Source organism: Penicillium bovifimosum (genome assembly GCF_028826915.1).
Source record: "Penicillium bovifimosum strain IBT 22155 chromosome Unknown utg000001l_segment0_segment0, whole genome shotgun sequence".
In the NCBI taxonomy this organism is placed as follows: Eukaryota; Fungi; Ascomycota; class Eurotiomycetes; order Eurotiales; family Aspergillaceae; genus Penicillium; species Penicillium bovifimosum.
Window position 1 is genome coordinate 984,424 of NW_026622710.1, and position 115,840 is coordinate 1,100,263.

A 115,840-nucleotide genomic window follows, 5' to 3' on the forward strand; every position below is an offset into this window, starting at 1 on the left:
CGACAACTTTCAAAAAGTCATCCCTCTTGAAGTTGTACTTCTGCTTTTTCTGGTCCACGACAATGCCCTCTGCTGTCAATGTATTTTTTATCCACTGCATTTCATGGAAGAGTAGAGTTAGTGATGTGTTGTTGACAGAGAAATAAAGAACCCACATCATATACTTCTTTTCTATCCTTCTGGGGTACCTCCGTTTTGGTGCTCTCTTTGAATCCCCCAAAGAATCGTTCCGCCCACGCTTTGACAGTTCTAACAGTTGGCTGTTTGCCTTCGCTGAGTCTGCCTGTAGCAGAACTCACACACCAGCGAATGAATTGCTTAACCACATCATGGCTCGGAGGGGAACATCCGGGAACAGTTTTGTAATGTTTGAACTTATTGCTTGGATCTGCTGTGAAGCTAGGAGAGAAGTCAGCTTCCTCCAAGAACTCGCGGGTCCGTCAACGTACTCGAGCCAGAGGTCCAGCTTCTCTTGGTGTATTTTCTTGGTCTTGTCGAGCTTCTTGTCTTTATTTCGGATGCTGTCTTCCTCCCTATGGGCCCCGGGGACGTATCCATTCTTTTCTCGTAGTAGACGGCGCCTTTCCTTGGTTATCTCATCGCGTCTGGCGAAGAAGTCCATTCGCTCCATAATTATGAACCTTGCTGGGATGCTAGCTGTAGAAGCAGTTAGGTAGTGAAATGAAATGATTTGGATGAGATGATGAGAGAGCTGGTTCATGGGGACATGTTGTCCTTATATAGCTGAGGCTTCGAGCTCAAGTCGGCCGCCGTACTGAAAAAAGACAGGGAAGTTTGATTAGACTATCCCTAATCGGATGGCCTTCGCCATCTTATTTCTGCCTGATAGACATGACGCGTTAATTTGGGGGCAAGGGATCCTCCAGAAAACGAGGGCAGCCCAAATATCGTCAACGCACTAACCATCACAGAATAAATGGCTCTGTGGGGCCTGTCTCTATTGGGTAAGGTCTAGACTGAGTTACACAAATCAGGGGTGCTCACTGAGCGTTTCTAAGGTATCACTGAGCACTCACTGAGCACTCACTGAGCGATCTCGGAGCACGCACTGAGCATACCCAAGTGGTCACTGAGCACTCACTGAGCACTCACTGAGCACGTCGCGGATTAGTCATCGTACACGTGACCGAACTTGAGCATGCTCACTGAATCTGAGCCCGTGCTGACATCTACTCACTGATCCTGAGCCTGAGCGCCCTCATAAAGCGGCGGCAGCCCAGGTAGGAAAGGCCCCACCCGGCAGACTTTATCCTGTCTATATAGGCGCATAAATCATGGTCTTTTCGGGAAAATCGTGGTCCTTGCAAATTAAGGCCTCCATTCCTGAGCACATTTAAGAGCACATTCATACCACCCGTCTGCAGTTATTATCTAACGGACCTGATTGAAATACATCCACTCTAATTTAAATATCCACCAAGCCAAAACAATGGCAAAAACTTCTCCAAAACAGCAACACAAGCCCAGCGCGGAGAAGAAGTCACTGCGACAGAAAAGAGACCGACGCAGATCATGCCTGGAAAAGAAGTCATTGGAGTATAGCGAGATATGCGGGGCAGATGTTTGCTTGGGTATATGCATACGACAGTCCGGGAAAGTCTTCATTTTCTCCGCAGATGCTTCGGGATTCTGGTCCTTTCTAAGCTCTCAACTGGTCAGTGCAAAGTTGAGGTGAAAAAACGTGGCTACATTTTCTGACCTTCATAGGGTTCTTATTATCCGCGACCTGTCGAAAGGAATGGAAAAAGCCCCTGAAATCGGGATGTGTTTGGTACAATCTATCTCTTATTCGTGAGTGTGGCTTAGTGGAGTGCAGGGAACGTCCTACTATGTTTCTTAAATTCGGGGTGGAAAATGCAAAAAATCTTCTCAGTGTACTGCATCTGAGATTGCTGGCGTTTAGCAAGTTACAGTCGTGATCCAAAAGTCCGGGACACATCTTTGCTGCTTCATTCTGCTGGGCCGCCGTCAAAAATTGTCAATCAAGTACGAGTTTACCATTCCTCGATTTTACGTACCTGTTCCGCCTTATAGACTGTATGAGCTGTAGAATCGGCTAAATCCCAGTGATCATTGCGTGCATATCTCAGACTGTATTTCATGTTGGAGGCTCGAAGAGGGACTCCAAGAGACGACATTTTCATTATGAATAGCTTCAAATGTATCTGAGTCACCTGATGAGGTGAGAAACTGAGGATACAAAGCAGTGCTGCGGGGCGGCGAGAAATACGCCCTAGACTTTGGAACGCTACAATTCCTGACATTTTCTCTGATTTCATTTGTCTTCGATAGACCATTGACAATTACAAGCTGGAAATTCTGGGTGTTTCTATCCAAGCTAACCAAATCAGACTCTTCATTTAACGGAAATATGCCCTTTCTATAACACAAAAAATGGTGAGTACAGAATGATGGACACAGATCCGGTCCCAATTCAGAGCCCTTGTCACTGCCATTTCCCTATTCAATACCAAACTCAAGTGCACAGCTAAGCCACAGTGGTGAAAGATGACAATCTCGGCAAAACAAAATCACCCGAAAAAGGGTATGCGAGTAATTCTTGTTACGAAAGAATATTTCGTGATGTACAATCTTCCCCCGCTGTGTTTGGATCATAAATCGGCCGATCGTTCATCAAAGCCCCTCTTGTTTGCTTGCGACAAGAGCCTTCTGCCTCTTATACGTTGCGTCTTTTCCGTCGATGAGTCTTCGGGTCTCCAAGTCATCCAAAAGCTCAAGAACATAGTCCTGGCAGTTATAGCCCGGGTACTGGTTGTGGATTGGTGCTTCTTCTGCTGCTTGATCGATAGCAGTGATGCTGGAGACAGGCACGTTGATAAGATGAATCAACTCTGTCAGCCTTTCTGAAGATCGCGCGTTGGAGAACTTTCTGTCAAGCGAAATCTGGTGGAGGAGCCTTCGACATGGAGGAGCATTCGTTGATCTTGCGTGGGTCCGTCGACGAAGAGACCCCAGTGCTTGTATACACCTTCGTCTTTGTAGATTGCGACATAAAGTCCAACAGTAGAGGCCATATTGAGCGTCCTTGAGATCAGACTGTGGTGATAGAATAATTGGGTCAAGATGAACATTTGAACTCAAGAAACAGCCAGGGTATTTATAGACTTGGATGCCTACTGTAGGTATTGATATTCAAAGTGCTCATTGGTTGACTTATGCCGCTTTTGGGGTAGTTTCATCCAAAGATACTTCTCTTAAGCGCTCATATTCTATTTCGATGCAACAAAACGCCTCAAAGCCATGCAAAGCGATAGGAGCCACGTCAATGCAATACTAGCTTCTATCTGACGGCGATACGCCGCTTCATATTGGTGGGGCATATCCTTTCGCCGGGCGGCTCGGTAAATGAGCGCCCTATCTTAGTGCTAAATACCATGCACGTACGTCCGTACCATCCCATGAAGTAAATCAGCATGTTCTTGAGAATTCAGTTACAATAATCACTTTTCTATAGCTCCTTACTGGCTTTACTAAGACCATTTTAACGTTGGCCCGCACCTAATCCGTTTCATAACCCCCATCTATATTTGATCTGACGACAAGTCGCAAATCATACGTGCTGCGCCAGCAAAATTTTACAAACATCATGTTAACGAACCAACACATGACAAAGCTAATGTTTAATATTTGATGGCAGGGATATAATTTACAAATGGAAGAGTGAAATTGACAGCGAGGCGCCTTGTCACAAGCATTACGCAAACTGTCTTCTCGTTGTTGAAGTGATCTGTTCGGAAAGCTTATCTGGGCTAATCCTAAGTGATCCGGAGATGAATACTCCACAGCCGATCCACAAGCCAACGTATGGGAAACGCTGATGGTGAGATACTCCTGGGCAGATACAAATACCAGTCGTCTTCATCTATCGGGCTTAAAGACCGTGTCAACGCAGTGGATTCATAATATGCAGGGTAAAAGCCGCTATCTTCCCAATCGATGATACCAGTTATTGTATGGCGATCGAAATGAGGATCATGTTTGACCATAATATTAGCAGCCCTGAGATCGCCATGGGTGAAAACCGATCTCAGCATTGAAGGATCCTCATTTTGTAAGAAGGAACGGAGAAATTCCACGTATGTATTGCTGCCGTGGTGACGGATTGAAAATTGCAAGTCGCTAAATTGCTGGGGAGTCTTGATATCTTTGAATTGGGCAGTTTCATTGATCCGGAACTCCTTGGCTCCTTCTCCGTGCACTCCACCGATATGTTGGCTATCAGGCCGTAGAGATCGCAGGTGGTAGAAAATATCTCCCAGCTGCTGTTGAATTGATAATTTTTCCTTTTGAGACAGAGTGGGCCATGCCTGGGCTAGCGTCATCCCTGGAACATAGGACATGAAAATAACGCTGAAAGGCCCAAGAGCGACCATGCCATGAGCCCTTGGAACAGGAATATCGGGCGCTCGTTGAGCAAGAAACCGCAGACTTGTGTATTCCGTGGAATCACCATTCCCAATAATAACCTTGGCGACAATGTTTTCACTGCACTGGACTACCATGCCACGCACTGGAGACTCCCAGAGCTTTGGCGAGTCCAAGAGGAGTTGTTTGAGAGATGTGGCAAGTGTTTTTTTGTGACCGTTTGGAGAGTTCTTTGAGGATGTTGTAATCAATGTAATCACCGTATTAGATAATGGGAAGACGACCTTAGCCGACTTAGCAATATCCAGACGGGTGCTGAACTCTGGGCCTTGTGCCGGGATGTCTATCCCGTTAGAGGGTAAGACTTTTTGACCCGTTGCCATATTGATCTTGCGATTGTAATTCTTCGGAAACACAGATAGCATATTTATCTCTGGATCATCCCTTAGGGCCTCGCGGAGGTCATGCAGAGTTCGGAGGTTGATTTTGGCGGCATGAGATAGCTGGAGATACTGTGAATTTCGGTGTTCGTGACGGTATAGCTCAGGAAACATTGACAAGAGGTCAGCTTTAGGGTTCCTGTCCAGTTCAGCGTGGAATTGCCGCATGAGGTCTTTATTCCATTGTGCTGCCTCAGCGTTTTGCAGTGAAAGGACCGCCAGGGGAGTCGTGTGCGTAATTTCTGACATAGTTGATGAGACTCTTTGTCCAAATCTGAGCAAAGGTCTCGCGTTAAAAGATGGAGCAAAAATAAAAACAGATCGTGTCACGCGCGACAGACCCTCTCGCGCTTTGCGACGTTGGGAGGCCCAAATTCGGTTCGGGTAAAATTTGCTCCGCACAAAGCGCTATCCTATTGAAGGCAATGACGCATAGCGCTTCCATAATTGATATGATTGGCTGTAATGTCTCAATCAACCCTAGAGGTCCTCCTACCAGATGAAATGAGCTAGCCAATCAGATCTGGCTGATGAGCAGGGGCTTTGAACGCTCTCTTCAGATTCAGTCTACATAACCACTGATCCGTGCTCCGCTGCATTTCGATAGTGAAACACATCCGCGCCCCGTAGCATCTCGACAGTGCAATAACCCGCGCCGGACTTGGTGCATTTTTTGGCTATTAAAATTTGGAGGGATGAAGGCCGAATGGTCAAATTTGGAATTTGTTGGTGTTCGGATTGTGTAATGGCGATGCTGACTTTTACAAGCTAGATGGGTGCCTGAGGAACAAGTAACAACCATGTCTGATACCTGAAGAGGTAAGGGTAATTATGGCACAAAGATGAGTCATCCTCCTGGTGAGCATCCTTGATTTCTTTAAGAAGCTAGACGATATATTATATCAGCCTACTGGTCGTCCGTCACAGAGGAAGCTTACTATAAAGTAACATGGTTTTCTTGCAATAGTCGGAGATTTCTGATACTATAAACACGAGCTGAAAATGGAATTCACAGTGATCTATGCCCTTGCGGTGGGTTCCTTACTGATAACACTCTTTCCCATAGCCCCTTCGTTTCTGAGCCTACTCAGAATTCTTTCATTCCTTATAACGAAACATTTAACCTATCCATACCTATGTGTTGGAACTGGCATCTGTTGTTTGTGTTGTTTGTACTAGATGTATCTTAGTCAGCAGTCAGGGGGAAGGCTACTACCCAGCCTTCCGCCTGAACCCCTTTAGAACACCAGAACACAACGAACACTACACAAGATTACACCGAGCAGGAGCCTCCACGAGAGTAGGCCCTCTGCCCAGTAATCGCCGTAGTCTTCGACGTTTCGCATACTAGCAATATTGCAGTGTAAAACCAACATACCTATTCGCAAGATTTCTGGTTGCGAATAAAATATGCGAATACTTATTCGCGGCAAGTCGGGATTGCGAATATTCTATTCGCAAGTTGAATGTACCCTTGTTCCTGGCCCAACAACAGAAGTCGTATATCAGACCTCACCCCCTCCCAATACGATTGCCGTTATCGTCGATATATCCGCATCTGGTGGAGCCATGAAAGTCGGAGAAAAATCAGACAATGATCTCGGCGTTGCCGCCGTAGGTAAAGTCGGAACAGAGGACGCGGATGCCCTAGTGATAGTACCGTGGAATGTTGACTGGTGGTTCTATTCGATCGGGACTGTTGGGATACAGTATGTGGTGAGGACGTGATGAATCATTCATATTCGATCATTCACATGATCTGGCGTCGCCGCGTACTGAAATAAAGCGATATTTCATCTGTAATAGGCATTGATATGAATGAAAATGACGCATTATCGTACGGATCAGTCATCCAAACTTGACCCGATATCTGATTTGAAATAGCGACTGCACGAACATCTTCATGTGTCAGCGCAAATACGCGCCCACGGAGAGAGTCTGTAGTTGTTAGATTATGATGGCCATCTCATTAAAGGAATTCAGCTCACTCTGTGCTACCTCCGGAGGTTTATCTCCACCAGGCGAAAGGGGTTTGTTTTGCTGCTGTAGCTCTGATGACGGCGGCGAATCACTTAAAAGCTGAAAACGTGTGTTCGGTGCAAGCCACGCCACCAAATTGTCAAGCACTCGTGGGGGCTAGCTCGAGCAACCTTTGTTTTTCCTCACGAGAAACATTCCAGATATGTCTCAACTTCAGAGCTGACATATGGTCAACCTACAGGGCTGTAATGGACACTGCCCCAGTTGCACCATGGAACTTAACTCCAACGGAGAATGCAGCAGCTGCGTAAGCTTCCCATGGTGCCTGCAGAAAGATCCTATCTAAATAGTACAAACAGAGTTGAACCGGACGCTAGGAGAATGGGCGTTAGAATTTTGGGTTGGGTTGGGTTGGGGGAGGAGAGGTGCGGGATGGTTGTTGGTTGCAGATATGCCTTACTGTTTTGGGATTTCCCTCCTTCTGTGTGAGCGACGTTGGTTAACAGTGCACCTGACCAATGTCATCGACCTCTTCACCCTTCAGCAGGCTAGTCTACACGGATTGCTGTCCTTTTGCTAGGCAAGTAGCAACATGTTTGTATAGCTCTTGAATACAACAGGGTATCCTTCATTATGTGTGTAAAGTTGTGATTGAAATGCTGTCCATGAGCCAGTGTTTGACCAAGCATTTGCCCATTACGATGATCTCCTGCAATTTGCATGCCTTATGTTACTATACATTTGAAGGTTAAAGGCCCCAAGGTTAGACTGGAGGACGTCTTTCCTCCGTTGCCATCTGTGCGTCTGCATTCCGCGTCCGCCCAGGCAGATCAGAAGTGTGGCGGTTCAAGTCAAAACTTTAGGCAGCAGCGATCTCAGGGGTGCCTGGGAACTAGAAGTTAAGCTGGCTCCAGCTCTGACCAAATACCACCCGGGTCTCAGTAACATGTACGTTCAAATAGAGATCTTGGTAGCTGTAGAGTGGCTGAACCTCGATGACTATGGTTATAGCCAAAGTGAGAGTAGCTACTGTTCTTGGAGCGGCGAGCAGTGTGGATGGGCGGAAAGCCACAGGGATTATGTGTTACGACTCGCCCTTCCCCTTCAGGTTTAGGTCCCTAACGTAGTCAGCGATAGAGAAGAAGATAGACCAATAGGAATGCGGTAACTAGTTCCCGACTCTCACATAATGTGGTTAGGATTCTGTGTTCCCAGGATTCTGCCGTCTCCTTCCAGTTTCACGTCTTAGTCAAAAAGTGGCTTAGCTCAAAAATCTGTCCAGAGAGAGTGTGCGACCAGCATCTTCCTGGACTTTGACAACCATCAACAGATCAACAAACGCCAGCAGCCCGACTAGCAAAAATCCATCCACAGGTTCTGCAGTTCAGCATGAAGAGAAAACCCTCATCGCCAATGGCCCCCACATTCATGGTGTCCGCACCAGGAAAAGCCATTGTCTTCGGTGAACATGCCGCGGTGTATGGTAAGCCCGCTATTGCCGCAGCTATATCTCTCCGATCATACCTTCTCGTCACTACCCTCTCCAAATCTCGACGTACCGTCCGACTGAATTTCAGGGACATTGGCTTAAACCATACATGGGAAATCGACACTCTGCCGTGGAATGTCTTCCACCAACCTTCGAAGAAAAGGTTCTATCACTCTGTTGTCGACTCCCTCGACTCCCAATTTCTCGAGGCCATCATGCCACATGCAGAGGCTGTGTCGAAGCACCTTCCAGAGAAGCAGCGAAAAATCCACATAAAATCTGCAACCGCCTTCCTCTACCTCTTCCTCTCGCTAGGCTCCTCGACAAGCCCTGGATTCATCTATACTCTTCGATCTACCATTCCAATTGGCGCCGGTCTAGGCAGCAGTGCCAGTGTTTGCGTCTGCTTGAGCGCAGCGCTGCTCCTTCAGATACGCGCCCTTGCTGGACCCCATCCAGATCAGCCTGTTATAGGGCAGGTAGAAACAGAAGACTGTTGGCTAGGTGAGGAGACACTGAGATGTAGGTCTGAGATAAGAGTATGATTCATTCGGTAACGAGACTGAATCTTGGAGAGTTCTCATGGCTCTCTCCAAGTCGAAGTATTTAACAACAAAGCGAACAGTATGACTCAATGACAACATGATAACGAGAATGAGGAAATCCCTCATACAACATGATAATCTCTCATAGACTATCTGACGATCCTCCAAAGTGACATAATGGAATAGAGGTCCGTGAAAGATCAGCTGTAAGCAAACAAGATAATGCAGGGTCTGAGCCCCAAGATGAGCGGGATCAGACGGTTATCGAGGTCCCGATCTCAGGGATCCATATCCCGATCTCTGGGATCCATATCCCGATCTCTGGGATCCATATACCGAATGACATGTGGGGCGCACTGGCCCCGACGATCATACAAAGACGCATCGCCAAGTGCTGTGAGGTTCCCAAGGGGGGAACCCCGTAACACAGCCTCTTGAGGAAGCAGAGATGCAGATTGAACTCATTAATCGCTGGGCATTTGTGGGCGAGCTGTGCATACATGGGGACCCTAGCGGGGTAGATAATACTGTTTCGGCGGGTGGCACGGCTGTGATGTTCCAAAGAAACGTCTCTGGACCACCATCTGTCATTCGTCTCACCAATTTTCCGAGACTACCACTCCTTCTCGTCGACACTCAACAACCACGATCCACTGCTGTACAGGTGGAAAAGGTGAAGACACTAAAAACCAATTACCCTGAAATAACAGAGATGATCTTGGACGGAATTGGCAAACTTGCAACTTCTGCACTTGAGCTGATTTCATCGGCTGATTTCCCTGGTAGTGACACCTCGGATGCTCTCGGACGCTTGGGGATTTTATTGGCATCAACCACGGGTTCTTGGTTTCGTTATGGGTCTCTCATCCCCGTCTAGAACGTATTCGCGAGCTCGTGGATTATGCGCAGATTGGTTGGACAAAACTCACCGGAGCTGGAGGTGGCGGATGTGCTATCACGCTCTTCCGACCAGATATCGAAGCTCACATTATTGAAGAGCTGGAGCGGAAGTTCGCTGCGGAAGGATTTCAAAAATATGAGACTATCCTGGGTGCCGACGGAGTTGGGGTGCTGTGGCCTGCCGTATTGGGTCAGGCGAGTGTGCGGTAATTTCGCTATTGGCTCGCATCGCCGTTGCATGCTGTCGAGCTTCATCGATTGGGTGAGGATGGACCGGAGAGGCCAATAAATGAAAGGTCGAAACGTTTGGGAACATGCCGCCGTGAGGAGATCTGCGACGCTAAGGGCTGTGCAATGTAACCTCCGATGGGGCGTCAGACGGGGCGGATGAAGCGGAACATGGAGCACCGATGAGAGCAATCGGGGAGATTTCGCAACAAGGGAGGCTAGCAGAGTCACGGAGACACGTAATCTGAAGGCCAAACCAGCAGAAGGCGATCGAAATAGCCTTGTAGCAGGATTCCCGGCAATTTGTTCGGGAAAAAGAGCAATGGCATGCAGTCACACGATGCGGTGGAGGACTGGATCACGCCCTGTGTTTCTGCTCCTGGGCGATCCTGGGTGACTGGATGGCATTGCAGCTAACGCTGGCCAGAATGAGCACGGGGGCGGATGGAGCGGCATCTCCGGCGAAATGAAAGGGGCAGTGCATCGGGCTGAAATCCAATGCACAGACGACGGTGGGGCGAGAAAGAAAGGGGGTAGAGGGTGTGGAAGGGGGAAAGAGAAGAGAAAGTGCGTCGACGAAGAGGAGGAGAAGACGAGGAGTCTTTTATAGATGGATGGCAAATGGGGAGGGCGGTAAAAGCGGCCAGGGACAGCACTAAACCCAAACGGGAGCCAGGGCTAGGGCGCCATACCCGGACGGGAAGGGGGACGGCGGAGACGGGCAGGCGGTCGGCGGCGGCAGAGGGGCGGTGCAATGGGAGCGGTTTCCGGCCGTCGGATGCATGGCTTGGGAGCCATGTTTTTTGAATCATGAAGCAGGGATACCTGTTAGGGGGCTTTTCAAGTAGGGCAGGCACCTGGTCGGCCTTCGTCTGTCCGGTCTCGGTCATGCTATGTTGTTTCCGTGATGGTTGCCTTCTCTACGCACGGTAGGCAGCGAAATGCATTCAGAATCACCTTCATGCAGACGTGATACAATGTCCGGTGCTACCTTCGTTCAAATCAGCTTTTACCGGCCCTACCCGACTGAGAGCCAGGATGTTACCGTGCCCCAACATGAACTGATTCTTAAACAGGCGATCATAGCACTTGTAGGAGCGTTGGTGGCTTGTAGACTAATCTCGAATTGCACAGTCAAATGTCCAACCCCCATGGAAGTGGTCGAGTAGAATCGTGTAATTTCGACGGAGACGAACAACATCCTATCCAAGCTGATACCAACCGTCCCAAATCCCGTGTCCCCTCCCGTGTCCCCTCAGGAGGAGTTCGAACCGTTCAACAATCACATAAATCCCTGTCTTTCCTTTGTTGATCTCGTTTGATCCATCACGAATTTATCAGCACCCTTCCATCGCAGCCAGCTTGTCTCTCCTCTTCTCTCTCATCATGTCCAAAGCTAACTACATCCCGTGGTCACCTTCAGAAGAGCAAAGACTTCCGGACTGGCTATCCCGACACCAGCATTTATCGTGGGAGAAGAAATCGATAGAATACCGTTGCGATACTGGTATTGCACGCGGGCCTGAGTCGCTACGTGGAAAACACAATCAACTACTAAAAGGTATCTACCGGCGGCGTTCGATATCTGCAAGATGTCGCCGCAAGAACGCTCAGGCTGTAGGATGTCAACGACTGGCGCATATGCCTGGCATTCCCAACTCGCCACCCGCCCTAAATCTGAGAGCTCCGGATCTTCAGGCTCGCCAACTGCTCCGGCAGTTCAATCCTAGAGAATCACTAACCAGAGGCCAACGGCGATCATGTGAGTACAAGCATACGAAAAGAAGATCATATGGGTCAGAACTGATTGTGGTTGCGCTAGATGACGCAATACTCAGGATGTTTTCCCTCCAACGCCGACGACGACAGTCAGTCCCGGAAAACTTTGGAAGATATTGGACCAAGTGCTTGGGCAGTGGTGAAAGACAGTACAGCTGCTATCCAAACAGTACTGAAGGGCCAGGGCAGATGTCATTTTGGGGTACAGGGCTGTGGAGACACTCCCATGCGTTCGTCCGTAACTTCTATTTCTTACCGTTTCTCATTTTTTTAACGAGTAATTGTGTGTTCTCTTACTGTCCAATGTCTCAATCAAAGCCGGTGGTCACAATATGATTGGCTAGTGTTGCGGTACCAATGCGCGCACTAGAGCACAGGAGCTTCGTCAGTGCGCAAAACGCTGATAGAAGAAAGACGACCGCTTTTCTATCTACCTCAAGTAACGTCTGATCAAGAGAGCTCCTGCCGCCATGCTATCCGAATCGCAGATAAAATCCAAATACTAGAACTGGAAGGCCAGGAACGGGGGACGCTCTAAAAGGAAGATCGCCACGGCCTAAGAACTATGTTGGTCACGCGATTGGTACCAGTTTAGCTAAAAGTGGCGGCTGTACAATCCCGTGTTAGCCGTTTGCGCTGATCTGTATCGCCGGCGGCTTATTGTGACTCCGTAGCCAATGGGATTAAGTTGGATACCAACGAAACTGAGGTCCGCAAATGTGGGGCCGAATAACATACTACGTACCTTTTCGGTCCCTCTGATAAACGTCAATTTGTACCAATATTCCGCGCTCGTGCGTACCAATTTAAAACCCCTTCTCTACGACGTCACCTTTAGGTGAGCCTGAGCCAATCCGACCCCAGTCCCAGCGTGCCACTGTTGGTTTTGAACCCACGAAACACATCACCAACATCTCTTTGATTACCAGATGATAGGTTACTAAACCATGATGTTTCTCCGAGAAGCGCTCATCTTGCACAAATAATGACCTTCCGGTAAAATGAGGGGTTTAAGAGTCCATAGCTATTGCACAGGACATATCAAACAGCGCAGGATAATGTTTGTCGTTGAATTACTATCGCATGAGTCCCAAGTGTAGAATAATTTCGCCCACGCTCAATATGGCTTTTAGTGTAGAGGACTTATACAGAAATCCTGGGTGCCCAGATGATAGTGAGCTGCATCGGCCGCGTGGGCTACTGAGTGCCAGACAGGGGTTTAGGGCTGGATCGTTCGAGTATCGTCCGATTAGCGCTATTTTAATCGAATGCACAGGTGGTGGGCAATTCACAGTCAAGCCGCGCTCCCAACGCCGCCACCGGGACAGTTAGACCCCTGCAATTAACAGGCTCACAGATTGAAAAAAGAGAGGTGCTTCGATTCAAGCCATAAATGACAGGAGTGATGAGCCACAAACCGAAGTGGTTTTAAAAGTATAACTGACGGAGGTGGAGCTGACACTCTACAAAGCTCCAGTTATGCGATAGCCTCGGATCAATCACGTCTCTCAAACGCCTTAGAAGAACACCATTTTTCTGGTTCACGAAGTAGTGCAATTGGTGGCTGTCTGCCCCTATTCTGTGGGAATTTGATATCGCGTGCGTACCATGCCCTCCCAAATTTCATTGGGTACAGAACGCCTGGCAAACATTGACAAGATAGACGGTGGTTTCAGAGAGAACTGGCTGGGAAAAAGTCCTTGACCAAAGCACGGCAACTTCTCGGGATGGCCCGGTCCAACCCGCCCGCCCAGTACCAACAGAACTCATACTTTGGACTGGATGATACGGTCGAACCGATACCTCCACGGCCACATAGCATACAATTGATTGTTCTTATATGAGCAAGTGATGTGAACACGTCGTTAGCCGTAGAGCGACATCGGTCCGTGCCTGTCGGCGTGAGTTTAGTGTTGCATGACATGAATAATATGCATAGAAAGCGCCTCTGGAACCACTTTGAAGGGAAGGCTGTATGGTTGGAGAGTCTGCGTACTGAGCTATGAGCTACAGCACACCAGCTCCGTTATCAATACGATCATTCTATGCTTGCTACAACACGTGTAACTAAAGTATTCGGTCGGCGAACAGAACTGAGGTCATGACTAAACAAAAACAAAAGACCGTGGGATGTTAGACAAAAGCTAGCTCTAGGCCTGTCCAGGTCGCAGGTTTGGTTTCGGCCCTTGGCCTGAATACACGTAGCAAGATATATACCACCTGTAATGCTATTATATGTGTCATATCCAGATCGCTCTTGCTGTACCGTAATATACGGGCACGTGGGTTCTTGACTTGCTTGAAGGCAGAATCAAAGAAAAACCAGGCTCAATTAAATATCCCAGTGAGCGAGTGAAAGCTAATCATGGCCTTTGTGGTGACTTGGCCCAGCTCAACCCGCGGACAAATTAGATCTTTGGCACGCCGTCGTGGTCAGATACCGGGAACATGGTGGCCGGCATCTCAGCAAAAGCCCCAGAGTCATTGATCATATCGAACGCTTCCGTGTCGAGCCAGTCGTCCGTCACATCTATTCCCGGCAACTGACTGAAATTCTGCGCATTTCCGTTTTCATCCATCTTGGTTTCGTTTTCGTTCATTCGGGTTTCAAGATGGCTCATGAATGACTGGCCAGCAGTATGAATATCTTCCAGCGTCTGTTGCAGGTCACTCGCGAGAGAAAGTTACGAGCATTTGAGTTGGCCGTCTCAAGAAGTGTCTCCAGTCTAGTAACTTCTCCATTCAAGCGTTGTATTCCCAGGCGGTACTGCTGCATCTTGGTCCTCATCTCGGATATTTCCCTGCTAAACTGCCCCGCCTTGGCTGCGAACTCACGCCGTTCCTCAGTAAGCTGAGCTGCCAGCTTTCGATTGATTGCGTCGGCATTATCGATGGTCGTTCTACAATTAGCGTGGACGATCTCGAAGTTTTCGTCTCTGTCGTCTTGATTGGTTTTAGATGCGTGGGAAGTTCGTCCCTATCAAAGTATAATGTGAGTGAGACTGCACGCGCCGTAGCTATAGCAATAGAGAACGGACCGGTACTTTTCGAACATTCACTGGCCGTTGTGATGCCGGCTCAAGGCCACCGGCCTTGCTCCCAGGCAAAGTCCCTATGGGCTGCGCAAAGAGATCTTTCCGCCCCTGTCGACCCGCGAACCGCGCGTTGGGGCGGCACCAATGGGTTTCTCGACGTTGTCGCTGCCTTGGGCATGATAAAAGTGAATCCGATGAAAAATGAAAGATCAGGTTCTTTGCAAAAAGAAAAGAAAGGGAGAATTTCTTATCAGAAGGTTGTTCGAGGTGCGAAAGTGGGTAATTTATCTGCTAGCCTTTGAGAATCCGCCCGACGAACTACGAGACGTTTAAAATGTTAGTGAGCGATCTCAACCCCGTTTTGTACGGCCAAACAGAGATTAACTGTCCCAGTGATTATTACATTGGCAATTGCACACCATTTAAGTCCACACGTTGGCTACGATGGCTGGACTGTCCTCGGACTTGGCTTCTCTGGCAACGGTATGAATTGCCTTCGTTGAGCAGATAATAGTAGCTCTTGATAATTTGTATGAGAAGTGATTAGATCTGAAATTCCCAGTCGGTGTCGACATTTCTCATACATTATCTGAGAGCTTCTAAAGAGGATCATGAAACCCTTAGCGTAGATTCGGCATGATTTCAAATCCGCGCTGAACGATGATCTCCAGACACACCATTGGATACAGCAATAGATCTCTTGCTCAATGACTCAAGTAAAACGCTAAGGGCTATCACTTTGATGGCCTGGTAGCGGAGCCCTCTGCACTCTGCTTCCGCCATCCCGACTTGCACGTAAATCTCCTTGAGCTGTCGTAGAAGCCGTCTTCTCTCCCTTCGCGGGCCCCGCAATACCGCCGCTCGTGACTGGCTCAGTGCGGCCTTTGAGTAGCCCGGGGGTTGCATGAATTTTCTCGTGCCCTTCATGGTTTCGTGCCTTGCAATTTGCGATCGTGCAGTATCGTGGATCGTATGAACACTGAGAGCTGCCTCTCTGTCACTGGCACGATATCAAAGGGGATGACTTGAAAGACGAAAGCAGCAGGACTAAAACAGTACGGCTTCTGTATAGCCTGCTATAATGTTATCACTAGGAATATCGCACTCAACGTGGATAGACGTCAATAACCCGAAGTCGAACGCGGTCTTATGAGGGCCCACGACCCGACAAACTTCGCTACGCCACCAACATCTGAAACTAAATCTGCTTGGTTCCCGGCGTCCAGGATGAAAGCCAGGCTCTGTCGCCTGTTTATCTTGGGATGTTCTAATATGCTCTCGCGAACCGCGACCCACTTCCACAATTTGACGCCCCACTCTGGGCATGTCGATCCGAATAGGGAACCGGAGTTTGTTTCCTAAGACTCAGCCCCTCTTCCAGATAAACAGCACCCTTGTCGATTGAAACGGAATGGATTGTGTACGGCCTACTACGAGCCACCAATCAGGTTTATCACACCCAAATCTAAAATCTTACCAACGATATTTACCTTGTCTGCTGGTGTGGAGACTACGGGAGACGTCTAGGAGAAACTCGAAGTCAAATGCAGCTTTATGAGGTCCTGTTGGAGTCGACCGCTTTCGCGACGCCACCAACATCTGAAACGGAATCTGTTTGGCTCTGGGCGTTCAAACTGAAGTTATCCCCCCTCACCTGTTTATCTTGCGATTTTTTGAATATCCACATATGCTCACATGAATGGCGGTTCATGTTTGGTTAGCCTATTTGTCAGGATAATACAAATTCCGGATAAAACGGCGCTTTTAGTTAACTGCGCGTTCATGCGTAGTTCTAGGACCTGCCGATGTATTTGCGAGCTGGATTTCGGCGCTGAGGTTGAAGCTCCATTTTGCGTGATGGGCATATACAGGGACCCATAGGACCTAGCATAAAAGCAAGCCCTCCGCCGTTGTTTCCTCATCTCCTTTTAGCCACTCGTTTGAGTGTGGCTACTAGTGTCCTTCTGCTGTGAGCCCACCCGTTGAGGTCGAGGCTACGGCACACTGTAAACCCACTGTGGTACGAACACATATCCTGGACCAAGAGAAATCCTGAGCTATGTCCCTTTACGGCTCAGGTCGGATTCAGTTCCACACGCAGGCCACTGGCCATGCACAAATCCTGGATCAAGTACCAGGTAAAAAATCCTGAGCTATGCTCCTTTACGGCTCAGGTCGGATTCAGTTCCACACGCAGGCCGTTGGTCTTGCACAAATCCTGGATCAAGTACCAGGTCGGGTTGCGATGAGATTTCTCTTGCCCGCCCTCCAGTAAATGACAGATACCTCTTCGCGGTGCTGGAGACTATCACTCGGTTTACTCTGTCCTCATGTTTTACACGTATATGGGAGTAGGTTGTCGGGCCTTGTCCATATATCCACCGTAAGGATACAAGATGAAGTCCAACTGGTTTTCAATGAGCTCATTCATTCCTATAGATAGTACATAATTAAGCGGGTTGGGTCCTAATCTGCAAATGCCTCACTCAAATCACAACATTCTAAACCTGTCATATGGTAATCCAACCGTATCGACCTGGCAAACATGAACAATATAATAAGATAAATAAAAACTGTAATCCAGATCTGCAATATGGAACCTGGAACGCCGAGGGCATAATGTAGAATACGGCCTTTTGGTTATCAAGTCCGAATAGGTTGAAATTTCCACAGAATTTCTGTGTCACTTTTTGTCGGTCATTATCAAGTGCGCTTTGTGGCAGCGAAAGCGGAGACCCAATGGAGCGGATTGTCTTGAAGAAATTGACGATCATATTGTACGCATAAGCATTGAGTGTAGGAAGCTATACAGTTGATGTTGGCTTTGCTGGATGCGCGTCTCCGCTCCGATAGATTAGTTCTCTCAAAAATCATGACTCGACTGAAAGCTTTTAAGTCCTACTGCCGGAAGAAGCATGGTCGGACAAGTAAGGGCGTAAGGGCCAGAGTCAAGAAGATGCCTATAAGTCAGAGTGGAATGATACAGACTGAAGACTGGCAAGCGAGGCTGATTATCGTAGCATAGCCGATAGTCAGATCAGACACTTACTCATTAGAAACGGAAGAAGCGAGGGCTCATTTTTGTGCGTATTCGTGGCATCTTCAAACTTTCTCTTCCAGGTGTAGTACTCTACTTGGGACCTTCCCAGTTTCCGAAGTAGTAGTATTGTGACGTATGAATCTCATCTAAATAAGTATCAGTTTAGGCCAATTTTGTGAAAGGTTCAGTTGTCTCGCTGCCATTGGTCTATGTCGATGTCTAGCAAGATTGAGAAGGATGTGCATCACGTACATCTCCCCGTTTGGCTCTCAACCATATATAACGAACTCAGAGCTCGGGCATACGCAGGAAACGGCATTGCAACTCTCATCGGTTGTGAAATATTGGATATCGATCAGGTTGTCGGTTTTCTTTGCGGCATCAGACTATCTGCATAATAGTTAGGCTTTTACTCTGGCTGAGGGGTTGAAAAGAGACAGACCTGGATTACTGAAGTTGCTAAATTTATGAGCAGATTCTATGAGGCCTTGAGGAGGGATCGGTGTTTCTTTATATACTTTGACTCTCAGCATTAGCGGCACCAGTTCTCGCGAATGGGTACCAGCACTTGAGCTCCTAGGATCTATCCTGTCTCACCAATCACATTGTGGCGGCACAAAGGTTCTGGAAGCTCCTAGGAATACCTACCAGGCTTCTGAGGTGTTTTATTTGTAGTAGTTAGAATATATCGGGCAAATGAGGGGTCGCGAATGCCATTATGGGAGGCTAGACCATCCAGTAGACATGGCCTATACGTCTAGAATGGTTTTGCAAATGTTCAGGTCGCTATAGTTGAAGTCGTATTCCTAGGAGCAAGCGGCAAAAAGTGCATTGGATGAGGCTAGCGCGGTGCATTTTATTGAGGAGAGCTGCTGACTTAGTTCTTCCGCTTCGCTCAGGTCGCGCTCAGTGAGCAAGACAGAGCGGTCAGGTCACGCTCAGTGAGTGGGATCGGGGTGCTCAGTGAGCAAATCAGAGCGCTCAGATCACGCTCAGTGAGTGGGATCGGATTGCTCAGTGACGGATCATCTGGCTTATATAAGGGTCAGGTGATGCTCAGTGAGCGAAAACAATGCTTATATAATACTCAGGGGTGTGCTCAGTTTTACTCAGTGAGCAAAAAGCGGCTTGGGGTGAGCACTAAAACGGAAAGGGAAAGCCAAGACTTGTCAGACATTATCCTGTATATATGTGAAAGTCTCACCTGTAGTCTAAGCAAATAATGTCTCCGATCTCGGAAGTTCACTTCGTCGAAGAGATAATGGCCAAAAAGAAAAGATCAAATGGTTCGGCCTTTTTGGATACATCTTCAGCTAGAGAAGGTGAGAGTGCATGGTGAGAATAAAAGGCATGGGTTATTTTCACTCCATACTTATATGAGCCAGCCCATCAGGTACAGCTCGAGCCCAGCAGGCGAGGTAATCGTGTTGATTGGAAATTTGACAACGAGAATGATGACCAATCAGACCAGCCAGAGGATACATCACCTCCCGAAGAAGTCAATCAGAAATGCCCAACGGATGTATGCATCATTTGCTACGGCATATCCTGTCGCTCGGTGTCAAATCCACCTCCGCATAGATTTCCTTCCAGGCGTCCAGATTCTCTTCGTCGTCATCTCATCGACTTTCATCTGCGCTATGCCCATGATGGGATCAGCTGCACCTGGGAGGCTTGCCACAATCTTCCTAGATTTGCCAGTATCACCGAATTCCTGGCTCACGCCAGCCATGAGCACATGTACGATATCAAGATTAAACTGTGTCACCTACCAAGGATGCCTCGGTTTAACACTAGCGACGATTCCTCCAAAAACGTGTCTACGGAGCCGGAGACTCGGCAGGGCACCGAAACTCCCGCTTCTTCTCTCGAGTTTGACATGGCAAGATTGACCCCCGATTGATGGCGCCCGGTTCTACCACAGTCATGGAGCCATCAACCTGCCCGCTAAGCACTGAAATTTTCTCCTCCTCCACTGGCTATCCGCTGACTACCACCGATTCAAACTTGACGGAGGATTCTACACGGCGAGTGACGAGGGGAGTAGCAAAGGCGGTAAACCTAGAACCTGGTCCTCACCTTCAATCACAGCATGCGACGCGCTTATCTCTAAAACGCGGGCGCTCAGAAGAGCAGCCTGGTGGGGAGCAGAAGGGGAAAGGGCGTCCAGGCAAAATGAAAGCGTCCACTATCAGACGTATCCCCCGTCGGTCCGAGCGATTACGAGCCCTGTGATTCATGGAGTTGGGTTTTTGTTATCTCTTTTGTACTGTATTCTTGGATATAGCCTAGAATATCTCAATATATTGTAGAGTCCACCTTGAAAAGCTAGCTAGGCAATGAAATCATCTCTTGAACATAGATCCTCTATGTAAAACTTGAGGACAGATCCTGGCTTCTTCGGTTCAGATTAAACCGAGTGATAGTCTCCAGCACCGCGAAGAGGTGTCTGTCATTTGCTGGAGGGCGGACAGGAGGAATGTCATCGCAACCAGACCTGGTACTCGATCCAGGATTTGTGCAAAACCGTGTGGAACTTAATCCAACCTCGAGCCGTAAAGGAACATAGCTCAGGACTTCTTACCTGATACTTGGTCCAGGACTTTCGTTCGTACTACAGTGGGTCTACAGTGGGTCTACAGTGCGCCGTAGCTTCGACCCCGATGGGTGGGCTCACAGCAGAAGGCCCCTAGTAGCCACACTCAAACGAGGGACCAAAAGGAGAAGAGGAAACAACGGCGGAGGGCTTACTGTCGGAAATACTGGGTACTCAACTATCCCGCTATTGAGGATTTCCTGACGATGCTGCGCATGGAGAATATCAAAGACTTGATAGATCCATGAGGTAATTGGAGAACGTCCAGCCCTCCAACAGGGACTTGGAGGACTGAGTTAGAATAGGGGGTTCACCAGGTCACCAGGTCAGCGGGTAATGGTAATTACTGGTAAAGGTTTACCAGTAATTACTTGTAGATACTGGGTATTCCTTACCATTACCAGCACCTGGTGACCTGGTGAGAAAAATTGCCTGACCTGGTGAGTGAGTTCACCAGGTCACCAGGTCATTCATGAGTCTGTTGCCAGTGGTCATATCTAGTGATTACTGGTAACAACCATCATTTCAAGATTTACCAAGATTTACTAGTAAATCTTAACCAGACACACTGTATTTTTGACCTGGTGACCTGGTGAACCCTGAAAAAGGTACATTGGGGACTCCCCTGAGAAAGGCGGTGGACTTTTCTATCCACCGCGTGCTGCTTCCAGCGACGCTGACTTGGCATCTTGGCAATCATATTAGGTTTAGCGAGCCAAAATCCGGCAGAACTTTTGGATCAAAGTCGAGTCAAATTGCCTGGCAAAGCTTTCACTTTTAGCAATAATAACAACGGAATACCACACAGATTACACCAAGCAGTAGCCTCCACGAGAGTAGGCACCAGCTGTACGCGTCAGCCTGGCGCAGTACTACTTTCTACTCTGTGGTCGCCGAGAATCCTGGCAAGTCAAGGCTCGAGTGCCTAGACATTTTACTCGACAAGATCACCAAGATCCAACGGGCGCTCCCAACCGTTGACAAGTCCAAGGAGGCTCGGCGTATTCAACTACTTAACGCCTGCCATGGAGCTGAGGAGTGTACGCGTTGCCTGTACAGCCCTGCACCCACCTACGAAGGTGTAGTCAGCCAGCTCCGGTCTTCCATCAGCGTCCACACTGGGGCTCGGAGTTCCTCACAGCAGTTCACAACCTCCACAGGCCTTAATGAGCAGTACTGGACCGATCGCAAGTACAGGGGCAACGGCCGCAACAACCGGTTCGGCCGTGACAACCGAAATGGCCGTGCCGGCGACCGGCCCGCCTCTGATTCAAGTGCGTCAGATTATGAAGGTCAATATACTGTTCGTTCAAGACTGTTCGTTCAAGACTGTTCGTTCAAGATTGTTCGTTCAAGATTGTTCGTTCAAGTGTCCGTCAGAATATGAAGTCCGTGTCTCAATATCTAGTTTTTCTATGCACTCACTCTCTGCCAAAGTGAACATATTCGGCTGAATAAGTAAAGCAACCTCACTTTTCACCCACTATGCTAGTTTTGCTATTATCTGTTCGCAGACTTTGCCGGGGTTACTCAGCACTAATTGTACGTCACCGTCCTGTCCCCAATTTTATCACAAGATTCTTCGGTGACCAATAATTCTTCATCGCTCGCGTTTATTGTCGACTTACACAGCACAAAGGAGCTTTCAGCGGCCGTTTAAATTCCCCGCGGTCTGTTAAGCACTAGCTACTTCGACGTCTCGACACCTAAAAGACCGCCTCTACCTGAATACTAGGGTATTGCAGTTTACGATCTATCTTTGTCCGCTGGCGATAATTTAGCGTATGTGAAATATTTGCTCGGAGGTCGTAAACCCCCGCAGATTGATCTCTAAATACCCAGGAGAAGTCTACTGTTGACTGCTACCCGCCTGGCCTAAATAGCGGATCAGAATAGAATTAGCCGCGGGTAAACTTGGCCGAACGTCCCCCGTGTGCATTTAGACTCTAGTAGCATAAGAAGGAGTCATTGCAGTTCAGAGTGCACTAAGTATGGCACTCCGGTTGTATCTCAAAAGCAGCGAGAGAATTATCTGAATAAATCAGACTAAAAGTTCGTTCACAAAACTGACACTGCCTAGGGCAGTTTAACCTCGTTAATCAACCACAGCCCTTATTAAGGTTTAAGAAGGAGCTCCACATCAAGACTACCAATTTCAGCCAATCAGACCTACGCTAGCTAAGGGCACTCTGGCCGAAGACAGAGTGTTCTGAAGCAAGATCACAATTTCTCCGTCTACTATAGTGTAGGGGTTCTTCTCCGCTGACCTAATATTTCGTTGGGTTCTTCTTATTACCGTAGGCAGTCCGGCTTGATAAATCATATGCGATACAGGGGTATACGTTCCCTTGTCCTTTTCCAGTGCCCGAATCTCTCGCGCCGCTGAACTTCCGTCCATAACAGGCATTTCCTGATCCATGAGAATGCAGTCAAATGAATCGTGCTTCCACGCGTCAAGGGCTTCCTGCCCATTGTTGGCCGTGGTGACCTCAAATCCCGAGACTAACATGAATTGTGTAATTCCAGCCCTCCGCATTTTCCTACCAAAAATTATATTTTCCGGCTTCCTGGTCACATTCTTGACCAGAGAAGAAGCTAGCCATGCTTTTGTTCTGATTTTATCTCTGTGTATTTTGTCAACTGAGGCGTGTTACCCATGCACCTTGGGCAGCTTCTATTAAAACAACCGTCTTCTAAAATCATATGGACCAAAGTGACTTCTGGAAAACGGCGGGTGTCAAATTGAGGGTGGAAACTTGAATGAGATCAGTTGGCCCATTCACCCAACAATGTAGTGGCAATTTTGAGCCAGTTTGTCCTTTGATTTTCAGCGTTGCTCAATAGTTAGAAGAATCATGGCCAGTAAATAAAGCACCACTTTTGCAGAGACACAATAAGCAAATTAAGTCTTGTGCCTGCCTCATTAGTGATCTCTCCTATAGGTCCCGCGACCATACAGATCAAATCTGATCCACTATGAGAAGGCGGGCTTCAACATCAAAAGCCTTGGCAAAACGGACTATACTGACCCTGTAAGTTTCCGAACAGTCCTTTGCAGCAATCGCGCTTCCCAAACCTCGTAGCACACGTCAAAGTAGTGGTCACCGTGGGCCTTCTATCAGGTTGAAGCCGTCCTCTCGTAGAAAGCGTGTACCACCAGATGAATCTTTTGATCAGAACAGTGTTGGGGCGGCAGATTCCTTCTCCGGCTCATAGCTTTGTAGAGCCATCCCGCCTACATCAAGAAACCTTGTAAGTCAACAAACAGGGAAGCTGAAATAGCATTTCGCGGCCACTCACTCGATCCAGAGGTCGACGTACTTCTGGTGAAGGACTTTGACCTTACCAGCACATTATACCTGTTATGGAAGTCACACTCTCGGAAGAGTTCTTGGCAGGACTCAGTGGATTTGCGTTGCGACCCGTGTCTTTCGCCCGCTGAATCGAGAGCCTGGAGAAACATTTCGATGTCTCAATATTGAAAAAGAGTGTAGAATGAGCTTGAGGACTCAGCGAGAGCAAAAGGAAAGCCGACTTGTTGTGATGGTGGTTTTTCTCCGGTTCTGATAACCTGATATTTTATGGAAATTCAACCAGTACTTATAGCTCATCTTTGGAACTGGTGTCCGATGTGTCCGATGGAATAGTCCTAACAACAGCCAGTCTTGTAGAGAAGGGAGCATACAGCGCTCCCAGGATCACCAGGTTGATGCACATGCTCCAGAACGCATGCAATTCGTCCTAGGAGGAATACGCACGATGTGCAGCCAACATGGGCTATGATCATTCCTAGGAACAAACCAAGGGTGCTTCCAGGAGCTCATGAACAGGCTGTCAGAGATCGAGCATATTGGCTGTTTGGTCGCTGACCAAACATTGTGCCTTTTTGGCCAGATGGCGTAGTGGTAAAACCCAAGCATCCATGAACCGTCACACAGGCAAAATGGGTCATCGCTTGCTCCCAGGAACCGACCCTTGAATAGCCCCAATAGGAAATATTTAAAGCAGTTTTCATTGGGCACCTATAATTAACCTGCTCTCAATGTATGAAAGAATATTCGGGACAGGCTGGCACTGACCGATATGCAGTACCTACAGCATAGATTAAGATGGGAACTGATGCACCCCATATCTTCCAAGACACTACATACTACTAGACTTCAACAGACTGTTGTGGGCATTAGACCCGTACTGCCCAACGCCGCAAAGACGGTGGATAGTGGGTATGGCAGAGATGCGAGTCAATCCCAATTTGACTGGGTCCCTTCAATTGCACTGTTTCCCGTGGATCATCACTTAAATCCATCAAAAAACCCATATCTAGACAAACTCGGAGCATTCCACTGTCTATCTGTTTTCACCAACATCATCCTCTCAGTCTCGGGCTGCTTGTCATAACTTATAACGTAAAACCAGACAATACACCTCACTACGGGCAAGTCGTAACACTACCAGTCTCAACACAACAGCCAGCACCTCCACCACAAGAGCAACCAGTACCAATATTCAGATAATCAGAGAACTTCTTTCCGTTCTTATCCTCATAGTCTTGGCAACCGCAGATACTAGAAACATGAAATGTTTGATCAGTTTTTTGTCGCATGATTTAATGGAGTGAGGGCTGGGGAGTTGAATCGGCATTCTCTTACCTGGCAGTGGAGCCATATCCAGGATAGTCCATGTTCTCGTAGAGTTTGGAGATGGACCATTCATCTGATGGGTCGCAAATCCACAGGTTGAACATTCCCGGCTGAGTGTAGATCTTCCTCTCCATAATGTCCGAATAAGACCATTTCAAGGTTGTATCAACATTTGTATCCACCGGTGGAGTATAATTGAATCCTCCAGTCACAAAGCTATTGTAGCTGCCCTGGATAACGTGGTCAATCGTGAAGTTATAAGTTCCGGTGTCCAAGTCCTGACAGTTCACCACAGTTAGTAGATGTTCGAGGCCATTTTTGAGGTGCTCAACGTATTTGAATCTCACCTTGTAGCCAGGAGGGTCATCATATGTATAAATGACATTATAATCGCTTATTCTGAACAGAATCAAGTCAGTACCCGAGTAATGCGAAGGTGGCAAGGGCCTGGATATTTACCCTTGTAAGTAGCACCCGTAACCATCATCGTGATCCACCCAAGCCTGGAGCTTCTCGTTCCACTTGTCTGTATAGCCGTCGACTAGAAAATGATTCAGCAACTTTCTCCGGTTGTTAGAAGATTGAAGAATCAAAAGCCTTACAGGTGCTCTCATCCATTGGATAGCAGTATAGGAAGACCGTGTCCGCGTTCCATAACTTATTGACAATCGTAGCTTCAAAGATCTGTTGAATATGCTGTTGAACTTCAATCTCACTGATTTGATTCGAAGCCTTTGGACTGATGATAGGAATATTCCGTATGTCCAAAAAGACACCATGGTCGAATAAGTCAATCATCTTCTTGCTGCCGCGAACAATATTTTCTTTCCAAGCGACTACCCACTCTTTTTGAAGGGCAACCGACCATGAAGAGGCCGTGCTATAGAATCATTGTCAGTATAAGCTGCACATCCTGTACTTCTTTTCGCCACTCTCCGGAAAGATTACTTACAGACTCAGATTGTCGGCTGCGGTCTTATCAACTTCATTGATTGCGTTCAGACCTTCGGTGACCATGCCCCCGAGGAAAGCGCCCACTGCCGTCACCTCGACATTTCCTGTCAGAGTGGTGACAACCACAAGCATTGTACTGATTGCTGTTAAAAACTCTGACAAAAAGAGGCCCATGTCCGGAGGTGGTGGCCAAGTGAAGTCTTTGTACATGGTCTCTGCGAGGTTGCTGAAGTTCGAGGGCATATCACCGGTTGCTGTGTAGAGAGCTCGTATAACCTAAAGGGGAGAGAAAAGGCATGTCAGTATATGAGATACCTCGGTATGGAAAGATTCCACCATTATTAGATATGATTGAAATTTGGGTGGACTCACATATCGACAGAGCGGTGCAATACTTCCAACCTGTACCCTCTTCTGTCGTCGTGCCGTCCGGTGCCAGACATGTCTCGGAATCAATTCTAGAGCAAGCGGACATACTTTGTCCGCGGCCCAATGGGTTCATCATTTCCATGACAAAATCGTCGCCGTCATAATCGTCCAGGTATGAGGACAATGCAAGAGTGGTTCCTATTTTATCCCAAATCGAGGAGTCAATGATCCCAGCTAGAATTGTGGTACAATGTCAGCAATCAGTTCTTTCACAACATGAAAATGCAAGAGTACGGTCCACTAATATGATAATATGAAGGGAAAAGACTTACAGGCACCAACGTCCGCACAGCTTGCATCACTTGAGAAATTAGCACCAAGCTGCTCCAATATCATGGGGTTGTCGCAGGAGTAGAAAGTCGGGCTTGTCATCTTCTTGCAATAGTCTTCTGGACAGTAACCATATTCGCAGCTGAAGGCACAAAGGCCAGAGTAACTGGTATCCAAAGTGGAGACTGGACAGTAGCTGCCAGTGGCTGAAATCAAAGTAGAAACAATTGTACCGTTCTCAGTGCAGGTACACATGGGACTCGGGCAGAAGTTGTACTGGCAACTGAACTCGCACAAATCTTTGTAGTCATCATTGCCAGTGCCCGCAGTACAACCCGTAGTGGAAGTCTTGGGGGTACAACTTGGGAAGGAAGATCCAGTGGCTGCACTGATAGATTTGCACTGGGATTCGAGTGTACTCTCGTCTCCGTCGAGGTCCACAGCCCAATCCGTTGTGCCACCAAAGTTGAGACTCTCATACAGTGCTGTTCGGACCGCCTTATTGGCATCACTCATCCAGGCTACCCACTGCGTGTCTCCGAAAACCAGCGTGTCAGAGTAACTATCCGCATCAAAAAAGTAGTCTGGGTCGGACATGGTAGACTGCGCATAGGAAATCTCCGCATTGCCGAGATATCCAGCGGTATCGGTACAAGAACCCTTCCATGCCCCAGATTCGGGTCCAGTGTAGGTGCACATTGGGTCATAGCACCCTGGCGTTGTCATTTGGAAAGATCGGCCATAACTAGTGACACCAACCATGATCTTGCTTGAAGCCACACCAGCCTTAGTGATCATTGACAAGCTGTTGATGGTTTCTGTGAGATTCACAGCGGATCGCAGGCAGTTTCCGGCAGGGCAGCCAATCTGGGCGTTTTTGTTGTCGTAATCCCATTGTCCATGGAGATCGTAGGTCATGAAAATGATGTAGTGGACGATTTGGCCAATAGCTTGGATTGGGAAACCTTGCAAGTACCAGAACGAGGCAGGGGCAGCAATTGAGATGGACGTTCCAGGCTTAGAGGATTCCAGGAATTGAACCCGCAACTCATCCAAGAACATGAAATAGTTGATACCATCTTGCAAACTGCCAGCCGGAATGAACTCGATATCCGGCTCGCTGGGGTACTCCCAATCGAAGTCAACACCATCAAGGTTATACTTCTCCACAAAAGCGACAACGTTGGAGGCAAAAGTAGCACGGTTATCCTCAGTCACAGCCTGGCGGAATCTATCGTATGTGTCCAAGTTTGTAGAGAAGTCCCAGCCACCAAATGAAAGAATCTTCTTCCAGTTGGTGCCAAGATTGACGAAAGTATTGAACTGTCCTGTGATATCGGACACATTGACTTTGAAATCGGAGGTGATGGTAGCAAATCCCAGATGAACATGGGTATAGTCTTTGGCAGCGATGCTCTCCACGGACGCACTCAGGCAGGGGCGTGTCTGATCGTAGCCTTCAAAATATGCGACTTTCCTGAATTCTGAAGGGGCATCGGATTTGACAATTGAAGTTCCACAGTTCGGGATGCAGCCGTTTGTGTTATTCTTCGCAGTGCCAGGTGCCCCGGTAGTGGATTCAGTGATGGTACAAAATTCGTCCGTTGTGCCACATTGTCCCCAAACATCACAACAGGCATTTAGTGGACATTCGTTCAGTGTGGACAAATTTGTGCCAGAGGGCGGGGTGATTGTGCACAGACAGCATTGGCAACCGGAGCGGGCATAGGGGGGAACCATCGCTGAGGCAGATATAGCCCCCAATTTGAAGATCATTGCAACCGAACCAGCCCCACGTCTCTTTGTTCCATTTTTCAATATCGTCAGCATCTATGTCATAGGCTGCCGACAGACCCTTGCAGGTATCTTCAGGCTGAATGGCATAGGTATGACAGGTACCGTTGGAGTACTTTAAAGGCGTATAGTCAGGGAGTGTGCCTGAGGTACAACAGACATGCTGGCCTGGTACCAAGTTGTTGCACCATGTGGTGGAGCCTGAGTTATACTCATAGAACTGAGAGAGGGTGATACCACAAGTCGTTGCTAGATCACCACATAGCTGTCCGAATTGAACCTGAGTGGTGGAACAAGTCGATCGAGGGTGCAAAGCGTGCAAAGCGCGAGCAGCATGACTAGCAGAGGGTTGAATTGCGGGGGTGGCAACTTGGTGCGGGAGTTGCATAGAGAAGGTGATATTCTTCCGGTCTGAGGAGTCTCCAAAAGAAGTCACACAATCGCCATTGGTCCATGATTGGACCGCATGTTGAACCGCAGCGATGTCACCAGTAGCATCAGCAATTATTCCAAGCCCATAACGACTACTACGACTTTCATCGCAGAGCTGCAGGAGCAATGTATCGGGCGAGTTGCTTTCCTTCAATGCAGAGACAAATTCCTTCACGGCAGTATCTACCAAGCCCTGTCTTTGTATCTCAGAGCCAACGTAGATACCAACCACGGCCTTACCAGATGTGGCAAAGGCAGTGGTCTTATTACAAGAGGCCTGTTGCTTGACGTATTTCTCGAGGTCTTGAGTGACAGCAACAATATCTGACACCTCACTTGAGGAACGACTTGACTTCGTCTGGGCCACTTGTAAGCTTGCGGTGACGCTCTTGGTGGTACCAGTATGGGCCTCGCATGAGACACTGCGGGTAGAAAGCGCTGTATCGTCAGAATTGACAGTACAGGCCCGGATGCTCTTGTGACTGTTCCCACTGGAAAGTGAGTTGAAGAGTACAAAGTCAAGCATCATAGTTTCATTGCACCATGATAAACGGTCAACGCTGTGATAAACAGTCCAGTTGCTGTGGTTGGATCCACTTTCACTGCAGCTCAGTGGACAGCGGCTTCGAGCAGCCCGGACAAGTGCAGGGTTGGATTGAAACACGCCATGGATAGTAGCAGTTGGGCTGCTATGGGCGGTTGCGGGCCGGGACAAAGTTGAGATAGGGTGTAAACGAAAGTAGTCATCCAATTCCCCAGGCAACGCACCAACCAGCCAGGACTGGCTGGCCAGTGCGGCAAACAGTGGGTAGAATAGGTGCATAGGAAATGTAAAGCAGAAATAGAAAAGATTAAATTCACGAATGAATGGATAGAGTGTTTGGTTTCAATGTTCTATTGCAAAATTTACGAGAGGAAACACGCTTTTTCTTTATACATTGAACGTGATAATTCCATTTCATAACTATTGTGACTTCGGCACACCGGCACCTCAAAGATTTCTTTTCCCTAGCTAGAGTTGGAAGCAATCAGTCCAACTCAATACGAGACGGCGATGAAAACCGAGGCCGCTCGTCGTGTTCGCTCAATTTCCACATTTCATCCTATACAACCCAGGGACCAATTGGGAAGGACATAGTATCCATTTGACCCGAGTCAAGTGCTCCTATTCGTTACTTGCAAGTCCCAAGAATGCCTAAGCATCTATATTCCAAGACTCGACCCCAAAACGCTAGCGTCTGTTACATCGCTGCGGCATCAACTCCGCATAATCCGCTAAGGCAGGCCATTCCAAGACATCAGCACTATGGGACGCCTGATAATGGCATGGTACCCACGTTCCTTGAACGCCCCAATAGTATTGTCGCCTCCAGAGGCAACAGAAGTCATGACATATTCCAGCTCAAGTTTAGTTTTGCCGCTAACAGGAATATTTTAGCCAATACAAATGCGAGTGTGTCAGGGTTTTTAGCGTGAGGTATTCTATACTAGTCCGTACAGAGAACGCGTTCCGCCCCCGAGGACGACCTGTTGGCTTTGGTGAAAGTATGAGCTACAGCGGAGGTGAACACGTGATGGAATCTAGAGAAGCCAAGGTACGGCCAAGGGGAACCAATCCAAAATGAATGGATGAATTGATTGAAGAGAAGAAGAGACAAAGCGGAAGGCTGAAGCGAGGATACAATAATGTGTGAGTCACTTACGCAACCCGCTAACCTAGCGGTAAGTTATTGATAGAGGAGGTCCACTGTGGAACTGTAGAGTACTCTGAATAATATCGTATGCGTCTAGACTCTAGGCCTCTAGGGAGGAGAGATATCTACATGAGACTGAGAGGCTAGCTAATAAGGTGTGCGGGTCCGCGGGAGCAGGCGAGGTCACGTGACCTCTAACAATTATCTAGATTCTAGCCTAGCGTATTCCTACTAGTACTACCCATAACGTATTCCTCGACAGCTTTCTAAAACCACTACGTACTAAGTCGGACCGCTTTCCCGCGAAAAATCTCTTTTCTGTCCTACATACTCCGTAGTTAGGGCTAACTTCTTTCCAGTTCTAGCCACGGTAAACAGCCGGGATATAAGGCAGTCTAGTTCCTTGCCTTATCTTGGGGCTATAAGCGGGTAAAATCTTCGGCGTTTCGGGGATCTCCGTGCATTATGCATAAAGCTACCAAGAATGCTTGTCATTGCTTGTCATTGCTTGGAGGAAATAAGCAAAGACAGAAGTGCACGGACGTTATGAAGGATTCCACAGTGCCAAGATTCGCCAAGAAGAGCGAATGATAATGAAGTATGCACTGCCGTAAATGAGGCCCAGAGGGAATCAATCGAAATATTCAACTCCTAACTACCTACTATTTCTGACCTAGTATGTCTCAGTTACAATTCCGACTTCGGAGAGTAGAGTCATCAGGCGGACTTGATTTTCAAACTTGGGAATTAAATATTCCTAGTGATGATTTACGAGATATTTGAAGATTTTCAATGGAAAGGACAACAAAAAAGAGCGAGATTTGAAGGGCTACTCGTACATACTATGTCCGACCTGATACTCGCCAGGGATTAGGATGTTGTCATGTTGAACTTAACCTTCCACATAAAGTCACCAGGGCTGTATCCAAATTTCAACTCCAGAGCGTAGGAGGCCTCGGGCTTGAAGGCGACCCTACTGTAGATGCGAAGTCCGGGCTAGATCTCTAACATTGTAATTCTCCAATTTCACGGATGCGACAACGACCGGCCACTATCATTTATGGCTCCAAGCTAGAGCCAGCCCATGATCCCTCGGTAAAAGCGGCATAAACAATGTACCGTGTTCCTTGGGAAGTATAAAATCCTCTGTAAGTATCACTGTAAGGTCTTTGCTCTCAGGAAACCATCATCTCTCACAGATTCAAAGGATTTTTTGACCTTGGTTTGCAACCATGAGACTTCTTCGATATCCTTTGGCTGTCATTGTCGGCACCCCACTGGCTGCAAGCTATTTGGTGGCTCCTCCAGGAACTGCTTTCCCAGGCACTATATCGACTTGCAGTGGATTGGTTGCGTACGCCTCGGGCATGACCTGTGCCTCAATTGAAAGCACATATGGCATTACCGCAGCAGAGTTTGCTACTTGGGTGAGTGTCCATTATAGTCATATCTATGTTTGGGTCAATCAACTGACATTTCTAGAACCCGGACTGCGTTTTGGGTGGGTCATGCTCAGTGATTAGTGGCTTCGACTACTGCGTTGAGGTCAATTACGGCACTACTTCTGCGTCATCTGCTTCGTCCACGCCGAGCGCTTCTACTCAGACTACATTTGTCACCTCTACCACTACAACGGCTGGAAATGGAGTATCTACTCCAACTCCAGTTCAGGCTGGAATGGTTGACAACTGTAACAGCTTCCATATGGTAGTCAGCGATGATACTTGCGCTACCATTGCCTCCGCAGCTGGAGTTTCCCTGACTGATTTCGCCGACTACAACCCTGGTGTTGGCAGCGGATGTTCTTCCCTCTGGCTTGGCTACTATGTCTGCACTGGTATCATCGGCGTGACTGCTAGCAAAACTACCATAGCCTCTACTACCACCGCGGGGAATGGAATCACTACTCCAACCCCTACTCAAGCCGGCATGGTCGATAACTGCAACAGCTTCCACATGGTTGACAGTGGTGATTCGTGTCAAACTATTGCCACAGCCGCAGGAATTGCCCTGGCTGATTTCTACTCCTGGAACTCCGGTGTCGGCAGTGGTTGCTCTTCTCTCTGGCTTGGCTACTACGTCTGTACTGGTGTGGTCGGATCTACTCCCACGACTACTGCAGCAACTACAACAACAACCGCTGGCAATGGAATCAGCACTCCCACCCCCACCCAAGCTGGCATGGTCGGTAACTGCAATAGCTTCCATATGGTTGACAGTGATGATACATGTGCCACCATTGCATCGGAAGCGGGCATCTCTACCACAGACTTTTACTCATGGAACTCTGGTGTTGGTAGCGGCTGCTCTTCGCTTTGGCTTGGCTATTATGTCTGCACCGGAGTTGTTGGATCCACCCCCACAACTACCAAGAAGCCTACTACTACTTCAACCGGGAATGGGGTTACCACTCCGACCCCTATTCAGCCTGGAATGGTTAGTAATTGTAAGAAATTTCACGAGGTTGTTAGCGGGGACGACTGTCAGGACATTGTCGACCCGGCGGATATTACTATGGCCCAGTTTGAAGCATGGAACACTCAAGTGGGCAGCAACTGCTCAACATTGTGGTTGGGCTATTATGTTTGTATTGGAGTCCTTTAGTTAGATCCACATAGTTGACTAGTTAGTTAGTTGCCGAGAAGGGACTAGTTAGGTAGAATTGGGAAGCTCGTAGTTAGTGAAAATAAAAAACGAACATGGATTTAGTGTTGTTGACCCCTTTCGCTCGATACCTAGTTATGACCCTTGGATCCTCGTACTACTTCGTAAAGGGCATTAAATTCAGGGGGCCAGTCAAGGAACCCCAGCAAACAATGGACTTTCTTTCTGCTACTAAAAGTGCTCAAAGTCGAACTGACTAGGCCTCGATTTCCTCTAACTAGTAACCATGGCGTTCTGCATGGAGGCTCTAAGCCTCTAACTAACTAAGCCTTGTGGGGGGCCTAATTTCAGTGGGACGTCTACTCCGTAGCAATCACCAATCCCATTCGCCTCCCCTGCAAGCTAGCCTTTCGGCTAGATGTCACGCCGAGTTGGCTTAAGCCGGATTAGGCCATGCGCTAGCTGGAAAGACCTGCCCTGATCGTGAGCATTTGTGTTAGAGACTATGCCTGACGGTCTCTCACTGTCTCTCACTGTCTCTCACTCTCTCGGCTCCAGGATAAATCGGCTTTTCAGCCTCCAGGCAGCTGCGGCCCGCGGGGCGTCCGACTACATGTTAGACGATCTAAGACGAATACGAGGCAAGGCAGAGTCTTAGAATTACCTAGTTAAAACTGGACCCAATTGAAGTCGGGTCCTATCTACAGACTAGTTTGCGTTGCATCGTCCACAGCCCGGGCTAACGTACTGTGTATTTGGTCAGCCAACTGCGCATGCCCGGATGGTTGTTGAGATGATAATTATTATCATCTCAACTAGACCTCGCCACGACCCTGGGTCCGGGCTCAGACCTAGCGTGAACACGATCTATATTTTCCCCAAAAACCTCCAAAACACTTCGCTTAAATACATTGAAGAGTAGGTATTACACCTCTAGAAACTCATCTTATATTTGAATCAGGCGAAATATTGGATGCCTGCCCGTCAGATGCAAAAATATGCCCTCTTGAATCATTCAGGGTCAGGACAGGTCGACGGGATGGTCACCCTGACTTATCCTTTGGATAGTTAGGTCACAGGTGGAAGGAATAACTAACTTAGCCAATTGGCTTGAGGATTTGAATAAAAAAGCGGGCTTTAATCAGATAAGAAATAATTGCTCCTCCAAATGCTGTAATTGAGATACCCAAAAATACAGCCGAAATCTTGCACAATTTATGCTCCGCGTGACTTGCCAATATTAATGTTTGTCTTGTTTGACGACCCTGAGGGTAGGTAGGTTATGTAGGTTCGCGATTTCTATGTACCCGTCCAGGTTCCGGGTCACACCCTTAGGACTCTACAACCTTCATGGTCCAGGTTCCGGTCCAGGTCGTCAGGGTCTGAGGGTCACCCGCGAGTTGTAGCGAGGTCTAGATGATATCGCGTCTACTATGTGTTTTGCGCTGCCCAGCTCGCTTACCGAATACGTTACGGACTACGTTAAGTACTTAACTAGTTATGGAGAAACTAGTTAAGTCAACCACAGTTCAGGGTCGCATAGTTAGCCCCTATTCTTTCTCAGAGTCAGATCGTCCCTGCAGGCTGCAGCCACCATCCGGCCCTAGTCTGTCTGGGGCTGATTGGGGCCCGTTGGGCGCCTGCCGTGATTCCCGGTCACTTGAGCTACATTCACGTTTGCCCCCGTCTTTGCCGTCTCTTTCACCAGCTTTTTCTTTTATTCTCGTTCTCCGCCTTGCTCGATTTATTTTCGACGTAGCACGATGAGACGAATTTTGTCCACACTGGCTTGTTGCCTCCTTCCCCTAATCGCATCCGCGGAAGGAGACGCGAAATACAATGCTTCTCTCCCATTCCGACCGAGCAATATTACAGGACTAAGTGATATCTATCTTTGGGTTGGATCGTATGTCGTTTCTTATAATCTTATTTACCTATATCGTTGTTGCTAATTTTTCGTAGGTATTACAATGCCACAACGAAGATAGAGTTCACGCCCGAGATCGGATCGACAATCAACGAGTCTGTATGCGAAAATCTCCAAGGCCAAACATTCACTGCGGAATATGAGTCTTTCCTCGCTATCACTGAGAGGGGCCCTTACAATCTGGGATCAAACCCAGTCAATACCCTCTTGACCCTTTGGCACTCAGATGCAAACCTTACCTCACTCTCCGGGTTACCATGGTCCTCCTCGTCCCTAGAATGGTATCTCGAGTCAGCCCCGTAAGTTAGAACCCACCCTAGATTGAAAGTAAATCCTTTTTGACTAATTCCAATAAAGTTGGGTGTACCATGCGGACAATCGCTCAACTGACAGCGACGACAGAACCGTATCTTCCATCAACAAAGATATCTTCAATTTGACCATGTCGCCAGACACTAAAGGACCTCCATACAAACTAACAGGAGCCATCAAGGACGCAGACTTGATGGTGACTGGTTTTGACATGGATCTCAAGCCCTGCAACACTTCCACTGAGATCAGCCGGAATCAGATGACGCTCGTTGATCGTGATTGGTCTAATAATGCTGGTTGGAACTGGACATATCCCATGGTTGACGTTCAATTTGATAGCCGAACGGCCAATTTCACCTTGAATGGATATGCCGCTGGGTTTCCCTATCCGATCAATCCCAGAGGGTCAATGGGTCGGGATGAGGTACAGGGGAAGATCAAGGTGTCCTTCTTCGGGGTCATCGACTCTTACCACTCCGATACTTTGGTCAATAGCAGCTCAACGCCCACTTGGCTTCGAACCGTCGGGTTTGGAAACAACTCCGCGAATATAGGCTATGGTAATGGCTCTCTTGGCTCGCCCCGTCCATTGCACTGGGGAGCTGTTGCGGTTTGCTCTGTTGTTTCCTTGGCTTTTATGTACTTCTAATCACCCTCTGACGAATTTATACTGTGCATATGAATATAATTATCTAGGCATTCATCGAGACACTGTTCTAAATTTGTTTTTCTTCATCCCAAAATTATCTATCGCTCCGTATCTTGAAAGACACCGACTTAAGACTTTTGTTGAACGTGAACCTAGTTTTCCAGGTCACCCCATCTTTACACAGTATATGTTGGTATGATATGGAACTGGTGATTGAATTGCACATCTTGATATACTTTTGTCGGATCTTGGATAAGAAACTTTCCTCTAGCTCCTCTGATTCTATTAATATCGAAGTAATGATAACGACGACAATTCGATTTATTTCGTGGTCTCGGAAGAATATCAAGAATATGAAAAGCTCGATGGCAGTAAGTAGATCACGCCTGAGATTATTTTGTATCATACAAACGAAAACATAACAGTTACGTTACCTTACATTGGATAAAATACTTCATGAGCCAAGCCATGTCAAGTGTGGCGGTGCAACGATGTACTAGTAATGTAACGGTGTTTTGATTTGTGATATGCCCGCTGTAATCGGTTTTCGCCAGAACACGCTGTGTTCACACTCACACCATAACGATTTTACGCAGCGAACATCTTCAGCTTTTAAGTCTAGCACGAATGACGGCTTACTTTCTGACAGAAGGTATTCCCAGTAATTCTGACTCTGGAGGATGTAACAAAGATCTTTCATTTTTTTGGTTTTCGCTAGCGACAAATACCTTTCGCTGGAGTCTTGGGTACTGACATTGTGACCTTAGAAGACAGAGGTATGTTGAAGAGTTGAGTCTCTATTATTTATGAAAAGTAAGTTATGTACAAATAGACTACAATTGACACACAGCGTAGTGCTCGAGTTACATAAACCACTTAGCGAGCATATCTCCGACGGACCATCCGATTAGACCCTGATCTGGTGCATCGCTGAGGAAGTTCTAAATCCTTCCAAGCCTGTCGCAGAAAGGCCGTATCTATGTCTACAAAGTGGAGCCCAATCTGCCTCAAGGTCAGATTTTTGGCCTTGAGCTCTAGCAGCTTTCGTTTTTCTCTTGTATTAAGCTTCTGACGGAGCTTGCGAGTACTCAGATCACCCAGATTATTGAGTGGTGACTGTGATCTTGGCTTGACTCGAGTGAGCGAGACACAGGCTTGATTACCAGAAAGGGTTTTGTCGTCGGATTCTGCCTGCATATGATGGTACTCCTCACGCCTAAGCTTCGGCCTTTGATTGCTGGGGGAGATGAGAGAATCTGGTCGTAAAGCCTTGCCTGGCCTTTCATTTGCTTCTTTGCCAGCACAATCTTTGCTAGATCGTTTAGACAGCTTTTGGCAAGTATAGGGTTCGTTCTTTGCCGCCAGCTCGTCCATAGAGAGATCGGGCGGTCCAGCTGAACAGTTGCTTGATTGTAAGGCTCGCAATCATCTCCCATGCGAAGTTCAATTGGCTTGAGGATCCGAGGGTCAATGACTTCAAGACCGGGAGTTGTTGGCGGGGAGCTGAGTGAAGAATCTGCTGCGGGAAAGTATGATGCAGCTGCGCTACTTCTACTGCTTTCACTTGGAGTATCACTGAGTTCCGAACAGTAATATCGTTCGGGATGTTCCTCAACGTACGAAAGCGATGCAGAAATGGGCACAAATATCTGGTCTGGCTGCTGTTCGTGACGCGGAGGCGGATGAGGGTAAAAGCGCAACCTTTTGGGTCGCTCCTCCTCTAGCTCTGTCGAAGATCTTTGTGCTTCCAGCTCCGTCTTGAAGGCACGCTTTCTCTTCCTCGGAAGCTTTGGACTAGACCACATAGCTTTGTTAAGCCCGTGGATGTCGTGCAGATGATGTCGAAGGTCACGCTCATTGTCGAATTCTTGGGCACAACCGCATACTGGCTTTGTTGTAGGCCACTGGAGCCGACACATGTGATGTTCTTCGATGTGTTGCCTCAGGTTGCCACTTTTCAGCCAATAATCCAATCGTTCTTCCGCGGGAAGATACGCATTCCACAGGCACAAGGGACAGTAGCCGGGGCGGATTACTGTGTGACGATATATAATAACTTCACAGTGTTGGGTTTCCCACGACTGGAGATGAGCATTGCAGTGATCTCGCCATTCACTTAACAAGCACCACTCCATACATTCGTAACAAAAGCGCATTTGTGACTCCGAGACTTGGAAACCAGCTGCCTTCTCGCTTCGAACGCATGCATGGATGTGAGTGCTTCGTTCACTTTTTTTTAAGCTGATTGAATCTGTCAGAGGCTGCATAATCACGGCCGAAGATCCACTTACCTTGTAATGATGACCTGGCAGGCTTTCGCCGGACAGGCACTATGAATTGGACTTTCATTGGGAAGGTAGACCACATCAAAATCGCGGGAGCATTGAGTCTGTAAGTCTTTGACGAACATGATTTTCTCTTCAAAGGACAACTCAGTGGTTCGGGACATCGCTGTTGCGATTCGCGCAATTTCAGGCATGATCAAACTCTGAGCACGTATACAAACATCATTTGTCACTGAGACCGGCTGCTCTTTGCCACGATTGAGAATTTTTTGATCCCTTCTCGCCTGTACCCACGAAGTTTGATACCTTTTGAGTTCAAACCGGCGTTGCCGAATCAATGCGTTCCTGTAACGCAGCTTCGCGTCCCGAAGATCCGTCTGATTATTGCACTTTCTGAGATCTCCGATGCGGCTTCTCAGTTCCACCATTTCAGGTAGCATCAAAATGCTTTCCTCGTATCATTGAGCACTCACTGAGCACTCACTGAGCGATCTCGGAGCACGCACTGAGCATACCCAAGTGGTCACTGAGCAGTCACTGAGCACGTCGCGGATTAGTCATTGTACACGTGACCGAACTTGAGCATGCTCACTGAGTCTGAGCCCGTGCTGACATCTACTCACTGATCCTGAGCCTGAGCGCCCTCATAAAGCGGCGGCAGCCCAGGTAGGAAAGGCCCCACCCGGCAGACTTTATCCTGTCTATATAGTTGCATATGAGCGAATCAGTTTCTAGGCAATCAAAATAAATAGCCGCGTTGGCCACAAAACCGGACTGTAGGGGCTTGGCTGTTGCTGACATACGAAAGTTCTCCGCAGCGCGAGGCTCCGCCGATTGCCGCCTACCCAAAGTCTCTCTTCACACTCACCTTTCTATGGTGATCGTCTTTGCACGAGGCAGATTCTCCGAATCAGAATGCAGTCTTTCGCCCTTTGAGATCAAATGCTCACCGTCGAATCCGGGGCTCGTCTTAATCGGCCGTACCTGCGAGCTGGGGTACCCAGTGTGTTAGGGGCGCACGACAAATAGAGCTTTCCTCGAAGCGACTATAAGCAGCACTTGAGTACTGTGGTCGCCTTGCTCAGACGACAAGATGTCATCAATACAGTCATCCCTAATTGCGAATCTGCTCCCTTCTCTACTCTCCACCGTCTCTCAGTCCGGATCACCCGCACTCGCTGCTACCTCCATCCACCAACTATTCGCGGCGCCATCAAATTCGACTGCGGGAACGCCGGGTAATAACGATGGCAATGACGGAGGAAATATCCATGAATGGTCATCGCTGATCGGCATCATCACGGCTCTCTGCGGAAATGTTTTGATTTCATTAGCCCTCAACATCCAACGCTACGCGCATATTCGAATCGGAAGAGAATGGGAGCAGGATAAGAGCCGGAATGGTATAAGTGGCGGAAATGGTATGTCTGTTGAGCGGAGAGGAAGGTCTCGGGATCGATACCGCGACTTTGAGCAGGATGAGTTCCGCCCGTATCGCGATGAGGAGGGCGATGATACTGAAGGGCGAGGCGGCGGTTCGAGCTCGCGGGGCACCAGCACCGGAAGCAAGGATGCATATAACGGCAATCGTAAATCGTACCTGAAGTCTCCGTACTGGTGGGTTGGGATTGTGCTGATGGTTGTGGGCGAAATGGGCAATTTCATGGCCTATGGCTTTGCGCCGGCTTCGATCGTCTCACCTTTGGGGGTCGTGGCTTTGATTTCTAATTGCATTATTGCCCCGTGCTTGCTCAAGGAGAAGTTCCGGAAGCGCGACTTTTGGGGCGTGCTTGTCGCTATCGCTGGTGCCGTCGTCGTTGTTCTCAGTGCTCCGTCCTCTGAAGAACAACTTGGGCCTCACGAGATCTGGGTGAATATCACGCGCTGGGAATTCGAACTCTACCTCGGATTGACCACATCTCTGATTATTGGTCTCATCTGGGCAAGTCACCGATATGGCGCGCGATCAATCCTGATTGACGTTGGGCTTGTTGCATTATTTGGTGAGGATCCATCCAATGTCTCCCAAGCGTCGCTGCTATTCATTCTGAGGTCGTATCTGACTGCTGACTTGTATAATAGGCGGATATACAGCCCTGTCTACGAAGGGTGTATCCACACTCCTATCTGGCACATTATGGCACATTATCACATTCCCCATCACCTATCTTCTTGTCTTCGTCCTTGTGTTCAGCGCATTGATGCAAATTCGTTACATCAATCGTGCGCTGCAACGCTTTGATTCTACCCAGGTGATCCCGACACAGTTCGTTCTCTTTACTCTTGCTGTTATTGTTGGAAGTGCGATCCTATACCGTGATTTCGAATCGGTAACAGCCGTGCGCGCAACAAAGTTCGTTGGGGGTTGTCTGTTGACTTTCCTTGGTGTTTACTTTATTACGAGTGGCAGAATACGGGCCGATGACGAGTCCTCGTACTCATCTGAAGATGAGGAGGGTTCCATTGGTTTACTCAATGGCGAAAGATATCGTGACAGGATTGATCTGTCTCCCCCCGTCATCAGTTGCCGAAGACCTCGAACTACTATGTAGAAGCGCCAGAGGACATCCCACAGTCACCGAGTGACTCTTTATTGACCCAAAGTATCGAAGGGGCGGATGATGATGGGACGACTCCCCCGGGGAGTTCTTTCCGCTGCGCCCTCTTCACCTCATGGGTCTTTGACCGACGAGTCTCCTCTATCTCCTCCGTCGTTTGACTACACTTCGCCATTGCGACCCCCGTCTCGCATGTCTAACCCATGGGCAGACCTTCATGACCAAGACACCCAGACCACTAATCCAGACATCCGCCCTGTCACCCCACCCGGGCAGGAGGATGACTCCGCTCAAGCCTCCACAGTCCTCCTGCGATTCCCTCCTGCCCCAGGCCTGGAAGAAACGTCAGGGACCGATGGTAACGCCGGTACTTCGCGACGTGCCTCAACCCCGAATCTTCTCAATCAGGCCACCTACCCTGGTCGCAATGAAGCTCCTCTCGAGTCACCGTCACGACGAGCTTTGCGCAACTCTATCTCCCATCGCTTCTCTCCCGGGCCTCTTCTACCTAGTATCTCAGGTGGCTTTTCCGCAGTGGTCGCCGACTCCATCCGACGTGGTGATGGCAGCCCTCTCAAGGATCGTCCGAGACGAAAGTTAGGACGCCGGCGCCAACTTGATGGTGCTTTTGTAGAGCCATCTAACACAGATAGAAACGGGGACACCTCGCTTTCCCTTGCAGCTGCTCGCCTGCAGTCTGCTACCAACCCAGATGACAGACGTTTGGAGGCTGGCCGCTCGGCCAGGGCTCTTGCGACAGCAACCATCAATGATCCAACGCAGCCCACCGACGAGGAGGTCACCCGTATGCGCAGTCTGAGTGACTCGTGGAGTGGTGGGCTTGCGTGGCTGGGCGGTGCTCTACGCAGAGCCCAGAACATCAAGCCCGCTGACAGTGTTGCTGCCACAGCAACTCCAACACCAGACAATGAGAGGCAACCTGAAGCAAGCAGCACTTCAGGTGGAGATGCTGACGCCGAGACCGAAGCTCGGCGATAATTAACCCGGTATGCCTTGGCTTTGCCTTGGTGAAACCGGGCAGTACATTAGAGTGCTCTCACTCGAACTTCACATACAATTCTCTTTTTCTTGGTGTCCTTCCTCACGGGGCATTCTTTTCGGGTACATCTTATGGGCGGTTATATGTATATTCTTCTTGTAATAGGCATTTCACTGTGCGGGTATATCTTAGGCATTTAATGTCTTTCTTCCTAGTCTTATTCTTTACAGAACAGGTAGCGTTGACGCTATCAGCCACCCGATTCATCTGGCGGGCTGTGACTGGATCTGACTTTTATGTACGCAGTAGGTACAATTTGAGCCTTGACACATGACCGTGATTCCGGCGGGCACGAGGTTCGGTAGCCCTAAGAGGTGGAAAAAAGAAAACACGTTCCACCATCCAGGCACGGAATACGCCAGTTGGCTTGCCTATCCTCCGCTCTACATTACAATTTACCCGCCCCGCCGGACCTCTTCCCCTCAATCATCAATCAACCATGCCGTCATGGAAGACGGGGCATTCCTCCGTCTCATGGAAGTGCTAGCTCGACTTCGCAGATGCCGAGAAGAAGACTACTGCGGCTACTAGGACACATTGAATCTCTTCTAGTGCTACAAACGGCTTCATTTCCGGTTAGTCACTCCGCATGGCGTGAAGCAACCCCGTAGGATCCTCCGATCCCTGTCCTTCAATGCCTGGGATGAAAACTGTGGTTCTAGATGTACCCTCTAACTCAACCACCCCGATCCCCGCAGTGCAGGGATACTCGCAGATCTGCAAAAACATATATGCAAGATGCTTCCCCGCACATTTTGATCTCTTCCTTTAGTTCCAGGTCGATCCTAGGATACTGAATTGATACATTGGTTTTTCGTCTGTCTGGATTCGAAAAGAGCTGGTCTCATCAAAATGGTGGCCAAACTGTTTTCCAATGGGCTGCTGCTCATGCAGCTATTTTCTGCCCCAGTCTTGGGGAAACCGAGCCTGAAGCCGATTTACAAGGATGCCCATGAGCCTGTGGAAAAAAGAGTGAATGATTTGTTGAGTCGGATGACCATTGAGGATAAGATGTCGCAATTGATCCAGGGTATGTTTTGCGCTCCATCGGGGCATTCATTGAGGTGATTCAGTGACTGACAGTCTGCTGTATAGGCGACGTTACGAATTGGATGGATCAAAACACGGGCGAATTCAACTACACGGGTCTGGTCGCCAATATGGAGATGAAGACGGGGATGTTCTATGGTATGAGCTTGTCATTTTCGTGTGATCATACTATTATAGAGCTGATTTGGCTTGCAGTTGGGTATCCAGTTGCTTGGGATTGGATTGCCGATAATATCAAGAGGGCTCAGGACTATCTTATTCACAATACTACTTTGGGAATTCCGGCACTCGTTCAGACTGAGGGTATGTTCCTTGAGCATGCAATCCCAACGATCTTCTTTCCGAGGCTTATGATATTCTGCGCCAGGGATTCATGGCTTCTTGATTGGTAACGCTACGATCTTCAACTCGCCCATTGCGTATGGATGCTCGTGGAACACAGATGTAGGTCATATACAGTCAGGAACTGTACCTGTACTGTTTGAGACTAACGTGATATCCTGTAGCTTGTTCGAGAGATGGCAGAGATCGTCGCACAAGAAGCGAAAGCCCTTGGCGTCAACCAGCTCTTTGCTCCGGTTGTTGATCTCGCCCGGGAGCTTCGATTTGGTCGGGTACGTATGATTATACGGAAGACCTTACCGCGGCAATCAATCTAACAATACATACAACAGGTCGAAGAGACCTTCTCCGAGGACCCTTTCCTCGCGGGTGAAATTGGCCACAGTTTCGTCAAAGGCTTGCAGAGCAAGAAAGTGTCAGCCATGGTTAAGCACTTTGCAGGCTTCAGTGCACCCGAGCAGGGACTTAATACTGGACCAGTTCATGGCGGAGAAAGAGAATTGCGCACAACGTATGCCGCCCAACAGGACATGGAGAAATTGACCAGTTGGCTAACCGATAAGCAGGTGGTTGCCCCCTTTCAAGCGAGCTATCATTGACGCTGGTGCTTGGTCCATTATGGCTGCATATCACTCGTAAGTCCGTCCCACTTGATATTATCCAGCTACATTAACATTGAATTTAAGCTACGACGGCATCCCCGCCGTGTCGGACTACCACACTCTGACCGAAATTCTGAGAGAAGAATGGGGATACGAATACTTCGTAATGACAGACGCAGGTGGAAGTGACAGAGTATGCAACGCCTTCAAGCTTTGCGAGAGCAATCCCATCGACATGGAGTCGGTTACCACGCAGCTGCTGAATGCTGGAACCGATGTAGAGATGGGTGGCGGATCATTGTAAGCCTGTTATATCGCAACCCGAAAGTCCTGACAGATATACTGATCGTGGGATAGCAACTTCCAAAAGATTCCCGAGCTTGTTAAGTCTGGCAACCTCGACATCTCGGTCGTGGACACTGCTGTCTCGAGGTTGCTTCGGGTGAAGTTTGAGATGGGTCTCTTTGAGAATCCATACCCTGCTGCGCCTGAGAAACAACGAAATAAGCTTATTCATAGCCCTGAGGCGGTAAAGCTTGCACGACAATTAGATAAGGAGTCTATTGTGCTGTTGGAGAACCATGATGATATCCTGCCTCTGAAGAAGTCCGGTGATATCGCAGTTATCGGGCCGATGGCTGATGGGTTCATGAACGTGAGTCACAGATTCGATCCTTCCTTAACTGTAGCCGTGTAGGTATTGATATAACAGTATAGTACGGAGACTACGTCGTCTACAAGAGTCAATATCGAGGCATCACACCCCTCGCGGGCATCAAAGCCGCAGTCGGCGACAAAGCCCAAATCCACTATGCGCAAGGCTGCGAGCGCTGGAGCAACGACCAATCCGGTTTCCAAGCAGCAATCGAAGCAGCCAAGAAATCCGACGTAGCAATCGTCGTCGTCGGAACCTGGTCTCGCGATCAAGGCGAGCTCTGGCAAGGACTAAACGCAACGTAAGTTGAATCCCACCTACTTTCCAACCTTCCAACCCAGAAAAAAACCTAACAAACTCCCAAAAGAACCGGCGAACACGTCGACACAGACACCCTCTCCCTCGTCGGCGCCCAAGGCCCGCTAATAAAAGCCATAGCCGAAACCGGCGTGCCCACAGTCGTCGTCCTCTCAAGCGGCAAACCCATAACCGACACCTGGATCTCAGACACAACATCCGCCCTCGTACAACAGTTCTACCCCTCCGAACAAGGCGGCAACGCCCTCGCCGACATCCTCTTCGGTGACTACAACCCTTCCGGTAAACTATCCGTCAGTTTCCCCCGCTACGTCGGAGACCTCCCAATTTTCTACGACTACCTGAACTCCGGCCGTTCCATCGGTGATTCAGGCACGGAATATGAAAACGGGACCCTCGTGTTCGGACACCAGTATGCCCTCGGAAACCCGACGCCGTGGTATCCGTTCGGCTACGGGAAGAGCTATTCTACTTTTGAGTATGGCGCTGTGAAGGTGGATAAGAGTGTGATTTCTGCGTCTGATAAGACGGTTACCGTAACTGTTGAGATTAGGAATACGGCGACGAGGGATGGGACGGAGGTTGTGCAGGTTTATGTTCAGGATGAGATTGCTTCGGTTGTGGTGCCGAATCGGCAGTTGAAGGGGTTCAAGAAGGTATTGATACCGGCGGGGGAGACGTGGGTTGTAAGGATTGAGGTCAAAGTTGAGGAGCTGGGCGTTTGGAATTCGAGGATGAGGTATGTTGTTGAGCCGGGGAGGTTTAGGGTGCTTGTTGGGAGTAGTTCGGAGGATATTCGGGGGAATGTTACTTTTACTTTTAGGTAGCCTTCCTTACCCAACGCGCCTTTGGCCTACACCGCAATCTGCGCCTAGGTCGCTGTATCAGCTCGATCCACCGCTAAAGTTCGCTGTGCTGATTGGCGTGGTACTTAGTCCGACAGAGTTCTTGATGGTCGTGATGTCCTCCTGGATGTTCTCTGTGCATTTGGCCGCGACTTAGACGTGCTAGAGGATCTCGCCAATCGCGGGCTGCCTTAGGACCTTGCCAATAAGCGCAATGGTCTAGGTCACGTACTGCTATACTCTGTTCCATTATACCTAGTTCTGCCATCTTCTATCCACGGTCTGCAGTTGATTGCATGCTTCTTTGTGGTATATAGCGTGCTCGTTGATGTTTTCGGGGCCGTTGTTTACCTGTGGCCACTTAGGCGCTATCACGACAACTTAGACGCGTAATTACGCGTTAATCGGAGTAAGTGCCTACGACGATACAGGTAGACCGTGGAAATCGCAAAATATGACGCGTTTTCAAAAATGTGTTCTGAGCTGTGGGTGGTGTTTTCGGGACTTTCCAATCCTCCCGGTCCTAAGAGTAAAACTCGCCCATCCCGAGATTTTTCCAATACACATTCATTTGCCTCGCTATGAACTTCTTTTGATAATTCCTGCTATATTCTCGGTGCTGAGCACTGCAAAAGTGTGCGATTCCTCCGCTATTTCGACCCGTCTGCTTGTCAGACTGCCATCGAGCGCTTCCCTATTCAACAGTTATCCTTCGAGTCCGCCTCGATATCTTGCCGGTCCAGCAGTAGCCTGACCACCGCTTCATGTCTACCTTCAGCCGCACAGGATAACGGTGTCCGATCCCAGTTAGCCTTCGAGTCCGCCTCGACATCTTGTCGGTCCAGCAGTAGCCTGACCACCGCTTCATGTCCGCGCCAGGCCGCATATAACAACGGTGACCGACCCACGTTATCCCTCGAGTCCGCCTCGACATCTTGTCGGTCCAGCAGTAGCCTGACCACCGCTTCATGTCCGCCTCCAGCGGCAAAGGACAACGGTGTCTGACCCCAATTAGCCTTCGAGTCCGCCTCGACATCTTGTCGGTCCAGCAGTAGCCTGACCACCGCTTCATGTCCGCCTCCAGCCGCAAAGGACAACGGTGTCCGACCCACGCTATCCTTCGAGTCCGCCTCAACATCTTGTCGGTCCAGCAGTAGCCTGACCACCGCTTCATGTCCACCTCGAGCCGCATAGGATAACGGAGTCAACCCATCGTTGTCCTTCGAGTCCGCCTCGACATCTTGTCGGTTCAGCAGTAGCCTGACCACCACTTCATATCCTTCAGCCGCATGGGACAACGGCGTCCGACCCCAGTTATCCTTCGAGTCTGCCTCGATATCTTGTCGGTCCAGCAATAGCCTGACCACCGCTTCATGTCCACCTTGAGCCGCATAGGATAACGGAGTCAACCCATCGTTGTCCTTGGAGTCCGCCTCGACATCTTGTCGGTTCAGCAGTACCCTGACCACCACTTCATATCCTTCAGCCGCATGGGACAACGGCGTCCGACCCCAGTTATCCTTCGGGTCTGGCCTGATACCGTCGTTTGCGAGCAGTAGCTTCATCAATTCGCCCTCCCCTTCCCTCGCGAGTAGATGTAGGATCGTCCGCCCCCCTCTGTCCTGAAGCGTGGTGTGCTGAAAAGTCAGGGCCCATGCGAGCCCAGGAGACGCACGTAAAAGAGACAGCAGGTCAACAGGCATAAGATATTCGGCGAAAAGCAGGATGAGTTCGAGAGGAAGCTGAGCTCCTACCCTAGTGGACACTCTCATTATGTCGCTTTCGCGGAGATACGGCAACAGTAGATATATTTCACACGTCCAACTAGGAAGTCGAACGACGCAAATGATTCAACGAGGAACAATGTTCAGGGATGATGGAATGAGGTTTCAGTTTCCCCAGCTTGTCGAAGTACTCCTGAATACTACCTCAACGGTTTTGTATGGTAAACAGGGCTAATTTGGAATACCCAGTGTCGTAATTTGCCTTATCTACAACTCCCTTTTTCCTCACATAACTACTTGATCTCATTTTTCTTGGCCTATTTCCCCCGCTTAGCTCAGTCCCCTCAGACCACCGCCTTTGATTTTGCCGAATTTATGAGATTCTGCAACGCTAACCCTATTGGTCCGCGCCCCCAAAAAAGATGATTCAGCATCCTCGAAGAGGCAGGCGGTGGAACGCAGATGCCACCGCCTTTTTTAGGGGAATCCCCCGCAAAAGAACCAAAAGAACGCGTCGCTTACATAACTGCCTTACGGGGTCCCCCTTCATCCTGAAGATCTTTGGATACCCGAACTCACTCTTTCAGGGTCTCCTTTTCGATATCCCCGATTTTCCGAGTCAGTTGGAACATCCCTAGATCATACCCTCACATCCGTCTTCGAAGAACTCCTTGTGGAATCACCCCATGTCGCTATAACCGGCTTGCTGTATTTGTTGTGTCAGGAACTCGTCCCAGTGAGTTGTGCTTGTCCTGACGCCGCTTCGGCGTTCGACCGCCCCGAACTCTTTTTTCTTGGGAGATCGCTCCAGCCCTGGCTCACGAAAGCCTCCGGGTATCAGGAGAAACATTTCACTCATATCTTGCCGTGACGACCGGACAGACGGCGCGGGAACTGGGGGTTTCGGGTTCTGCATATCATCACGGCCGTATCGACTAAGAAGGTGTTAGGGCACAATGACTGGTGCAGACCAGACTCTCGTTTCAGCGGCAGCGGTGCTGCAGTCTCTCGCTAGAGACGGGCCCGGCTCTGTCTCCCCCCTTTGATTTCGAATTTCCCGCGACCAATGGTGCCAAATCATCCAAACTTCCGGGGGAATCCAGCCCAGCAAAGGTCGCCTTTGAAGCCGAGTTGGAGGCCTTGATGAGCCGCGTGCACCACCTGGAATTCCAAGCTGTCAGTCATCACTAACTCCCCGGCAACCCCCAGCTGACCACCCCGTCTGCTATCGGATCCAACGAGAAGTGCCCTGATTTTGGTGTGGACCTTCGGGCACGATGGCTTGTTGTTCGGTCAAGGTTCTGACTTTTCTTATTGCCCTACACAGCAGCAAAAACTGAATCAACTCGTTCAGCGACAGCAGACCCCGTCGGGCCCTGAAGAGGAATTCCCTCATTCACCTCAACCGTCCGCCCCGGTTGGAGACCTCGACGAAGACGACACCGACGAGGAGGATGAGACCGGCGCAACGCGTGTGGTGCGTGAAGAAGACATCAGCATCCTCCGCATTTATGTCCAAAAGCAAGCCGAGGAGATCGGCTTCCAGAAGGATATCATAGCGCAGGTTCGCGACGAGTTGCAGAAGCAGGAGGAACAGACCTGCCTTGCGCTGACGAAGGTCGAAAACGAGAATGTCGTTCTGCTCGAACGGGAGCTCCGGAAGCACCAGCAGGCCAACGAGGCCTTCCAAAAAGCCTTGCGAGAAATCGGGGGCATCATCACGCAAGTCGCCAACGGTGATCTCTCCATGAAGGTCCAGATCCACCCCTTGGAGATGGACCCAGAAATTGTTACGTTCAAACGTACGATCAACACCATGATGGACCAACTGCAAGTCTTTGGCAGCGAAGTGTCTCGAGTTGCTCGCGAGGTCGGAACGGAGGGTATACTCGGCGGTCAAGCTCAAATTACTGGTGTCCACGGTATCTGGAAGGAGCTCACGGAGAACGTCAACATCATGGCCAAGAACCTGACGGATCAGGTGCGAGAGATTGCGGTTGTCACAACTGCCGTCGCCCACGGTGATTTGAGTCAGAAGATCGAAAGTCGCGCTCAGGGCGAAATCTTGGAACTGCAACAGACGATCAATACCATGGTGGATCAACTTGGGACATTCGCTACGGAAGTCACACGAGTCGCGCGCGACGTCGGTACGGAAGGCGTACTGGGAGGTCAAGCTCAAATTGAAGGTGTCCAGGGCATGTGGAACGAACTTACGGTCAATGTCAACGCCATGGCCAATAATCTAACCACGCAAGTGCGTGATCTCGCCACTGTCACTAAAGCCGTCGCCAAGGGTGACCTAACGCAGAAGGTGCAAGCCAACTGCCGAGGAGAAATTGCCGAGCTGAAAAATATCATTAATTCCATGGTGGACCAACTACGCCAGTTCGCGCAGGAAGTCACCAAGATCGCCAAGGAGGTCGGTACCGATGGCGTACTAGGTGGCCAGGCCACCGTGGATGATGTGGAAGGCACATGGAAAGACCTTACAGAAAACGTCAACCGCATGGCTAACAACCTGACTACTCAGGTGCGTGAGATTGCGGACGTCACCACGGCTGTCGCCAAGGGCGATTTAACCAAGAAGGTCACTGCCAACGTGCAGGGTGAGATGCTTGATCTGAAGAGTACCATCAACGGCATGGTGGACCGCCTCAACACGTTTGCTTTCGAGGTTAGCAAGGTCGCGCGTGAGGTCGGTACCGATGGTACCCTGGGAGGTCAAGCTAAGGTGGACAATGTAGAAGGAAAGTGGAAAGATCTCACCGGTAACGTCAACACCATGGCGCAAAATTTAACGTCGCAAGTGCGAAGTATCTCGGACGTGACGCAAGCTATTGCCAAGGGTGATCTTAGCAAGAAAATCGAGGTGCACGCGCAAGGAGAGATGCTGACCCTCAAAGTGACTATCAATCACATGGTGGGTCGTTTGGCAAAGTTCGCTACTGAACTAAAGAAGGTCGCTCGCGATGTCGGCGTCGATGGAAAGATGGGTGGTCAGGCCAACGTGGAAGGGATCGCAGGAACCTGGAAAGAGATCACGGAGGATGTGAACACCATGGCCGAGAACCTGACATCCCAAGTACGTGCATTTGGCGAAATTACCGATGCCGCCACGGATGGTGATTTCACCAAGCTCATCACTGTCAACGCTTCGGGAGAAATGGACGAACTGAAGCGCAAGATCAATAAGATGGTTTCCAACCTGCGAGACAGTATTCAACGAAACACTGCCGCTAAGGAGGCTGCCGAGCTTGCTAATCGCACTAAATCTGAGTTCCTCGCCAACATGTCCCACGAGATCCGAACTCCTATGAACGGTATCATTGGTATGACCCAGCTCACGCTGGATACCGACGACCTGAAGCCGTATACCCGGGAAATGCTGAACGTGGTGCACAATCTGGCCAACAGTTTGCTCACAATCATTGACGATATACTCGATATTTCGAAGATTGAAGCCAACCGGATGGTCATTGAGAGCATTCCATTCACCGTGCGCGGTACCGTATTCAATGCGCTCAAGACTTTGGCCGTGAAGGCCAATGAGAAATCCCTTAGCCTGACTTACCAGGTCGACAACACAGTTCCCGACTATGTCATTGGCGATCCGTTCCGTCTGCGCCAAATCATTCTCAACTTAGTCGGTAATGCCATCAAGTTCACTGACTACGGTGAGGTCAAGCTCACGATCCGCAAATCCGATCGTGAGCAATGCACCACCAACGAATATGCCTTTGAGTTTTCCGTCTCCGACACCGGTATTGGTATCGAGGAGGACAAATTGGACTTGATCTTCGATACCTTCCAACAGGCCGATGGATCAACCACCCGCAGGTTCGGTGGTACCGGTCTCGGTCTGTCAATCTCCAAACGCCTGGTCAATCTCATGGGTGGTGACGTTTGGGTTACCTCTGAGTACGGACACGGCAGTACCTTCCATTTCACTTGCGTCGTGAAGCTCGCCGATCAGTCCTTGAACGTTATTGCTTCTCAGCTCTTGCCATACAGGAATCATTGGGTGCTGTTCATCGACAAGGGCCAGAACGGTGCCCAAGCCGCTAACGTCATGAAGATGCTCAAGCAGATCGAATTGGAGCCGTTGGTGGTGCGCAGCGAAGAGGATGTTCCACCACCTGAAATCCAAGACCCCTCTGGAAAGGAGTCTGGTCATGCATACGATGTCATCATTGTGGACTCGGTGGACACTGCTCGCATTCTGCGAACATTCGACGAGTTCAAGTATATCCCCATTGTTCTGGTGTGTCCTTTGGTCTGTGTCAGCTTGAAGTCCGCTTTGGATCTTGGTATCAGCTCGTACATGACAACGCCTTGCCAGCCTATTGATATGGGCAATGGTATGCTTCCTGCATTAGAGGGTCGGTCGACGCCGATCACCACCGACAACTCCCGCTCGTTCGACATCCTTCTTGCTGAAGACAACGATGTCAACCAGCAACTCGCCACGAAGATACTCCAAAGGCACAACCACAACGTCTTTGTTGTTGGTAACGGTCTAGAGGCTGTGGAGGCCGTCAAGAAGCGCCGCTATGATGTGATTTTGATGGATGTTCAGATGCCCGTCATGGGTGGTTTCGAGGCCACCGGCATGATTCGAGATTATGAACGAGAGAGTGGTCTCCAACGAACCCCGATTATTGCACTTACCGCACACGCCATGCTGGGTGATCGCGAGAAGTGTATCCAGGCTCAAATGGACGAGTACCTGTCCAAACCACTCAAGCAGAACCAGATGATGCAGACCATTCTCAAGTGCGCAACGCTTGGTGGATCGCTGCTGGAGAAGAGCAAGGAATCTCGGATCTCGAGCAGTGGAGAAATGCATCTCATCCACTCATCTGTCCCCGATAATCAAAATCAGCAGCAGCGGTCACAGGAACAACAAGGGTTACCCTTCCCACCACGGCCTGGATTGGAGACCTGGGCGACCTCCGCTGCTGGCCCGATGGGCCGTGGTAGTGTCGCCGAGCCTGAAGACAAGGATGTAGAGATGATCGATGAACGGGTACGTTACCATGTCTGTTACTGAAGGACTAGGTTCCGGATCAACCCTCGGCTAACCGTTCCTTCTTTCATCATAGACATTGCTGCGCTCCAACAGTACCTGAGCTCTTGTTTGCATACCCTGAACATTTACTTTCCCGCCCTGCAGATTGGCCCGATGGGTTTGGTGTGGCCTGATGATACACTGTCCATATGAGTCTGTTGAGTGCTTCTTGTTATCAGCTGAACACCACTGATTTGCGCGGCCGTCTTCACATCGCCGCAGAGCTGGGACCCAACGTTATATTCCAGCTTCTTCTTACCGAGGCTGGTACAGATCTCAATGCCGTTGACCTTGACCAGCGCACAGCCCTCCATGTGGCATCTGTAAACGGGCACACTTTGATGGTCGAGATGCTCTTGAGGATACCCGAGGTCAATCTAAATGCCAGAGACATCGATGGTGCAACTGTCCTGTGTCTCCCACGGGACAACAAATTGATGACGACAGCCTTCCGCTGAGGGGACAACGGTCAAGGGTTCTGGTGAACAACTGCATTTGGATGGGGCTAGCGTGGTGCATCTTATTGAAGTGAGCTGCTGAGACTATAAGAGCCTCTCTTTCATGTTGTTATCTAGTTCTTCTGATTCTTCATCTGATTCCTTCATCCTAACATGGAGCCACCATTGGAGCATGTCTTTGAGACCAGAGACAAGCTGAATACTTCTCTACAGCAGCATGCCCTGTCTCATGGCTACGCTATTACCACTATATCATCGAATTCTGGCCGGAATATCACCCTTGGTTGTGATAGAGGCGGTATCTACCGCGATAGAATGAATGCTCCGGGGCAAAACGCAGGAAAACAAGCACAAAGCGAATTGGATGTCCCTTTCAACTCTATACCGTAGCCCACAAAGCCTTGACAGTTGTCCCTCGCATTCAGCACCTCAAACGCTGTATGGAGGTCCTCGCATCCCACCCTCATGGTAAGCAGGACCAAGCTCTCCGATCCCATTGATGAAATTCTCATTCCAAGCACCCTCCGCCCAGGCTCCATCAAAGTTGTACTCTATTCCATCATCTTGCACGCGCCATTGCCTCACCACATTCCCACAATCATCCCAGAATACATGCAGCAGACCCCCACCATCCAGCGCCACCTCATCTTCCACAAAAGCATGAGCAACAACACAAGCAACATGATACAGGACATACTTTAGAAGCGGGTTCACCGCACGCCTCGCTCTCGTCCGTGCCAGCATCTCTTTGACCTCATCAGAATAGTCCTCTTCACCAGATCCCGTATCCTCTTCCACGAAACCCAGTACCTCCCTCAGAGTCTGCTCTCGCAATTCAATGTGTTTCGAGGGACCCTCGTTCGTGACACGCTCGGGAAACAGTTCCAATGCAGCTGCCACGTCTAGCCCGTCGAAAATCTCATCGTCGAGGACAACACCCTCGGGACCGACGTACTCTACGTCTTCGTTGTGGGACCATATAGCATCATGTGCTGCGTTTTTCTCTTTTTTGTAGCAGAGACGGATCCAGAGACCTTCCTCTAGGCAGGTGGTATAGTTAGCGTAAGGCCGTAGGGCCTCCGGGCGTAATGGGAGGAGGATATCGGTTATTTGGGCCTCAGTGGGTGTGGGTCGTGTTTCTGCGAGGGCGTTGTAGGGCTAATGAATGGTGAGAAACGCAGCCTTTCAATTGAAATGGATTGATCAGCGTAGGTAATTATTTACCTCTCTGCCCTCCACTCCTAATGCAAGAAATTGGCGTACCAGCCGTCGGCGACGGTCTGGGGGGACTCTGTGGGGTGTGCGGGATTCGGGGTTTCCCATTCTGAGAGAAGATAGATGTCTAATGGCAGGGCTCCCCAGGGGACTGGCTCCGGTGGATCGTTTTGAATTATTCGGAGAGGCATTGTTCTACCCTCAGGTGTGACCGTGTTGGGGAAAGAAGTATGCGAAGGGAATTTGGTATCGCTAGCGAATCAACAAAGAACCGTGTCTCAGACTCTGCATTGGAATTGCCCTGGAACTCTAGTACCTATCACTTCCAAGGCTAGGTAAAATCGGATTGGGAAGCACAATTCCGACATGAAAATAGGCCATAGTCCTGCGCCTTAGCAGCGCCTGGCTCGCCTTGATAAAATCTAGTGAGGTCTCGATCTGTCTTAGATGATATCTGGTACTAGGCTCTGTGTTCCTATTAAGCCCCTGCTGTGGGCCCTCTGGGATTCCCATGCAACCAGATCAAAGCAATTCACCCCGAACCCAGTTTCAGCAAGAATGAGCGCTTCAGTTTCACGTCGTATTACCACTAACAACACCAGAGCCTGGTTGACCCAGCGCAGAGCTTTGACCAGGCCCTGGAGACCCCGGCGCCTCTTGCTTGCCCACACTCGGTGATTGACTACTCTGAGCGTCACCAGAGCGAACCTCTGCCCTCCGCGTTTTAGCGCCCTCTTTCAATTTCTCCCAGCGGTCTCGGTACCGGCCGAGGACATTCTTGAGTTTCTCATTCTCATGGGAGGCAGTTTCGAGTTTCTTCTCACTATTACGAATTCGCTCCTCCAATTCTTTGATCCGCGCATCAGTCTCCGCCGCACCAGGCGGCGCGCTCATCGTAGCCACTGGGGAGGTAGTACCCGATTGGAAGTGATCGGGGGTCCCACCGGTCTGGCGGTGCATCATTCTGATTGATTGTTGTAGCGCCATGGACGAGGATTGAGCGCTCACCTCCCACATGTGTAGTCGTGTCGCAAGCGAATCGGTCAATCCCCTTAAAGTCTCATTTTCCACCTGCAATTCTTCCATCGTCTTCTGCTTCTGCGGACTAAGTTTGTCTGGTGCTCCGCGGCGTCCTGCCCATATCCGCGAATTACTGGCGCTGTGGCGCATTTCGGGGGATGGGGGTGTTTTCCCGCGCATCGACGAAATCATCCTCGCCGTCGTCTACGCTGTTCCTGCGCGCTTGTCTTTCGGCTCGGGTGAGGATTCCTGCGTATGACATGGTCCCGCCGGTAGTTGGGACTACATAGAATGATTCCGCTGGGTTTCCAGGGCCGGCACCGGAGCCGTCCCGAATGGACCGCAATGCAGCCCGGGAGAACAGTTTGTCTACATCAGGTTCGCCCGTAATGGATTGGTCCAGAGTAGCATGGCCACGGTTTACTTTCACCTCAGCTGGCGCCTTGCGGCTCGGTTCAGCTCGTGTGGAACCTGTCTGACCCATCTGGATACCTGCGAATGCCAAGGGGCCTGAAACCTTAGACACTAGACTGCCGAACGCTGAGTAGAAGCGATCAAAGGCTTCATCTGTGATAGCGGGCTTTTCTTTCGGGGCTCCGGATTCCGCGATAGAAGGCGCCGTTTGCTGGGTAGTCATCTCCGTTGAACTGGGAATCGGAGGAGACCATGGCGGCCGAGCTGTAGAGACACGACTGGCCCTGTTTTTGTTTGGCCCATCGCGTAGCCTAGATTCACTGCCTCTAGCTCTTGATGGCGTTTCCGTCATCTTTGCTGCGGCATGTTGGGACGTAAGTGTGGGCGACACCGGTGATCCACGACGGGGATGGGAGGGTATTCCTCGTGCGGAGGCAAGGTTGCTGGCAATAGAGGATTTATCCCGACCGGGGATGCGAGCATTTCCTGCTAATCTTGGTGGTAGATTGTGCGCATCCGGAGTCGCGGCTGCAGCCTTGGTATTTCCATCAGCAGCGGTCTGCTGCGTCGCTAGCGAGGATGGGGCAGCGGATGCTGCTTCAGTAGAAGGGGTAGCTGGATGTTCATGTTGAAATCTGAGTATCTCGGCGAGCTTCTTGTGGTGGGTTTCGAGCAAACGTAGGGTCCGTAAGGCCTTGATGTGATGCGTCAGTGTGATGCGGGGCGGGGTACTCGTTCAGACCAAGACTCACCTCAAGGTCAGAACTGCCTTGTGCAGCCGTCGCAAATTCACCAGCAGCTAGATCGTGCTCCTCGCTGGCCGCGACTGGGTTGGCCTTGCGGGTCTCGAGTACCGCGTTCCGCGCATGGGTGTGGGCCTGACAGTCACGAGGTCAGATTATTTGATCAGCTTCATGGAAGGTGGAGGGGGTAAGGGACAGAAGACCTACCAGGACCAGAGGAGCTACCTCCATGGCGAAAATGAGGGTCACTTGTATGCGAGAGGAGAACTGAGGTGTATGAGGATCCGGGGAATGTTAAAGTGACGTGTTGCCAGCCTTACAGCCTTAAACGGGAATCTGGCAGGTGACACGAGTACCACGAGGCCTGAGGTGACAGTTGAAAAAAACCAATTCTGTTCAATTCTGACCATTCAGGTGTAATTTACGCAGTATTTTAGAAGTAGAACATCTCAATAGACCGGAAACAGCCAGACCTGACAGGCGTCACATCCCACATTCTATGGTGGAGACGCGGAGTTAGGCCACAGGGCTAGATGCTGCTATATAGCTACTCCGTACACTGCCACTTCTACTATCTCAACACCTCAACTAGTAGGAATAGTAGTAGTAATAGTAAGAAAAATAAAAAAAATAGACAGACTAAGACATTTGAATATGAATAAATAAACTGAATCACCTTCGAATGTAACGATATCCAAGTGGGTTACTTGGCGGGTGACTAAGAAGAAGGTTGCGGAGCTGAAGGTCCAGGGGATTCTTCTTCCTCGGTAGCGACGAACACCTCTTCCCTCTTGTGTCCTTCTCTTACAAGTAGGAGACGTCACAAATACTTACACCTCATGCTCATCCCCTCAGTGGTTTCTCCACAGGTCTGCCTGCACCCAGCCATTCCCTCGACATCCCTTCAATCATGGCCGACTCCTCCTCTTCGAGCTTGAAAGGTGAGAGCAGGTCACGCCGGTCCTGGACAATCTCAGCCGAATCTAGTGCTATGGAAAGCAATGGCCGATCATCCCCAGATTCCACCCTCGAGCGACCGAAAACCCAGGGCGGAGAAGCCGCAGATCCCAACAGGGCTGGTCCCAGTGGATTCTCAAAGCTACTCGAAGCGCGTCGGAGGCGGAAAGAGAAGAAGAAGAACCAGAGAGGGGATGAACCTGCGGTGCCGACTGTTGTTCTAGAGAACGAATTACTTGAGAGCCGGTCGAATGACTCTCGGGATGGGACCTCCGCGGGTGCATCGTCTGTCGCCGAGAGCTCTAAACAGGAAGGTGACCTCATCAATCTGTTGACTGATGACTCTGAGCCGGATGGGTAAGTCGAGCAATTCGCTGTGCTGATATCTTGGAGTACTACTAACGTATTCTACGTCTTTGGTTCAGACCTCCGCCGCTCACCTCACACAATTCCCACACCGGATTCTATACCTCGTCCTCCCCGTTGATCAAGACCGGATCGGTAGATGCCACACAGCCGGAAAGCTCCCATGTCGATACGGAATCGAGTTTCAGTGCTCATGGGTCAGAATCACCTACCCCCGACAAAAGGAGCCAGAGTCGACGCCCAACACAATCGAGTATGGCATTGGATGTCCCCGTAGACTCCAGCAGCAAAAAGCGCAGTCCATCCCCTGGGAGACGCCTGAAGGGAGCTTTCAGCTCGGACAAAAAAGCGGCCAACGACGAGTCCGACGCTGTCTCGATCAAGTCAGCGGGAAATAAAAGTGGGCGAGGTCTGTTCGGAGCTAGCAGACGGAGTAGTCTTTCATCCAAACGAGCTCAGACGACTCCGGAGGATCCGCCTCCTATGCCTGCACCCATTCGAACCGATCTGACGGAGGACAAGCCTCGTTCGCTCCAAGCTAGCCCTATGCCGAACACCCCACCTCATACCGCCATTCCTGCGCCAGCGACAACTGTAACACCTCCCACTCCCACTGAGCACCGCCCTCTTAGTGCGCAACTATTCTCCGACAACGTGACCAATTCGCCCGAGACTATACAGTCTCCAGATTCGATATCCTCTGGAATCACCACCGTGAGCCCGTCTGGGAACATGATCTCTCACCGCCGGGTGCGGTCCGCTTCCGCAGCTCATGGCCCGAGCAAACTGTCCAACGCAGTCTCGGCACTAACACCTCTAGATGAGAAAACAACACCCGGCACGAAGAATTCGGCTTCGAACCAAGCAGGCGGCTTTTTCTCCTCAGTATTTTCGGTCGCTCAAAATGCGGCCACTTCTTTCAGCAACAGCCTCAATGCACAACAGAAGAATCGTTCAAATTCTCAGCCCACTGCTGGTGATGCTGATAAGTCTACCAAGCAGGCCATGGAGGAGGGCGAAGCAGCGTCGGATGATTCCAGCAAAATTGAAGAAGGGAGGCCGTCTGCCGTTGAGACTCTCGGCGCAGGAGATCTGAATTTCAGTCATCTGGACATCGACGCACGACCTGGCGAGACAATTACGACCGCTGACGGTGTGGTGATCTCAAAGCCAGGAAGCCCGGCGGACAAGCGCAAGAACACAGCTGTTTACAGGCGTGACGAGGAGGCGGCCAAACTTGAAGACAAACGCGCAGCACGTGCGGTTCAAGTAGCGTACGAGAGACCGGAGACTTCCTCGATGGGTGGACCAGGCGAGGACGCCCTGGAGATTCAATCCACCACCTCACTTCCAAAAGATGGCCAAATCCCGGGCGATCAGACTCCCCCGAGTGGCAGTGTTCTTGATGGCGACCTGAGTGGGGGCCTCAGACGCACTGGCAGTGTGCGCAGCAGACTTGCCCGGCGTCATCGTGGTTCGTCTGGAGCTACAGCCTCAACAATCGGAGCCATTGGCGCCAATGCCATTGGAATTGCAGCTCCCGGTGTCAATTCGAGCGTCCCTCGATTGACCGGGTTTGCAGTTGCGAGCAAAAAGCGCAACCGAGATTTCCACCAGTTGTTCCGGAGTGTGCCCGAAGACGATTATCTCATTGAGGATTATAGTTGTGCCCTGCAACGTGAGATCATTCTTGCTGGTCGCATCTATATCTCAGAAGGACACATCTGCTTCTCCAGTAACATCCTAGGGTGGGTCACTACTCTTGTGATCAGCTTTGATGAAATAGTTGCCATCGAAAAGGAGAGCACTGCCATGGTGTTCCCCAACGCCATTGCCATTCAAACCCTTCACGCTCGTCATACGTTCCGAAGTCTGCTCAGTCGGGAGTCCACGTATGATCTGATGGTGAATATCTGGAAGATCAACCATCCCACCATCAAGAGCTCTGTTAATGGAACTCGCGTGACTGATGGAACAGGCGATAAGACGGAGAAGGTCGGCGAAGAGGAGAGCGAATCCGAGAGCGATGTCTCTGATGAGGATGAAATATACGATGAAGACGAGGAGGGCGATGCCGAGAGCTTCTTTGAGGCTGGCGGCAGTGCAAATGCCAGTGCAACCTCCTTGCCGGTGCGAGCAGGACTAAGCCGCAAACCTTCCAGTCTGTCCGCTAATGCAGCTGCACCCGCGGCGGGTACAAATGCCAACGGCGAGAAGAAGAACGGTGACAAGGGTGCCTCCAAGGATGCGCCTCCTGACTTCCCTGGCCCGACAACACATGCCCCCACCGAATACACCGACCCCGACGGACAGTATGAGAAAGTCATCAAAGATGAGATCATCGCGGCCCCCTCGGCAAAGTGTACTCTTTGGTTTTCGGTCCAGCGTCTGGCGATTTCATGACCAAGTTCCTCGTCGACAACCAGAAATCTGGCGAGCTACAATTCGAGGGAACAGCGAAGGGTCTGACCAACGAAAGCCCAACGAGGAAGTACTCGTACATCAAACCTCTGAATGGCTCGATTGGGCCGAAGCAGACCAAATGTATCAGTACCGAGAACCTGGACTTTTTGGATCTCGAGAAGGCGGTCCTCGTCACGCTGAGCACCCAGACACCCGATGTACCCAGCGGAAACGTATTTGCTACCAAGACCAAATATCTTTTCACATGGGCTGCCAACAACCAGACCCGCTTCCTCATGACCTGCACTATCGAATGGTCGGGCAAGAGTTGGCTCAAAGGGGCCTATTGAGAAAGGTGCTATCGACGGACAAACATCCTTCGGCAATGATCTTATCAAAGCCTTGCAGGCTGGAGTTGTTTCCAAGGGACGAACCAATGGCGCTGGACGAGGCAAAGGCAAGCGCAAGAAGGGTGACGGGTCGGGACGAGAATCGACCGCTGCTGCTTCTGTGAAGGCTACGGTCGATTCCAATGTTGGAAAGGCAGAGTCATGGGGTCTTTTCGAACCAGTCCGCCCTCTCCTTGAGCCCTTCGCCAGCATTCTCAGTCCACTATGGAGTAGCAATGTCGCCATTCTTGTCATCGGCGTCTTATTCTACCTGGCCTTCTTCCGCTCGTCAGCTACATCAATACACGCGCATGACGTTGGCTGTACAGGCCACGGCTTGCCCCAGAGGCTGGCTGCATACGAGGAAATGTGGCGACGTGAGGAGACCGAGCTCTGGAATTGGCTGGAAGACCGAGTCGGGATGGACGGGATGGTCTTCCCGAATGTTTACCGATCCTCCGAGCCGCACGCAAGTCGCAGGTCCCCCGGAGTTAGTACTTCAGATGAGCGCGAGTTCGCCGCCCAACTTCGGGATGAGAAGGTCTCTAACAGTGAGATGGACCATGCAATCCGTACCACCCGCCAACGTCTCGACGTCCTCGAAGAGATGATGGGCAAGCGCGCAGCGCAGTTAAAGGTCGACGAATCAGCCAAGTCTGAACTGTGATTGCATCGGGAATCTCTATCTTATGCCGATACAACCTATCAGCGCCCCCCTCCCCTTCATCCTGCCTATCCCTACGCCCCGTCTCTCTCATAGTGAATCCCCCACTATCCCTCCCCACACTATACAGAATCAATTTCCTTACCTCCACACCTTTCCTATTCTCAAATTCTCAGGGTGTCAGTGACCCATCGGGTTCCGCGAACAAGCAGAATTGTCACCTCCCTTCCACTCCCTTTTCTTTACCCTCCACAATCCTTACCCTCCACAATCCTTACCCTCCCGGTCCCCATACTCAAGTTGGGTCGGACTTTCCTTCCATGTACATGACTGCCAAGTATTTGTCCCTATCAGCTACACCAGCCATCTCCTATCTCCTTACTTTTTTATTGCTTCTGAATCCCTGATTGCTCATCTCAGCGTCTTTTACTTGCTTTCTTCCCAGCTGCACAGACAGCAATCATCTCTGAAAAGTCTTCCAACAGCGTTGTTATGCTTTCCAGAATCCTGTGGAGCGTCACCCATGTAGCTATTCCCTTTTGTCCTCCAAACTTTGCTCTCCCGCCTAGTGCGCTTCTTGTCAATATCTCTAGCAATGCCAAAGTGATTTACATATTGAGTCTCGATTTGACAAGTCTCCCGTGATAAATGTCAATTCTATTGTAGTGCTCTTTGTGCAGAGTGGTGATGAGTGAGATGACTCACTGACAAGACAACTACAGACATAATATGGTTTGTGTTGGTATCACCAGCTAGGTCCTGCCCGTGTATACACCTAGTAAAGTGAACAGTTGTGCTATAGTAGCAAAGAGTGGATTGTATTCTATTGATGTTGATGTATGTAGGTAGATGTGTTAGGTACTGGCTAATCAGAGGGCTGGGATCAGAATGAGGAAAGATAGGAATGAGTCATTGTGACTATCTGATGAATGAAGTGTGAAGAGGACTGTATGACTAGCGTCTGAGGTCGAAAAAGCGAGGATTGGGGGTCTATCAATCCAAGAGTACAGCCATGACTCTTTCCTTCTAACAGAAGAGAAAGGAAAACTAACAGCCACAATGATCCAGACGTTGACAGCTCCCTTCGTGTTTGAAAACCACCAAGCTGCGTATCAGAATTCAAGACTTCTTCTGTACTTGGAGTTATTGGTGTGCCACAAAAGAATGTCTTCTCGCGGGGTGCTTGCGCAGCTTCGGGGCCAGCCTTCTGCCCGCCGACGTGTGGTGCACGCTCCGCAAACAGTTCTTTGTGGCCCCAGCCAGCGCTGCTTCAGTCGTTATCTCTTGCCAATGCTTATTGATGAGTTTCCACCTTCCCGCGGCGAGTGTAATATCCTTGGCGCGCACGGCATCGTCCTAGAACTTGATCTTCGTTGCAATGTTCGCCCAGATATCTGTTAACAGAGTATCTTAGCAGTGTTTCCTCATAACTATATCGTCTAGTTATAAATATGTGGAGGACTTACTTCTGATGTAGGATTTTCCCTGCTCGCTGCTGTTCTTGTAGTCCAGGATATCAGCCGTGAATCGAAAACAGCCAATGAAATCCTCCTCATTGAAGTTTGTGTAGAAAATGCCGACAACGAGCAACAATCGCGCGGCGTACACGGAAATGCTGATTGAATTGGCGTTGCAAGCCAGGGACGGTCTGGGTGTTGTGTGGGCGCACCAAACGACATTCAGGTCATGGCCCCTGGGGAAGCAAAGGCAGTTGATCGTAAAGCCCAAACTATCCTTTGTACCTCCGATTAACTTCTGCAAGTTGAGGGGATAAAGTGACACTTTCTTTCCGCCTAGAGGCCACCATGTGACTATCCTGGAGACAATACACAATGTGGCCCTGGTAGGCTGGTGCCGATATTGCCTCGCACAAACGAGACACGAAAGCTGCCGTCGGCTTCTCGGCAGGTCTTGATGATAAGAGCATGCCGGTCACGAACGTGAAACCGGCGAACGTAGTGCCAGCCGAGTGCTTTCTGGAGTTTGAGAGGACCATCCATGTCTTCGGTCAAGACTCAAGCCTGTGCGGTCTCGGCGCAGCGTGATCCAACATGTTATCTGGGCGACACCTTCTCAATCTATAGCGGACATCTGTGCCACGCTATTCATGGCAGGTCTCATGGCGAGTGGGCTCACAGTACCCAATGTAGGTAGCTCTGAATGGGAGCCGCATAACGAAGCCCTGTGGAAGGGTCGCAAGCATGGCAGTGACTTGCGGGTCTCTCGCTATCATCTGCTGCGAGGCGGGAGTTCGGAACTATGTTGTCACCGTCGACAGTCGTCGGTTAGGGTTCGGGCGAGATCGATGCATTCGGAGGTTGTCGCTTGCACTGCCCGTGATCTGACCAGATTCACTGGGCCACCAGTCGAAGGGCGAAGTGGCAGATCATCGAAACGGACAGGACGGAGTAATGATCACCGCCGGGCAGTGAACCTGGATGTAACGAGATCAGGTTAGTATTGAAGTTTCATCGGCGGTCATTTATGGGTGTTGGGGATGATGATGAGTCTTACCAGGTCGAATGGTTTTGATGAAAAAAGGAGCTGGATTTGATGCAGCTGGTGTATATATGAGCTGGTGTATATATGATGATTCCAATCAACAGAAGTTGTGGATGGATAGTATCGGCAAAAGGGAAGATGAGTTGATGTGAGTAGGTGAAGAAAAGGATAAACAATCTCTCGTCAGTTAGCTCCCTTATATAGTGGAATGACCCAGCACATGATAGCACATGATTCCCTTGTTTCTGCCTTTTCAGATACATCAAACATACTGGTACATACTAACCTCCAAACGGAGCAAAGTGTCAAGACATACCCTTCCAAATGACACTGACCAGAGGTGGAAGCTAGCGGATCTTCCTATCTTTTACTTCGTTATATTTTGTTTTTGTGTATTCCTGAGATTTTCTATTGTAAAATTTCTTAATTTGAATTAAGGTATCTTGTAAATCTCAGGGAGAGTGGAGACCAACCCCAGGAAAAGGTCAAAGCAGGAAAAGCAGACATGCAAAACGCGGAGTTGGCGCATCCTGGGCTGGATGACATCCCCATGCGGCTTTCCAGACAATTGAAATCTGTTCTCTGCCTGGGACGCACATCCAGGTCCTCACAAACAAGGTTCCCAGGCTCCCACAACCCCAATCAGTGGGGGAATTCCGTGGGAGGGAGGAGCAGGCTGCGGTGATGCCTCTCTCACTCCCTCTCCAGGTTGTGACTGTCATTGAGTACCTCAGCAACGACGGAGCCGGCGTCCAGGACAACTGCCGGGGCCAGTAGGAGCTTCGGCAGCAGCAACCACGCCAGCCCGCCACTGCAACCATTGCCGAGATGACGGCAGTGGGCCATCCTCATATATCCATCCCATTCCCGATCTCAAAATGCACATCCCCTTTTTCTCCGTTGTCTGGAACGATCTCCCGGGTATCCTCAGGCTGTCGCGTACCCATTTGCCGTGGAGGGAAGAGGATTTGAAGACACGGCCCTCACATTCCCGGATCACCTCCGATCCATTTATAGCAACTGCCCGGCGTCCTGGTCCTTGTCAACCAGGACAGGGTCCACCAGTTGCATGGCTCGGTTCAGGATTGCAGTTACTCGATACTTGCAGCTGCCTGTTGGAGCCTTTGGCGGGGCTCTGATAATGGCCAGAGAGTGAGCTGGAGGGGTTGTGACCGGGTGGTAAACGGGGTTGCCCAACCACTTGTAGTGCTGGATGTTCTCATCGTAGTCGTATTATCGTATATATAAGCGCGGAGCTGTCATGAATTTCGCCTCGCCGGGGGCTCGCGAGAGAAAATGTCAAAGGGGATTTGCTCCTATATATACCTTTGCACCAGGGCAGACGTCAGAGGTAACATCTCAAAAGCGTGACTAGAGAAAGACGGGAGATAGGTACCATTATTGGAGACGGCATAGTGGCCCTGAAAGCCAAAGTAAGGCTGCGGTTGTGCCTCGACCAGTTTGAGTCCTGTATCAAGGTAACTATTAGCGTCTAGTCTCTTACTAAAGTATCGGACAGAGAATCGGGGATAGTACCATTATTGAATGGGCTGGAGAGCTGAATGACAACCAGCAGCAGAGTCGGGGAGGTCAAGCAAGGAAAGCTGTCCATTGGTTTCTTCCTGTCGGCGTTGTTAATATCTGACAGCAGAGACAAGTGGTATATAGCATCCAAGCACATACCATAGTGATAGCGTTCTAAGCTATGAGCCTATGATAAGTTAAAAAGATGAAGGTTTTGGTTAATCGTGGTAGATCAGAATATGATGGAAAATGGCGAAAAAGAAAAGAAAAATCAAGCAACATGCGTTGCTAAGGACGTGTTCTATGTCGCTGTGAAGGAACGCTCTTGCTATTTCTGCAAGACCTGTCGAGGAAACAATCTACCACCCTTTAGACTTGAATCAAGTCATATGATCTTGGTCGGAAACACCTCTAAACCGAGTATATAGTCTGCTTCACTGGCCTGTACTTCATCTCTACACTCACTTGATGATACTGGGTGCAGGTGTGTATGCTCAAACAGAGGTTTATCCGCTCTATCTCAGTGTTGTGAGCTTGACGGATACCTCGAACAAACCTGCTGGTAATTAGGAAATGGTTTCATTGTATCCTACTTATTTAAACGGCCAGATAATGCTCAGTGGGCGGCGTTTCTGCGGAGAAAGCCTGTTTTCAGGTCGTGTTTCTGTATCTTGCCTTAGATACAATACCAATCAATCATGAAGTGATGAGAGTTGTAGTTGGACATCTCGATGGATCTTCTTACCTTTTGCCAAAGAAATGAAAGAATTAAACACCCACTTCACATGCGGCACGTGTCGCTGTGGGATTATTGGGGCAAGTCGTACCTAGGGATATGGCCTTGCCAGTTGGCTGGAGCTTGCCAGTTGGCGGAAAGCCCGCTAAACACGTCTGGAACCCGGCAACCACAAGTGGATACTGACAACTGTACAGAAGACTTTTGTTGATAATTTATTTAGAAGGGTATCGTACACGTATCCTTTTACCTTTTCCATATACTCAACACTTACAGGTAGGTGGTACACGCTTCAAGTGTTACCTGGGTGATGTATCTCTTAACTACAGGGCGGCAGGCCGAACCGCAGGCCCGGGGTTGGGCCTTGTGCCAGACGTGGAGCCTGGATGGAGGTCACTTCCAGCCCCCAAAATTCACGCCGAAATTCCAAACCACCGCTTTTTGCGAACTCGAAGCTCCAAAGGTTCAACAATCTATACAAGTTTCTTGGAGTTTCTTACAATTGTGGGAGTGAACTCAGGCTTTCATATGCTCAAGTCATGTCTCTCAACTAAGAGACTGGATCACAGGTGGGCGCGAATAAAACAGATCCCAACCAAAGGAGTCGTCCAGCTGCAAATATCCAGGCATCTGTGAATGACCCCAGCATACTTTCATCCAGCCAACATCCTCCTCTGTACACCCTTTTAGTGGCTCCTCTTCTGGACCAGGGGCCCCGCGTGCCGCTAGCTCTTCCTCATCTAACTCCTCCGGTTTCCATTGAGCATTAACCAAACGAACGAATCCTTCATCTATATCATCTTCTGGCGTGCCCAGGACCGAATCCAAGGCTTCTTGGTCAACCATGATGAAAAAGCGGTACCTGCCGTTCTTCAAATGCCACAGGTGACTGGGATCAATTCCCTGTTCCTCCTTTATTGCGGTCACAGCCCTTTCATTGAATTTCTCACGTAGGGAGATAACCGTCGCACCCTCGAAAGAGCGATCTTCCAAGACCGTTGGAGCAAAGCTGCCGAGGAGATCTAGACCATTGTAATACCCAAGGTATTGTTCGACACGCTTGTGGATCCGCACTATGAATTTCTCCCACTCGGAGTCACTCCGATACGTGCATCGATAGATCACGAAACCCCATGCTTTAAATTTGTCTCTGTCGAGAAGTCTCTCGAGCTTGTCGGCACCGTTCATCCAGCTCTCGAGTTCGGGAGTTCGTTTAGAGAGATCACGCGGTGAATCCATGTTTGTCGAAAACTGGGTTGAAGGGTTGAGAGGTAGCGTGATATGCACAGGGAGAATCTTTTGAGCGGGATGGCGAATGGGACTGCGCAGGCGAGGGAAGCTGATTTTGTTGCTTAAGTGCCGGCTGCGAAAAACACTCCTTGCAATCATAGATGCGAAATGCCTTAGCGTATGGTCACTGGGTGATAGGGGAGCGGAAAAAGTTAGAGAAAACACGTGGACGCTGGCAAGCTTCCGCCAACTGGCGAGGCTATATCCCTACAAACCGCCCCAATAATTCCAGATTCCCACTGTGACACGTGCCGCGTCTGATATGGTATTTATTTCTATGGCAAAATGTATCAAAATTTCAACGTTCATTCACAAACTCCTTTATCTCATCCACCCCTAACTCAGCGGTACCCGACTTAGTGTATAGTATTAATGTCTAGTAATGGACGTATCTAAACCCTTTATCGATCTTCCGTTTTGTCCTGAGAAAAGAGAATGCTATTGGCTTCCAACTTCCAATTCTAGAATGGACAACATCTCACCAGAATTCCGTGTTCAACACCCTCGGGCCTCAGCTGAGGCTCAGCCTCAGTCTCCTAGGTGGCTATCAATCGCCGCATTGTCTCCACTCTTGTTTTCAACGTATACTTATATATTCAGAAAATTGGCTGAATTAAAGCCATTGCAGAGTTATCATATGCAAACGTCGAATCCGTTCAATTCAGCCATCTTTTGTAAGGCGGGGGCCATACTGTCTTACGTAGCCTCTTAGGGTCCAGCAGTCACGTGGCCAGATAAGGCACTGCCAACTGGCTGATTCAGGCATCAAACTGGCTGATTGTGATATTACACTTGGCTATTGTGGTATTACAGTTGGCTGATTCAGGATCACAACTTACGCAACTCTCTGACTGGAGGGTACAATGAACTGTAACCTGCTATCTGACCGACTCGTTTTCGCAGACTAAATCTAAATCTAAATAAGTTATAGTGGATGAATGAACAACTGCTTCAAACCCGTTCACTCGCATATGCTTGATTCCTTCCCTGGGAACGGATGGCCTTATTCCCAGCCATTGATGTTTTCCACGCCTTGATTCCCGAATTGAAAACACCATCAACCTGCTCCAGCGTAAGCCCAGCAGTCTCTGGCACGAGGAAGAATATCATCGTCGCAATGATAGCAGTGACACCAGCATAAAAGTAGCCCACATTGGCACCCATGTTCCCATAATTAGGTCCGAGCATGTAAGGCGTCCAGAAGGTAGCACCGAACGAGAATATTCCAAAGAATATCGTTGTGTTAGCCTGCCCGAAGGTGCGGAGTGGAACGCTGTGCATCTCCACCGAAGTCAGGCCAGCACTCGGAGCGATGGTGGCACCAAATACAAAGGACCACAGGCACAAAAACACCACCATCACCATCTCTCCGCTCTTGTTCATGCCAAGAGCAGTGCTGACAGAGGAGAGAATCAGCATGCACAATCCCATAGCAACATAACCTGATAGAATGGTCATTCTTCTCCCCGCGTACTCCACAACGAACGGACCGAACAACGATCCTCCCAAAATGCACAGCCCAATGATAACATTGATCAAATATGGATCACTGACTCCAACACCCTTGAGAAACAGCGCAGCATACGGCTGCACAAACTGAATCCCCGTAACAGCAAGACCGACCATAATCAAAGCAGAAGTCAAAGTCCGACCAACATGCTTCCGACTATAGATGTCAACCCAAGAAACAGACTTCGCCCCAGCCCTCTCATTCTCAAGATGCTTCCTGATCCCATCAATCTGCCCCGTAACAACAGGCGAACACGGCCTCTGACAACAAAGCACCCCAAACGATATCCTCGCCTCCTCCTCCCGCCCATGCCCCATAAGCCATCGCGGCGACTCAGGAAGCGTCGAAATCCCCACCCCAAGAACAATCCCCAGCGGAATCTGACACACGATCGGCGTCTTCCATTGCCAGTCATTGTCCGGCTTCAGTCGCGCAGACCCCGCACAAACAGCCGAAGCAGCGACATTCCCCATCGCGAGCCCGACATTGTAGAATCCCAGCGATAGTCCGCGCTGACTGGCAGCAATACACTCGGAGCCATAGGTGACGCTCGAGGCTATCAGCTGTCCAATGCCGACGGCGCTGATGGATCTACACACCATGTAGTGTAGGAAGCTGCCACTGGTGCCGAGCATTCCGGCGGCGCCGATTATGGCTAAACAGCAGCCAATTTGTATTGATCGTCTGCGGCCGAGGTATTGGCCTGATAGGCCTGCGATGCCGCCTCCTACCGCGATGAAGAGGTAGTTGAGGCTTATGAGGGATTGCTGGAGAGGTGTCAAGGTGCAGTGTTCGGTGCTGGTGTGGGTGTTTGGGTCGGGGAGCTGCTTGCAGGTACCGAAGGAGCTTTTGTAAGAGGGCATTATTAGGACTGTGCCGGAGTAGCCGTTGTCGAAGTTTGCGATCCATGCTGCAAAGGCTACCCATAATGAGAGGCGGATCATTGGGCTAGTGGTACTGGGAACATTTTGGTTGGTTTTGTCGACAGTTGGGGGGTCAGTGGTGTCGGAGTTGGACTGGGACTCGAGTTTTGGGTTTGCCTGTTGTGACTCCATGTTTGATAGTACCCCTTTGGGGAAGGGAAGACGATGAATCGTATGTGCTAGGTCTCGCTCATAGCTCGACAGTAGCGGTATGGACTGCCACACGGGGTATATACCTATGGGTTTGGTCTACCATTTGGTAGATCGAGGGCGAGGAGATAAGGTAGCCGGAGGGCTTGCGTGCATTCCAGAGCCACAACATACGTACACATATTGTCACGAAGAATGCGAGTATCATGCCCACTGCAGGAGAGTGATCGGTCGTCGGGTTTCTTATCTTTTAGTATTAATATTCAGTACTGCGTATGCGACTTACTGTGTAAATAGCCTTAAGGTAGTCCGGACCACCTTATCAACATTGAACCGATGGACCATGACCCATCACAAAGTGGGTGGAACAGAACCGACTCTGTGATTGAATGCATTATGGTAGTCTGGTAGATTGAAGATTCTTAGCTGACTGTCATTGCTCAGCATTCAGAAGCCAGAACTAAGATCCAGGAACTACCAACCTGCCGATTATCCCTTGGAGGCAACCTTCATAGGACACCACCTGCTGTGGAATACAGCGACTGCCTGATAGCAGTTCATGTTCAAGATCATATTCATGACGAAGTTACAAACAGAAAATCCAACAATATGCTTCACAATAGTTCACATGGCTTTACTCGCCCGACGCCACATCCCGCCAGTTGGCAGGTGAGGATGTCGTGATTCGATATCTCTACTGTCACCGTGTACTGTGTAGATGGGGCATAGTACCAGGTCACGTGCCGGGCCGTGCCGAATAACGCGATGCTCCACTGAGAATCCCAAGGTCAACTGAGGATGGAGCTCAAGACTGTCCTTATTCTCGCTGCAATCTACATAGGTAAGAATAAACACAACACTTCTGCAAACGCCGCCCACATCGGGCCCAGCATCCGGCGCATCAACTAACCCTCATAAGCTGTCCGCATCTTCCTCAAGTCCCGCACCTCAAGCCCCGCAGCCACGATGTCTCACGGAAAGGTCACTGAGATCGACAAGTAAGGGAGTACTCAATCTGGCGCTCGATATACACAATACTAATACATCGCAAATAGCCAAGTCATCTTCAAAGCCCTCGTCTCCTCCGGCCCCGTCGTCGTAGATTTCTTCGCAACCTGGTGCGGACCCTGCAAGGCCGTCGCCCCCGTCGTCGGCAAGCTCAGCGAGCAGTACGAGAACGTCCGTTTCCTCCAGGTGGATGTCGATAAGCTGCAGGTTGTCGCGCGGGAGCTGGGTGTGAATGCTATGCCTACGTTCGTGGTGTTCAAGGACGGCAAGGAGGTGAGCCGTGTTGTTGGCGGTGATATGAAGAAGCTTGACGCTCAGATCAAGGCGATTACGGCATAGTTGCTTTGGGTTCGGCGTGGTTAGGTAGTGGTCTTGACTCTTTTGTCGAATTTGTCGGGACTACAGTTATGGATATTCCCGTGCAGCCGGGGAACTGCATTGTTATCTCCATCAGTTTGAATATTATGAATCGCGGCTTGGAATTGAGCGCGTTTCAGGCATTTGGGTTTGAACTGATGTTGCAACTGCCGATCTTGTCTCGGGTGGTTCTATCCGGAGTATATCGGTGAGCGTTGGATGTGAGCACTCGAGTTAGGCATCCACACATTGCGGATATTTTTCGAGTCATGCGGGCGTTTATTGGCGCAAAATCCCGACTTCCCGAGTAGGCTATGCATGTAGGGTGAAGGGCGCATGTCATGCACGTGTCCACGTGTGGGCCGTGGGGTTTGGAGTACCACTAAAAGCAGTGTCTGGACTTCGAATGCTACATCGGCATACGCTCAAAGGATCTCAGTGTGATATGTCAATTCTACAGTCTTTCTCGCAATCAGGTTCTGGCAAGACGAACTGGCTACGAATTGAGTTGAATCTACCAATACCCGAAGATATTCCGAGGCTAACTCGAAGAGGATAGGTGTAGCCGAAATTTGTTAGCGAACGGAAGCGTTAGCATAACCACCGTAGGCCGTAAAAGAGCTATATGTGAAAGAAATATAACTAAGGTGTTACTAGGGGATTACTATCCCCTTTTGAGCATCAAGTTTCGCAATGATTGGGGCGTATGCAGTGTCTACAGGGGCCATCCATGGATGTGGTGAGAACTGAGAACAACTGCCCTGTTCTTTCGGGCTTCTACCCCATAAAGTGGAGAATCGAGAACCTCATTTTTTCCCGTCTCGGCTCTCCACCGAGATTGATAAAACGGGTTTCGAACTGAGTTCAAGCTCTGCTCTAGAACGGGACCCTGTATAACCTGCATATAACCCAACGTGTCAAGGCTCATGTACTAGTATTCATGAGTCATTTGGATTCATCTGGGCTTTGACTCTTCTGATCGGAGACTTATCCCATTTGGGACTCCGTCAACTAAGGACTTGGCATCCTGCCCCAAGGTCACTTTGAGTACTTGAGAAGACTCGGTTGAGCGGAGTTAAGCTTCGTCCGTTGGATTCAACTGCTAACACCTAACACCGCTACTTTCCACCCCTGTAAAAAAGAGAGCCGAGGGCAAATTTGATATGGCACTTAATACTACCGAGCCCCAGATCATTCGGGCTTAGTCTCTTTAGCACCCTTCTAGCCCATTCTTTTTTTCCTTCTTCTTCATTTCTTTAATACTTCATTTCAGGGGCTTCTGATTTCAAAGCAGATATTCTACTGTAAATATTTGTTGTTCCTTTCACTTAATACTCATCTCGAAAAGGTCATACGATACACTTCCGGCCTTGGAACTTAGCCGTGGAAGTGCCTCGGGAGAATTTGCGGGATCGGCTATTATTTGTCTCGGCACTGGTGCTGAAGATCTTCGATGTCGAACATCCATGTCTCGGACCACAAGCTGGCAATGACTGAAACAAGTAGCAGATCGGACGTGGATACCCTGGGCTCAAACAGCTATGGGCGCCAGCTGGAAGAGATCCGCATCAACAACCCGCAGGGTGATACTTCGCCTCAGACTGGGGTCGACGTGGACGCGGCAGAGAAAGAGTTCGAGGAACTGAATAGACAGTTCTCTAGCATTTCGCACCAAGCTCAGAGATTGTCTAGACAAGCTTCGCGGGCGTCAAAGCCGGGAGCTGCGACTCACGATATCGAGAAGGATGGAGGCTCGACTGCCTCGGATGAGTCGTGGGATCTGGAGTCCACGCTCCGTGGTGATTATACTGCTTCTGAAGCGGCGGGGATCAAAAATAAGCATATCGGTATGTAGACTCCGGGAATCAGATGGAAGGCAATGCTGAGTATCTCTCTAGGTGTGATCTGGAACAACCTTACAGTCCGGGGAATGGGCGGCGTTAAGACAATCATCAAGACCTTTCCAGATGCAATTATCGATTTCCTCAATGTACCCGGAATGATCATTGATCTCCTTGGGTGGAGAAAGACCGGACAAGAGTACAATATTCTGGAGGGTTTCCGAGGTCTCACACGACCGGGTGAGATGGTCTTGGTTCTTGGTCGTCCTGGATCGGGTTGTACCACTTTCCTCAAGGTTATTGCAAACCAACGGTTTGGATACACTGGGGTAGATGGAGAAGTCCTCTACGGTCCATTTGGCGCCGATGCCTTCGCCAAAAGATACCGCGGAGAAGCTGTATACAATCAAGAGGATGATATTCACCAGCCGACGTTGACTGTCAAACAAACTCTGGGATTCGCCCTCGACACCAAGACCCCAGGAAAGCGTCCACTGGGTGTCTCGAAGACCGAGTTCAAGGAGAAAGTTACCAACTTGCTTTTGAAAATGTTCAACATTGAGCACACTGCCAACACGGTGATTGGCAACCAATTCATCCGTGGTGTCTCTGGAGGTGGGTGATTGCCTTATCATTTACAGCTTGTCTTGTACACAGTATATGATGCTAACTAGAACAGGCGAGCGGCGTCGGGTGTCGATCGCAGAAATGATGATCACATCTGCGACTGTATTGGCTTGGGATAACAGCACTCGCGGTCTGGATGCATCTACCGCTCTTGATTTCGCCAAGTCCCTGCGGATTTTGACCAACATATACAAGACGACCACTTTTGTCTCCCTCTACCAAGCATCTGAGAACATCTACAAGCAGTTCGACAAGGTTCTTGTGATCGATAGCGGCCGCCAAGTGTTCTTCGGCCCCGTATCCGAAGCCCGATCATATTTCGAAGATCTGGGCTTCCGCGAAAAGCCTCGTCAGACTACTCCCGACTATTTGACAGGATGTACCGATCCCTACGAGAGGGAGTTCAAGGATGGACGAAGCGCCGAAAATGTGCCGTCCACGCCTCAGGCTTTGGTCGAAGCCTTCGATCAGTCAATCTTCAGCGAAAGACTAGACGATGAGATGAAGGCCTACCGCGCACAGCTTCAGAAAGAGAAGCAAATCTTCGATGACTTCGAAATCGCTAACAGGGAGGCGAAGCGCAAGTTCACGTCTGATAAGTCTGTGTATTCGATTCCCTTCCACCTGCAAATCTGGGCTTTGATGCAACGCCAGTTCCTGCTCAAATGGCAAGATAAATTCGCTCTGACAGTCTCTTGGATTACCTCTGTCGGCATTGCCATCATCTTGGGTACGGTATGGCTCAATCAACCGAAAACCAGCGCCGGTGCTTTCACTCGAGGAGGTCTTCTATTCATCAGTCTACTGTTCAACGGCTTCCAGGCATTTTCGGAACTTGCATCTACCATGATGGGCCGCTCGATCGTCAACAAACACCGCTCATTCACGTTCTATAGACCAAGTGCGTTGTTTATCGCACAGATCCTCGTTGACACAGCGTTTGCCATTGCACGCATTCTGGTATTCAGCATTATCGTGTACTTCATGTGTGGACTGCATCTCGACCCCGGGGCATTCTTCATTTTCGTCTTGATCATCCTTGAGGGATATGTTACCATGACTGTATTCTTCCGAACAGTCGGATGTGTCAGTCCAGACTTCGATTATGCCATCAAGTTCGCATCTGTCATCATTACCTTTTTTGTCCTGACATCCGGATACCTCATCCAGTGGTCCAGCGCGCAAGTGTGGCTGCGGTGGATATACTTTGTCAACCCTTTTGGTCTCGGCTTCGCTTCGCTCATGGTAAACGAGTTCAGACACCTTACTCTGACATGTACAAAAGATTCTCTTGTCCCCACTGGTCCTGGCTATGATGATATCGCTCACCAGGCCTGTACTCTGGCGGGAGGCGAGCCTGGGTCGGCAATCATCCCTGGTTCCAACTACCTTGCACAAACATTCAGCTATCTGGGAGGGGACCTTTGGCGAAACTTCGGCATCATGCTTGCTCTGATCGTCGGCTTCTTGTGTTCGAACTTGTATTTTGGAGAAACCCTTCACTTCGGAGCAGGCGGCAAAACGATCACTTTCTATCAGAAGGAAAATGACGAGCGGAAGAAGCTCAACGAGGCTTTGATGCAAAACAAGGCGAACAGACAGGCCAGGACCAACAACACAGAGGCAGGCTCAAACATAAGTATTTCGTCCAAGTCTGTGTTCACATGGGAGGATGTCTCGTACGAAGTCCCAGTGCCTTCCGGTACTCGACAACTCTTGAACTCGGTCTACGGCTATGTTCAGCCAGGGAAGCTGACGGCGCTCATGGGAGCATCTGGCGCCGGAAAGACGACATTGTTGGATGTCTTGGCAGCACGGAAGAACATCGGCGTGATCAAAGGTGATATCCTGGTCGATGGTAAGCCGCCAGGCACCTCATTCCAAAGAGGTACATCTTACGCGGAGCAGCTTGACGTTCATGAACCCATGCAAACTGTCCGAGAAGCACTGCGTTTCTCTGCAGACCTGCGCCAGCCATTTGAAACACCCCGAGAGGAGAAGTACGCCTATGTTGAAGAGATCCTAACCCTGCTAGAGCTGGAAAATCTGGCAGACGCAATCATCGGCACCCCCGAAACCGGTCTATCAGTCGAGGAACGAAAGCGCGTCACAATTGGCGTCGAGCTAGCGGCTAAGCCTGAGCTCCTTCTTTTCCTAGACGAGCCTACCTCCGGTCTGGACGGTCAATCTGCCTGGAATATTGTCCGTTTCCTTCGCAAGCTCGCCGCCGCAGGACAGGCTATCCTATGCACGATCCACCAACCCAACTCCGCTCTCTTCGAGAGCTTTGATCGTCTTCTTCTGCTCCAACGAGGAGGCGAATGCATCTACTTCGGAGACATCGGCGATGACTCTGATATCCTGCTGGACTACTTCCGCCGCAACGGAGCCGATTGCCCCGCTGACGCCAACCCAGCCGAATGGATGCTGGATGCCATCGGCGCCGGTCAAACCCGTCGCATCGGAGACCGTGACTGGGGCGATATCTGGCGCACATCTCCCGAACTGCAACAGCTTAAAGAAGAAATCATCCAGATCAAGGCCGACCGCGCCCAAGCCGTCCTAGACAGCCACGACACAACCAAAGTCGAAAGAGAATACGCCTCGCCCCTCTGGCACCAAATCAAAGTCGTCTGCCGCCGAACCAACCTCTCCTTCTGGCGCTCCAAGAACTACGGCTTCACCCGGCTCTACACGCACGTCGTCATTTCCGTGATCACCGGCCTCGTCTTCCTAAACCTCGACGACTCCCGCTCCTCCCTGCAATACCGCATCTTCGTAATCTTCAACGTCACCGTCCTGCCCGCCATCATCCTCCAAATGGTCGAACCCCGCTACGACATGGCCCGGCTAATCTTCTACCGCGAATCCGCCTCAAAAACATACTCCCAATTCGCCTTCACGCTCTCCATGATCGTCGCCGAAATCCCTTACTCCCTCATCTGCGCCGTCACCTTCTTCCTGCCCCTCTACTATATCCCAGGCTTCCAGACCGCCTCCAACCGCGCCGGCTACCAATTCCTCATCATCCTCATCACAGAGATGTTCTCCGTCACGCTGGGCCAGATGATCTCCGCCCTAACGCCCAACAGCTTCATCGCCTCCCAGTTCAACCCGCCCATCGTCATCATCTTCTCGCTCTTCTGTGGCGTCGCAATTCCCAAGCCTTCGATGCCGGGCTTCTGGCGTGCTTGGCTGTACCAGCTCGATCCGTTTACCAGGTTGATTAGCGGCATGGTTGTGACGGAGTTGCACGGGAGGGATGTTGTTTGTACGGAGTCGGAGTTGAATGTTTTCAATGCCCCGGATAATATGACTTGCGGGGAGTATATGGAGCCGTTCTTTGAGCGTGGCGGGAATGGGTATCTTGTTGATGGGGCGGCGAGGGCTTGTAGGTACTGTGCGTATAAGATTGGAGAGCAGTTCTATGCGGCGTTTAGTATGTCGTTTGATACTCGCTGGCGGGATCTGGGGATCTTTGCTGCGTTTATCGGGTCGAATCTGATTGTCTTGTTCATCGCGGTAAGTGTCTTCTGTGTTCGGTTTGCGATGGTGATGGTGATGCTAATTGATGCAGTCTCGTTTCTTGAACTTCAATCGACGATAGGTTGGGACTTGCTTGTCTCGTAGGACAGGTCTGCATGGAATGATTATACAGTATGCTGGGCTCGAAATTGCAATGTGGAGTTTAAAAATGATTCTGAAATACGAATTCTCATCTTTCTCAACGAATTCATTCTCGGTAAACCCCTTACCGTTTGGACTATATAGAAGCTAAATTAAGGCCACAACAACAATAAACGAACCACCATGGAAAGCACCTCGGCTGATCCTCAATCTCGGCTATAGATTATAGCGGTGTGCACTTAAGCACAGAGCTTACACGTCCAGTAATGAGTATACAAGGGAATCAATGCAGCGGCCTAAAGTCCGATATCTCGGACTTCGACCGACATCATGCATCCAGATTCCAGCCATCAGGCTTTTGACCAGACGACATTTGTACATTCAGGCGTCAAACATACTTGGCAAAGCTACACGACTGGTGGAACTTTGTGCTTGTTGCCAGCCAAGGCAAAGCTTCCCCACGTTTGAGGTGATCGGCGTGCGGTTCAATGGGCGTGGGGGATGTTTTCTGGGGTTTTCCCCGCAGATTGTCCTCTTTGTCTTCCTCTTTCAGGTCTAAGCTTTGGAGATGGTCGGTGGAGAGCACATTTGGAGTCTTGTGAGGCTTGATTCGAGGGGGTTGGGGACCTCCTTGGACTTGTTTATATCCTGCATTGTCTCGTTGTTTCTTCTGTTTTCATATTGCTGATTATGTCTATATGTTACACATCCCTCTCATACTTATAATCTATTTCAATCAATTCCACTTGTGATCTAACTACTCTGCACTTTCCATTGTACCAAAGATACACTCCACTATGGTGGACAAGGGCCCCCCAGAGTCCAGACATGACTCCAAGGCCCAGATTGCGGAGGCTCCGACAGTCCTCCACGCAGAAACCGCTCAAGAACAGACCACGTTCAAGAAAGCCAAACATGTCGATGGTGACACGGCAATGGCGCTGTTCGACGATCCGGACGAGCTCCATGAAGAGGTCGATCCCGCGGAAGCGAGGAAACTGTTGTGGAAGATCGATTTTATGATTCTGCCTTACTTGGCTGTTTGCTATGCATTCTTCTATATTGACAAGGTGAGTCTCCTCTCCTCAATTGGATATACTATGTTTCCCTCTTGTCTATTTGATACTGACAATCCCTTCTCGGAAAAGACAACGCTAAGCTATGCTGCCATCTTCGGTATTCGCGATGATCTCAATCTACATGGAACCCAGTACAGCTGGCTGAGCAGTATCTTCTACTTTGGTTTCCTGGCATGGGCATTCCCGACCAATTTTCTGATGCAGCGTCTACCCATCGGTATTATTGCCACTCTATCTACTTCGTTTGATTGAATACACATCTGACATATATCCCAGGCAAATACCTAGGAGTAAACATCTTCCTCTGGTTCGTCTCATACCCCAAGACACCTAGCCTAAGCACTAACATATTCTCCAAGGGGCTTCTTCCTAATGCTTCAAGCAGCCTGTAACAGCTTCGAGACCCTCGCTGTCCTCCGAGCCCTGGGTGGTGCCGCCGAAGCATGCTCAGACCCGGCCTTCATGCTCATCACGAGCATGTGGTATACACGTCGTGAACAGCCCGTTCGCATTGGACTGTGGTATACAGCGAACGGTATCGGCATTGCACTAGGTGGACTATTGGGTTATGGGATTGGTCATTTGAAAGGTGCATTGCCATCCTGGAAATACGAGTTCCTGGTGATGTATGCGTTTCTTTCCTCTGTACGCCTCTTTTTTCCGGGACTAATTTACTAATAATCCCTATCCAGCGGCGCCCTTTGCTCCACCTGGGGAATCGTCATGTTCATCTTCCTCCCCGATTCACCGGTTACAGCGCGCGGCCTCAGCAAGAGACAGCGTCGCATGGCCGTTGAGCGACTACGTGAGAATCAGACCGGTGTTGAGAATAAGCATCTGAAGCCGTATCAGATCCTGGAAGCACTCATGGACTACAAGCTCTATATGTTCTTCATCCTCGGCATAGTTGGTATGTGTTCATTTCCTTGTTTACCATCTTCTACTTCACAGCCACATATACTAATGTAAACATCTCCCAGCTAATGTGCCCAACGGAGGAATCTCAAACTTCGGAACAATCATCATCCAAGGATTCGGCTTCTCGACATTGGTCACAACTCTCATGCAGATCCCCTACGGCGCCCTCATCGCCTTATCAATCCTAGCATGCGTATTCCTAAACGACCGCTTCGAGAACCGTCGCTGCGTCTTCATCCTCATCTTCCTCATCCCCAACCTTGCCGGCTCATTCGGCCTCCGCTTCGTCCCTGTGCAACATAGCGTAGGCCGTCTGATCTGCTATTACCTCACTGGCCCGTACAATGCTGCTTTTGTGCTCATTTTGAGTATGCAAATTGCCAACACTGCCGGTAAGTAATCATTCTAGCTTTGATTGAGTGAGCTGAAATGGATTTGCTGACGTATATGGGGCAATACAGGTCATACGAAGAAAGTCGTCACAAATGCCGTCTTGTTTCTGGGATACTGTACCGGCAATATCGCCGGTCCTTTCTTCTATAAGAGTGATCAATCGTGCGTTCCTTTCGTTCTATCTTTCCGCAGAATCTGCTTGACTAACTATATCCAGACCGACTTACTCGCTTGGAATCTGGTCTATGATCGTTTCGCATCTGATCGAAGCTGTGCTTATCATTACGCTTGGTCTGCTGCTACGGTGGGAGAATAAGAAGCGCGATGCAATTCAGTCACAGATGGAGGGTGGTCTTGAGGGGAGGGATTTGGATTCGACTGCGTTTTTGGATTTGACTGATAGGGAGAATTTGAAGTATGCTCCACTTCCCTTTGGCACTTACGATGGCAATGACTAACAGCTTTGAATAGTTTCCGATATATTTACTAGACCTCGCTAGGCTTGAGTGAAGGTTGATATCTGTTAGCTTTAGAATCCTTCCGGGATTGAGGCTCTACAATGAACAATGAAGTTGCAAGACGTTTAGTCCAGTAGGTCTGTCAGTAGGTAATCCAGCAATCCATTTCGCATAATCATGGAAGATTCGAGCCTGCTCTTTCGCAGTCCATCGGTGTGTAACCAGATCAAGGAGATCGCTAAGTGGCGGAAGACCAAATTGGAATATATCCGACCATATAAACGAGTCCCATAGGTTCAACAGACCTAGGTAGGGTTCTAGAGCAGATCTAGAAGCAGATACACAGTATATATCTCACACTGGCACCTTCCTCACTACCAACATCGGTAGTGAGATCCGAAAACTCTGTTAAACTGCCTTTGTTGGGTAAGTGTTCTGCCCACGGCCATACACCACCTGCGGATAGGAAGAAACCATGAAATACACGCGGTCAGCAAGGAATGGAGGAACCACAATACATATCTGTAGCATCAACGAGAAGAAGCCGTCGTCGATAATGAATAGCAAAGTCGAGCAAGGTTTTCGTCACGTACGATGGGTTCAAAATCCAACTGGTCGACAAATTTGTCTGCACGGTAATGATTGTTGGAAAAGACTCCGGGCTGACGTTGGGGGAAAGGTCGGGGTCGAGACGGCGCGACATGGTGGGCTGCTAGATGTGTTCAGATGTTGCGGAAAAGGAGTTACGGCGAGAAGGTAGTAACTAGTAAAGGTATTGTGGAGGAAAGATCGACTGTAGGAGATGACACTAGCCTATCAAGGTAAGTGGGGACTGACTCCCACCGCCATTGACCAATGGAAATGATAACGACTCCGTCTCCAGTCTCCACCTCGAAGAGCTCTTGCCGTTCGTCACCAACTCCATCTCAAACTCGAAGTGACCAAAATACCTTCACAATGAGAGACGAGAGAGACATACTAGATCTGTACGCAACAGACTACAAACCTGTTTGGGCTGCAGGAATTGAATTCCCCGGTGTCATTCCAGAAGAGATATCACAGTATCTCTATGAGGATGGCGAGCAGGTCTCCTTGTTCATCGGACCGTTGTCAAGCCTTTTTTTGGCTTGAGGGGGTGGAAGAGCTCGAAGAACTCATTCGCGATCCCGCATATGTTCTTACAGATGAGTACCGTTCGATCCCACAGGGTTCTCCGCGTCTTTGGATTGTTTCCATTTTGTTTGAAGAAGGGAAGATACCAGCAACATTCATGGACAAGATCTATGAAGAACCTGTCCGACGCCAGGCTTCTGCGATTTCTTATGCTAGCTCTATTCCCCCGAATCTCACAACAACTCCTACTCAAAACAGGATTCAAGATGTCTTCCCCTTTGCGCGCCTCCAATCTTTTCCGCCAACTATTTCTTGCGTTAAGACAACACTGAAGGGAAAGAAGAACGACCGTGATGAAAATTAGTTGATTTGATGAATACATTCAACAATTCACTTGGCGGCAATCTTCTTTACAAGGGCTTATCACGCCCGTCAACAGTCAGCCTAGCCTCACTCTTCACGCCCCTCGTCTCTTCAAACACGCTTCAGGACGAGTTCGGACCCGGTTTATACGCTACTTCCTCACTCAAGTATGCGTTGGACTATGCTGGCCCGGATGGGGTTATTTTGATTTTCAAGGATGTTGACTTCCGTCGGTTGGTTAAGATTGATTTGGCCGGCGAAGACTGGCGAACTACGGTGGACTATTGGACCGGGGCGACGATTTCAAATGTTTCTGAGCGCGTACCAGCACTCTGGGAGCGATCCGATATCCTGCAAGGCCAGATCTCCGTCAAAGATCTGAGGTCCAAACAGAGGGTTCCCGGGCCAGATTCCCAGGTCGTGGGAGTCAGCTATGCAGGCTTGAATGCATTTGCATCTGCTTTGCACATGATCATTTGGCTAGACAGTTCTCAATTGTCTAGCTAGATCCGGGCTCTTATTCTTATCCAAGGGGCGGCATCGTCTCTGTCGACCCGGCGTGGTTGTGGCTTTTGCTTTTGATATTATTTCCTCTTGTCAGGAAACAGGGTTCATGTGATATCCATTACCTCAGTATCCTCAGGCTAACTGGGTACAGTATCCCCTAACTTAGGTAGTCTGTTGAACTCTAATTGATATTGGAAAGACGTTCCCTTAACTCGCGCAATCAAAGTCCTGCTCATTCCACCGATTAAGCCGACGTGGAAGGTAACCAAAGTACAAATGTAGTAATACAGCAAAGGGTCACGCCAGACGCCTTTCAACTCTCTCACCTCCGACGCTGACCACCACCACCACCAAGGAAGGCCTTCTTTTGGCGAACATAGTTGGCCACGATATTCTCGACGCTCCTCCGGTCGTGCTTGCGGTCTCTCATGAAGTACAATCTAGCCCTTCTGCGCTTCTTCTCCGCCCGCTGGACGATCTCCACACTGTTAACATTAGGGCTGAAGACCTTAACAGACATCTCAACAGCCACACGTGTAAGCTCGTTCCTCAGCAGGAACGAAGTCTCGACTCCGCGCAGCTTGATGCTCAGAACGACTCCGTTGAACGGATCGCCGTTCTTGAATGTCACGCGGACGGTGTCGCCGGGCTTGATACTGCGCGGGTTGCGGCGGTAGTCGAACATTGCCTTGCGCTCTCCCTTGGGATCGAGGACGGCCAGTTGCGATTCGGTCACGGCTGCAACGGGGTCCTTGCATGCTTTGCGGGCGGATGGCGGTGCAGGGTAGATTTTGAGGGGCTCGCGTGCTAGAGAGGGAGACCGGAGGTCAGTGTGTGATTGATGCATGGTTTTTCAACGTAAAGTACATACCGGGATCAGGACGGAAGCGAAGAGGGATTTGTGTTAGGAATTGCTCGGGCATGTTTGGCGGGAGAGGGACTCGTTCGGGTCTCTTCGAGTAGGCTGTCGAAATGAATCGACGGTTGACGATGGGGGTGATGGGCCCTGAAGGCCTCATCAAGGTCCTTAAACAACCCAGAGGGCGCATTGTTGGTAGTGCCGCCATGATTGTGATGTGGATGTTGAAGTCGAGAAAGTTGGAGGTCGAGTTTTGGCCGGACCGGCAGAATTTCCGCCAAGCCTTGAGCCCGGGTCTCCAGACAACGCGATTCTTTTTCCCCGAACCTGCGAACTTCAGACTACTTCGGTGTGTACTCGGTGTTTTCTATTGTTTTCTCGAAAACACATACAGGTCTATCGGTGGTCATTATCATACCACTGTGGTATCTCATAAATAAATCACCCATCACCCACAATGGCGCAAACCGCCATGAGCAGGCTCTTCCGCCAGAACACCACCAGCTCAGTGCGACAATGCCTGAGACCGGCACAAGCCCGCCGCTATGCGTCAAACTCAGGTACGCAAAGAGAAAACGCTTGATTACAGTATCTAGTTTTAACTTGAGCAACAGCAATCCCATCTTTCACCTCGACATCCTCCCCGGAGTTAAACGACGCATTAGCCCGCTTCCGCAACGAGCTCTTCATCCCCCTTGGCCTCCCCAAACGGCAGCGAAAGAGCGTGCTGAAGCCCAAATACGCCCAGCAACTGCAACATGAGCCAATCACAGTGCAGATCAGCGAAACCGAAGAGTTCACGCTAACGCCCAAGAACCGGCACGAACTGCCCTCGAAGCGCGAGGCAATCAGCGTCCTCAACATAATGGTCGCAACCAAGAACTTCAGCAACCTCTTCCCCTTCCTCAGCGGCCTGCGCATGTCAAACTACATCATCAACAACGACCGCTGGGAATACATCATCCGCAAAGTCAGCGAGGCAGGCAAGCTGTCCGTCATCATCGAGTGCGCCAGACAGTCCAAGCGCACTGGCCTCAGTCTCGCCGACAAGGGCATCGCCCGTCGTCTGTTCTTCGAGTTGCACCAGACTGCTTCCCGCGCAGACTTTAAGGGCGATGAGACCGCCAAGGCGCTGAAACTCGCGCAGGAGGCTGCTAAACTCATGGAGGCGCCGGAACATTCTGTTAAGGAGACTCAGGTTGATCCTAAATGCCAGCCGTTCGTTATTGGTACGCTTTTGGAGCTCAGTGCTTGCTGTGCGCTGATGAGCAAAGATGCGGCCGATGTGCAGACTGTTCGTGACTATGCTCAGAAGCTCGATGCTGCTTGGTCCCGCGGTGATTTCAAGAAGGCGGCTACGCCCCTTGAGGCCCAGCTGAGACTTGAGGAGAATCTGGCTGTTTTTAATGGTATGCGGTTGAGCCGTGCGGTGGACAAGGATGGTCCGGAGAGTCAGATTTTCAAGACTCGCATTGCTGAGCTTAAACCTGTGCTCGCTGGGCACTTGAAGAACATCAAGAACTCGCAGGTGCTTGGTGACAATATTTCTATGCTATTATTGGCAGAGGCTGGGAGAAAGGAGAAGGCAGAGAAGGCAGAGAAGGCGGAGAAGGCAGAGGAGGCGGAGAAGGCTTAAGCCCTTGATCCTGCATGGTTCTATTTCCTTGAGTATTGATTGAGCCCACATCGGCATGTATATTACTGTTCTTCTCGGATATCTTGGAGCTGGCCTTGTATTTCACAAAATGGATATTTTGACTCCCTAGGTATCACGTTGAACCCCCGCTAGGTGCTATTTCAGATACATAAATGAGTAGTGGACTTATGTCGTAGTCAACACAGGAAGACCCGCGTGAGGGTACACTACACTAGGGATATAATGGAGGTGATCAGTCTTGGATCAACTTGCTCATAAAGACAATTCCAGGGTATTGTCCGTGCTGATGCGAGCGCGGGTTGGAAGAGTAACGGTATCGCCGGCAACGGCGGGGCCAGAGACGGTGAGCTAAGGAAAGTGTAAGCAAAGGGAAGCAGTCGAATTTGAAGTGAACGGCAACGTACCTTCCCCTCTTGCGCGTCGTCCGGAGACCCTTCCGGCACGTCGGTCAAGGTGATTTCAGTGCTACTCACTGGGGCACCGAAATGGCTAGGACCAGTGAGGCATCTGTAGTCGTATGCATTTGTCTGGGCAATTGCACCAGCAACAACGGGCCCAGTCAAGGCATACACAACTCGAGCCCCAGTGAAAATTCTAAGCTCGGTCAGTTGCTCGGAGGTCAGATGAGCGGCAGTGTTGCCATCGATACGGTGGGAGATGCAGAGTAATCGCAATTTATCGAGCGAGAGCTCGGAAGTGGGACTGACACGGGCCAGCTGGCTGAAGAAGTTGCGAGTCGGCATATTCCCGGCATCCAGGGTTCTGGCTTGCAGCCAGCGTCCAAGGGAGGAGACGATGCCGGTGTGGGGGCGCATGACTCTATCGTGGTACTCGGCCATAGACTGCGATGAAGCTACAATGACTGTGGGAGAGACGCCGACTGTAGCCAAGGCAAAGTCGACGCCCTCTCCGGCGACCGAGTTGAGTGCAATGGAAGAGTTGGCAAACAGTGCCGCCATGGTAGTGCAAAGTGGGTAGGAGCGGGAAAGGGAGTCGATAGAAAGAACAACATCGTCGGGGGTGAAACGCTGAGCACGAGGAAGAGTCGAGGCCAAGGCTCCGACAGCAGACACAATATTCTAGTTCAATGTTAGCGAGATAGATACCAGCGGGTCGACTGAAGTTTACCTCAGGCTGGAACTCGATGAACTGGCTCTCTCCAGAGGCAGACGGCCAAACAGTGGTGACAGAAGGGGTCGGCGTTTTCGGATCGTACTCCGGAACATCATAGCTAGCGAGGTTCTGGTGCTCCTCGACCAGTTCATGCCAGACTGCAACCTTCAGGCTACTTTTGACGTCTCCGGGAACCTCGTTCCAATCCATGTGTCGGTTGCCATACTTAGCGACCCACAGAACAAGCGACAGCTGGTTGATATCTTTAGTAACAAAAGGAAGGTCCACGGAGCCAGCTTCAGCGATGAGGACATCCGCCCCTGCGTGTTGTAGATGTGCTGCAAGTTTCTCGGCTGGAAGGTTGTGCGGGATAATGACTGTCTTGTATCCATAGAAGGCGCCGGCTAGATTGCGCAGTGTTAGATATTGATACCCATTCCGAGTAAGCGAGATACTTACCAAAGATTGTAGCCAACAGCTCAACGGAGTCTGTAAGGCAAACAGCCACAGTCTTCGCATTGGCATTCTGGATATGACGTCCGATAACGTTGATTTCTTGTGTCACTTGGTCCAACGAGTGCTCAACGGCCTTACGACCTAGAACAGTGTATATTTTGCCCTGCTTGCCGGCCAAAGTACCGTCTGCATTCAGAGCTCCACGTACGGCGATTTTCCAGATGTCACGCAGATCTCCTCTCCGACCACCGGTCCATTTCGGGGCGCCCGGGTCCTTGACATTTAACCCAAAGCGCAGAGGCAAGCCGTGAGGGGTCTCCAAGCATCTATACGTAGGGGATTGGTTCTGTTGGCGGATCGGAGCTGCTGTCGACTGGCGAGCAAGTAGGAACGGATGCACATCTGGATCCTGAGATGAGATGACGGAGTAAACCGCGAAAGCAAGAACAATGCCAGCTACAACGGTAGTGTAGATGTTCCAGTCCGCGAGGACATCGGCCACTAAGGCATCCAGCTTCCCCACGAGAGAGCTATCAGCAGCCATTTTTGAGGTTGATGAATCTTGGAGATGAGAGAGTGTCAACAATCGGCTATGACGTTGAGGGGCAAGCCGATAAGGGGGCTTGTGTCAGCCGGGGTAGCCGGGTCAACTTATGCCCGTGAAACTCCTTGTGAGACCGCCAAGCGCAGCCACTTCGGGATCGTCAATAATCAACAACAGACCATAATGACACTTTGAAAGAGCAGGGTTTCTTCATTACTATGTGCATTACTAACTAACAGCTTCCCTCGTCTCTTTCATCCTAGGTAAGTGCTGGTCGAGTCCATAAGAAAAGTGAGTACAACCCTATTTCCCGCACAGTTGGACTACCTGTGGATCGAGGGCTAACTTCACTTTCCAGGTTCAGTTCATTTTTACCTTTCCCTCATAATATTCACACCAACATCACGCTATCAATGGCGGCTCTGTCTCTTCCTTCGACTCCGAGGGCAACCCCTCCAGTGCCTCCCACCGCGGAGGGAGACCTGACCCCTGGAAAATGGCGACACCCTCAGCTGGATGAGATTGTCCGGCGCCAAAATGCAGCTACATTTGACGACAAGAACATTAAGAAACTGGGCTGGAATGCTGCAGCGCTGACATTGAGCTGGACATTCGGACCTGCATTAAAGAAACAGTGAGTGAGACACGAACTTCAGTCGCGACGCGTCGCATGCTGACAACCATGCTCAAGCTCCCTCCAACTCTTCGATACCAGCCATATGGTTCACGAGATCCCGTTGTTCATCGTCCAGATCTTCTTTATCTTCAACATTCTAGTCGCCCTCTATCCCCTCTTCCGGGCCAAGGACGACCTCTCCGACATTCCTCTTACCCCCACCCAGCGTTCGCTTCTTGGTCTTGATCCTTCTGTCACTCCTCCCGCTACTCCTGGGACATCCTTTGTCACTCCTCCCAGATACCGACTCTCGACTTCCCGCAAGCCCAGTCCAGCAAGCAGACAATCCTCACCCATGTCCGCAAATGGAAGCTTTTCCGAGCGTCGGTCCTCCATAGGTACATCGACACATTACTCGCCAGTGTCTAGCCCGCTGCTCTACAAGGCAGTCTCGAATGGAGGCAGGGAGTCTGTTGGGGGCAGGGAGTCTTTTGGGGGCAGGGAGTCTTTTGGGGGCAGGGATTCTTATGGAGGCAGGGAGTCTCGCAGGGAGTCTCGCAAGAACCAGAGCCTCGGATCGGCATCCCCTCTGGCTCGCAGCAACTCCTTGGGAGAGTCGACCGTGTCTAGCGTTGGCCCTAGTACCCCCTCTCCATTGGTGGGCAAGCGAGCAGGTCTAGGAGTGAAGAATAAGTGGTTGTATGAGAGGAGTCGAAGGCTTTCTTCAAGTGGCGGGGCTCTTTGATTTCATAGTCTGAACAGTTTCGCAAACAGGCGCTGGGGTTCATGGTCACGGTTTGGAGGTCATAGCGGTGGATTCATTCACAGTGTATTACAAGGATACCAATTCAGAGTCGTTCATTATCAGGCTTTATCTTTCACTCTTCCCCGTGGATGCACAGTACTTTGTAATATATGCCGATAGGCTGTAACGTAGACATGAAGAACAGGAGATTAGGAGAAAAATCAGCATTCTATGGGCATATTTCATGCATTGTCCTGACAGTCAACAGTAATTTGCGGCATTCGGCAGATCTGCCGTACCCCCGTGTTCAGGCCAAGAACCCGCGCCCGAACAATCAGGAACTCAACCAACACTTGACAACAGACAACAGACGCCTTGGCTTCCCATACACGAAGCTTGCAAAAACCTGCATGAAGCCCACAATAGCGTGATCAGCTCCTCTTTTCCGCGATGGGGGCTTCGGAGTCCAAGCTTGTCTTCAAACAGGGCATCTTCCGCCTCTCGGAGGAACAGGAGATCCCCGCAGACGACCCCTACTGGACCAGAGTATGTATTGCTGCAAATGGGATTGTTTCTCTCGAAGATTTGAGAGCTAACTATGCTCGCAGTTTTGGGAGCTCCCTGAATCGACCGAAGATGTCTTTAGTCTCTTCACGCCGGCAGACATCCGACGCACGCGCGATCATTCCTTGCCCAACTTTCGAACCCTCATACTTGCAATCACCTCACGGCTGGTTGTATTGAAGAACCATCCCTCGTTCCCGGACCCCGATCTTGCTCCGGAGCGCGACCTGCTTAACTGCATTCGGATCCTCACTCGCCTACTCCCGTATGTTTACGAGTCGGAGCAATTGGAACTATGGGAGGAGAACTTCTTTTGGGCACGGCGAAAGAGAAAGACAAGACGAGCGCAGATCATTGGCGAGGTCCTCTTTGACGAAGCCCAACCCGAAAACGGGTCAGAGACCACAGCACCACGCACGGAGGATTACGAAGATGCGAAGCCTTTGGCGGAGGAGTTGATAGACACGTTAATGGACCTGCTCTTCTTCGCCGATTTCACCATCCCTCAGCTTCCAACTGCGAAGAGCAAGGTCTCGTTCTCCATCTGGCAGAGTGGTGTCGGCTGCAACACGGCAATGGGATCCAACAAAGCATTGGAGAGTAATCGATGCGAGATTCTCCGGCTTTTGCTTACTCTGACCGGAAAGGCCATGTATTTGCCAGCCAGTGAGTCTAATTATTGATGGGGAAAGTACTGGACGGTCACTAACGGCTGTAGACACATTGCCCGTACAAGGCGTCAGGGCCATTACTTACATCACAACCTGCCAAGATAAGCAGGCTGTTTTGACCCTTCTCTGTTCGCTTCTCAATACGGTGGGTACAACCCATCCAGTGACTAGATCCGATGCTAATTTCCAGCAGGCAATGAAGTACAACCCTGCATCTTGGAGGGTCCCATACGACCACGTTGTTTGGAAAGATCCAAGGCAAATATTGGTGATCTACTGCGTGCAGCTTCTACTGGTCCTGTTGTTGTATCCCATTCCAGAGGACGGCCGTGGAACTCCGCCCAAGAATTATTATCGCCATTATTTCGGCAGGCTACATAGGCCTCAGGACTTCCAATTTCTCGTGGATGGCATGACAAGGATCCTGAACCAGCCGGTAAGTATTCCTTGCCAACCATCTCTCAGGATACCTTCCTAATTGACCAAATCAGATGCAAGCTACAATATCTTATCTTCCCGGAAGTCAGAGATCGGTGAAATGGGCCCCGGAGATGTTGATACTTTTCTGGGAGACGTTGCAATGCAACAAACGATTCAGGTCATTCATTATCGACTCCAATCGCTCTCATGACTTCCTTGTTCTGTGCATCTTCTACGCGATGGAGTACAGACTGGATCCCTCCAAACAAGGAGTAGTCCGGATGTGCATTTTCATCCTTCAGACAATGAGCGCCGAGTCGACATTCGGAAAGAGTCTGACCAAAAGCTTCGAAGCTCAAGAAACCCTACCACAATCCATCCGGCTGCCCAAGTTTCGAGGATCTTATGCCGACTATCTGATCATGGTTTGTCCTTCGCCCATCTTTTGCCATATTGCCTGCTAACTGCCACAGTCAATCCACACTCTGATGACAACGAGCAAGGGAAACTTGGACACAGTTTATCCCGCTCTGCTGATCATTCTCAACAACGTTGCCCCCTATATCGAACGCATTTCTCCGAGTGCCTGCTCGAAGGTCATCCAGCTCTTCTCTTCCATGTCTGCCCCCAGCTTCTTATTGGCAAATGAAACCAACCATACCCTGCTTGCCTCATTGCTCGACTTCATCAATATCATACTCGAGCACAAATTCACCGGTAATCTCCTGTCCAGTCTAGCTCTTTGGCCAAGCCGTTCTGACCTTATCCAGACAATCCATATCTCGTTTACTCAGTACTGAAATACAAGCAACGCTTCGAAGCTGTGCGCGCCTTCACTCTCGAAAGTGGGCAGCAGGAAATCGAGCGCCAGAACGAGAAGAGAAAGGCTGGCAGTGCCGATGTGCCTGCTAGTCCAAGATTCTCACAGTCAGAGGATGACCTCCATACTCCATCGGGTCCCCGTTCGCCCTTGACCGGGATCCCTGAAGAGAACAGCCCGTTTGCAATTGGCAATGATGACTCTGATAATGAACATGAGGAAGAGGGAGCACACACTCCGTCTCAATCATCACCCTCCGCTCAAACCTCACGGAGACCCTCCGTAGCATCCACGACAGATGACAATGGAGTGCAACAACTTCGAGCAATGTCCGAAAAGGCGCGAGGAAAGAAACCCGCTGGGCATCCTCCTTTTTCCAGACAAAACAGCATGACTAGTCAGACAAGCATGTCGGCTTTGTTCACACCATCTGCTAGCGGCTTCACACCGACTGTCCCCTGGGTATGTTTACGTCGCTCGTATCCCACAGATCTCTGTTACTAACAGTATTCCTAGCTCGAGTCATGGTTGCCCGAACTACCTCTCCACACAATTCTCACCATCATCTCGGCAATCGCGCCTCATATACCCGACACGGCGCTCACAAACGCAGCAAGCCCAGAGGCCCGCACACTAATCCACAACCTGCCATCATTTTCCGAAGAGCCGGAGGTGGCAGGGATTATTTCCGAAGCGACTCCTGTTCGCGTGCAATCGTTCGAATGGTCCGCGCTGTCTATGGGCTGGTACGAATCCCTCTTGTGGGGCTTCATCTTCTCCAGCGAAATGGTAGTCGGTTCGGCTTCTGGCGCAACCCCAGGAACCGTCGGTGTCTGGAACGGCACAGGCATCAAGCTGTTCAGAGTTCAGGAAGCGGCCGCTCAAGGACCGACTTTGATGGCGCCTAAAGGTGCTGTCGATGCTGTGGGCAGCAACCTTGTTCAACGCATCGGAAACCTCCGTCTTCGGGGTCGGAACTCGCAAGAGTTGGGAAATAACGCGCCAAGTGCGCGGGAGGTTTAGGGTCATATTGCCATGTACATAGGGTTCCTTTTCACGACATGACCTTTTATTCTTTGACGATCCCGCTCTTCGTCCTTGGGATTTGGTGGCGGTGCTAGTATTGCGATTGTCATGTTTTTCAGTCTCTAGCCACTGTGCTTCAATACCATACATTACTTCCTATTCTGCCTGTGGGCGCTCTGAAGACCGTTGTCAGCGCCTCAGCTCCAAAGTGGCTGCTTGGCATCATTCCGTGGACATAGGTTCTGGCGATTCTTTGCCAAAGCAAACCCAAGAATATTTCAGGGTGCCCTTTCAAATACTGTCAATTTTATAGGCCAATACGCAACGGATAGGTGAGGAAGCCCCTATTCAAAGTGTCCTAATAGACGCCGCGTAGAAACCACGTGCGCGCTTCCGATCGCCATTACCATTTGCCCCTTCAAGCTCCAGTCAGTTCAAATCCACTTTCTTCCATCGTTTCGACAGCAATTGGGACTCCATTTCTCATTTTGATAGTAATTCCTTCACAGAATCCCTCTATATTCATGTTATTCCTCGGAGTTGTGGCTCTCCTCGCGGGTGCGAGTCCCGCCCTGGCGGAGATCACCTCCAGCCTGCAGAGCATTCTGGACAACACCCACGGCAGCACAGACTACCGGTATCCGACAGATCTTACAAGAGATCTTTTACCTGTGAGTTTATCTATGACAGTTTCCATACTCAATGTATTGTGGAAATCATTGTCTGGGTAATGTTGTTAACCTATGGGCTATGAGTAGATTCCTGTTCATTCTCATAAGTAAGAAAACACCCCTGAACGAGATCGATTGTAGGCTAATTATAGCAAAGTGACTACTGGCGTAAAGAGCCTTTCTATACTGGTATGCTGCAGTTCAAGTATGCTGATAACCTGACACCCCTAACATCTGTCTAGGCCTGTCACACGGCTGTACATCTACCGAAGCTGATGTCTGGCTGTACAACGGCACACTCTATGTGAGTTTGGCCTCGAACTTACCTCCTATCCTTGTGAGTATGATTTACTGACCAATCTACAGGTGGGCCACGATCAATCCGCACTGACGAAGTCACGAACTCTCGAATCCCTGTATATCAATCCAATTCTCGACGTTCTAGCGCGCCAAAACCCCGAGAGCCCATTTGTGACATCACCTACCAAAAAGTATGTATCTATCTGAACAGAAATCGAACATGCCAGCTAATGCTTTAATAAGTGGCGTCTGGGACACCGTCCCAGAGCAAACACTCTACTTCTTCATCGACGTGAAAACCTCCGGGCCGGAGACATTCAAAGCCGTCATCGCCGCCCTAGAACCTCTACGCGAGAAGGGCTACCTAACCACCGTCAAGGACGGCAAGATCACCAATGGGCCCGTCACTATCATCGGCACGGGCGAGACACCGCTCGACATGGTCGCGCCCGTCAAAGACCGGGATTACTTTTTCGATGCGCCTCTCGCGAACCTGAATGATCCTGAATACGCTAATATCACTGGTGTTGTGTCGCCGGTTGCTTCGACTGATTTTCAGGAAGCTGTTGGCAAGATCACGGTTGATACGGATCCGATCCTGAAGGATGAGCAGCTGAAGAAGCTGAGGGAGCAGATTGCTGTCGCTAATGAGAGGGGCATTGGGGCTAGATATTGGAATACGCCGTATTATCCGATTCGGACGAGGAATTTGGTTTGGAGGACTCTGCTAAGGGAGGGTGTTATTCTTCTTAATGCTGATGATTTGGATGCTGTTGCCTCATTGTTCTAGGTGATTACCGGTCCCAAGCGAGAGCGAGCTCACACAGCTACTTTTTTCATTTGCTTTTACTATATGCGTTGCGCATGGTGATTACTTAGCTCATATTCTTGGCCTTGAGCCAGTATCTACACTTTCATGTGAATTACATGCATGTATTGTTCTCGAATGTCTATCATTCATTGCTCAATGGTGATCAAAACACTGGAATTTCCCGACAGCCACCAATCTTGAAAGAATATAGTTTATTTGCTATGTTATTGTTTGCTTCTCCTGCATAGCATCAGCAAGATCACTTTGAATGGCACTAAGTGCCTTTGAAGGTCGTAAACAGGAGAATTCCGACTTAGGGCGTTATTGGACGTTGGTATGAAATCCAGTCCAGGCTCCATGGAAGATGAGTAGAACTTTCAGAATACGATAGTACAACCACCTCGCCACCAATTATCTACCTTCCAAGTTAATATTCAGTAACATCTAACTATCAGATGTGATAGATCAAGGTCAAATAGACAAATGAATATGTCCAGGCACGTGACCTTGAAGCGCGTTAAATCGAGCTCCGCAATCTCAACTCCTCCCATCCACAATTCCACGATCCTCATTGGATGAACTAGAATGGCGGATCTGGCAGATCTCTTGGCCAAGGTGCTTCCCACCGGGCTTGAGATCACCGTACGTCATGTCTCTTCAATCCCAACTCCCTGTGCGGCTCTGTTCGCAGCAGCACCAGGTCAAGTCTCCGAGCCAACTTTCTGCGAAAATCATTTCCTCTCGGTATCAATTGAACCTGAGAATGAGGGTGAAACAATCATCTTTGGAATTGAGGTCTTGGTCTACAACACGGCCCACCTGACCACCATCTTCGTCTCAAAGGCCGACTCGACGGGTTACCTACATCACCTCAAAATATCACCCAAGGTCTCCGTCCTGAGACTCATTTCTAATACATTCCTCTCCTTTCTGGCCCGAACCCGACAACGGCCTGGTGTGCGTCTGGTCATCTCGCTGTTCGCCAGAGCCCAGAATCAGTACCTGTTTCCGGGCAGCATTGAAAATGCCGAGAAGCACGTTCTCGACGACAGAGGTTTGATTAAGTGGTGGTGTCGTGCTGTAGATCCCATTCTGCGCGAACACGAGCCTGAGTCTGCCCTTCAAGAAAAGAAGGAGGTGGATCAAACAGTCGAAGCTGCGAGGGCCTCGGCCACTGCATACCTGATCGTGCCAGGCTGCGACCGCTTTGAAACACGCAACTTCTTCCCGCCCACGACCAAGACAGACCCGCAGGATCGTCCGCGATGGCTTAACGGCTACCCGCTGAAGCAATTGTATCACGATCCCTCGGCTCCGCCTCGCTGCTTGGTGCCTCGTTTCCCGGATGATCCCAAGACCCGGTTCCTCATTGACCTGGATGACGAGCTTCCTGAAGAGAAGGAAGGTCAGCCCGTTGCTCCTAATGCTGGATACTGGCGTAGCGTCACGTCTCTCGATCAATTCTGGGAGATGATGTCGTTCCGCCAGGAGTGTTCTGCTGGGCGACTGGTTGGGTTTCTTTGGCTGGTTGTCAATCCTCCTGGGTTGATGAACAGCACGTCAATGGAAAGCCAAACACGGACTTCCACCGACCAAGGTCAGATCTCCGGCACAGATGTGGACGCTATTCCTCGGCAGACGGCGCCAGTTCAGGACAACCAGGCTGAGTCTAAGGATCCCTCCGAGACAACAAGCTCTTCCATCCCCCCGGATACATCCCTCCCTGCCCGGGATGATGGATCTAGCGCCATCAACCCCTTCGACTGGCCAGAGGCCGGACGCGGACAGGTTGTTCTCAGCGAAGCAGACTATAAAAAGATGATGGACACAGTTCTGGACCATTTCTACGACAAGAACGAAATCGTTGCCAGCACCAAAGCCTACGTTGATCAAGTTTGCTCCCTCGCCGACCAGCTCACATGGGGCAAGAAGGTTGTCGGTAAAGATACCCCCAGCGATGCTTCTCAGCCTGCAAAAGTTCAGACCGATAATGTTCTCGATCTCGGACTGATTCGCAAGCGAAAGAAGTCGGGCGCGGACACCCCTGCGGAGGTACAGGCGGGTGCGGGAGATACGCCGTCAGAACCGGCTGTCAACGTGCTCAACGCGAGCTTGGTTCGGAAGAAGAAGAAAACATGATTTATGGATTGGTGTCGGATTACGGAGTTTGGGGTGTCTTCCATGGGGAAACCGACTACGAGCTATAATTACCGTTGGGTAAATGAATTACAAACATGTATCAGCTGGCAATTCCTAAGTAGAAACAACTGAGTTGAACTGACTGTCAATTCAGCTCTAAATTACCTCGAATATGACTTTCACCCCAGAACCTCTGAGAAAATGAAAAGAGAAAAGCAGATGAGAGGTCGGGCGGGTCAATTCCGACTCAATCCACCATGAAATCTTCCCGCAACATCCGACTTCATTTCCTCTCTACAATGTCCTCATCTATGTTGTCACATATCCCTGTCTCATGCTAAAGCCTACACCTCCCTCCCCCCTCCCCAAGTCCGACGATGGCCTATCCCTATCCGTGGCGGCCGGCTGGATCGCGCTGATCTGGTACTCATTTCTACTAGCCGTGAGCGCGTTGGGATATTTCCAAATGTACAATCCTCTCACCTGCCACTCATAAGCCATAAGCCATCTACTAACCCAATACCAGATGGAAATACTTCCTAACCCAACCCCAACGCTCCCGCCTTGCGACCTCCTCCTCCGCACCACACGTCACAGCCATCCGCCCAGTAAAAGGCCTCGAACCACACCTCTACGACTGTCTCGCCGCGACCTTCCAACAAGACTATCCTTCTGACAAGCTCAGCATCTGTCTCTGTGTCTCAACCCGCACCGATCCCGCCTATCCCACCCTCCGCAAACTGCTGTCCGACTTCCCGGACGTCGACGCGCGCATAACCGTCGAGGACGAGGACCCGCTCTTGCAGCGCAATGGCACCAACACGTACACCCTCGGACCGAACCCCAAGATTCGGAATATGAGCCGCGCATACCGCGAGGCGAAAGGCGATATCGTCTGGATCATCGACTGCAACGTCTGGGTCGGCAAGGGCGTCTGTGCACGTATGGTGGACCGGTTGTGTGGCAGCGGAGCGGGGGGCAAGAAATACAAGTTCGTGCACCACTTGCCGGTAGTCGTTGACGTGACGGGGGAGAGTAATCTGCGTGCGGAACGGCAGGCGTTGCTGGACGCTGACCCGCACACTACGAAGGCGGATGCTGCGAAGGCGGCGGCGATGCCGTCTGTTCGGCCGGAGGATGGGATTGCGGCTATGCTGTCGACTGGGGGTGGACGGCTCGAAGAGCTGTTCCTGTCTTCTGCGCATGCGAAGATGTATACTGCGATCAACACGGTGCTTGTTGCGCCGTGTATCGTGGGCAAATCTAATATGTTCCGTCGGTCTCATCTGGACTATCTGACTGCGACCTCAGCGGAGGGTCCCGAGCATCGCAATCCCGGTATCGACTTCTTCTCCGATAATATCTGCGAGGACCATCTGATCGGCGACCTGCTGTGGAGGAAGCAAGTGCGGGAAGAGAAAGAGCTCGGCGAGCACTGGGGGAAGCACGCCATGGTCTTCGGTGACCTGGCTATCCAGCCTGTGGCCAACATGAGCGTGCCGGCATACATAGCCCGAAGAATCCGGTGGTTACGAGTTCGGAAATTCACCGTGCTACTTGCCACACTAGTCGAACCAGGTACCGAGTCATTCCTATGCACCATCTATGGGGCATGGGGTATCACAACCGCCCTGGCACCATATCTTGCGCGATATGGCGTGAAATTTGCCACGGCTCTTGAGAGTTGGCGCGCGTTCTTTGCGGTGTTTGTCGTTGGCATGTTAGCCTGGATTTTGGTTGATTGGACTCTGTATATCAAGCTGCATTCGGCGAGATGCATCGAGTTCGATAAGGATACTCCGGGTTTTGCGAAGCCTCAGCGATACCGGGAGGCTCAGACTACTCGTCGTCCGTTCTTGCAGTGGTTTGCTGCTTGGCTTGGGCGTGAACTGCTCGCTCTTCCTATCTGGACGATGGCGGTTTATGGTGGTGTGACGGTTGTTTGGCGAGATCGACGCTTTAAGGTTGGCTTTGATGCGAAAGTGAGAGAGATCGATCATGCTTCTACCTCTAACGAGATAGCGGGCAAGGTCCGGAGTGATTGATACGGAATATTGAGTGAGACGCGAGCATACGAACCATACATAGAAATTAGACCTGCATGATCATCCCAGCGAGTCTTCCATGTGACATTATGAAAGAAGAAGAAATTAATATGCATTGATATCGACAAGAAAACATGCAAATCAGAAAAGCAACCCCATACCCCCGAGATCTATAAATCTTCAAACTTTTCACATCTTTCAAAAACACCGGCTCAACTCGGGAGATCAAGCAGATTCACCCTCCGTAGCCCCCTTCTCCAAACTAGCCCCAACATCCGAATTCAGCAGCCACTCAACAACCTGTCTGCCCGCAGACATCTCCCCAACATCCTGAGCAGCCTTCTCCTGACCCTCCTCCCCCCCAATCGTCATCTCAATCTCCTGCATCTGAGCATCGCCATCCTGATCCTGCTCCTGCTCCTCCCCAGAATTCGCCCAAGCCGTCCGTTCAGCAAGGAAAACAGCATCATGTCCAGCATCATTCTTGATATCCAAATCAGCACCGGCCTCAACAAGCGCCTTGACGCATTCCAAGTGTGCGTTCAATGCTGCCCAGTGCAGAGGCGTGTTGCCAGAGTAGTTACGGCAGTTCACGAATGCCGTGCGCTGTGCTGCGTCTGCGGAGGAGAGTTTTTGGAGGAGAGTTTTTAGGAGGTCTGGACTGCGTTAGCATATTTTCATTTCTTGACTTGACTCCAGACTCGGTTTAAGGAACTCAGGTTTAAGTACTAGAGAGAGAGGAGATAAACATACCAGCATTCCCATTTGCAGCAGGGAAGTGCAGCACACACGATCCCGAGCCGCCTTCACTCTCATCCGCTGTGTCGATGGCAGAAAGCACGATGTGGGATTCCGGACAGCTGTGTTGGGTGGCGAGGTTGGCGATGTCTTCGTTTAGAGCTTCGAGATCGCCTGCTCGGGCGTCGTAGATTAGGTCGTCGATTGCTTCGGCGGATAGTGCGATTGGTACTGTGGGTTTGGTTTGGGACATGATGTGTGATTTGAACCTGGTTGTTTCCAATTCTTAGTCTTTGGTGGTTTTTAAGGTGGGGGTTTTGGTAAGGTAGGTTGATCAGTTGGTTTTATGGTGCTGGAGTAGCGGTGTTAGTTATATGTCTCTGTTTGTATTCCATCAGAAAAAGACAAGTGGAAAATGTGAAATATGGGATAGTCATGGTGTAGGGGCATTGGAGATTGGGGATTTGGGCAATTGGTCTATGCCCCGCCATAGATGCTCGCATTGATGCATGGCGTTGATAAGGGTCAGGATTCAAGGCTCAATTCCAAGCCACGAGATGGAAATAGGGACTCGAGGTGTGTTTTGCGACCATAATTCGACAGCCAGACCACAGGGGATATGTTGATTCGTACCTTTGCTTTTCGTTATGCTTTCTAGCGTGAATATCCCAGCCGGCAAATGAGGCAGATCGCCGCAGAAAAATAATTTGGTATCGCGGGTCATGTGACTGATAGCGGTTATCAGTCAAGTGTCTCCGTACTCCGTACAGGGAATGGAAGGAGGTCAAATCCAGCATGGTACGGACTGGAATTAATACACATGTGTTATGTCGATATGTTTGTATTCATACATGTTCATCGTAGTTGTACAGACTTTAGTCAATGGAGTGTGACAGGCAAAAGCACTGCCTCTATCCACAGAGGCAAACGCCTCGAGAAAGTGAAAAGGAAAGTTATCAAAAGCCCAAACGCCTCGATTCCCACGTCCGGTGGGATGGTATCAAGAAAGCTCCGAAATGCGAGACAACACAACAATGCAATGCATCAAACGACCAGCAGAGTACACAAAGAAATAGAAATAGCAAGAAAGCCCTTAATCCCGAAGCCAGGCCCGACGCTTCTCCTCCTTCTTCTCACGGCGCTTCTCCTTAAACGCCTTCAACTCCTGCTTCGTCAACTTGCGCGCACTGCGCTCTGCGCGCAAGCTCCGGCCGCCGTGGCTGTTTGCCGCAGCGTCAACGTCGAAGAAAGCGTTCATCTGACGCCGAGACTTGTTCTCATCGTTGTGGTTTTCGGGATTGATCGATGCAGCCTGCCAGCGTCCAGTAAAGCGATTGAAGGTGCCGGTGGCGGCGTAGGCTGCGGCGGGGTCCACCCCAGCAGTGGCAGCAGGTTCTTCATAGTAACGCGCATAGTCTGCGTTTGGGTCATAGTCGCCATGAATCGCGGGGTTGTAGCCTCCAATAACGGGTTCCGGCTGCTGGGCTGGCTGTGGGGGGTCATAGGTGCCAGGCGCGGGAGGGACCGAGGCGGTTGAGGCCAGCGCGACTGGGGCTTGCGGCACGCGCGGGTTCTCCCATTGCGAGACTCCGGTGAAACGATTGTAGAAGTAGTATGCTTGCGCGTGGCCGTCCCAGATAGGATCCCATCCGTCGTCCTCGGTTTGCGCTGGTGCAGTTTCTTCAGGAAGTGGCGGCGCGGTCTCATCGGGGAGCGGAGGCGCAGTCTCATCGGGGAGTGGTGGTGGGATTTCCTCGGGGAGCGGCGGGGCAGATGTCGCTTCAATGTTATCAGACTCATCAGCTTCAAGCTTCGAGGAAGGTTCTTTGGAGTCTTCGGTTGGGTCGGCGCGATCGTTGGTGGTTTCCGCTTGATCGTCCCGTGCGTCGGTATTCTTAGCTTCCGTCGCGAGGCGCGGCGAGGAAGGCGCGGGAGAGTCGCTGGCTCCCGCCTTGGGGGCTGACTCTGATGGTTCTGGTGAAACAGACATGCTGGAAAAGAAAAACTAGATGAAACGCTAATTCTTGCAGATAGAGGATTAATCAACGACGGAGGAAGTGTACAGCGAGTTAACGAAGACGGCGGAGGATCTAGTTACTCGCCATTTTGCCAGTTAGACTTAGGGTCCGTGCGGGATGAGGGTTACCGCTTTCCTTTTGTAGATATATATGCTTGCCCTAATTGGGAATAGCGTATTGGCATCACCACCCCCACACCTGCTGGCTCTGTTCAGTGTTCACTATTGACATTGCTATATTCACCTTTCATCTTTGAATGTTGACATTTACATCAGTCTATGATGCTCTGCAGCTCTGTAGGCCAGTAGGATTGGAGGAATCCCCTAACATGTTCTGCAGCATTGGCATGTCGTGGTCTCCGACAGTACTCCCCTGAGTCGGTGAGTCCTGAGACTCCTGTCTGCACTTCCCCCTGTTGAGGAACTTGAGGTGATGAAGGATCTCAACTTCCATTTCCTCCCATGAAGCCGTTGTCTCCGATAGGATAGGAATTGGCGATATTCCTCTACGTAGAGCATCTCTGTATATGAATATCTGGCCGTTTCATACCAATGTCTTGTCCTTGTCCTCCCGCCATGCGCAATGCCCTAAGTATGGATGTTGCATGTGAAGATAAAATGGGCTAGCCATACATGATATTACATGCAATCCTCGTCATGCTTGATGGCTTCACTAGTCAGAAGAGGCAACTGTGAATTCTTGTCCGCAATGGATCCCAATCATGAGAAGCTCATTGGGACTCATGTTCCAAACTTCCAACACCACACACAGCTGAGGCCGAAACGACACCAAGCTAACACCGACATATGATATCATATTGATTGTAGGCCATGTAATATTTACTAGTCAGGGCAGAAATGAAGGCAAAGACTGTTATTGGACCAATGTTAGGGAATGCCATGCAAGAATGTGGTTGGCTCTTCGCCTTCTAGAAATCAGGTCCAGCAAATTTGAGCTCACTTACTTTTAGATCTCTTAACGCAGGTACCAATTACACTAGATAGAGAGTTTAGTATGTCGCATTCATTAGAATCCCCGTCCAGAAAGCCGAAATGAGTTCTAACTTGGATAGGAATCCAAAGCAATGTTCGTGGCTTTTCATAATGTCGGGAAAACGCCCACTTGGTGTGAAATTGCTGGCAAGCACTGTGTGTAGTAAACACACCAATATCAAAACTTGTTGATGGCGCATTCTGGTTGACCAAGTACCAACTTTTAGATGGGCATTGTCAAAAATAAGCTCATCAATAACATTGGAAAGCCCCATATCCAAGGCTCGGTTATAGTTACCGACTGCTTTGATTGGTGTTGAGCATTGGAATGTCCCCCTTGCAATATCCCCAACTGTCCAGTCGTTCGCCTCATTCTAATCCCGAACAACATGGCCTTGATCACACACCATTGGTTCGATCGTGGTTCCTTGCAGGGCCGTCCAGCGTCGGAGTAGACGACATTCCTTCATTCGGCTCTACCCATTGTATCTCATTTTTGTCGGTATATGCTGAGCATAGGGCCATTGCCCCCGACTTCGGCATTCCTCTAGGCCTTCTGGCTGGAGGTTTATAAAGGACTATGTCCGGGCTGTGTCTCTTTCAAGCCATCCATCCAGCCGACAACCTTCGCCAACCCGCCTCATCGCCGTTCTTTTTGTATTCTTCCGACCCCACGCTTCTCCTCAAGCGTCATACACTCGTTTGAACATTGCTGTCTATCATTAATCGCTGCAATTTACTCACGATGAAGGGAATTGCTCTTCTTTCACTTCTCAGCGTCGGTACGCTGGCTCATCCAGCCGGTCTTGTGGGTACCTGATGCCGAGCAACTGTGAATTGTGATGGCAATGTCTGACGAAGAATTTTAGTGGTGGGGTACCGATGTCTGTTATACTAGTCCCGACAACACTGATAATCAGTGCTCAGATGCTCAGGCAAAAGGCTTTGACTGGTCTGAGTTGGCTAACGGTGACAATTGGAGCTTCGAGGGCTTCAACTTTGTCGGACTCGAGCCCAAGAACAACTGCCATGGACCTGGTCGTCAGGTAAGTGGTTGTAGTACCTGGGACTCTTCACGCTTATGCTAACTTTCAAAAGGGCAACTGCATTGGCGGAGTGCTTTCTAGCGACGATGACTGGAAAATCAAGATCTCCGCGGCTGATGCTCCGTTCTCTATCCGGAACTTCTACCTGTCTACTTCCCGGAACACGGATGTCTTTATCATTTATGAGATGCCCGATGGCTCCACCTGTCACCATGTGGCCTCGAGCTCCTACAAGGGAACTGATGTTGCCAACGATCAGTGCGGTGGTGCAACCTCCGTCGAGTTCACCCTTCCCGAAGAGAACAAATTCGGCGACTGTGAACTGGAGATCTATTCAATTGACTTTGACTGCTCTACTGGAACGAAACCGCCAGCTCCCCCTATGTCTGACCCACCCCACACTCACCACGAGCATTCTCATACATCCGTTGTGTCGGAGATTCATTCGACTACTAGCGACCCCTATACGCCAACTCACCCTGTGTCTGATCCACCTCACACTCACCACGAGCATATCCCCACGGCAACTGTTCCCTTACCTCACACCCATACATCCGTGGTGTCGGAGATTCATTCGACTACTAGCCGCCCGCTAGTTGCCACGACGGTTTGGGTTACTGAGGAAATCACCGTTACCAAATGCGCACCCACCGTCACCAACTGCCCTGGTCACTCTACCGTGGTGGTCACCTCAACCAAGCCAAGCGAACCCCTGGTCACTGCCCCATGCCCCGATGTGGTCCCCAAGTGCCTGAACACCTGGCTAGATATCCCCAAATGCGACTCCAACAGCGATGCCGCATGCTTCTGTCCCTCATCGCAGTTCACAGACAAAGTCAGCTCCTGCATCCGGGCCTGGAGCAGCAACAAAGAGCAACAAGATTCCGCCCTGGCGTACTTCGCCGGCATTTGCGCCCCTTATGTTCCGGCCAACCCTTCAATCATTACAATTGTTCCCACCCCCACTCCTGATCCTCGCACCACTGGAGTTATTCGAACCGTGACCGTTGATGTGCCCACCGCGCCCCATTCGACCCCTTGCACCACCATCACCTGGTCCTCCCACACAGCGACTGTCCCGCAGGTTGGATTCAGCACCGTCACTTGCTCGTCCACCACCAGCGTGGGTTTGGTACTCGTCACCCCTACCAGCACTCGTTGTCCCTCTAGCCACAGTGTGCACATCTCGTCCACGAAGATGAGCACGCGCTGCAGCTCTCCCACTTCCTCTGTTGCTGCAGTCACTGTCCCCACGACGACTGCTACTAAGCCGACTCATACGTGGACTCCTGTGGCGACGCCCACGGAGACTGTTATTCACGCTAATGCGGGTGCGAAGATGCCTTTGTCCGGTTTCTGGGCCTTGGGTCTCACGCTACTTGCTATTGTATTCTAACTTCCTCTATTTGACATCTAATGAATCGAGCCTCCCTTATGGTCGCTCATTATAATACATATAATGATTGCAGAACAATGCGATTACGGTTGACTTCTAGGTTATGTGCACGTATAGTCTTGTTCCCACTTCCACTACACACATCTTACTTAAACAAGGCAGCCTGTAACATTGCTAGCAGCCTATTATCCCCAACCGAACAGTTCAGCCTCAATTTCCTCGTACACTCCCGGAATTTGACCACGGGAGTTTTACACATGACCGCCAGCTAACTCTGTTGGTATCATGTGCAATACGGTATCACTTGCGACGGCGCGTATTTCCATTCTCGTACTCTTGGTGCATGATAGGCATAGTCCCCTGCAATATTTACAAATGTCTCTCTGTCTACCTTCTATTGACAGTGTCTACTTCATGGTCTCTGAATGATGGGTGCTTCTCGCGATATGATTGGACGAAGCTCGAAGACAGGAGGCGTGTCTGCAGGGGATCCTCATGGCTGCATGAGACGCCATGGAATGCGAACTCGCGAGCTAAGCTTACGGGGAGTTTTCAATCGGGTAATTGATCTTCGGTCGGCGAATTGGTGCAGGTTTATCCGTACTCAAAAGTTGAACTTCCTATTTGGGAGTATGAGGTTCGTGAGATCGAAATAGCTCATATTGTCAATTTTCATGGTGTTTTTAGTTATGAAAGTAGATTAGGAATCATGATCCATACCTTGGAATAAGACAGTACTAAGGTTTCTGAAGTGTATAAGATGGTGCTGGTCGAAATTTGTTGCCGGTGGGTGGAGGGAGGTAAAGTCCGGGTGGAATATATATCTTAGCCCTAACCTACCTAACAACATCACATCTTGGATCAACCTACACCACACCACGTCCACTTTAAGGTACCTAGGAGGTACCTATTGATCGAAAAGAACAACTTGGACATTACCTATTCAAATAGCATTAATCTAGTTGTCGCCGAACATTGAATTATAGACCTCAAAATTAACGCAATGATTAACTCGTCCTGGAATTAGATTGGGAACTCCATATGATTCTGCCCACAAGGACACACCAGGTAGTACACTAGGAGTAGGCAGAGTGCTATACGCATTGACTCAATGCCCGTACTCGCTACGGAAAATAGAAACGGCATATGATATGATTCAATTCCACCGTCTAGCCACTCAATTCAATCCCAAAGGATCACCTCAACTAACAACCGTGGAGGGCTCTGAGCTGAAACTCCTATCCTACTAACATGACGCAGGTAGTATCTCATACATTGGACATATCCGATCTGTCGCGATAACTCTAATACGATCATGGATCAGGCGGTGCTCACTATTACATTCTTCACATGGTCACCCTACTCGAACCAACGTGACCGTGCAAAAGCTTAGGCGGGGATCACAGCCGATACCACATCGTCATATTCAAGTAGCCAAATGACGCTGTTAAGAATCTGGAAGATCTGATGAGATTCTAGGCTCATCTCAGGAAGCTAGAGAGATGCCGACCATTCTCAGAGACACTAGACCTTGCTCCGACTTGACTCGACAATGTAATGCGAAGGGATTTAAGATTATGTTGAAACCATGGCCATGACATTGTATTTGTACAATCAACTATGTGTAGAGCAAGGGAATATGAATGAACGCTGTGGATTGTGATCTGAAGTCGAGAGAAATTGAGACAAAACAGTGCAAACACCGGAGTCACCGACAGTGACACCATGCCCTAAGATCTTAGATCCCTGGACCCTGTGCAGTTCGCAGGGCGGCAGGGGCAGCTGTAAGCGCCACCGGAGAATACCGCCCAGTCGGAGACTTCTCGGGGACGGTGTTTACCTTAGCTTAATTTTTGAGGACGCAAACAAGGGTCAAGGGAGCGTGGGAGTGTCCTTAATTCTCCCTGGACCCTACGTACTCAGAGCCGGAAATAGTGGGCGGCGCCCTTGCAGATGATCCCGAGCGACTCAGGGGAACACATTGCCCTTCCAAACGCCTGCCATGAGCAACCTATGCGCAACATGCCTTAGCTCCCGAAGTGCAGAGAGGGAGAACGCCCCTGTGTGGCTGGGAAATTAAGTGACCCCGTATCCACTCGAAGAGCCTGAATCTGGGTGTACATGTCATTATGTGGGAGATTACTGGTATCTTGTCGGATATTACTGGTATCTCGACCGTCAGCATAGTGCATTCAGACCATACCTGTTTGCCAAGTCAAGTACTCCGTAATGAGAAATGGATCAACAAATGTGGAAACGCGACGTGCCTGGACCGAGTCAATAGATGAAAGGAATGCCTGGCAAGCCTCAAGTCGCGTTGAAGTCAAGTGCCTGTGAGTCGATCCATACCAGGACACCTCCACAGGGGGGCTTCCTTTGGTCTACAAGCTTGACAGAGTGGAGCTTGACCTTCCTTTTTCTCCCTTTCCTACCCAGCTTACATTCCGGGGATGACTCGATCCTAGCAAAACAATCCTTGGAAATAAGGATAACAGAGGAAAGCAGCATTCTCACAGACCGCGAGTCAAATCTATAAAGGCGAGCTCATTCGTCGCCCCAGTATCTCTTTTTCCTTCTTCATCAGCATCACATTCCCTCTCACACTCTTTACCTCTCTATCCTTCTATCTTCTACTCCCGAGATTTCTCTCGTTATACCAATCCACCTTCACAATGCAGTTCTCTCTCTCCGCTATTGTTCTCGGCCTTGCCGCCACTGCCTACGCTCTTCCCCCCATGGGCCCCTCCGCCGGTGGTGAGGGTAACGCCAACGGTATTGCCAACAAGGGCAACACCAACGTTCGCTTCCCCGTTCCCGACAACATGACCGTCAAGCAGGCCCAGGCCAAGTGCGGTGACCAGGCTCAGCTCTCTTGCTGCAACAAGGCCACCTACGCCGGTGACACCACCGATGTCAACTCTGGCATGCTCGGCGGCACCCTCAGCAACCTCATCGGCTCTGGCTCCGGTGCTTCCGGTCTCGGTCTCTTCGACCAGTGCTCCAAGCTGGATCTCCAGATCCCCATCCTCATTGGTATCCCCATCCAGGATCTCATCAACCAGAAGTGCAAGCAGAACATTGCCTGCTGCCAGAACTCTCCTTCCAGCGCCGTGAGTATCCTTACTGTCCTACGCTATCGAGCATCACTAACATTGCTTCACAGAACTCCGACCTCATCGGTCTTGGTCTTCCTTGCGTTGCCCTTGGCTCCATCCTCTAAGCGCTTCGCTTGGTTTTCACAAGCAATGGCCTCAGTCCTGGCCTTACGGGCATTGGTCCCGTCTGGTTCGGGCTGAGTGGAGATTTGGACTGTTATCGATTTCGCGATGGAAGCAGGGTTTGGCTTTTGTTTAGTTAGGTCTCCTGTTTATTTCGCCATCCGTGTATCATTAACTTGTGTCGAGTGGCACCCCTCGGAGAAAGAAGACCGTTTTTGATTTGTTTGATTTGCTTTGTGGTGCTTATGCTTCTTGTTATTGCATTGGACCCCTTTCGAGCTGCAGCCTTGATTGGGATTCTATCGCATACAACGTTTAATACATTAGATTTTGCATCATTCTCTTCCAGCAACTGTAGAGCTGTAGAAAGTTTGAGCTGAGCATTCTTCTCCCTCCTGTCTTGCTTGTATTCTTTGTATTACCGCGCACAATAATGGCATTCCGGTAGCCCTAACTACCTGCCATTTGTGAGCAAGAAGCGCTCACGCTCTTCGCCCCAACTCTGCTTGGATATTTCCCCAAGAGTTACCTCTGTTGGACATCTTGTCTCCCTCTTGTGCTCACTTCCAGTTCCGACAGTCTAGCTAGTTTCTTTCTACGTCCCCTCAGTGCATCTCGATGTTGATCTTCCACTTCCATCTTGATCATCCCAAAGCCCTAATTAGCCATTCACTGCACTCAAATCTACCACCTACAATGATTCAACAAGCACAAACACAATCAAGTCCACTGACTAGTTACCTACCAGTCTATACAGAAAGCCTAATATCAACTACCGCACCCTCCCAAACCCCCCACCACCCCAAACACTCCTCCTCTTCTCCCCCAAATTCAACCTTCCCTCCTCCCCATTCCCACCCAAACCAACCAAACCCTCCCCCTCCCCAGAATCCAACCACTTAGGCGAAACCTGCCCACTCTTTTTCAACGAAATCGAAGACCGCGGAATATTCAACCCACAATGCCTCTTGAACAAATCAGCCACAGACCTCCTCCTATTCCTCTCCTGCTTAACTTCCCCACCAACACCCTCCTCCCCAGCTAATACCGTCGTCCCGGGCTCCTTAACAGGCGAACCACACGAACAACCCGACGCACTCATCTCTCCATCTTTATGATCCCGACTCCCCTCTCTCCCCTGTAAAACCGGCGTCTGGAATGAACAATGACACATATCCAATTTCAGAACCGGTGCCCTGCGCACAGGTGGTATCCCTGTTTGTATCGGTATCGGTCCCGGGACTCCGCCAGCGCCATAGCCATCAAAAAGCGTTCTCGTGTCAACATCATCTGTCCGCTGCGTGTGCCGATTTGAAATTGAGGGTGTTGCGGGATGATCCTGTGCGTGCAGCGTCGATGTTGTCTCGATACTGATGCGGCGTGTGGCAGATGTTTCGGAGAGGGTTTTTATCAGGTCGTTGCCGTCTTCGTCGCGGAGTTTTGTGCTTGTTGTTGAGAGGCGGCGGGTGAAGTGTTTGTTTTGGATGCGGCGGGTTAGGGTTGATATGAAGCCCATTCTGTGGATTGGTAGAGGGTTTGCGAGGTGGGTTTTGGAGGTGGCTCAGGTGGGGGAATTGAGTATGAGGGTTATTTTCTGGGGATTTTAGATCTGAGATGATGTGGGGAGAATACAGATGGTGCAGATGCAGATGCAAGTGATGCAACTAACGTGTGTCCCGCATTCGATTCTGGCCTAGATGTTGACACAGGTATGTTCGCTGCATGTCTATAGATCGTCGTTGGGCTGGCTATGTGGGCTGTGCGACGGGGATATCATGGTCGTTGGGCGGATTGCGTGGACTTAACTACTGTTGTTACTTTGTGGTTACCTGTGGGTTTTCCTTTGTAGCTGGTCTTTTGGTACATTTCTCTGCCATGTAGACGTTCAAAAATCAAACTGTGCGTGGGAACTTAGTGTGTGCAATACGCACGTTGCTACTGGAACATAGGAATGTTGTAAGGAGCCCAAATCATGGTCGATGATCTTATGCATATTAGGGATGGGAAGTACTTTGGCCAAAGCTCCAACTGAAACTGGTCCAATCGCTATGGCTGGAGCTTGTCAAGTTGTTCGCTGGGCAATTCCTCAGGATCGACTTTATGCAAGGATCGTCTTTCCGGATTTCCAGGTGCTGGGAGTTGTTGGAGATAAGCCCGTGTTTCTATTTTACCTATTCAATCTATTAGTGGCGCTTGTGAATAGATCAGTCGGCTTGTTGGAAGAGGGCTTTCGTGGCTTGAATATCATCATTGCTGGAGGTTGGCCGTTGGAATGTCAGGTTGCGTAGGTATCTGGGGGATCTGCAAGCACGTCTGGGGATCTGCGTGCTCGCAGATCCTTGCGTCTTCACGAACCTTTGCTGCGGAATGCTGTCATTGTCTACTGATCTGACCCCCTTCGCGGTGAAAGTGAGTAGTACTTGGCTTAGAGGGATGACGTTGTTTGCGAGAGTCCCAGAGTAAGATTCGGTAGATTTAGACAGCCCTAAATTTGGATGGAGCCAAAGTGAAACACAATGCTAACTAGCTGGTTCTATTGGATCTCAAATGACAAGAGGCTAGACATGCGGAGCCCCGGACTATAACTGTAACACAACCCTCTAAAGCTTGCTGGAAGGAGCATCGCTAAACAGAGATCGAGTCCGGTCCATAGCCTCCACGGCCTCCTTCTCGATCCGGTTAAGCAGAACCTCACAAGTAGGAATGTCTTGGATCAGACCGATAACCTGACCGGCAGTCCACACCTGTAGCACAAAGTTAGCAAACACCCATATAAGCAACACAATCTCGAGTGACTTACGCCATAGTCAACGTCACCGTTGATAAAGACCTGACGACCCCGCTTGCCGCTAACATAAGGACCGACTTCAGCAAACTCGCCAGTCGTGCTCTCGCGCTCAATCTTCAAGGCATCCTGAGCAACCTTATTCGAGAACAAACGGGAAGTATTCTTCCAGCGACGCAGCACAAGCGCGGTATCAGTCTCCTGAGCATTGACAATAGCCTCCTTAACCTTCTGGTGAATAGGAGCCTCAACGGTGCTCATAAACCGGGTACCCATATTGATACCCTCGGCGCCAAGCGCCAGCGCCGCAGCGAGACCCTGACCATCAGCGAATCCACCGGAAGCAATGAAGGGGATGTTGAGTTCCTGGCGCGCACGGCTCAGCAGGATGAAGTTGGTGATGTCGTGCTCGCCGACGTGACCGGCACACTCGAAGCCGTCAATGGAGAGGAAGTCGACGCCGAGCTTGACGGCGGACTTGGCGTGGCGGATCGTCGTGCACTTGTGCAGGATGATGATGCCGGCTGACTTCAGCTGCTTGATCACGGGTCCGGGGTTGTTACCGGCGGTCTCGACGATCTTGATGCCCTCGTCGATGATGACTTGGGCGTAGGCGCCGTAGTCGGGGGGAACCATGGCGGGGAGGAGGGTCAGGTTCACGCCGAACGGCTTCGAGGTCATGGTGCGACATCTGCGGATTTCTTTGCGGAGGTCTTCGGGGGTAGGTTGGGTGAGGGCAGTGAGCTGTCGTGGGCATTAGTTTCGTGTCTGTTTAGGTATTTGTTCGGGAGAAACGTACGAGTCCGAGGCCGCCTGCGTTGCTAACGGCCGAGGCCAGCTCGGCGTAGCCAACCCATTGCATACCACCCTGCACAATGGGCACTAGAGATAAAGTCAGTCACTAGATATATTCTAGAATAAAGGGCTGGTGCGCACCTCGGATACCGAGCTTTCGCGTCAAAGCTGTGTTGAAAGGCATGGTGGAAGGTAATCGGGGTAATCTAATCTCACGATTGCGGAGTCAACAAGCTGGTCCACTGGAAACAATGAAGTACGTCGGCGAGGTAAAGAGGATCTGGATACTGACCTAATTCTGATAACTTCCTTGACTTAGTCTCAAGAATATATATAGGACTCAGAATGAATTGCGAAAGTGAGATCGGCCAGATAATAAACCGTTGTCACAGCCGCGGACCTCTGCTGTGGGGGAAGCCCGAGATGCCGAGGTTGGCACAATTTCTGGATTACTACACGGTACAGCAGTCTAGAGGGCCGACTAATCGTGTTTAAAACCTTTATGCAGCGTATGAATGATGCAGATATTATTACATATCAAGTTAATAAGTCTGAGAAGCCAGAAGTGTGTTCTTAGGGCCCTTGACGGTCTCCCTTTTCAACACTGTTCCTGAGCATGTGACAGGAACAGGTGACTTTTGTCTCAGATGTGTACAGGTGATCAATGGGTCATCGGACTATTACACAAATGCAGAACAATGGACATGAGGCTGTGGAGGTGTAGGGTCGCATACTCCGGTAGAAATTGTATTACTATTTGCATTGTTGTATCATTATTTATATCGTTGACAGAAACATCGCAACCGTGTACGAGACACAGTATGCATAGTTGGACCTTCGAAGCCAACTGCAATATCAAAGACAATGGAAACAAGCGATGTGATCATCTGGTCCATAGACTCAATCTACACAGTATAATCAAAGATGCGAATAGCATGTAACCCTGAATATGAAACCCCTTCTCCTCATGGTTAGAGTAGAACGAGCGATTAACGACGGGACTCTCCTTCTGAGAGCCTCAAGATCCCCCGGCGTCCACAACAGAAAGCCGCAGACAGTGAGGGAAAGCTAACGACGACATCATCCCAGCCAAGACCAGTAGACGACGTGAGCGGAGACTCTTGAAGAAGAGAAAAAGAAGGAAGAGCCGCGGGACGGGAGAAAGTGGGAAAACAGGCGAGTTGATCACATGACTGCCTTAGTGCCGTGATTCGTGAGGAAGAACAATACTCCGGCTGGTAATAGCCACGATCTGATTGGCGCGTTGTCCACTACCGGGTGTCAGTCCCGTGACTTCACACTTCCGTACCCGAGGTCGTCCCGTTGATTCCGATCGCTCGCGAGGCACTTGGGATTTCCTGTCTTGATCAAACAGAACAATCTCAACTCAATCACAATGTTCTCTCAGAAGGTTGCCCAACAGTCGCTGCGACGGCGTACGTACACTTACAATTGACCCCTCTTGTCGAATATGCAATCTAACCTTTTCCCCGAACAGTTGCCGTCCAGCAGCCGCTCGCTATGCGGTCGTCCATTCTGGGCGCTTCCCCTGTCGCCGTTGCTCTCGGCAAGAACATCCAGACGAGGTCAGTCACCCAGCGATGAAAACGACATATACGAATTGTTCACGCGCCTGTGTCTTCACTCGCCCCGAAATCCTACGTCATGCGCATCCGCCAGAATTCGTATTAACCAAAGCCTCCGTCTACAGACAAGTGACTTCCAGCCCCAACACTGAGGACCCCAACCAGATCCTCGTCAAGCAGCGTCTCGCCCGTCCCATCGCTCCCCATCTCAGCATCTACAGGCCCCAGATCGGCTGGATCGGCTCTTCCCTCCACCGTATCTCCGGCGTCGCTCTCTCCGGCGCCCTGTACGTCTGGGCCACCGCCTACCTTGCCTCCCCCGTTCTCGGTCTGCACGTCGAGTCGGCCTCCATGGTCGCTGCCATGGCTGCTCTCCCCGTTGCGGCTAAGATCCTCCTCAAGACCACCCTGGCTCTTCCCTTCACCTACCACTCGTTCAACGGTCTCCGCCACTTGATGTGGGATCTTGGCCGTGGTCTGTCCAACCCTGTTATTATCAAGACCGGCTGGACTGTGATTGGCCTCAGCGTTGCCAGTGCTGTTGGTCTTGCTTTGCTTTAAATGTTTCCATACCTCATACCTCGAAATTTCCTTATGTGTTATTAAAGTGATTGTTCCCAAATATACATGAATCTGGTCAATTGGCGCATGCTCAATTGGTGCAAGTTCAAAAAGGCGCTGGTCTTTTTCTATGTTCATCTGTTCATCTTCAATGCAAGTGCTTTCTTTGACTAGATTGTATGAGTAAATGTGCAGGTATGGATTTGAAGGTGATCATTATTCCCGGACTGGACATCCTCTGCCTTGCATTGACTGCCATAGATATCTTGATGTCCTAATGAGAAGGCCGTTGTTCCAATTGGTATAGTTTCATTGATTAAGCTATGACCGATCCAATGGATATACAACTGGAAAAAGCACCTCGAGGACGGAATCGGCACTCGAATCGACGTCGATTCTCACACAGAGACCTAACATCCCCCGATCCCACGCCATTTCGTGATGAATCCCTGCCATCTCCCACGCACTTTTGATATTGCATTGACGACGCCATCACATTACGATCTCCCCAGTTGCCCATCAATGCATGATTCCCATCATGAAGACCGAGGTTGAAATGCCTTGGAGTATGAACTATAGCAAGTTAGTACTCTGCACTCAGACCTCGTGGCCGTCCATATCCATATCTCGACATGTAGCCCGGGAGTATAAAGCAGCAACTCACCTATTGTCCCGTGTCCCCTCAACGCCAAACAAAGAGAAAATCAATCAATCGCGCATTCAAGCAGGACTAGGAGGAGGATTGGGCGGGCATGGCCGTGGTGAGGGCGGATCTTGGACGGAGTGGTCGCAGGCCGGGAGGCTTCCCGTCAGAATATGGAGTGTCGGCATCGGTCGTGATGTCGCAGTTTGGGAAGCAGAAGTGGGAATAGACTTGAAAGTCATTTTGATGTTCGGAAAAGCGCGAAAGACGGCGGTAGTATGTATATAGGTAATAGAGCGGCAGGGATTTCAGCGACCGAAGTATAGAGAGCAGAAGTATATATGTGGAGTATACGAATGTCAGACAGAGTACAAGACGAAGAGATCTCTGGTATTCTGAAGAATCTAAACCAAAGTCTGAACAGGCTCGAGCTCTTCTATTTAAGCAAGTGCTCCAGCCCGGGGGCCCAGGTCGCGCCGTCCTCGTCGTACACCGCTATCCAGGATCAGGACATGAAAAGCCGTTTGGGCAATAGTATACAGACGCCCCCGTTGCTATCCGCGGAGCTTGGGGATGGCTTCTATCCGTGAAGATCTGGTAATATCTCGGCAGGGTCTGCAAGGGCCCGGTTGAAGACTTGATGTATAAACCGTTTAGAGGACCCGTAGCAATGTCACACCCGCTGTGAGCATATCGTTTTTGAAGGACTTTTGTTTCTGTATTGCTTTTCCCCGGAAGCAGGCATTGACCGGGAATCAGGGGTTCTACTTGGAAACTTCCTGTCGTTGTGGAAAAAAGCAAAGAGAAGAAAATGTCCGCAGTGGACGGGTATAACTTCGTATAGATCCGTTTCTCTGCCCCGGACCAATGCCCCGATAAAAGCTGCAGGCTGCAGGCTGCAGATGGGGAAGTTTCACCGGCGGCCTGAGAGTCTTCGGTTTCTTGCAGCTTGAAGATTTTTTTGTTTTTGTTTCACTGGGTTTGTTCTGGCTGATTTGCCGTTGGCTACTTATCCGGGATTTACTTACGGTTGTTTGGGGTTGAACGGTTATTCTTTCAAGTATATGAAATCGAGGTTGTCAGACACTCGGTCGTGTTCTTGTGTCATCTGAATTGACAGTCTTCTGTAGTCGATGGACCTCTGTCGTCGACACATCCTAGTCTTTTATCCAAAAGCCCCCACAATGACCATTGTGCGTTACGAACTTGCTTAGTCGAAAGAAGAATGTATATGCAAGTCGTAGAAGCTTCCAACGACCGCAAAAGGCAACATGAGGAAAAGGAAAGCTACCTATGAAGCGCAGGCAAATAAGACCGAATACCAATACACGTGGATCACGTTTTGCCCCCGGTTAGATAAACCAGTCTCTTGCCTAATCCAGGGGGCAAGAGCTTAGGGTACGATACAGCCGTTAATACTGCAGCCCATAGAGCGATGGAGAGGTATAGCTCGGAGCCAACCAGAGCCTCAGAGGAAGTCTTCCCGCTGCAGAGTTCCGCACCAAGCAGTCTCAGAAAGCGCTGCCCCGTGCTCCCGACAGCTATGAGCTATGGCCTCTGCACATCCGGCAGATTCTGCGGAACGGCTGTGGTCCGAGAAGGTTACCGAAGCTTCTTTTGAATGGGTCCTGCTCTGGAACCCATCTTTGTGATTCGGTTCTGTTCTGTAGGTCGTTTCGCTTCGGCTAGAGACCTGTCGTCCTGATACTTGGGCCGCGCTCAGGGTCTGGTGCGTCGGTGCTTGCATTACGATTGAGCCAGTTATATTGCTGGGTGGTGTTACCTGGCGGCATTATCTAACCCATAGTATATACCTTCAGAATGCACGAATATCTCATTGGTTCATGGCTGGCGATGCTATCCAGAGAAGGATGTTGCTGGACAAAGTGGCGGGTCTGCGAGAAGGTTGATACTCACTTCGGTCTTCAGATTCAACAATGGGAGCATGCAGAAGACAATCTCGAAAAGCTAGCAATCGCAGCTCGGGTAGTTTGCATACTATGCCAGAGCGAACCTTGCCCTCAAGTTCAAGGAGAGCCGAATGTGCTGGATCTGGGCCCGCAAAGAGAGATACGGGGTATATCAAGGCGTCTTTATTGGAATTAGTCTAATTTGCCCGCTAAGCAAGAATGCTCGTTGCAGGGCCTCCAATATCCTTGATCAATGTGAGTCATATCGTTTGGATTGTACATGCATCGAGGCATCGCAGAGTCGGGACGTTGTGTATAATCCGCTTCGCTTTCAATAACCACAACAATGCTGGACTGTGGCAAGCTGCCACAGCGGAGTTTGGCATTGGTCACTTCGGATCCGATGCGCGACAAGTGAAGCATTCAATCAATAGCAGACCACAGCGGTGAAGGTCCCGGTGGCTCCCGGCTCCCATATTGTCTAAC

At 50.1% G+C, this 115,840-nt stretch overlaps 38 protein-coding genes across 38 annotated transcripts in view; 19 read left to right on the top strand and 19 right to left on the bottom strand.

Moving 5' to 3' along the window:
* N7515_000372 (uncharacterized protein) overlaps positions 1–631 on the bottom strand; it is a gene marked incomplete at both ends in the record, with an annotated part of 1,464 nt that extends 833 nt beyond the window's left edge. Inside the window, 3 exons of the mRNA XM_056661116.1 lie at positions 1–94; positions 156–399; positions 450–631. The exon at positions 1–94 is cut by the window's left edge and continues 155 nt beyond it. Coding sequence (XP_056526282.1) covers positions 1–94; positions 156–399; positions 450–631 — 520 coding nt within the window. The remainder of the gene's footprint in view (positions 95–155; positions 400–449) is intronic.
* A 2,024-nt stretch (positions 632–2,655) lies between these two features.
* Positions 2,656–3,056, bottom strand: N7515_000373 (uncharacterized protein; the record flags this gene model as incomplete). The annotated part of the gene is made up of 2 exons (XM_056661117.1): positions 2,656–2,873; positions 2,909–3,056. 2 exons carry the CDS (start codon positions 3,054–3,056, stop codon positions 2,656–2,658), a joined length of 366 nt encoding a protein of 121 aa, XP_056526283.1.
* Positions 3,057–3,797: 741 nt separating this feature from the next.
* Positions 3,798–5,096, bottom strand: N7515_000374 (aminoglycoside phosphotransferase family protein; the record flags this gene model as incomplete). Its single annotated transcript, XM_056661118.1, has 1 exon — positions 3,798–5,096. The coding sequence occupies one exon, from the start codon at positions 5,094–5,096 to the stop codon at positions 3,798–3,800; it is 1,299 nt and encodes a 432-aa protein (XP_056526284.1).
* Positions 5,097–8,157: 3,061 nt separating this feature from the next.
* Positions 8,158–9,869, top strand: N7515_000375 (mevalonate kinase family protein; the record flags this gene model as incomplete). The annotated part of the gene is made up of 3 exons (XM_056661119.1): positions 8,158–8,709; positions 9,383–9,700; positions 9,739–9,869. Coding segments are annotated over exons 1-3 (942 nt in total), but the record flags the coding sequence as incomplete, so codon positions are not given.
* Positions 9,870–14,176: 4,307 nt separating this feature from the next.
* N7515_000376 (uncharacterized protein) lies at positions 14,177–14,654 on the bottom strand (the record flags this gene model as incomplete). Its single annotated transcript, XM_056661120.1, has 2 exons — positions 14,177–14,425; positions 14,604–14,654. 2 exons carry the CDS (start codon positions 14,652–14,654, stop codon positions 14,177–14,179), a joined length of 300 nt encoding a protein of 99 aa, XP_056526286.1.
* Positions 14,655–24,868: 10,214 nt separating this feature from the next.
* On the bottom strand, positions 24,869–29,781 carry N7515_000377 (uncharacterized protein; the record flags this gene model as incomplete). The annotated part of the gene is made up of 8 exons (XM_056661121.1): positions 24,869–25,004; positions 25,089–25,478; positions 25,539–25,620; positions 25,682–25,959; positions 26,032–26,287; positions 26,406–26,636; positions 26,735–28,474; positions 28,515–29,781. 8 exons carry the CDS (start codon positions 29,779–29,781, stop codon positions 24,869–24,871), a joined length of 4,380 nt encoding a protein of 1,459 aa, XP_056526287.1.
* Positions 29,782–31,884: 2,103 nt separating this feature from the next.
* Positions 31,885–33,256, top strand: N7515_000378 (LysM peptidoglycan-binding domain-containing protein; the record flags this gene model as incomplete). The annotated part of the gene is made up of 2 exons (XM_056661122.1): positions 31,885–32,079; positions 32,135–33,256. The coding sequence occupies 2 exons, from the start codon at positions 31,885–31,887 to the stop codon at positions 33,254–33,256; spliced, it is 1,317 nt and encodes a 438-aa protein (XP_056526288.1).
* A 1,763-nt stretch (positions 33,257–35,019) lies between these two features.
* On the top strand, positions 35,020–36,144 carry N7515_000379 (uncharacterized protein; the record flags this gene model as incomplete). Its single annotated transcript, XM_056661123.1, has 3 exons — positions 35,020–35,162; positions 35,219–35,482; positions 35,586–36,144. 3 exons carry the CDS (start codon positions 35,020–35,022, stop codon positions 36,142–36,144), a joined length of 966 nt encoding a protein of 321 aa, XP_056526289.1.
* An 876-nt stretch (positions 36,145–37,020) lies between these two features.
* Positions 37,021–38,857, bottom strand: N7515_000380 (uncharacterized protein; the record flags this gene model as incomplete). Its single annotated transcript, XM_056661124.1, has 3 exons — positions 37,021–37,335; positions 37,359–38,385; positions 38,436–38,857. 3 exons carry the CDS (start codon positions 38,855–38,857, stop codon positions 37,021–37,023), a joined length of 1,764 nt encoding a protein of 587 aa, XP_056526290.1.
* A 665-nt stretch (positions 38,858–39,522) lies between these two features.
* N7515_000381 (DUF803 domain membrane protein) lies at positions 39,523–41,986 on the top strand (the record flags this gene model as incomplete). The annotated part of the gene is made up of 3 exons (XM_056661125.1): positions 39,523–40,432; positions 40,512–40,952; positions 41,034–41,986. 3 exons carry the CDS (start codon positions 39,523–39,525, stop codon positions 41,984–41,986), a joined length of 2,304 nt encoding a protein of 767 aa, XP_056526291.1.
* Positions 41,987–42,899: 913 nt separating this feature from the next.
* On the top strand, positions 42,900–46,054 carry N7515_000382 (uncharacterized protein; the record flags this gene model as incomplete). The annotated part of the gene is made up of 12 exons (XM_056661126.1): positions 42,900–43,077; positions 43,143–43,235; positions 43,293–43,400; positions 43,465–43,541; positions 43,604–43,711; positions 43,772–43,950; positions 44,006–44,074; positions 44,126–44,341; positions 44,399–44,696; positions 44,759–44,997; positions 45,064–45,753; positions 45,958–46,054. 12 exons carry the CDS (start codon positions 42,900–42,902, stop codon positions 46,052–46,054), a joined length of 2,352 nt encoding a protein of 783 aa, XP_056526292.1.
* Positions 46,055–46,557: 503 nt separating this feature from the next.
* On the bottom strand, positions 46,558–47,631 carry N7515_000383 (ankyrin repeat domain-containing protein; the record flags this gene model as incomplete). Its single annotated transcript, XM_056661127.1, has 1 exon — positions 46,558–47,631. The coding sequence occupies one exon, from the start codon at positions 47,629–47,631 to the stop codon at positions 46,558–46,560; it is 1,074 nt and encodes a 357-aa protein (XP_056526293.1).
* A 1,018-nt stretch (positions 47,632–48,649) lies between these two features.
* N7515_000384 (Histidine protein kinase NIK1) lies at positions 48,650–52,636 on the top strand (the record flags this gene model as incomplete). Its single annotated transcript, XM_056661128.1, has 2 exons — positions 48,650–48,652; positions 48,938–52,636. The coding sequence occupies 2 exons, from the start codon at positions 48,650–48,652 to the stop codon at positions 52,634–52,636; spliced, it is 3,702 nt and encodes a 1,233-aa protein (XP_056526294.1).
* A 104-nt stretch (positions 52,637–52,740) lies between these two features.
* On the bottom strand, positions 52,741–52,968 carry N7515_000385 (uncharacterized protein; the record flags this gene model as incomplete). Its single annotated transcript, XM_056661129.1, has 1 exon — positions 52,741–52,968. One exon carries the CDS (start codon positions 52,966–52,968, stop codon positions 52,741–52,743), a length of 228 nt encoding a protein of 75 aa, XP_056526295.1.
* Positions 52,969–53,541: 573 nt separating this feature from the next.
* N7515_000386 (uncharacterized protein) lies at positions 53,542–54,435 on the bottom strand (the record flags this gene model as incomplete). Its single annotated transcript, XM_056661130.1, has 2 exons — positions 53,542–54,270; positions 54,376–54,435. 2 exons carry the CDS (start codon positions 54,433–54,435, stop codon positions 53,542–53,544), a joined length of 789 nt encoding a protein of 262 aa, XP_056526296.1.
* A 465-nt stretch (positions 54,436–54,900) lies between these two features.
* Positions 54,901–56,735, bottom strand: N7515_000387 (uncharacterized protein; the record flags this gene model as incomplete). The annotated part of the gene is made up of 4 exons (XM_056661131.1): positions 54,901–55,432; positions 55,482–56,455; positions 56,514–56,639; positions 56,712–56,735. The coding sequence occupies 4 exons, from the start codon at positions 56,733–56,735 to the stop codon at positions 54,901–54,903; spliced, it is 1,656 nt and encodes a 551-aa protein (XP_056526297.1).
* Positions 56,736–57,414: 679 nt separating this feature from the next.
* Positions 57,415–61,286, top strand: N7515_000388 (GRAM and VASt domain-containing protein; the record flags this gene model as incomplete). Its single annotated transcript, XM_056661132.1, has 4 exons — positions 57,415–57,818; positions 57,887–60,189; positions 60,213–60,557; positions 60,586–61,286. 4 exons carry the CDS (start codon positions 57,415–57,417, stop codon positions 61,284–61,286), a joined length of 3,753 nt encoding a protein of 1,250 aa, XP_056526298.1.
* A 1,353-nt stretch (positions 61,287–62,639) lies between these two features.
* Positions 62,640–63,279, bottom strand: N7515_000389 (uncharacterized protein; the record flags this gene model as incomplete). Its single annotated transcript, XM_056661133.1, has 3 exons — positions 62,640–62,677; positions 62,750–62,976; positions 63,026–63,279. 3 exons carry the CDS (start codon positions 63,277–63,279, stop codon positions 62,640–62,642), a joined length of 519 nt encoding a protein of 172 aa, XP_056526299.1.
* Positions 63,280–66,591: 3,312 nt separating this feature from the next.
* Positions 66,592–67,284, bottom strand: N7515_000390 (uncharacterized protein; the record flags this gene model as incomplete). The annotated part of the gene is made up of 1 exon (XM_056661134.1): positions 66,592–67,284. The coding sequence occupies one exon, from the start codon at positions 67,282–67,284 to the stop codon at positions 66,592–66,594; it is 693 nt and encodes a 230-aa protein (XP_056526300.1).
* Positions 67,285–68,286: 1,002 nt separating this feature from the next.
* N7515_000391 (uncharacterized protein) lies at positions 68,287–69,900 on the bottom strand (the record flags this gene model as incomplete). The annotated part of the gene is made up of 1 exon (XM_056661135.1): positions 68,287–69,900. One exon carries the CDS (start codon positions 69,898–69,900, stop codon positions 68,287–68,289), a length of 1,614 nt encoding a protein of 537 aa, XP_056526301.1.
* An 816-nt stretch (positions 69,901–70,716) lies between these two features.
* Positions 70,717–71,265, top strand: N7515_000392 (thioredoxin family protein; the record flags this gene model as incomplete). Its single annotated transcript, XM_056661136.1, has 3 exons — positions 70,717–70,759; positions 70,838–70,916; positions 70,974–71,265. The coding sequence occupies 3 exons, from the start codon at positions 70,717–70,719 to the stop codon at positions 71,263–71,265; spliced, it is 414 nt and encodes a 137-aa protein (XP_056526302.1).
* A 1,471-nt stretch (positions 71,266–72,736) lies between these two features.
* Positions 72,737–77,358, top strand: N7515_000393 (putative ABC transporter; the record flags this gene model as incomplete). The annotated part of the gene is made up of 4 exons (XM_056661137.1): positions 72,737–73,130; positions 73,182–73,739; positions 73,804–77,273; positions 77,329–77,358. The coding sequence occupies 4 exons, from the start codon at positions 72,737–72,739 to the stop codon at positions 77,356–77,358; spliced, it is 4,452 nt and encodes a 1,483-aa protein (XP_056526303.1).
* An 817-nt stretch (positions 77,359–78,175) lies between these two features.
* On the top strand, positions 78,176–80,226 carry N7515_000394 (putative MFS allantoate transporter; the record flags this gene model as incomplete). The annotated part of the gene is made up of 7 exons (XM_056661138.1): positions 78,176–78,674; positions 78,734–78,764; positions 78,817–79,083; positions 79,150–79,367; positions 79,438–79,767; positions 79,837–79,930; positions 79,986–80,226. The coding sequence occupies 7 exons, from the start codon at positions 78,176–78,178 to the stop codon at positions 80,224–80,226; spliced, it is 1,680 nt and encodes a 559-aa protein (XP_056526304.1).
* Positions 80,227–81,711: 1,485 nt separating this feature from the next.
* N7515_000395 (uncharacterized protein) lies at positions 81,712–82,209 on the top strand (the record flags this gene model as incomplete). Its single annotated transcript, XM_056661139.1, has 1 exon — positions 81,712–82,209. The coding sequence occupies one exon, from the start codon at positions 81,712–81,714 to the stop codon at positions 82,207–82,209; it is 498 nt and encodes a 165-aa protein (XP_056526305.1).
* A 328-nt stretch (positions 82,210–82,537) lies between these two features.
* N7515_000396 (mitochondrial 54S ribosomal protein bL19m) lies at positions 82,538–83,276 on the bottom strand (the record flags this gene model as incomplete). Its single annotated transcript, XM_056661140.1, has 2 exons — positions 82,538–83,016; positions 83,081–83,276. Coding segments are annotated over 2 exons (675 nt in total), but the record flags the coding sequence as incomplete, so codon positions are not given.
* Positions 83,277–83,525: 249 nt separating this feature from the next.
* N7515_000397 (uncharacterized protein) lies at positions 83,526–84,704 on the top strand (the record flags this gene model as incomplete). The annotated part of the gene is made up of 2 exons (XM_056661141.1): positions 83,526–83,628; positions 83,683–84,704. The coding sequence occupies 2 exons, from the start codon at positions 83,526–83,528 to the stop codon at positions 84,702–84,704; spliced, it is 1,125 nt and encodes a 374-aa protein (XP_056526307.1).
* Positions 84,705–84,977: 273 nt separating this feature from the next.
* N7515_000398 (uncharacterized protein) lies at positions 84,978–86,838 on the bottom strand (the record flags this gene model as incomplete). Its single annotated transcript, XM_056661142.1, has 4 exons — positions 84,978–85,073; positions 85,130–85,804; positions 85,854–86,242; positions 86,298–86,838. 4 exons carry the CDS (start codon positions 86,836–86,838, stop codon positions 84,978–84,980), a joined length of 1,701 nt encoding a protein of 566 aa, XP_056526308.1.
* A 413-nt stretch (positions 86,839–87,251) lies between these two features.
* N7515_000399 (uncharacterized protein) lies at positions 87,252–91,697 on the top strand (the record flags this gene model as incomplete). The annotated part of the gene is made up of 10 exons (XM_056661143.1): positions 87,252–87,472; positions 87,530–88,112; positions 88,626–88,745; positions 88,808–89,429; positions 89,482–89,579; positions 89,628–89,870; positions 89,926–90,279; positions 90,328–90,571; positions 90,625–91,136; positions 91,191–91,697. The coding sequence occupies 10 exons, from the start codon at positions 87,252–87,254 to the stop codon at positions 91,695–91,697; spliced, it is 3,504 nt and encodes a 1,167-aa protein (XP_056526309.1).
* A 527-nt stretch (positions 91,698–92,224) lies between these two features.
* N7515_000400 (uncharacterized protein) lies at positions 92,225–93,461 on the top strand (the record flags this gene model as incomplete). Its single annotated transcript, XM_056661144.1, has 6 exons — positions 92,225–92,371; positions 92,459–92,478; positions 92,529–92,560; positions 92,614–92,675; positions 92,738–92,862; positions 92,915–93,461. The coding sequence occupies 6 exons, from the start codon at positions 92,225–92,227 to the stop codon at positions 93,459–93,461; spliced, it is 933 nt and encodes a 310-aa protein (XP_056526310.1).
* Positions 93,462–94,067: 606 nt separating this feature from the next.
* On the top strand, positions 94,068–95,621 carry N7515_000401 (H3 histone acetyltransferase RTT109; the record flags this gene model as incomplete). Its single annotated transcript, XM_056661145.1, has 1 exon — positions 94,068–95,621. One exon carries the CDS (start codon positions 94,068–94,070, stop codon positions 95,619–95,621), a length of 1,554 nt encoding a protein of 517 aa, XP_056526311.1.
* Positions 95,622–95,955: 334 nt separating this feature from the next.
* N7515_000402 (putative ceramide glucosyltransferase) lies at positions 95,956–97,666 on the top strand (the record flags this gene model as incomplete). Its single annotated transcript, XM_056661146.1, has 2 exons — positions 95,956–96,089; positions 96,148–97,666. The coding sequence occupies 2 exons, from the start codon at positions 95,956–95,958 to the stop codon at positions 97,664–97,666; spliced, it is 1,653 nt and encodes a 550-aa protein (XP_056526312.1).
* Positions 97,667–97,891: 225 nt separating this feature from the next.
* Positions 97,892–98,657, bottom strand: N7515_000403 (ankyrin repeat domain-containing protein; the record flags this gene model as incomplete). The annotated part of the gene is made up of 2 exons (XM_056661147.1): positions 97,892–98,322; positions 98,420–98,657. 2 exons carry the CDS (start codon positions 98,655–98,657, stop codon positions 97,892–97,894), a joined length of 669 nt encoding a protein of 222 aa, XP_056526313.1.
* Positions 98,658–99,497: 840 nt separating this feature from the next.
* N7515_000404 (uncharacterized protein) lies at positions 99,498–100,394 on the bottom strand (the record flags this gene model as incomplete). The annotated part of the gene is made up of 1 exon (XM_056661148.1): positions 99,498–100,394. One exon carries the CDS (start codon positions 100,392–100,394, stop codon positions 99,498–99,500), a length of 897 nt encoding a protein of 298 aa, XP_056526314.1.
* Positions 100,395–102,159: 1,765 nt separating this feature from the next.
* N7515_000405 (CFEM domain-containing protein) lies at positions 102,160–103,856 on the top strand (the record flags this gene model as incomplete). The annotated part of the gene is made up of 3 exons (XM_056661149.1): positions 102,160–102,222; positions 102,284–102,460; positions 102,513–103,856. 3 exons carry the CDS (start codon positions 102,160–102,162, stop codon positions 103,854–103,856), a joined length of 1,584 nt encoding a protein of 527 aa, XP_056526315.1.
* Positions 103,857–106,528: 2,672 nt separating this feature from the next.
* N7515_000406 (hydrophobin family protein) lies at positions 106,529–107,076 on the top strand (the record flags this gene model as incomplete). Its single annotated transcript, XM_056661150.1, has 2 exons — positions 106,529–106,966; positions 107,020–107,076. The coding sequence occupies 2 exons, from the start codon at positions 106,529–106,531 to the stop codon at positions 107,074–107,076; spliced, it is 495 nt and encodes a 164-aa protein (XP_056526316.1).
* A 770-nt stretch (positions 107,077–107,846) lies between these two features.
* N7515_000407 (uncharacterized protein) lies at positions 107,847–108,590 on the bottom strand (the record flags this gene model as incomplete). The annotated part of the gene is made up of 1 exon (XM_056661151.1): positions 107,847–108,590. One exon carries the CDS (start codon positions 108,588–108,590, stop codon positions 107,847–107,849), a length of 744 nt encoding a protein of 247 aa, XP_056526317.1.
* A 1,084-nt stretch (positions 108,591–109,674) lies between these two features.
* On the bottom strand, positions 109,675–110,838 carry N7515_000408 (NAD(P)H-dependent flavin oxidoreductase; the record flags this gene model as incomplete). Its single annotated transcript, XM_056661152.1, has 4 exons — positions 109,675–109,818; positions 109,875–110,603; positions 110,659–110,741; positions 110,796–110,838. The coding sequence occupies 4 exons, from the start codon at positions 110,836–110,838 to the stop codon at positions 109,675–109,677; spliced, it is 999 nt and encodes a 332-aa protein (XP_056526318.1).
* Positions 110,839–112,050: 1,212 nt separating this feature from the next.
* Positions 112,051–112,801, top strand: N7515_000409 (uncharacterized protein; the record flags this gene model as incomplete). Its single annotated transcript, XM_056661153.1, has 3 exons — positions 112,051–112,090; positions 112,153–112,240; positions 112,366–112,801. The coding sequence occupies 3 exons, from the start codon at positions 112,051–112,053 to the stop codon at positions 112,799–112,801; spliced, it is 564 nt and encodes a 187-aa protein (XP_056526319.1).
* Between the last annotated feature and the right edge of the window lie 3,039 nt (positions 112,802–115,840).